Raw genomic sequence first — 141,029 nt, forward strand, 5'->3', positions numbered from 1 at the left:
AAAGCTGGGTGTGTGGCCGTGCACATTTGTAACCCCAGGGTGTGCGGGGGAGACCAGAGAATCCTTGGGGCTTGCTGACAGACAGCAGCTCAGGGTTGAGGGGAGAGAACCCAGCTCAAAGAAATAAGTACATGGATGAGCAATAAGGACATCAGACATTCTTCTCTGGCCTCTGCATGAAGCGTGCACATCTGCACACATGTACATACACCACACATCACACACATACACACCTGTGTGTGCCAAAGGTAGCACAGAAAGATCCCTTTTCTTTCTTCTTTTTTTAGAGGTAGGGTATCATCTAGCTCAGGCTGACCTGGAATTCACTATGTAGACTCAGGTTGGCTTCGAACTCAGTGATCCTCCTACCTCTGTCTCCTGAGAGCTGGGATTAAAGGCGTGTGCCACTACGCCTGGCTATGATCCTTTTCTTCTTCCAGTCATCTAATTTTCTGCTGCTATTGCACATGCCCATCTCCTCTGGGTTGCCTTTCCTCACAATAGATGTTAAACAGTTAAATGGCTTTTAGTTTTGAAAAGAATTGTTCCTTTAGATTTGTTTGGATCTGTCTGAAGTTCTGTGACCCTCTTTGTCTAGAGTATAATGAGGAGAAATGACCTCATGCTCTTCTCTGACCTGAAGGCATTAATTCTGAGGTCACCCCTCCAGCTCCCTCCTAATCTGTTCCTCTCGGTCATTAACACACTGCTACCACCATCTGGTCGACTGTGTATACAGGAGAGGAAAAACTACGCTGTGCTAACCTGCGGCACTCAAATTGATCGCAGCCTTTTGTTCACCCATAAGTACCAGGCATTTTTTGACTTACCTCCATTGCCACAACTACTACCTCATTCAGGGCACCATGCTTTCTCACCAGAATTGCTGCATTGGCCACCCAAGTTGCCTTGCTTAAAATGTATTTTTTGTTTTTTGTTGTGTGAGGTAGGGTCTTGCTCTGGTCCAGGCTGATCTGGAATTCACTATGTAGTCTCAGGGTGGCCTCGAATTCATGGCCATCCACCTACCTCTGCTTCCCAAGTGCTGGGATTAAAGGCGTGCACCACCACACCTGGCTTTTTGTTTGTTTTGGTTTTGAGGTAAGGTCTCACTTTACCCAGGCTGACCTGGAATTCACTATGTAGTCTCAGGGTGACCTTAAACTCACAGTGATCCTCCTACCTTTGCCTCCAGAGTGTTGCAATTAAGGCACATACCACCATGCACAGGTATAATGGTTTGTCACTTTTTTTTTCCTTTTTAGTTCAGGGGATTGAATCTAAGCCTTCAAGTATGCCAAGGCAAGCTTTTAAAAAATGATTTTTAGGGCTGGAGGGATGGCTTAGCAGTTAGAGTGTTTGCCTGCAAAGCCAAAAGACCAAGGTTCAATTCCCCAGGACCCACGTAAGCCAAATGCACAAGGGGGCGCACACCTCTGGAGTTCTTTTGCAGTGGCTGGAGGCCCTGGCACACCCATTCTCTCTCTCTCCCTCTTTTCTCTGTCAAGTAAAGAGGCAGATATGCGTGTGTGTGTGTGTGTGTGTGTGTGTGTGTGAGAGAGAGAGAGAGAGAGAGAGAGAGGGAGGGAGGGAGGGAGGGAGGGAGGGAGGGAGACTGATTAGAATGGGTGCGCCAAGGCCTCAAGCCACTGCAAATAAACTACAGCGCATGTGCCACTTGGTGCTTCTGGCTTACATGGGTACGGGGAATCGATCTGGGGGTCTTTAACCACTGAGTGGCCAGTACAGGCAAGTTTTTTAATTTTTTTTTCAATCAGTGAACTATGTAGCAGGAAAACGCCAATTCTATCTTACTTACTCTTTTCCGTTTTTCGAGATAGGGTCTTGCTCTCGAGCCCAGACTGACCTGGAATTCACTACGTAGTCTCAGAGTGGCCTTACTCAAAGCAATCATCTTACCTCTGCCTCCCAAGTGCTTGGGATTATAGAGGTGCGCCACTAAGTCCGGCACTCTTTTTTCTTTTTTAAAGTCCTGTGATAGGAGGTTCCTACTGTTTTCAAGAAAAAGTCCAAACTCCATTGTAACTTGCCTCAGCTATTTTGTCTCCTACTTTTTCCCCCCTGGCACGGTCTCCTGCTACTCTCCCCCTGGAGGCTACAGGCTGAACATATCCAATTACTTGTTCTACAACTGGTGTGGACAGATCTTTTGCCCACTTTTTCAACTTGATTAACTTCTGCTCATCACCTGGTGTTTGGCTCACATGTCACACGTTCCGAGGAAACGAATGTCTTTTCTGGTTTGACAAGCTTCCCAAGGCCCTTTCGAGGGTGGAACTTAACAGTCAGTATACAACGGTATAGTGAAAGCCGCTAGCAATGGCGTCAGATTTCACCTTTGCCCTTTAGCCACAACGCTCCCTTTACCTGCAACAGGAATGAAATATTTCATCAGTCTGTTTGTGAGAATTAAATGACGTGACGTAAGACGCCGAGAAGGCAGGTTTAGGGGTTACTACTACAGCACCGAGAACCAGAGCGCGGCTCCGGCCCGGCTGTATTCTCAAGGTCAGGGAGGTGCGGAGCGGCGGTAACTCCCACCTCGGTTCCGGTCGCACCCGGCTCTCCACTGCACCAGGCGGTAGCCCACAAGCTCCGAGGTGATCACGACTTCACGCTCCGCGCGATGCTCGGACTCCGCACGCCCCCACGTGGCTCCCGCTCCGCAGCAAGAGCCCAGCAAGCCGGGCCGTACCATTCTCAAACTTTAGGGGAAGAAAAGGACTTTCCTAAGCCTATAGTTTGTGTTGATTTAAGGTGCATCCCTCCTGAGCTTCGTAGCCTTCCATTCTACCGGACCAAATCAAGTGACACACGGGATCGTAAACTGGACGCAACCAACTAGCCCAGCTGCCCCTCCCCTATGCCCGACCGTAGCATTGGTACTTTCCTTTCTCAATTCCCTCTCAATAATGGTACCGTCCTCCGGAGGGGGAGAACGGAGACGGACTGAGGTCAGAGGAGGGTACTTGCTCAGAATCACCCCTTTCGCTTTAGCACGATGGTAGCGCCCTCTGCCCGCTGATTGGCTGCCGAGGCCCCGCAGTCGGCCTCAGCCAGCCGCGCCGCCTCTCAGAACAGCTCCGGCCGCTGTGCCGCCTGGCTTTCGTTTTCCTTGTTCTCCGCGGGCCGTGGGGCGGCGGTGTTCCGCGCCGCCGCTGTTAAGTCATGTCGGGTAGGTGAAACGAGCAGCGGCGCAGCGAGAGCTGGCGGGCTTGGGCTGTCTTGCCGCCCACCGCCGAGGGAGGCGAGGGAAAAAGCCTCAGGCAGGCTGAGGTTGTGTGTTGTGTGTGACGCGGGGGAGGGGGGAGTGGTGACCGCGCCGCCGCCATGTTGGACAGGAGGCACGCACGCTCCCAACGTTCTCTGGCTGCAAATCGCGGCGGGAGCGCTTCGGAGCCGGGTCTCTTTTTTTTTTGAGGGGGGGGGGGACCGTGGTCTTGGGACCCCGAGGAGACTTGCAGCTCCAGGAGGGGAAATGGAATGGAGGGTGTTGTGTGTGTGTGTGTGAGAGAGAGTTGGGGCGGAGGGGGGGCGGAGGCCCTCATCCCCATCCGTAGCGGTGGGGGAGACCGGGATCCCGGAGCGTCAGCCCCGCGAGGCCTCGCACCTCGTAAGGTGTCTCGCTCGTTCCTCGGTAGCCCCATCCGGGAAGTGGAGCTGGGCCGCCCTGGGTTCACCCATGCATCAGGTGTGGGGGGCGGTGACACGAAATCGTTACTCCGTCGTCTCTTCTCTCATGTTGGGCGGTCGGTGGGCGTGTGTTCGCTTATCCTGCAGCTTTCCTCTCGTGGTTCATCAGACTTCAAAGTGACCCGTGCCTTATTCATTAAAAACTCTGCAGCCGTTTGTGGCATTTGCCTTAAAACAGACCCAAAGGAGAGAGCGTCGTCCTCGAAGTAGTTAAATTGGTAAGCGCCACCGTTGTGTGGAAAAGGAAGAAGAAGAACAGAAAACCAGAAAGCCAATTTCCCCCTTTAGGACAATCGATTTGGACGCTGTTAAAAGCAGAATTTAAAAAAAAAAAGATCTGGGACTTGGACGTCCACTTTAATTTATGGCGGTTCCTGTTGATTGCATGAGATTCTCTGTGCTTGGACTATTGTATTATCTCACAGGTCTTAAGATCCAGGTATTCACTTGCTAAAGGCAGTCGTGAGAGTTAAACGCTTGTGAGGGAAACATTTCCCTTGGTTAGTCTCACCCCACCCACCCCCGTCTCACTCTAGCCCAGGCTGACCTGGAATTCACTTATGTGTTCTCAGGCTAGCTTTGAACTCAGGCGTCACAACTGTCCTCCTTCCTTGTGTGTGTGTGTGTGTTTCCCTAGGTAGGGTCTCACTGTAGCCCAGGCTGACCTGGAATTCACTGTGTAGTCTGTGGGTGACCTTGAATTCACAGCGATCCTTCTACTTATTGCCTGCTATCTTTAATTTTGAGGGGCGGGTGGAGGATCCACCTGTTGGAAAAGTCTAAGCTGCATTGAAATTTTTTCGGTTTCTGTTCAGTTCTTGCTCAAACAAGGAATGCTTCAAGGTATACATTTGTGTGCCTTCTACCAAGTAATAAGTTGCCATGAAGTCTGGGGAAGCTACAGGTTAAACTACAGATAAGGGCCCAGAATTACTTCAGGGGGTGTGTAACTTACCCATGGCTTAGACAATAAAATAAAATTCTACCCTTATAGAGAAATTTACCAGGTTTGCATGAAACCAGTGCTCATTAAAAACCTTGATCCTGGGGCTGAAGAGATGGCTTAGCGGTTAAGGCACCCTGCCTGCAAAGCCAAAGGACTTTGGTTACCAGATTCCCCAGGACCCATGTAAGCCAGATGCACAAGGTGGCGCATGGAAGCCCTGGTGTGCCCATTCTCTTTCTCTCTCTCAAATAAAGAAAAATAAAAAAAAATAAAAAGATAATCTATTGTAAAAAAAAAACAACTTTGACCCTAGCTAGGCATGGTGGCACACACCTTTAATCTCAGCAGAGGTAGGAGGATCACCATGAGTTTGAGGCCAGCCTGATACCATATAGAGAATTTCGGGTCACTTTGGGCTAGCATGAGACCTTACCTCGAAAAACCAATAAAAAAACCAAAACAAAAAAACCCAAACAAACCCTTTGATCCTGTCTTTTTGTTGTTGTTTTTGGGGGTGGTGGTGGTGACAGTTGTATAGCCCAGACTGGCCTTGAACTCATCTTCCTGCCTCATCCTCCTGAATGGAGTTTTATAGGCTTATCCAGATTTTCTTTGATTTTAGCATAATACTGGTATAAAACAGCGACCCATCTTTATAGGACTGGGTAGTTTTAATGAAAAATTTTAGAGATTTGCCACTTGTAAAATTCAGGCTTTTCAGTGGTGTCACTGGGTAAGTTAGTACTGATTATCAAAACACCAGATAATTGTCGCTTTGTGGTAGGTCTTGTTCTAGTTCATGTTGATCTGGAAATCACTCTGTAGTCTTGGGCTGGCCTTGAACTTACAATGATCCTCCTACTGATATCTCACCAGTGCTGGGATTAAAGGTGTGTGCTACCATGCCTGGCTTTTTAAAATTTATATGTGTGTAGTGTGTGTGTGTGTGTGTGTGTGTATATACGTACGTACATATATATATATATATATGTATGTACATATATATATATGGGGGGGAGTCAGGCAGAAAGAGAGGGAGAATGGGCAAGTCAGGGTCCCTAGCCACTGCAGACGAATTTCAGATGCATGTGCCACCTTGTGCACCTGGCTTATGCAGGTAACTGGAGAATCGAGCCTGAGTCCTTAGGCTTTGCAGCCAAGTGCCTTAACCTTAACCGCTGAGCCATCTCTTCAGGTGCCCCCCCCCCCATTCTTTTTTAAATATGGAGATTGAAGTGTGCAAAGAACTATCTTATGCTTATTTCTAAATATTCAAAGCTGGAATCTAAGTTCTTCTTAGTCGTGTTACATGTTAATACATTTTGTGATGTATATAAAAATGTGTTTGCACTTGGGAGGCAGAGGTGAGATTGCGATGTGCCACTCTGAGACCACAAACTTCCCCTAAACAATTAGTGCTATTAATGAGTTTAATCCTTTAAATAATACTTACAAGCAGAAAGAGAGAGAATGGACGCACCAGGGCCTCCAGCCGCTGCAGATGAACTCCAGGTGTGTGTGCGCCACTTTGTACATCTCGCTTTATGTGTACACTGGGGAATTGAGCCCAGCTGTTAGGTTTTTGTAGGCAAGGGTCTTAACTGCTGAGCCATTTTTCTAGTCCAAGTTACATTCCAAATTACACTTGGAAATTTAATTAACTCAATTACTATAAATTCTTGTGAGGGCACACTTATAAACCCTATACAGTATGAACACATGGGCTGCACTATACCTCAGTGTTAGAGCCCTCTCCTAGTATGCACAAGGCTAAGGGTTCTCAGGCACTGAGGGGATGCATAAATAAGCACTTAGATAATCAATAAGTCCAAATTACAAATCAGTCTGACATTCAGATATTGTTTACAGAGGTGAATCATCTGAGCTTTTAAAGTAAGATATTAATTACATATAAAATACTGAAAATCGGGATATTTCTCATTCTGGCAACCAAGATATCTTAAATCCTCTAGAAATAGAAAGAAAGAAAAAAGCAAAAACACCTTGGGAGAGAAAGACTTCAGTCCCACTGCCAAAAATGAAGTAGAAATCAGCATAGAAAGGTATAGAGCTAATTTGGCAACTATCCTAGAGAGAAGCAATAGGTCTTAAGTAAGTATCAAGAAAGAAGAAGAGGGCTGAAGAGATGGCTTAATGGTTAAGGCACTTGCCTGCAAAGTCAAAGGACCTCGGTTAGATTCCCCAGGACCCATGTAAGCCAGATGTACAAGGTGGTGCACGCATCTGGAGTTTGTTTGCAGTGGCTGGAGGCCCTCGCACTCCCATTCTTTCTCTCTTCCTCTGCCTTGATCTTTCTCTCAAATAAATAAATTTATATATATATATGAAAGGAATTGAGTCCTTAAGAATTGTTAGCCAAGTAATGGGAGTTGAAACCCTTACATAAACTCTTGGGGTGTAAAAATTATGTATTTGAAGATCTGTATCTTAAGTGAAGGAATGAATGATGGGGTGGGGACATACGAGCATAAGTAGTAACAAGAAAGATTAAATGCTGAAGTCTTGACTGAGAATTTAGATACTCATTTAGGCTTCAGAAAAATCTTAAGATTGTTTAACAAAACTAATTACTTGACTGGTGGCATCATTGGGATTCCTGATAAAAGCTAATGAAAAATTTATGGAGGCATTTCACAATTTAATCACAAGGAATCTCAATAATAAAGGCTTGTAAAAGATGAGAAAACAGTTGAAAATTGTAGAACATTAGGAAATGGTTTGTCAAAGTGAGAGTTGAATTAATCCCAGTGTTTGGGAGACAGAGGTAGGATTGCCATGAATTCAGGCCACTCTGAGACTCCATAGTGAATTCCAGGACAGCCTGAGCTAGAGTGAAACCCTAACTCGAAAAAAAAAATTACAAGACAGTAGATATAAATTAAAATTATAGACGGGCGTGGTGGTGCACACCTTTCCTCCCAGCACCCGGGAGGCAGAGGCAGGAGGATTGCCATGAGTTCGAGGCCACTCTGAGACTCCATAGTGAATTCCAGGTCAGCCTGGGCTAGAGTGAGACCCTCCCTTGAAAACTCCCCCCCAAAAAATTAATTAATTAAAATTATCAGTAAACAAAAACAGCCCAATGAAAACAAAAAGGTGAAGCTGGGTGTGATAGCACACACTTTTAATCCCAGCATTTAGGAGGCAGAGGTAGAAGGATTGCTATGAGTTCGAGGCCACCTTGTGGCTACATAGTGAATTCCAGGTTTTCCCCAGGTTAGAGCAAGACCCTACGTCTAAAAAGCTCCCCCTCCAAAACACAAACAAACAAAAAGTGTTCACAGGTGGGGTGTGGGGGAGTGATTTAGATACACGCTGTTCAGAAATGACATGTAAAATATAGCAAATGTTGAAAATGGAGAGAGTAACCAGAGGAACATTACCTGGAAGATGATTGTCTACATAAATTCATTAGCCAGGTGTGGCAGCACTTGGGAAGCTGGGGCGGGAATATTGCCCTTAGTTCATGGCCAGTCTGTGCTACAGAGTGAGACCTTTTTTTTTTTTTTTTTTAAAAGGGGTTGCTGGAGAGATGGCTTGGCAGTTAAGGTGCTTGCTTGCAAAGCCTAAGGATCCAGGTTCAATTTCTCTGGACCCATAAGCCGGATACATAGAGGGGCGCATCTGGAGTTCATTTGCAGTGGATAGAGCCCTGGCGCGTCCATTCTCTCTCTGCCCCTTTCTATCTCTCTCAAGTAAATAAAAAAAAATTTTTTTTAAAGGGCTGTAGACTGTAGAGATAGATGGTGTAGCTTTGAAAGGTGCTTGATTGAAAAACTTGCTGGCCAAAGTTTGATTCCCCAGTTCCCACATAAAGCCAAATAGACAAAGTGGTACATGCATCTGGAGTTTGTTTGCAGTGACTGGAGGCCCTAGCACTGATACTTTCTCTGCTTGCAAATAAATATATTTTTTTAAATTCATTAATGATATCTGGTTTTATGCACCTAAAAATACTGCCTTAAATGGACAAGGTATTAGCCGGGCATGGTGGTGCATGCCTTTAATCCCAGCACTTGGGAGACAGAAGTAGGAGGATCACCGTGAGTTCGAGGCCACCCTGAGACTCCATAGTGAATTCCAGGGCAGCCTAAGCTAGAGTGAGACCCTACCTTGAAAAACAAAACAAAACAAACAAACAAACAAACAAAAAGACAAGATATTGACAAGTCTACAGTCTAGTGGGAAGTTTAAAAATGTAGATGAAGCTGAGTGTGGTGGCACCACGCCCTGCCAGAAACTAATTTTTTTAAACATTTTAAAAAATATTTGTCAGAAAAAGGAGAGAGAGAGAATGAATGGGTGCGCCAGGGTTTCCAGCCACTGTAAACAAACTCCAGACGCTTGCGCTCCCTTGTGAATCTGGCTAACTTGGGTCCTGGGAATTGAACCTAGGTTCTTTGGCTTTGCAGGCAAATGCCTTAACCGCTAAGTCATCCCTCCAGCCCAAACTAATTTTTGTTTGTTTGTTTGTTTTTTTGAGGTAGGGTCTCACTCTAGCCCAGGCTGACCTGGAATTCACTAGGTAATCTCAGGGTGGCCTCAAACTCAAGGCGATCCTCCTCCTACCACTGCCTCCCCAGTGCTGAGATTAAAGGTGTGTGCCACCATGCCCAGCCAAACTAAGTTTTTTTAAAGCACATATATAGGGGACATGTGCTAAGGGAATAAAAGAAAAAACACAAATCCTAACATGTAACTAAGAATATTGAGGAAAATGCTTTTTGTGGCTTTGAACAATACTGATAGGAAAAAAAACAAACAGAAAACCTATTCACTTTGAAAACTTGAAGTACTTTGGAAACTTAAAAGTACTTCTAAATAATTAATAATTTCAAATACAAGGCTCAAGTGTCAGGTAATCTTAACCAGTTACTTGGGTTACTTTAAATACTACTTATAAAGTGATTTTCTGCCAGACATGGTGGCACACACCTTTAATTCCAGCACTCAGGAGACACGAGGTAGGAGGATCACTGAATTTGAGGTCAGCCTGGAACTATAGGAGTGAGTTCCAGGTCAGCCTGGTCTAGACTCTGCCTTGAAAAACAATAGAACTCATAAAGTGATTTTCTACTTAATATAAAACTCGTACTTTTATTACTGAAATGCTGACAGCCAAATTCATCAGTATACTTGCATGCTTATTTCTATGCCTTGGGGTTGTAAATTTAGCTAAGAGGGTCAGATTTGTCATATTAGAGGACTGAAATAAAGTACTTGGGTTAAAGGCCTAAATTTTCTTTGAGATAGGGTCACATGATCTAGTTGATGGATATTTTCATAGCTTTGCTTCAGCCAAAAGGAGCCACACTGAGGTATTGAATTGCTCTGGAAGAACCATAGTGCTGATTTTAAAAATTGTATTTATTTTAGCTGGGTGTAGTGGTGTACACCATTAATCCCAGTACTATGGAGGTTGAGGTAGAAGGATCGCCATGAGTTTGAGGTCACCTTGAGACTACATAGTGGGTTCCAGGACAAGAATGAAACCCTACCTCAAAAAACCAAAAGAAGAAAAATTTAGAGTGTGAGTATAGGCAGGCGTGCCAGGGTCTCTTGCTGCTGCAGTTGAACTCCAGGATCCATGTGCCACTTTGTTTGTCTGGCTTTACATGGGTCCTGGAGGCTTAACCCAGACTGTCAGGCAAGTGCCTCTATGCCTGAGCCATCTCTCCAGCCCCTAGTCATGTCTTTTTGTTGGTTTGGGTTTATTTATTTATTTATTTTTGAGGTAGGGTCTTGTTCTAGCCCAGGCTGACCTGGAATTCACTGTGTAGTAAGTATCAGGCTGGTCTCGAACTCACAACATCCTCTTACCTTGCCTCTCAAGGGCTGGGGTTAAAGGTTTGGGTCGTCACATCTGGCTTGGTCATGTCTTTTAAAACATGGCATCCCAAGTTTTTTAAATTTTAGCCCACCCCCCAGTTCAGTATTTGTGATGCCAATTACTATTTGATAGATGACTTCTGTTCTCCTTATGGTCCAATAAGATTTAGTGTTTTCTTTTTCTTTGGTTAGCTACAACTGATAATTATTAATCAAAGAAATAATGGCTTTTTTGAAATTTCAAGTAGCCTTATGACCTTCATATTCATAGAAGTTTATATCAGATTTCATTTAATAGTCTTCAAGATTAAAAGAATGTCAGAATAATGTTACCAACATATAACCAGGGGCAATATAAAATAGCTTTATATAATAATTTATTTTATTTATTTGTTAGAGAATGAGAAAATGGGTGTGCCATATCCTCCAGCCACTGCAAATGAACTCCAGACCCATGTTGGCTTATATGGTTACTGGGGAACTGAACCTCAGGCCTTAGGCTTTGCAGGCATTCGCCTTAACTTCTAAGCCATCTCTCCTGCCCTGCATGGTAGATTTTTTTTTTTTTTTTTTTTTTGGTTTTTCGAGGTAGGGTCTCACTCTGGTCCAGGCTGACCTGGAATTAACTATGTCATCTCAGGGTGGCCTTGAACTCATGGCAATCCTCCTACCTCCACCTCCTGAGTGCTGGGATTAAAGGTGTGCGCCACCACGCCCGGCAGATTTTTTTATAAATTGAGTTGAAAGGGAAACTTGGTTTTCATTTGACTTTGGGTGAGTTTCTAAGTTGTTCAAAGATTTAAGATTGGTCATCATTTTTAAAATTATTATTATTTTTTTTTGAGGTAGGATCTCACTCTGGTCCAGGTTCACCTGGAATTAACTATGTAGTCTCAGGGTGGCCTCAAACTCACAGTGATCCTCCTACCTCTACTTCCCAAGTGCTGGGATTAAGGGCATGCACCATCATGCCTGGCTCTTTCCTTATTGTACCTGCTTTTTGACAGTTTCTTGACATATTTTATCTGAATGAACTAAGAAGTCTTAGGGAAAAAGCATACTTTTTTTTTTGTTTTTTGTTTTTTGTTTTTCAAGGTAGGGCCTCACTCTAGCCCAGGCTGACCTGGAATTCACTATGTGGTCTCAGGGTGGCCTTGAACTCACGGCGATCCTCCTACCTCTGCCTTCCAAGTGCTGGGATTAAAGGCGTGTGCCACCGTGCCTGGAAAAAACCATACTTAAAAAAAAAATATGTATGTATGTATGTATGTATGTATGTATGTAATCTGAGAGGGAGGGAAAGAGGAAGAGGGAGGGAGGGGGAATGGGCACACCAGTGTCTTTCCAACTACTGCAAAATGAACTCCAGATGCATGTGCCACCTTGTGCATCTGGCGTACATGGGTTTTGGGGAATGGAACTGAGGTTCTTTGGCTTTGCAGGCAAACACCTTAACTGCTAAGCCATCTATCCAGCCCCAGAGCAAACTTGTAAATATGATTTGAAATTTGTTTTTATGTGTTTTAGATTCCGGAAGTTACAGTCAGTCTGGGGGTGAACAGCAAAGGTAAAGTATATATATTCAGAGTACAATGAAAAGCTAAAACAGAACATTTAATTTAGGTTTCGCTGAGACTTGGTGTTTGAATATCTTAAGATAAACAGTAGGCCAGGCCTAGTGGGTCACACTTGTAATCCTTATACTCAGAAGGTTGAAGCTGGAGGATTGCTGCAAGTTTGAGGCCAGCTTCAGCTTACACAGTAAGACCTTGTCCTTAAAAAAACTACCTTGTCACAAGGGAAAGAGCTACCTCTTAAGTAGGTGCTATGAAAAATGTCTTTCTTTTTAAAGTGTTTGCATCAATATCTCCTGGAGATTAAGACAAAGGTCCCAGGTTTATAAAGATTGTCCTTTTATCAATTTTTTATGAAGTTTAAAGAAAGTAAGCAATCCACTTGTTCACAAATTTTTATTTTTAAATATATGTACTTTTATTTTATTTGTATGTGTGTGTAAGAGAGAGAGAAAGAGAGAGACCTTAATATGCTTACAGTAAAATGGTTTCTATTTGAATGTCTACATGCAGTAGTCTTTTTCATTAAAAGTATTGAATCCCTACCCTTGAGCTTTAATAAAAACTTGGCTATAGAATGATACTTGTCAGGGTCTTTTTCTATTTTGCTGTTTGTTCCAATATTACTGTATTGCTTTTGCCACTTGTTTGAAGAGAGAAATTTCAGAAATTTTCAAAGCAAAACTTGAGATGTGGCTGGGCGTGGTGGCATATGCCTTTAGTCCCAGCACTCAGTAGTAGGCAGGGTTAGGAGGATCACTGTGAGTTTGAGGTCACCCTGAGACTACATAGTGAATTCCAGATCAGCCTGAACTAGAGTGAGACCCTACCTCAAAAACCGAAAGAAAAAAAAAACTTGAGATGTTTGCTGTCCAAAATATCTTGAGTATGACTTTGCTTGAGCATTTAGTTGTAGTCTTTGGTTGTCCCATTCAATTCAGATGATAAGAGGCAGGGAGTTGAACAGTTCCTCAAAAAAAGTTATATTTGAGTTGAAAGTGGAGTTCTTTCAATTACATTTTTCTTTTACAGTTACTCTTATGGAAATCAAGGCAACCAAGGCTACGGACAAGCACAAGTACGTTGAAAAATAAATTTTCTTCTTCTTTCATAAAGTGTTTTTTACCTTAAGTAGGTAATGAAATTTGAGTGTTTACCTGAATTTCAGAGCTATTCTGGCTATGGGCAAACGACTGATTCTTCATATGGACAAAACTATGGTGGTTACTCCAGTTATGGACAAAATCAATCAGGTTGGATTAGTTTGTTTAATTTGGTACTTTAAGAGATGTGAAAATCAGAGCCTTTACTAACTAGTCTAATTATCTAATCTTTAGGTTATTCACAGTCCTATGGTGGTTATGAAAATCAAAAACAGAGCTCATATGGCCAGCAATCATATAATAACCAGGGACAACAAAACACGGAATCATCAGGAGGGTAAGGATACAGAGTACTGAAATTATGTTGGACAGTGGAGATAATAGGGTCTGAGCTCAGGCTAGTCTGGATCTCACTATAGCCCCAGGCTGGCCTTGTACTTACAGCAATCCTCCTACCAGTGTCTCCCTGCTGCTGGGGTTAAAGGTGTGTACAACCATTCTCTGACCTTTTTGTTTTTATTTGATTCTGGTACTCCAGCTCTTGCACATGTTAACACCATACCACTGAGTTACATCCCAGCCCCTTCATTTTACTTTTTAGCTAATTGAATATATTACCTTTACAGTACCAAAAATATTAATTGCCGGGCGTGGTGGTGCATGCCTTTAATCCCAGCACTCGGACGCAGAGGTAGGAGGATTGCCATGAGTTCAAGGCCACCCTGAGACTCCATAGTGAATTCCAGGTCAGCCTGGGCTAGAGTCAGACCCTACCTCGAAAAAAACAAAAAACAACAACAAAAATATTAATTATAAAATAGTGTTAGCTGAATATGGTCTCAATATGCCTGTCCCAGCACTTGGAAGGTTGAAACAGGAATTACCTGAGTTCAGGGTTATCCTCTGCTAGATATCCAAGTTGGCCAGCCTTGGTGTACATAAGACCCAGTCTCAAAAAAAAAGCTAAGACATACATTCTGGAATGTTTTGTGTAAGTATAGATAGGTGAATATTTGTCAAATAGATTTTAGAATTAAAAAAAATTATTTGCAAGCAGAGAATGAAGAGAGAGAATGGGTGGCATGCCAGGGCCTCCAGCCACTGCAAACAAACCCCAGATGCATGTGCCATCATGTGCATCTAGCCTGTGTAGGTCCTGGGAAATCGAACCTGGCTCCTTTGGCTTTGCAGGCAAATGCCTTCACCACTAAGCCATCTCTCCAGCCCCAACCTATTTTTTTAAATGTTTTATTTTGGGCTGGAGAGATAGATGGCTTAGCCATTAAGTGCTGGTATGTGAAGCCTAAGGACCTCGGTTCGAGGCTTGATTCCCCAGTACCCACATAAACTAGATGCCTGAGGTGGTGCATACTTCTGGAGTTTGTTTGCAGTGGCTAGAGGTCCTAGTGTTCTCTGTCACTCTCAAATAAATAAAATAAGATAGTAAATCTTTCTTTAAAAATTATTTTATTTATTTGAAAGAGAAAAAGAGGCAGAGAGAATGCCAGGGCATGTAGCCACTGCAAACGAACTCTAGATGTATGTGCCCCATTGTGCATCTGGCTTACGTGGGTACTGGGGAATCGAACCTGGGTCCTTAGGCTTTGCAGGCAAGTACCTTTGCTGCTAAACCATTATGTAGTCCAAAAGCAACCTCTTTTTTTATGTTCTACATTTGGTGAAATTATACTGTATTTTTTTTTTAAATATTCTATTTCTTTCTTTCTTTCTTTCTTTATTTTTTTATTTTTATTTATTTATTTGAGAGCGACAGACACAGAGAGAAAGACAGATAGAGGGAGAGAGAGAGAATGGGCGCGCCAGGGCTTCCAGCCTCTGCAAACGAACTCCAGATGCGTGCGCCCCCTTGTGCATCTGGCTAACGTGGGACCTGGGGAACAGAGCCTCGAACCGGGGTCCTTAGGCTTCACAGGCAAGCGCTTAACCGCTAAGCCATCTCTCCAGCCCTATACTGTATTTTTTAATGTGATTGGACCTTAGCCACCACTATGTGATAGTACTAGAAGTTATTCCCATTTGCAGAGATAGTGAGTTAAGATTATATGGCCTTTCAAATTAGACAGCTCAAAACAAAAATGAGGTACAAACTGAGGTCTTTGGTTTCTGTCTGTAGTAAAGGAAATTACTCTAAGTGAAATTTATATAAAAGCATTAAGGAACAATTAGTAAAGTCAGATTATTCATTTTACATTTATGAGAGTGCTTTGAAAAGTAGAGTACAAATGTAGGTAATAAAGCCCCCAAACCATGCTACATTAGGAAGAATCATTCTTCACACCTTATTGATTAGTTTTAAATTAATGAGAATCATTTCTAAAGCATGACATAAATGGAAAACAGAGAGAAATGTTAGGTTTGGGTTGATGACCATTTTAAAGGCATAGTGTTCAGACCTAGTTTTGTGGCCCTTTGGGTGGGAAGTAGGGGAACATAGTGATCTTTCTTATATTGTTGCAATGTTCTGTAGAATTGTATGTGAGGAAGTTATGAAATCTTTCTGTTATCTGTCATTTTGATGCTCCTGCTTCAATCTCCTCAGTGCTAAGACAACAGACATGAACCATCATGCCTGGGTAAAAATATTTTGTGAGATGACTGTTATTGAAATGAAGTGACATAGAGCCTTTCAATGTGACTTGTAAAAGAACTCATCACTTATGGGATGTTTATTAAAGGATAAGATGTAGCACTGTTTTTGGTAATACCTTTTCTGTTTTTTTTTTTTTTTTTTGTTACTGTTATTTATTTTTTTCAGGCAGGGTCTCACTGTGGTTCCAGGCTGGCCTCAACTCACAGCAGTCCTACAACCTCTGCCTCCCAGTGCTATCAAAGGTGTGGTCTACCATGCATAGCCTTTTTTTTTTTTTTTTTTTTGGTTTTTCGAGGTAGGGTCTCACTCTGGTCCAGGCTGACCTGGAATTAACTCTGTAGTCTCAGGGTGGCCTTGAACTCATGGCGATCCTCCTACCTCTGCCTCCCGAGTGCTGGGATTAAAGGCGTGCGCCACCACTCCCGGCTCTTTTTCTTTTTTTTAAGAGTATTAGATTCAGAAGGAAAGGGAAGAGCTCTTGAGAAGGTAGGAGGGGTGTAAAGCCCACCTACAAACCCAAATTGGGGTTATATACTGGTTCTGAATGGGGCCTGAGCTAACCAACCTCAGTGCTAGGCTCAGGTTTAATCCTTCCAGGAATGTTAATTCTAGGAAAGGGGAGAGGCTCAGGTTGTTTATAGGGAAAACAGATCTAGGGAATTCCTTTAGGGAGCCAGAGATAAAAAGTAAGGGCAGGCACATGGACATTCCCAGCTTTTATGGGACAGGGGAGGGTGTTACAGTCACCTTAAAAAAAAAAAAAGTGTATTTATTTATCTGGGTGAGAGAATGAGAATGGGCTTGCCAGGGCTTCCTGCCACTGCAAACGAACTCCAGACACATGTGCCACCTTGTGCATCCGAGTTACATGGTCCTGGGGAATCGAACCGGGGTCATTTGTCGTTGCAGGCAGACATCTTAACCGCTAAGCCATCTCTCCAGCCCCACATTCACTTTTTTTTTTTTTTTTTTAATTCAAGAAAATTGCAAAAGCTGTTTCTTCCTTTATTGTAGCTCAGGCTGACCTGGAACTCAATCTGTAGCCCCAAGCTGATCTTGAACTCCTGGCAATCTTTCTAGATCCTCCTACCTCAGCCTCCTGAGTGGAATGCTGGGATACAAGCTTGTGAAATTGTCTGTTGTAGGGCATCCCATCATTGATGAGACTTTGTAGATAAAAGAGCCAAATAATTTTCATGAGGTAGTATATACTGCTGAGGTCTAACTGATGAGGTCTTTTTTATTAGTGTATGCTAAGTTGCTATAATAACAGTCCTTCAGTTAAGACCCATGTTCTTATTTCCGTTTAGCCAAGGTGGAAGAGCTCCTTCATATGGCCAGTCAGACTATGGTCAGCAAGATTCCTATGACCAACAGTCAGGCTATGATCAACACCAGGGCTCATATGATGAGCAGTCAAATTATCAGCAGCATGATTCCTATAATCAAAACCAGCAGTCCTATCATTCACAAAGGGAAAACTATAGCCACCACACACAAGGTAAGATCAAGTTTGAGGTGACTGAATACAGGCTTCTTCTCAGCTGTCAAAACTGTTAATAGATTTTCTTTCTTTTTTTTTTTTTCCCCTCGAGGTAGGTTCTTGCTCTGTCTAACCCAGGCTTGTTCTAGAATTCATTATGCAGTCTCAGGGTGGCATTGAACTGTGTGTGATCCTTCTATCTTAGTTTGAAAATCCAGTTATGCACAACCTGTGTTAGATTTATACTTAATGTTTTTGTGATTAGCATTGTACCTTTAAGTTATTAGGTTCTTGAACCTAAGGTTGGATTTTAACTTAAACCAATTCAAGCCAGGTGTGGTAGCTCACACCTGTTATCCCAGCACTTGGAAGGCTGTGGTAGGAGAATCACTGAGTTTAGGGGCCCCTCCCCCCAAGCTATAGAGTGGGTTCTAAGTCAGCCTGGACAGAAGGCAAACATTAAAAAGTTTTGTGCTGTCTTATTTTGTAATAGAATGTAATTTGACATTGATATACTTCTCAAACACATTCAATTCCAGATGGCTTTGTGATAAGCATTTGATTTGTATCTACATGTGCCTTTTCCCAAAGGACATAATGTGAGACCTAAAGGTTTAAGATTTTGTTTTGTGAAACATGTATCAGAAATGATAATAGTTATTTGGTGTAGTGGTACATACCAGCCAATAGCTCTAGTACTTGAGAGTTTGAGGCAGGAGCATCACTTGAGCTCAAGTGTTCAAGACCAGCCTTGGCAACAACAGTGAGACTCTTGTCTCAGAAAAGAAAAAAATTGTTGGGTGTGGTGGTGTACACCTTTAATCCCAGCACATGGGGAGGCAGAGGTAAGTGAATCTCTGAGTTCAAGGCTGCTCTGAGACTGCATAGTGAATGAGTTCCAGGTGAGTCTGGGCTAGAGTGAAACCTACCTCAAATAAGAAAAGAAACAAAAATGTTTCTTATTTATATATGATATTTTCCTTTTTTGTAGATGACCGTCGTGATGTGAGTAGGTATGGAGAAGATAATAGAGGATATGGCGGGTCACAGGGAGGAGGTAGAGGGCGTGGGGGATATGACAAGGATGGAAGAGGTCCTATGACAGGATCAAGGTAAGTGTTCAGATACAGATAACTTTCATTTTATTTCTTTTTTTTTTTCAGTGTTGGGGGTGGGCGTACTAATTTGCTGGCTTTGATTCTGGCACTTTAGTTAAGAAGTCTGAAGAGATAGTATTGAGGACAAATGAAAGCTTTATTCAGTCTTACTATCTCAGACCACCTTAGAGTAGCGTATGTTGTAATTCTCTATGGTGTATGTTAAACACCTTTAAAGTTACCTACTATAGTATGGTTAAATTACTTGAGTATGTTTTTCCTGCCAGAGCTGGAATCTAAACTCACTTAAAAGATGCTTCTGGCAAATTTGTTTCATATATAAACAATAAAAGGTAAGTTAGTTCTGTATTAGAAGGCAGAGAGGCTATTTCTTAATACTGAATTTCCATTGTATTATGCAATAACAGTGGAAAGGTGGGATTGGCAAGCAAGAGAAAGATTTAATATAGTTAATTGGTCTTCCTCAAGTAGGTAGATGATTAGTATTTCAGCATCACATTCTGTATTTTTTTTTCCTAGTCTTAGCTATGGTGTAAAAGGATGCCTTGTTTAGATTTTTTACATTGTGATTGTCAGCTTTCATTTCTAGTTACAGCATAGGTTATGAAAACTGATTTAAGAATTACTTTTAATATTTTTAAAAATTTGTATTTATTTATTTATTAGAGTCAGAGAGAGAGAGGGAGAGAGAGAAAATGGGCATGCCAGGGCTTCCAGCCACTGCAGACGAACTCGATGCATATGCCCCCTGTGCATCTGGCTAATGTGGGTCCTGGGGAATTGAACCTGGGTTGTGTGGCTTTGCAGGCAAGCGCCTTAACTGCTAAGCCATCCCTCCAGTACAAGATTTACTTTTAAATGTACCTGTGAGGTTAGCATTTGATCCTAACATGGAGAACTTAAAAGTACTTAGTTGGTGTCTGTAGCTTCAGATGAGACTTACAGGTTATAAATTTGTAAAACACACAGGTTTAAAATTAGTTCAGAAATTAAAATTGTCAGTGGCTTGTAATAGATATTTGTTAATGCATTATCATTGCCAGTTTGCTCATGTTTCTTAGTGACTATCACTTAAGGTGATGTGAAAAAAAATTAGTATATACAGACTATTTCTAGTGAGCCAGGAATTTGTTTTAATGTCTTATATATTAGGGTAAAATCCAAACATTTGAATAATTTCATAAGAGTTTGGACATGAAGAGTTTTTGAAACTAGTGTTTCAGATGATAGTCAGTTGACCAAGGTAAAAGAAAGATGTATTCATCTTTAGTATAGAGACAGCAAGCAGTCTGCCATTAACAACATAACGTGATTAGTGCTTACTTTCTACCTAGTAGCTTTGCCTAAAACAAAATCCTTAGAATTTTTCAGTGAAGTTGTTTTAGATAAATGACTGCTTTGGGATGCTGTATACTTAACCTATAAGCTTCATGTTCTTTATTAGGAAGTCATAACTAATAGGTTATCAAATTGTAACAGTGTCTGATGGAGAATGGTGAATCTTGTTAGCAGGATGAGGGTAGGAAACAGGTAGTGAAGCCTTTATAAATACTTACCTTGAGGACTCACCTTACAACTAGAGGATTGAAAGGATTTAGGTTTTCCTGATGAGGAGAGGAAGAGGAGGACTTTAACTAATATGGGTCCAGTTTTTAAGCAACAATAACCATGGCTTGTGTCCCTGATACCAATTCATGAACTAAGTTTTTTTGTTTTGAAGTCTCTTTATTTGTCCATCAAACTCCATACAAAATTTTGTGCAGAATCTTGGTGTATATCTGGTCAAAATGATGCTGGTCTGGATTAATTGGGGATAAGATTGGAGGAAGAAGAGATCTATAGTCTTGATTCTACTCCCCTCCCCCCTCAATTGGGATGTTCACAAAAGTCCTATTTAGAATTCTCTGGATGACTATTACTCTTAGCATTGGGTTGGCAAACTTTGTGAAAGGCTGCTAGTAAATGTATTAGGCTTTGCAGACCACAGGGTTTTTATTGAAATGCTTTAACACTGTGCTGGGAGCACCAAAGCAACCATAAGTAGATGTAAGTGAATAAGCCTGGTTCTGTCTAACACAGCTTCATTTATGGGTATTAAAGTTGAAAGCTTGTGTACTTTGCATTACTACAGCATCTTTAAGATTTTTAGTTTGTTGGGTGAAACATTTTGAACTTGGATATAAATGCCTAGTTTCATGGTGTTTTTACACACTTGGTTTTGCACTTAGTACCAAAAATAAACATTTTTCATTAGCTTTCATCAACACTCTCATTTGTGTTTCTAATCATTTTACTTAATAGCATTCTTTGGGTGGGCTAATTGAAGACCAGATGACCTTAGTCATTTTTTTTTAACATTCTGTACTTGAGGGTGAGGACTAGATGTATGGTAAAGGATGGGCTATTTATTCTTACAGTCTTGTGATTACTTGGTTGGAAGAATTCAGACTGAAAAGAAGCCATAAGCTTTATAAATATAAGAGAGATGTGTGAAGATTATAGAGCCTATAGGAAAACTAAGTTTTTTCCTTTGGAAACAACTTGCAGAAAGTACTGAATTTCTTGTCATCTGCATTGATATGGTAGTGGACTAGATGCTAAAGACTATAAATCTTTGAGTAATTTAATTTTATCATTGTGATCACTGCCTTAAAAAATTGGCAGTATTTAGATAATTGTTTTTAATCGTTAATATGTCATAAGTTAAGTATTTCAGGTTTTCTTTTGAACTTTGAGTATTTCTCAGAAGAGTATTTTATTAGCTCCTTTAAAAATAATGTATATGGGCTGGGTGTGGTGGTGCACACCTTTAATCCCAGCACTGGGGAGGCAGAGGTAGGAGAATCACTGTGGGTTCAAGGCCACCCTGAGACTACAAAGTGAATTCCAGGTCAGCCTGAGCTAAAGTGAGACCCTACCTCAAAAAACCAAAATAATAATAACAACAATAATGTATATGGGCCAGGCATGATGGTGCAGTCCTTTAATCCCACTATTTGGGAGGCAGAGGTAGGAGGGTTGCTTATGAGTTCAAGACCAGCCTTTGACTACATAGTGAATTCCAGGTCAGCCTGGGCCAGAGTGAGGTACCCTACCTTAGGGGGGAAATAATGTATATATATGTCTTGGACTAGAAAATGTTAAGGGGCTGGGCCTCTGTGTAGCTCAGTGGTAAAGAGGCTACGTAGCATGAATAAGGAAGGCCCTGGGTTCCATTTCTTGGGGGAAAAGTCCATGTTTTGGTTATAGTATAGAACAGCACAGCCCAATAGAAATATATTGTGGGTCACAAATATGAAGTGTATATGTACAAATTTAATTACAAGGGGAAATTGTTTTTAAAAATTTTATTTATGCAGAGAATGAGTGTGTATAGGCATGCCAGGGCCTCTTGCTTCTGCAAATGAATTCCAGATTTATGCATCACTTTGTATATCTAGCTTTACATGGATATTGGGGAATCAAACCCTGCCTGTTAGGCTTTGCAAGCAAGCACTTTTAACTGTAAAGCCATCTCTCTCCAGACCTAATGTTTTTCAAATTTTATATAGGCCTCTTTATCTGTCTGAGTGGAATTCTTAGGAATAAAGATTCTGTAGGTGGCGCCTGAGTATCCCAACTTCTTGGGCTGGTAAGGAAGGAAAGATCACAATTTCAACATGCAGCCTGGGCAACTTAGCAACACCATCTTTTAAAAAAGGGCTGGGAGCTGGATGTGATGTACACCAGCACATGGGAAGTAGAGGTAGGAGGATCACCATGAGTTCTAGGCCACCCTGACTTCATGGTGAATTCCAGGTCAGCCTGGGGTAGAGTGAACTCTATCTCGAAACCCCCACCCCAGAAAAGGGGGGGGCTGGGGATGTAGCTCTGTAATTTTGGGGTTCCTTGTCTGCTACTGAGAGGAGGGTAGGGGCTGGAAGAATTCCTGCATTGTCCTTTTGATTTGACAGTTTTAGTCCTTGGGTAGATACATTCAGATTTTTTTTTTTTAATTAGGAATTGAGAGACAGGTGTGGTCCATTTGTACTTGTAATCTCAGCACCTGGGAGGTTGAAGCAGAGTTGCCATGAGTTTGATACCACCCTGAATTATGATACTAAAAAAAATAAATTCCAGGGAAAGAACTTTTTCTTTCTTGACAAGTATCTAAATGAATGTCTTTTCTAGGTATATGATACTGTATTAGTGAAACCCCACAATCTGCCCTAGGCTACACTGCTCATTGTAGGTTTGAATTTGGGACAACCATTTTCATTTGGAGTCAAAAATATGCAGTTAGTTTATTTTGCAGGGGCACACAGCTAATTAGTCTGAATGCTATGTCTCTGTTAAATATCTATTACTGTACCTTCAGGATAATTCTCCTTCAGGAATTCTTTTGTATGCATGTTTGCTGCTTTTTTTGTGACTGAAAACAGTTGGGTATCTGTTTTAATTTGCTAGCGAGTCCTACTTAATATGTAAAGAAAGACCTTGTAACTTGACTGCAGATTTGAAAGATAACTACAGACTTCTGTTAATATTTCCTAGTAATACTATTTAAAGTCAATTTTCTGTATTCAACGTTTTCTTGTTTTAAATCTTTTCTTTATTTGAAGGCGAGAGAAAGAGGGAGGGAGAAAGAATGAATGAGAATGAGCATGAGTGCGCCAGGACCTCTAGCCACTGTAAACTTTAGACGCATGTGCCACCTTGTGCATCTGTCTCATGTGGGCACTGAGGAATCAAACCTGGGTCCTTAGGCCTTGCAGGCGAGCACCACTAAGCCATCTGTCTAGCCCACGTTTTCCAGTAAGGGAGCATAATAAAGATGCTGTGGCTGAGTAGATGGCTCAGTGGTTAAAGGCACTTACTTACAAAGCCTGTTGGCCTATATTCATCTTCACAGTGACCACATAAAGGTTGACACTCAGTTTCTCCCTCTCTCTCACGAATCAATAGAATAGCATGGTATGGTAGCACGTGTTTAGTTCTTGGGAGTCACTGCGAGTTTGAGGCCAGCCTGAGACTACATAGTGAATTCCAGGTTCTGCCTGGGCTAGAGCAAGACCCTACCTCAAAAAGCCAATAAATAATTAAATTAATTTCCTAATGAAAAGAAAATGATTAAAAATGTAGGGTGGGAAATTATGTATCATTTAGATCAGTGCTTTTCAGACTTGAATGTAAATATGCAGATTATCACTGGTAATTTACCTGGGGGCCTCTTAGTAAAATGCAGATTATTAGACTGGTGAGATAGAGATAGCTTAGCGATTAAGGTGCTTACCTGTGACGGTTGTGATGGTTGATTCTCCAGGTTCCATATAAGCATGACGCAAGTGTGCAAGGTCACACATGCACACAAGGGGACGCATGTCTGGAATTAGATTGCGGTGGCTGGAGGCTCTGGTGCACCAATATCGTGTCTCTCTCATTAAAATTTGGAGCGATGGTTTAGTGCTTAAGGCCCCTGCCTGGAAAGCCCAAGGACCCAGGTTTGATTTCCCCAGACCCACGTAAGCCTGGTGGCACATGCATCTGGGGTTTGTTTGCAGTGGCTGGACGCCCTGGCTCACCCATTTTCTGTCTTTCAAATAAATAAATACATTCTCTGCCTCTTTCAAATAAATAAATATAAATATAAATAAACATAAAGTAAAAAGGCAGTCTGTTGGGCTTGCCTTGAAAAAAAAAATGCAGATTATCACTGGAAGGCAGAGTTGAAGGATTGTTGTGCGTTCAAGGCCACTCTGAGACTACATAGTGAATTCCAGGTCAGCCTGTGCTAGAGTGAGACCCTACCTGGAAAAACCAAAATAAATTAAAAAAAAAATACAGATTATGTGGTTGAGTAGTAAAGATATAGATCCTTATTTTCAAATATTTATTTCTTTGAGAGAGAGAATGGAGATACCAGGGCCTCTGCAAATGATCTTCAGGTGCATGTACCACCTCGTGCATCTGGCTTTACATGGGTACTTGGGAATTGAACCTAGGTCCTTAGGCTTTGCAGGAACCACCTTGCTAAGCCATCTCTCCAGGCTTAAGGGATTATTATTATCATTATTATTATTTGGTTTCCCACACTTAAAACAGTCTTTTAGATCTTCATATAGAGGGATAGGAATTTACTAACCTAAATGTATGCAAATACTAGTTTCATATCCTACTTATGGAGAGGCATATCTTTGTTTTTAATTATTCAGAGTTATATTGCTTGCCAGAGTGAAAATGATAGAAACTAGCTTATATATGAAATAGCCTATTTTTTATTGTGGTCAGAGGTTTATCTTTGAAGAAGCCTGAGATTTTTTGCACTTCTAGTAAGATTTTCAAGGGTTCATGAGTATAGTTTAAGAGCTGGGCATGGTGGCATGTTCCTTTAATCCCAGCCCTCAAGAAGCTGAGGTAGGAGGATCCCTGTGAGTTCAAGGCCACCCTGAAACTACATAGCTGAATAAATTCCAGGTCAACCTAGGCTAGAGTGAGATCCTGCCGCCACAAAAGCAAACATGAAACAAAAAAGTATAGTTTACTGGTAGAGCACTTGCCTACCAGGGAGGCCTTGGGTTCAGTCTCTGGTACTTAATAAAGAAGGGAAAGAAAGCATTTTTTAACAATTTAATATAAAGAACCCTCTTGGGCTGGTCATGGCAAACATCTGTAATTCCAGGTAGTAGGATCAGGTCGTCATCAGCTATCTACTGAATTCAAGGCCAGCCTGAACTATAGGGAGACCTTTTCTTACAGAGTTAGCCATGATATACGTGTCATTTAAAGTATAAGGAAGGCTTTTAGGTACTGTTCTAGAAGTATAGTGGCCTGTAGAGACTCAGTACCAAGCTGTGTATATGAAGGGCTTGAGTTTAATATTAGCTGCATAGCCTTCAAGTAGCCTTATTCTGCTAAAAAAGGTTACTTGAAATAAAAAGTTATAATCAAATACATGTCTATATCTAGGTTGATTTCCAAGGGGAATTTATTTAATTGCAAGCAGACAGAGACAGGAGAGAGAGAGAATGGATGTACCAGGGCATCTAGCCACTGTACATGAACTCCAGATGCATGTGCCACTTTGTGCATCTGGCTTTATGTGGGTACAGGGATTCAAACTTTGGTCATTAGATTTTGCAGGCAAGCACCTCAACAGCTAAGTCATCTCTCCAGCCAGTTTTTAAATAATTTTTATTTACCAAAAGGGAGAGAGTATATGGGTGTACAATGGCTTCTTGCTGCTGCAAACAAGCTGCAGATGTACATGCCTCTTTGTGCATCTGGCTTTATGTGGGTATTGGGGAATTGAACCCAGGTTGGCAGCCTTTGCAAACAAGTGCCTTTAACCGCTGAGCCCAGGTACTGTTTTTATATAATGGTAGTACATGTATTACAAATGTAGAAGGTTTTCTCATCTAATCAGAGTGGTTTTCCTCTAGATAATACAAGAAAGCCATTTAGAGAGCTGGGTAATCACTAATGCAGATGTTTATAAACCTTAATAGTATATTAGATTAGCTTCTTGGATTATGGTAAATAAGATTAGTATATCAAGCTGGGTGTGGTGGCGCATGCCTTTAATTCTAGCTCTTGGGAGGCAAAGGTAGGAGTATTGCCAAGAGTTCCAGATCACCCTGAGCAGCAGTGAGACCCTACCTGGGGAGTGGGCGAAGACTAGTAGATCAGACGTCTGAAAACTAGGCATGTTATTTCCATGTTAACACTTTTAGGATTATGTAACTCAGTCAAGGAAATCAGGCTTTGTTGGGATGAACAGAATTTTAAGAATTTCTTGAGCCTGGTGTGTTGACTTCTGCCTATAATTCCAGCACTAGGGAGGCTAAGGTAGAAGGGTTTCATGAGTTGTGGTCAGTTGGGTGTACAGTGAGACTTTACCTCAAGAAAAACAAACAAACAAAAAAGGTGTCTTTATTAGAAAGAACTGGGCCTGGATGAGATAGTTCGGTGGTTAAAGATGTTCACTTGTCAGCCTGGGTCAATTTCCTAACTACCCACATAAAGCCAGACAGGCATTCAGTTCCAGCACTAAGAGACCTTTAAACTTCTTAGATATCTCACATATTGCTATGTGAATAGTAAGGACCATAACCTCTGATAGTAGAAATTTGCTAGAGTAAATCATTGTTGTCTGGGCAGCTGCAATATGTATGTTTTATGCTGTCCTTAATGTAGGCTACTGAAATGATATATAGCGCATTTGACAGCATGAACTTCAGTAGCAATATATGAAAAGATCTCATGGATATGAAGGAAGAGGGCAGTTTAGAACTAAGCTTTTTTAGTCCTCAGCAGATAGATTTCTGAATAATTTGAAGACTTCTTTCATTCAGACTTCTATGCATATTTGTTTGTCACCTTTTCTTTATTCATCTCATGGAACCCACAATTTGGTATCACAGCAGAACCTGGTACTCAAGTTTTTACCTCTCCATTCTTTCAAAATTTTAACTGTTTTATGTATATTCCTCCGGCCCTTTTGCATTTTCTCACATTAAAAAAAAATATATATCCCTTTGGAAGCTTGGTTTGGTGGCACATACCTCAGGAGGCTGGAGTTATGTGGGTTGCCATGAGTTTGAGGCCAGCCTAGGCTACAAAGTTCACTTTGCCTGGGCTAGAATGAGACCCTGCTGAAGACAAGATAGATATCCCTTTGGAAAAGAATAGTTGCTCTAATTTCACATTTTTTCATCTGTGTCTCCAGCTTTAAGTTGTGGTTTGAATAGCAACCTTTTGGCTTTGGGTTGGGAAGTTGTTAAAATGAAAATATATTAGATATATTATAAACTTGGAAAAGCATCTCATAGAAATAGATCTTTGGGAGAACACCTAGATGGAAACATTTTAAAGTCTGTGAAATAGAATTTACTGGAAAGTTAGTAGTACTACTATTTCCCTAGGCGCTCTACTTGTGACAGTTAAGTGTAGATTGAGCCCAGGGCTCAGCACATTAGAGACTTAAGGAAGAAATCATTTCTTCAATTTTTCCTCTGCAGTGGTGGTGACCGCGGTGGCTTCAAAAATTTTGGTGGTAAGTGCTGAGTATTCCAAAATGTTTCAGTGGAAATGCTATATAAATCTAAAAGCCACCAGTAGCCCGCAGATGCAGTCTAAGCCCTTTCTTATTTGTTGAGGCTGGTGTGTTGTGTGTTTAAAAATATATACATATATCAAAGTAAATATTAAAAAGCCAAAACTGATCTCAAATAGTCCAATGGGTTTCTGTGCAGTGTACTTGCATGAAAGAGTCTGATGACCAATGAATGAGAACTTCACTGGGTTTTGACAATAAGTTTTTTTCTTTTACAAAGGTAGCTGACATGGTGTTTAAAAATTATTAGGGTTTTCCAATCAGCTTTTACAACCAGAGCTTAACAGGTGATACTAGTATAATGACAAAGTGGCGGGTATCGTCTTGGACAAGTTTAAGGAAATGTCATTCATCTTGATTTATTAAACCTTTAATAAAATTTTATGTAACTTTTGTAAACCTATGATGGTTGACTTTCAAGGATTTTGGAAGTTTTGACTTTTCATGCCTTGGTTACTACCATGTTACTTTCTTTTTAATTTCAAATGAGTTGCCTTAAATAGCCTTTTCTTTTCTTTTCCCTTAGGTCACAGGGATTATGGACCCAGACCAGATGCTGGTAAGGTTCATGATAGTTTGTGATTTTAGAGTTACAAAAATAGTTTTCTACCTTTTGAAGGGGAAAATGTGTGTTTGAAGGGATTATTACAGGAGGGAGATTTTTAATAGTACTTCTATATCTGAGGGACTTAGTTTCTAAAGAAATACCAGAAAATAAAAACTGATTGGTGTTTGCTGGGGAAATTGGTGCTTGTCCTTTCCCATGTGTTACTTTTTATTCTTTGTAATACTTGAATTTTTCCTAATAATAAACATTAATACAAATCTGATTTAGTGAAAAAAAATTGGTTTCTTGGCAAATTGTAGGTTAAAAAAAGCTGTGTTTAAGAAACTTCTGCATTGGATTGGTAGTCTTAGTCTGCCTCAGAAACCTGAGTATTTCTCTGGGTAGAAGTCACTAATTTTACATGGCTTTTTATGTTTAAATTAAGCTCAAGGCTATAGATACACTCATTCAGCCTTTTGCAAGTTAAGATTTAGAGGTTAAAAATCTATTTGAACCAAAGAAATTTAATATATTGAAATCAGAACTTTTGTTTTTATTAAGATGCCAAAGTATTCTATATGGATGGCAATTTCTGAATTATCCCTTGATGGACTGAATTTTTGTACATCTTTCTTACTTTGTTGTACTAATCCAAAAGTGTGCGTGTAAGGTAAGGTGTGTGTACAAGGTGCTCTTATCCCTGATATATACAAGGCTTATTGCAATGAATGGGAAACCAGCAATTCTGCTTGGCTGGCTTGCTTGGAAGTCAAGTGTCAGATTTGGGGGAATTTTGTGTTAGCAAGCCTTTTAAATGCATTGATTAGTCATAGGGCTGAAGTTCTCCAGAGAAAGGTATGCTAATTTAACTTTTCTTCTCTTCATGAGTTTTAGTCGTGTAGCACTATGAAGAGTGAGATTTTTTAAGATCTCCCTTAACTCATTTATATGTATACCAGTGTGTGGACTTGCACCGTACCTGAAGTTTAGTTGCCAGAATTGATCTTCCATACAATTACTGTGGACACTTTGCATGTTTAATAAGATTTTATGTTTAGTGCTTAGAAATAATTGAGTATTAGGCAATGAATTATTTTTTTAAGCATGAGTTCTAAAGATTGAACACAGGCCCCAGACTTTCAAGGCAAGCACTTTACTGAATGAGCTATGTTCCCAGCCCCAATAAATTATTCTTGGTTACTGAACAGGATGTAGTAAATCCAAGGAATATGTCTATAAAATTGACCATAATCTTTTCCCCTTAGATTCAGAGTCTGATAACTCAGATAACAACACAATCTTTGTGCAAGGACTTGGGGAGGGTGTGTCTACAGATCAAGTGGGAGAGTTCTTTAAGCAAATAGGAATTATCAAGGTGAGTAAAAGTGTCATTTTGAAGATTTATTTTTAATTTGCTAATATCATAGTTACAACATGTACATTACATAGTAAGCATGTATACTTAGGAAGAATTACCTCTGTAACTCCTGTCATGTCTGAAGACCTTTGCTAAATTTACTAACTCCATGAAGATTTTATTTGCTTATCCTGTACTTCAGCTTTACTTCTGGGTTTTGAAATGCCAATATATGTAAACCAAAGTTATTAATAGTTTATTTATTTATTTGTTTTAGTTTTTCACGGTAGGGTCTGTCTGGTCCAGGCTGACCTGGAATTAACTATGTAGTCTCAGGGTGGCCTTGAACTCATCAAGATCCATCTACCTCTGCCTCCCCAGTGCTGGGATTAAAGGCATGTGCCACCATGCCCGGCCCTAGGTTTTTTTTTTTTTTTTTATCAGAGTCTGTGTATATGTGCATGTGTATGTCACATATATAACACTATCTTGTAATTTTTCATTGCTCACTTGAGTATATTTTTCTTTTTTGGTTTTTCGAGGTAGGATCTCACTCTAGCCCAGGCTAACCTGGAATTCACTATGGAGTCTCAGGGTGGCCTTGAACTCATGACAATCCTCCTACCTCTGCCTCCCAAGTGCTGGGATTAAAGGCGTGTGCCACCACTCCCATTTATTTTTATTTTTATTTTTATTTTTATATTTTGGTTTTTCAAGGTGTAGGGTCTCACTCTAGCCAAAGCTGACCTGGAATTCACTATGTACTCTCAAGGTGGCCTCAAACATAGTGGGTGTGGTTGTGCACATGCATGCATATACATACTGCACCTGTAGGGGTTAGAGGACATCCTTGAGTGTTGCTCCTCCTCTTCCATTTTGTTTGAGACAGTCTTGTTTGTCACAAGACTAGCTGGCCTGGGAGCTTCAGGAGTCTCCTGATTTTGCCTTTTGTTGCTATAAGTGTGTTGGGATTACAGGTGCATGTGTCACTTTGTATCCTGTTTCATTCATATGGGGATCCAAGCTGTGGTTGGCAGGCTTGCAAAGCAGGTGCCTTTTTGAAATAGGGTTTCACTCTAGCGCAGGCTGACCTGGAATTCACTATGTAGTCCTTAGGCTGCCCTCCAAGTCACAGCGATTCTCCTACCTTTAGTGATAACTTACTGCTTTGCTTGATGAACAATGTTCCTGAACATTAAATATTTAACAAATTATATGTATTTATATAAACGTTGTTTACATTAATTTTTATGGCATAAATGGTCTATTACTTTGTGGTGTGGTGCTGGGTGTTGAACCTAAATTTTTCCTTCCCCTTATAAAATTTTATTGTTTGTTTTCCACTGATTTGTAGCTTGCACTTTTCCTTGTCCAAAAATCTTTTTCTGAATCATAAATGATCATTTATTCTTGAAGTGTAATAGCAATTTTTTTTTCCTTAGACTAATAAAAAAACGGGAAAACCAATGATAAATCTTTACACAGACAAAGACACAGGGAAGCCAAAAGGGGAGGCAACAGTATCATTTGATGACCCTCCATCAGCTAAGGCAGCCATTGACTGGTTTGATGGTATGCTTCATTCATTAATAAAGTTTTGAAGAAATGTTTTGTATTTTGAATAAATTATGAGAAATAGTGGTTATATTCATGTTTGTTTCAGTAGCTACTAAGCCTGTGTAGGCTTGTGTTTTTATGTTCCATTAGAAATGAGATGGATTGTATCTTTCTTTATCTAGCTTATATTCCCTTAATTCTTACCATGCAAATAATTCCTAAGTCTGATAAAGGTATATAGAGTTGGTCTGGATAACATAGGCCAGCTAGGCCTTAATTGTAAAATGTGCTATAACTTTCCAAAATATCGCCACCAGCTGTAGATCTAGTGTTCAAACACATCTTCTGGGGGACATTTCACATTCAAACCCTAACACTCCCCCTCATCTTGTTTCTTTTAAAATCTAAGCACAAGAGTAGTCTATGCAAGTGTATGTATGGATATATAGTTACATGTGCAAGGACCTGCATACATGCTCTTCCCTTTAAGAACTATGGTGGCATATTTGACATACTGTTTTACAAATTGGCTCTTTGTATAAAAATATTAGACGAGTGTTTTTGGAATAAAGCTCAGTGCTTGCCTGGCATGTGTTCAATCCCCAGCAGTGCAAAAAGCCTAAAGTGTCCACCTCCATTTCTTATTCAAAGTTTAGATGTAAGTTTTTGTTTTTGTTTTGGTTATTATTATTTTTTTAATTTAGTAAGAAATGACAATCTGCTCTGTTCAGTAGATTGTGGGTCATGTTTTGGTGCTGTTACTTTGACTGTTTGGAACACAGAACATCTAGTGTGTTTGAATTTCTGTGAGGACAAGTTGGTTACTCCTTTGAAACTAAAACAGTTTTATATGAGGAGTGGAGGTATGATGAAGAATTTATTCAAAATCCTATTTTTCTCCTCCTCTCCCTTCCCCTTTCTTCTTTTGTGTTTTCAAGGTAGGGTCTTGCTCTAGCCCAGGCTGACCTGGAATTCACTATGAAGTCTCAGGGTGGCCCCGAACTTATGGTGAGGATGTCTTCCTACCTCTGCCTCCTGAGTGTTGGGATTAAAGGTGTGTGCCACCACACCTGGCGCTTCTTCCTTTTTTTAAAAAAAAAAACACACACACAAAGTTATTAGCACACCTTTAATCCCAGCACTCTGGAGGTAGAGGTAGGAGGATCACCTTGAGTTCGAGGCCACCTGAGACTATGTAGTGAATTCCAGGCCAGCCTAGGCTAGAGTGAAACCTTGAAAAAACAAACCAAAACAACAACAACAACAAAAAACCCAAAAAGTTACTATTTTGAGAGATGGAGAGAGACACAGAGAGAATGGGCGCACCAAGGTCTCCTTCTGCTGCAAACGAACTCCAGACACATGTGCCACTTTGTGCATTTTGCTTTATGTGGGCTCGGGGGAATGGAACCTAGTTCATTAGGCCTTGCAGGCAAGCATCTTAACTACTGAGCTGTATCTCCAGCCCCAATTTTTTTTAAGGTCTTATGTAATAACCCAAGCTGTCCTAGGACTCAGCTATTTAACCCAGACTGGCCTTGAAATTAAGTGATCCTTCTACCTCTGCCTCCTTTAGTGCTCCTTAGAGATTATAGATTTAATTTCACCATGCTCAGTCTGAACACCATTTTCTTTATTCTTAGGAAAAGAATTTCATGGAAACATTATTAAAGTGTCCTTTGCCACCAGAAGACCTGAATTCATGAGAGGAGGTGGAAGTGGAGGTGGTCGACGAGGTAGGATATGTTTATTTGCATTTTACCCAGCATTGAGAAAAATGATTGGGCTTGACTATTATAAAAAAGGCTTGAATTTGAGTCTTATGTTTTGTTCCTGCTTGCATTAACTTGCTACTATACTTTTTCTTCCTGCTTTCCCCCCCCCCTTCTTTCATCTTAAAAAGAGGATGTTATAATAGCTAAATTGTAGAGTAGGTGTTAGAGTATCTAAGAAAGTAGTGGGGGAAAAGTCTTTAGAAGTCCTTTTGGAAAGCTGTGTAGTAGTTTGTTCTGTGATAGTGTCCTTTATTTCTGTATTTTCAAGGTAGGGTCTTGCTCTAGTCCAGGCTGATCTGGAATTCAGTATATAGTCTTAGGGTGGCTTCAAACTCTGGTGATCCTCCTATCTTTGCTTACCAAGTGCTGGGATTAAAGGTATGTGCCCCCACACCCAGCTTGATAGTGCCCCCCCCCTTTTTTAACTCTCTTATCTATATTGTATATGAGTTCTAGTGTTGCTGTGTCAAGTGAAACCTTAAAAATTACAAAGTCTTGCTGTAATGGAATTAATTTTGAGGGGCCTGGCCTGGTATTTATGATCGTTTAAAAAAATGTCTTATTTTTTAAAACCTATATAGTTTCAATTTAACAAGAATATCTACTTATACAGCAATAGAAGTAAAGATAGCTAATTATAGGTTATCCAAAATAAGTCCACAATTTTAAAATTGGAATGTATTTTTTTTTTTTTTTTCAAGTAAAGATTAATGGGCATTTTTGGTGTTTTTCATCTGGTACTTTTCCTGTCTGTTATTAATGTCTACTGCTGACTTTACTCCTGTAACTTACCTACCTATTTCCCCCTTCTACCTATCCCCAGGCCGTGGAGGATATAGAGGTCGTGGAGGATTTCAGGGGAGAGGTGGAGACCCCAAAAGTGGAGACTGGGTTTGCCCTAATCCGTAAGTGTACTATTTACTTTGGGCGTAGAGGTGAGGTGAAATTGTAGGTTACAAGAAGAGGTACTGGGCCTACTAGAAACTATTCAGGAGCATTTTATTTTTTTCCTTTCTCAGGTCATGTGGAAATATGAACTTTGCTCGAAGGAATTCCTGTAATCAGTGCAATGAGCCTAGACCAGAGGATTCTCGTCCCTCAGGGGGAGGTAAGGCACCCCTTTAGTTGCAAGCACATGATGCTTTTCTTCCTGACTAGCATTGTTAAGGGCCTTATATTATTCTGCTGGCCTTAATAATTTGCATTTCTACTTTGCAGATTTCCGGGGGAGAGGCTACGGAGGAGAAAGGGGCTACAGAGGTCGTGGGGGCAGAGGTGGAGACCGAGGTGGCTATGGTACAGACAGAAGTGGAGGTGGCTATGGTGGAGACAGAAGTGGTGGGGGTGGCTATGGTGGAGATAGAAGTGGGAGTGGCTATGGTGGAGACAGAAGTGGCGGGGGTGGCTACGGTGGGGACAGAGGAAGTGGCTATGGTGGGGATCGAGGTAGCAGCTATGGGGGAGATCGAGGAGGTTATGGTGGAGACCGTGGCGGCGGCTATGGTGGAGACAGAGGAGGCTATGGAGGAGATCGAGGAGGTTACGGAGGTGATCGAGGAGGCTACGGCGGAGATCGAGGAGGCTATGGTGGAGATCGAAGCCGGGGGGGCTATGGAGGAGACCGTGGTGGTGGTGGTGGTGGTGGTGGTGGTGGTGGCGGCAGTGGAGGCTACGGTGGAGACCGAAGTGGCAGTTACGGAGGAGACAGGAGTGGTGGTGGCTATGGAGGAGACCGAGGTGGCTATGGAGGAGACCGAGGTGGCTATGGAGGCAAAATGGGAGGAAGGTGAGTATGAGAATATATTTGTGAACTTTGTCTGATTGCTTCTAGATTTTAGGGTTCATGCTTGTTTTGTCATAATTTTATTCTTTTAAAAAAAAATACCTATTTGTGCCGGGTGTGTGGCACACACCTTTAATGCTAGCACTTGGGAGGCAGAGGTAGTGGGATAGCTGTGAGATCAAGTCCAAACTGAGACTACATAGTGAATTTCTATATCAGTCTGGGCTAGAGTGAGACCCTACACTGTCAAACCAAATATATATATATATATTTGTGAGAGAGGAAGATAGAATAAGCACAGAAGGGCCCCTAGCCAGCTGCATGTGCCACCTTGTGCATCTGGCTTTAAGTGGGTACTGAGGAATCGAACCCAGGTCCTAGGCTTTGCAGGCTAGCATCTTAACCACTGAGCCATCTTTCCAGCCCCCACAATTTCTTAATCCAATTTTTTATAACTTAAATTTCTCATTGGCATTTCTCATGAAAGACACTTAGCTCCCTGCTTGGCAATTTATTTTTTCATTTTTAAAATGCCACACTTTATACAGCTATAAAGCAGGGAAAAGGTCTGAAGATGAGAAGGGAAAATGGGCCGAAGGAAGATCATGGAACCCGGGGGCCCATGACAAAAGTGGATTTTAGAAGAAAAACATGGAAAGGGGTTTAAAAAGGTTAAAAAAGTGAAGGCAATAATAAAAGTAAAAGATGTCTCTTCCCACCCTGGCAATGCCAACATGAGAGAGCAAACTTACCAGGGTGAGGAGCTAAGAACTTTTCTGCCACAGTTCTAGACAGATAGAAATTGGGCTGTCTCCGTGAATCAAGGAAGATGGAGAATTTGTGCCAGCCCACCTGGACACACCTACCCCAGGTATCCCAGCCAATCAGCCAGGGCTTGTAAGAGAAATCCACCCACACCTGGGTAGAGTGAGCTTAAGAGATCTAAACACTCTGGGATAGACATGGTGAGAGTATGGCATCCTAAGGTCCTGCCTAGTTTAACTGTCTACAGTGTAGCCCTCCACATTTCCCACTCATGAGAAGACACTTACTACTGTTAGAGGAAAGAGGATGACAACATCAGATCTTAAACTACTTCCTGCTGAAGGGGGCACAGATAAGGCAATTAAGAGGGAGGTATTCTAAACTTAAAAAAACGTATGAGGGGGTGATGGCTTGGCAGTCATGGCACTTGTTTACAAAACCTATCAGCTTTGGTTCAATTCCTCAGCACTGCTGTAAAGGCAGATGCAAAAAGTAGCACATGTGTCACCTGGCACAAAACCCAAAAACAACCAACCAACCTCTGATGGGAGTGTATTTACTTAGGAATAATGTGGAGTCATAAAAGAAGAAATCAGCCTCTGGGCTGCAGAGATGGCTCAGTGGTTAATGGTGCTTGCTTACATAGCCTCCTGACATGGGTTTGATTGCCTAGCACCCACATAAGCCAGATGCAAAAAGTGGCACTAGCCTCTGGCAGCAAGAGACCTGGTGTGCCCATACACATGTGGAAATGAATTAGATAATGTATATTTATGGCCTTGTAAGATGGCTTAGCAGTTACGGTACTTGCCTGCAAAGCCTGAGGACCAAGTTTGATTTCCCACCACACACGTAAGCCAGATGAACAAGGTGGTTGCATATGTTTAGAGTTCATTTGCAGTGGCTAGAGGCCCTGGCACACCCATTCTCTTCTTTTTCTATCTGATTTCTCCAATAAATACATAAAGAAAATATTCTAAAAAATGATTTATTTTTAAAAGTCAGCCTCGGGCTGGAGAGATGGCTTAGCTGTCAAGGTGTGTGCCTGCGAAGCCTAAGGACCCAGCTTCGATTATCCAGGTCCCACATAAGCCAGATGTATGCACATGGTGGTGCATGCATCTGGAGTTTGATTTCAGTGGCTGGAGGCCCTGGTGCACCCATTCTCCCCCTCCCATCTCTCTCCCCTTCTTTCCCTTCCTCCCTCCCTCCCTCTCTCTCTCTCTCAAATAAATCAATCTAGGTGCTGGAGGGATGGCTTAGCAGTTAAGGTGTTTGCCTGCAAAGCCAAAGGACCCAGGTTTAGTTTCCCCAGGACCCATATTAGCCAGATGCACAAGGGGGCGCACTTGTCTGGAGTTGTTTTAAAAAGTCAGCCTATAGTGTAACTTAACTATACTAAGGCTTTATTTGAGGTTTTTATTGTGGCAAATATAAGTGTACTTTTTTTTTTGTAAATTTTTATTTTTGATGGAAGGTCTCACTGTAGCCCAGCCTGGCCTGGAATTCACTATGTAGTCTCAGGCCAGCCTCAAACTCACAGTGATCCTCTTACCTCTGCCTCCTGAGTGTTGGGATTAAAGGCGTGCTCTACCATGCTTGGCTGAAGTGTTGTTAACATCACTTTACTTCTGGTCCTTCTGTCCTCTAAGGTTGATGTACTACATATTTTAGAGTCACAGGCATTTATCAATTTTCCAAAGTCACATAGATAATAAGTTGTAGATACAGGATTCATATGTGAAATATGAATAAAAAAATAAAAGGTGTTTGCTTACTTATTCCACAATGTCACTGTTCTGGAAACTGAAATTGGCCTGTGTGAAATACAGTGGCTTCTTAGTCTAGGAGTTTAGGTGGAAAATTACTAAAGGATTTGTGGCTCGCCCAGCTTTTTCAAGGAACTTTGTGGCTTTTAAAGCTAACTATAAAGGAACCTTCTAGGAATATTGAATGTTTTGCTGCCATTTTTCTAGCTGATGCTAATCACCAGCATCCTGAAGAAAAATTTGGTGGTCCATTGGTAATATATTGTAATTTAGTTTGGTTCTTTATTTCTCATTCCTAGAAACGACTACAGAAATGATCAGCGCAACCGACCATACTGATGACTGTTTTCAATGTTCCTGTGTCTCTGACATGATCCATAGTGAAATTGTCAGAGTTTTGCCTGCTGCTTTCCTCATGGCCTCCTTTGGGTAGCAAAACTAAGTGACATTTGGATTTTTATTTGGGTGGGAGGGCTAGGGACAGTTTTCCTTTTAGAAATGTCCATTGAAATTTTCCCTTTTAGTTTCCCACCTTGTCTTTCCCAACCCCTAAAGCTACATGCAATGTAAAATATTGCCAAAATGGAAAGTGTTTTGTAATACTGCAATAAAGGCTGCTTGTTTTTTGTGGACTTTCAGTGCTTGCTTTGTCACACTCAGGACTCAGGTATAAGTATATTGTAATACTAAAAAATTGGAAAGCGGGGCTAGAGAGATAGCTTTTTGGGTGAGGTGCTTTCTTGCAAAACGAAAGGACCCAGGTTTGATTCATTTGCAGTGCTAGAGGCCTTGGCCTGTAGATCCCCCTCCCAATCAATAAAGTATAAAAATTAAAAAATAAATTTAAATTTTTGAATTTAAAATTGGGAAAATAAATATAGATTTTATTTTCAACAGTACTTCATGAGCCCCTGCTTTGTTTAGATAGTAGTTCTCAGCTAGGCATGGTGGTGCAAGCCTTTAGTCTGGATCACTTTGTAAGTTTGAGGCTACTCTGAGATTTCATAGTGAGGTCATCCTGGGCTAGAGTAATCGTAGTTACTAGTAGTAATTGTAATTCTCAGAATTCTCTGAGTTGTTAATAGTTTCCTATTGTAAGTATGCTGGATCAGAATGTGAGAACCAGAGAAGGAATATTTATATAAATTAAGCTCACCAGGTCATTGTGAAGCACTCTGCTTAGTATCACATTCCAGTTAAGATACCACTATCTATGTTTATTAATATAGCTCACTGCTTACTAGCTCTGAGTAGTACCCTTCTTCATCAAAAGTTGTGACAAAAATATCTACATGTCCCTTGGGGAGCGTAATTGCCCCTTACTAGAGATTGTACTCAGGGAATCACTGAGCTGGGTCTTGCTAAATTGCCCAGGTTAGCATAAAGCTTGTGATCCTCTTGTCTTCGACTCTTGATTGGCTGAGGTTATGGGTGTAGGCTACCATGTCGATTTCCAGAAAATTATGAAGAGTGGTTAGAATTGGGGTCATATGAAAGGCGGTAGCTAGACAGGAACATGGGCCCTTGGGAGTTATTTTTGTTTCTATTTCATTAATTTCTGCCCAAATCTTTATTATTTCTTCCCGCCTTTTTGGTTTGCCTTGTTCTTCTTTTTCCAAGGCTTTAAGGTGAAGCATTAGGTCGTTTACTTGCGACCTTTCTAATTTCTTAATATAGACACTTAAAAGTATAAATTTACTTCTTAGGACTGCCTTCATTGTGTCCCAGAGATTTTGGTATGTTGTGTTCCCGTTATTGTTTGACTCTATAAATTTTCTGATTCCCTTCTTGATTTCTTCATTGACCCATTCATCATTTAGTAGTGTGTTGTTTAATTTCCATGATTTTGTGTATGCTCTATAGCCTTTCTTGCTATTGATTTGTAGTTTGATTCCATTGTAGTCAGATAGGATGCAAGAATTATTTCAATTTTCCTGTATTTGTTAAGATTTGCTTTGTGTCCTAATATATGGTCTATTTTAGAGAACGTTCCATGTGCTGCTGAAAAGAATGTATATTCTGCAGCATTTGGGTGAAATGTCCTTTATAAATCTGTTAGGTCCATTCCTTCTATGACCTCATTTAATCCAGATGCCTCTCTGTTTATTTTTTCCTGAGATGACCTGTCAGTTGATGAGAGTGGGATGTTGAAGTCACCCACTACCACTGTGACTGTAGTTCTAATAGTGTTCGTTTGATGAAGTTGGGATCCCCCATGTTACGTGCATATATGTTTAGGATTGTAATGTCCTGTTGGAGGGTGCCTTTAATCAATATAAAGTGACCTTCCTTATGTTTCTTAACTAATGTTGGACTGAAGTCTACCTTGTCAGATACTAGGATTGTAACCCCTGCTTGTTTTCTAGGTCCATTTGCTTGGAACACTGTTTTCCAACCTTTCACCCTAAGATAGTGTCCATCTTTTGTAGAAAGGTGGGTTTCTTGGAGGCAGCAAATTGAAGGATCCTGCTTTTTAGCCCAGTCCGTGAACCTATGCCTTTTGGTTGGGGCATTGAGGCTGTTGATATTAAGAGATAATATAAAAAGGTGTGTATTCATTTTTGCCACTTTTTTGTAGTTCTTCCGGTTTTACCTTTGCTCTCTTGTGTTAACTAGTATTTGAGTATTGTTTGTTTTTTCCCAGTTCCTTATATGTATGCTTTACTTTTTCTTCAGCATGGAGGATTCTGTGAAATATTTTCTATAGTGCTGGTTTTGTCTTCAAATACTCCTTTAGCTTGCTTTTGTTGTGGACTGTCCTTATTTCTCCATCTATTTGAATGGAATAGTTTTGCAGGATAAAGTAACCTTGGTTCACAGTTGTTATCTTTCAGGACTTGGAATACATCAACTCCATGCCCTTCTGGTTTTTAAAGTTTGTGTTGAGTAATCTGCTGTAATCCTGATAGGCTTGCCTTTGTAGGTAACTTGGTTTTTCTCTCTGACTGCTTTCAGTATTTTTTCTTTGGTTTGTGTGTTTGGCAGTTTGATTATAATATGGTGAGGAGAGGCTCTTTCCAGGTTTTGTCTGTCTGGTGTTCTAAAGCCTTCCTGTATCTGCATTGGCACCTCTTTCCCAATTTGGGGAAAGTTTTCTTCTGTGATTTTGTTGAAGACGCCTACTATGCCTTTGGAGTGAAATTCTCCTCCTACTATGCCCTGAATTCTTATGTTTGGTCTTTTCATAGTGTCCCGAATATCTTGAAATCCCCACTCATACTTTTCTATAAGTTTGTCTTTCTCTTTGTTGGGTATTAGATCTGCCACCTGGTCTTCTAGCTTAGATATTCTGTCCTCTCCTTCATCCATTCTACTGGTGAGATTTTCTACAGTTTTTTATTTCACTAACTGTGTTCTTCATTGCTAGTAATTCTGACTGGTTTTTCTTTATTATTTCTATTTCCTTATTTATGTCTAGTATTGACCTCTTTATTTCATTAAATTGGTGTCCTGTGTTTTCTTTGATTCCTTTGATTTCCTCTTTCATTCCTTTGATTCCTTCTTTGACTTTTTTTTTTTTTTTTTTTCGGTTTTTCAAGGTAAGGTCTCACTCTAGCCCAGGCTGACCTGGAATTAACTATGGAGTCTCAGGGTGGCCTTGAACTTACAGTGATCCTCCTACCTCTGCCTCCCGAGTGCTGGGATTAAAGGCGTGCGCCACCACGCCCGGCCTTCTTTGACTTTTTTAAACATATTTATAATCATATTTTTTGAAATCTTTCTCAGGCATTTCCTCTAACTGGTTCTCACTGGAGGTCATTTCTGATACTTTTGATGGATTTATATTGTCTTGATTTTTGGTGTTTCTTGTGTTATAATGTATATATTTTTTCATCCTGGATTATTTAATGATTGGATTTTCTAGTTAGCTTTGTATTATTAGATGTAGCAGACAATCTGATGTTATATATCTTCAGAGTAGGAGCATAAGCCGTTAGGTGTGGCTCTCAAGACTCTCATAGTATCTACAAAAGTGACCCTAGGGGTTGGGTTCGCCTGCTATGAGCGTATTCAAGTAGGCTGAGTAGAACAAAATACAGCCAGATTCTAAAATTTAACTAAACAATGTATACTTTCAATGAAAAAACAGCTCAGAGTATTTATCCAAGAGTAGGTTTTATGACAACCAGATCCTCTAACTGTCCCTTAGGGTGTGTGGTGCCCCAGCCACACCCTTAATCCTGACAACAAGTGCCCTGGCCAGCGGGGAGTCTAACAAAGAAGCGAGGTGAAAATTAACCTGAATGAAAGAAGGCAAACAGACACAAGAAGGAGACCATGCTAGATGTTTGTCATGGCCTTGAGTGTTTATTCTTTTTTTTCTTTTTTAAATTATTTATTTATTTATTTGAGAAGGACAGACACAGAGGGAGAGAGAATGGGCGCGCCAGGGCTTCCAGCCTCTGCAAACGAACTCCAGACGCGTGTGCCCCCCCCCCTGCATCTGGCTAACGTGGGACCTGGGGAACTGAGCCTCGAACCGGGGTCCTTAGGCTTCACAGGCAAGCGCTTAACTGCTAAGCCATCTCTCCAGCCCGAGTGTTTATTCTTACATGTAGGTTTATATAGGGCTGTAGGGGGAAGGGGACGTGGTCAGGGCAAGGAGTTGTAGGGGGAAGGGGACGTGGCCAAGGCAAGGAGTTGTCAGGAAACCTAGAGGGGATGTAATTAGGTGTTCATCTAATCTTGCCTCACTGACTTAACATCCTGACTGCACCAGGCTTCACATCCTGATCATAAACTGGCCTTTTGCAAAAGATAAGATTCTGTAAGCAGTCTGCTGATCGGTTCCAGAAGTACCTAACAGAAAGCTGGATGGACCAGCTTTCTAAGTAATGAGTCAGTTTATGAACAGGCCCAGGCAAAATGGAGAGGCTTTTACTCTATGGCTCCCGACAAATCCTGACAACAAGGAGGTTAAGATTTCTGATCTGTTGAGGGTTCCAAGTCAGCTTGTGACCAGGTGAGACCCTTCCCTTGTGTAATCCCAGTTACCTTTGCTCCTGCTTGGGTCCTTCTGTTGGTTCAAGTTGGCATGGCCGGGTCCCTGGACCGCTGCTCTGTTCGCTGGTGGTGGGGGGTTGGCTGCCAATGCTGCTCTGGTTCTCTCACTGTTCCACGTGTTCTACCTTGTGATCTGCTGCTCCATTGTTCACTGCCGCTCTCCCACCTCCCTTCAGGTTTCTTGAGTTTGTGGAGAGCTCTGGTGTAAGTGGAAGCTCCCCTCACCTGGCTTTTCCTCGGAAGTTATTTTTAAGATGGGTAAATGCTGGGCATGGTGATGAACATCTGCATGTTATCCCAGGCCTGAAGATAAGGCTGCAGGAATGTAGATTTGAGGCTATGTTAAAAGAATGATTGATGGTTGAGTATGTCTATACACTATTTAGAAGGAAGTGGAGATAACGTGCTCAAATCCTTTCACAGAAAGTCATGTAGAAAAAAAGAAAAAAAAAAAAAGAAAGTCATGTAGAAAGAACACTTGGTGAGCATTTGCTATATATGCAGATGCTATGATAGATACTGTGTCACTGCTACAAGCAGGCTTGGCTTGTTATATATAACAATCTTGAGAGGCTGGAAGGTCCCTAGGGATCATTTTAACAGTGGTGAATGAAAATTATTTGACTCGTCATTGAAATGATACAATTTGGAACAGAGACACTGGGAAATTAAACAACTTGCCCCAAATTACATCCCTAGTTTCAGGTCAGTATTGGTAATAGCACCAGAATTCTGAGACATTTGGCTTAGACTTGGCTTTTTTTTTTTTTTTTTTTTTAAGCACGAGAAAGGGAAAGGCAGATAGAGAATGGGTGTGCCAGGGTCTCTAGCCACTGAAAACTCGAAATCCATGCATCACCATGTGCATCTGCCTTATGTGGGTCCTTTGGATTTGCAGGCAAGTGCCTTAATTGCTAAGCCATATCTCCAGCTCCCACCTCCCCTGTTTTTTAATTTGTGAGCAAAGAATGAGATCAAGTGCCAAGGCTTCTTGCTGCTGTAAATGAACTCTAAATGCATGTGTCACTTTGTGCATCGGGCCTTACATGAGGTACTGGGAAATTGTACCCATGCCATTAGGCTTTGCAAGCAAGCACCATTCACCACTGAACCATCTCCCCAGTCGGAGCCTGCTCTTAACTATAAAATAAGAATGCTTATCAGTGTTGGCAGACAGATGAGATAATTCTTAGGTCTTTTTATTTTTTCCTTCCTGATGAGAATGTACCATAGTCCCAAGAATTGGAAAACTTACACTATAAAATGTTTGAAGAGATTATAGGAGATGAGAGACTTTTAACCACTGTGGAGAATAGGGGAATGTTTTGCTACAAACCCATAAAATTGTCCAGTTAAGAACAGAAATATCTGTGCTTATCAGTCTTTATGTGATTTTTCTCTGGCTTTGATCAGCAGTATGTTTTTTAGAAATAGGCAGTTTGACCCAGGATATAGGATATTGGTTAAAGAAAAAAATGGTTTATGAGTGGGTCCAGATTAGGAAGAATAAAGATTAGTAAGATTTTTATGGTGGTCAAGAACTTAGTGATATAGGTAAGATTCAAAGAATTTATAGTTTGTGTAATAAGTTGACATAGTTTAATACTGGAGATGAGACAATTCTTGGGCATGACAAGGATTCGATACGGCTGTGGAAATCAGTAACTGAATAAATAGGAGGGAAATACATAGTTAAGATAAGGACTGAGGGGCTGAGGAGTTACATGTTTGTCCAGAAGGGTGCTCTTAGGAAGATGTTAAGAATAAGGTCCAGAAACAAATTACAAAGTTGGTCAGAGGGTCGTGCAGTTGGTTCGAGTGTGGGACCTTCAGATAAAGTGACGTTTATATAAAGGTGCAGGACAATAATGACATTACAAAGTATGAACATCTGAGAATCCAGGAAAGAAAGCCAAATCCCAAGAACAAGATTTCAGATAGAGCAGAGATGAAAATGTTTGAGGAAAAGGTAGAGGATACAGATGTCTTGTTTGCCATTAGAGGGAGCATGCAGGGGTACAGGGTGGGCGTTAACATTTGGATTTTGTCCTAAGGCTATTTCTTGGGTTAAGTTTACTACTGAGGTTTTTTTTTTTTTTTTTTTTTTTTTTTTTTTTAATTTGAGAGTGATAAACACAGGCAGAGAGAGAGAATGGGTGCCCCAGGGCCTCCAGTCTCAGATGCATGCACCATCTTGTGCATCTGGCTTACGTGGGTACTGGAATTGAGGCTTGAACAGGGGGTCCTTGGCTTCACAGGTAAGTTTTTAACTGCTAAGCCATCTCTCCAGCCCCCTGAGTTTTTGATTTAGGTAGTTTCAGTACTAGGAAGGCTCTGGAATATTCATGGTAGGCCAGATGGCATTTGCTCTGCAAAGACATCCATGCTCAGTGCTGTCTTAAATATTCTAGTGAAAATTGAGGTGCTACTGTTGGTATCTGCCTCCTCTGAGAGAAGTTGGAGATCTATGGGCAGGTTTTGGACAAGTTGATAGTTATAGGTAATAAGACAGTGTTAATTCCCATAGGATATTGAGTCCAGGAAAAATTTGAATTGTTGCTTACGGACCCAGAACTACCAAGAGTGGTCAAAACATCTTTCTGGTCTTTGTTCTTAGTGACACATTAAATAAAGAGGAGTCCTTGGCAGTGTGGTTTATACTCCACAGTAGGGAAGCCATGTTTTTGCTTTTCTTAAAAAATTTATTCATTTAAAAGAGAATGAGCATACCTGGGCCTCCACCCACTGCAAACAAACTCCAGATGAATGTGCTACCTTGTGCATCTGGCTTAACGTGGGTTCTGGGTAATCAAATGTAGATCATCAGGCTTTGCAAGCACCTTAACTGCTAAGCCATCTCTACAGCCCATTTTGCTTTTTTTAAGGCAAAACAAATCTAGAAGTAGTGGCATAAGGTGGGAGATAAATGCAAGCAACATGATAGGCCAAATTCAGAATAGCAAGTGCTGTGGATCATCCAAGCTGGTCGTGGTGGCACATGCCTTTAATTCCAGCACTTGGGAGGCAGAGGTAGGAGGATTGCTGTGAGTTTGAGGTTACCCTATGAATTCCAGGTCAGCCTGAGCTAGTGTGAGACCCTACCTTGAAAAAAAAAATTTTTTTAAACCTGTTTTCACTTCAGTATGGCTGGGGTAATAAATAAGGGTTGCAAGATGACTGTTAGATTTCTGTTGGTCACAGACTCACCTGACAACACTGAAGAAAAGGGAGGAAAAGTTTGTATTTGAGGCTTGTGTTTGAGACAGTCTTGCTCTGCAGCCCAATTTAGCCTCAAACCCAGAATATTTCTACTATAGTCTCCTGAGGGCTAGAATTACTTGTATATGCTACCACACCAGGCTCCATCCATACATGAATGTTAACTATATGATGATACTATCAGGATATTTCTTTTTTTTCTATTAATAACTTCCATGATTGTAAACAATATCCCATGGTAATGCCCTCCCTCCTTCCACTTTCCCCTTTGAAACTATTCTCCATCATCTTCCCTCCCTCTCCCAATCAGTCTCTTTTATTTTGATGTCATGATTTTTTTGCCTCCTATTATGATGGTCTTGTGTAGACAGTGTCAGGCACCGTGAGGTCATGGATATCCAGGCCATTTTGTGTCTGGAGGAGCACGTCGTAAGGAGTCCTACCCTTCCTTTGGTGCTTAACATTCTTTTCATCACCTCTTCTGCAATAGATCCCTATCAGGATATTTCTTATTTCTCCGGAGGTCCCTGAGATGATGGACATTAGTTTTTTTTACCTTATAGGTGACTGAAATGGTATCAAACTTCAAGATAAAAAATAGAGTGAGTGTGGCTGGTTGTGTTGGGACACGCGGTAGGAAATTGCTGAAGAGGGGAGGCAGGAGGATCAGGACTTCACAGCTGGCCTGGGCTACACATTAAGGAAAATCCAGGGCTGGAGAGATGGCTTAACGGTTAAGATGCTTGTCTACGAAGCCAAAGGACCTAGGTTCGATTACCCAGGACTCGTATAAGCCAGATGCACAGGTGGCACATGTGTCCAGAGTTACGTTGCAGCCACTGGAGGCCTTGGCGTGCTCATTCTCTTTCTGCCTGCTTCTCTTTCTTTCTCTACTTCTGTCTCTCTCAGAAAGAAAATCCAGTAAGTGCAGGACCTTAAGATTAGATCTCAAAGTAATTGATCTTGGGAGATAGAATGTAGGGGCAGCAGAGAGGTTGGTTGGTTGACTCTGATTAAAGTTTAATGTCAGGCTGGAGAGATGGCTTAGCGGTTAAGGTGTTTGCCTGCAACAAGGGTCCCGGTTGGACTCTCCAGGACCCACATAAGCCAGATGCACGAGGGGGTGCACGCATCTGCGGTTTGCAGTGGCTGGAGGCCTTGGCACGTCCATCTCTCTCTCTGCCTCTTTCTCTCAAATAAATAAATATATAAATAAAAAATATTTTTTTGAAAAAAGCTTAGTATCAACTGGTTATAATGGCACAGTCCTACAGTTTCAGCAATTGGGAGGTTGAAACAGGTAGACATACAAGGTCAGGGCTAGTCTGGTATACTCAGCAATGACTTGTCTCAAAAAGACAACCAAAAAAAAAAAAAAAAACAGAACAAACTTTAATCTTTCCTCCATGCCATCTTAGAGAAATGAAGATGGGATGGGAGACAAGTTAGTAATCAAAATGGTTCAAGACTCAATCTTCACTGGGCATGGCGGCACACACCTTTAATCCCAGCACTGGGGAGGTAGAAGTAGGGGGAGTGCTGTGAGTTCAAGGCCAGCCTGAGACTACATAGTGAATTCCATGTCAACCCAGGCTAGAGCAGGACCATACCTCAAAAAAAAAAAAGTTTGTTTTTGTTTTTTTTTGAAAAATGTTCGGGAACCGGGTATGGTGGTGCATGCCTTTAGTTCCAGCACTCGGGAGGCAGCGTTAGGAGGATTACTGTGAGTTTGAGACCACCCTGAGACTACGTAGTGAAGTCCAGGTCAGCTTGGACTAGAATGAGACCCTACCTCCAAAAGCAAAATAAATAAATAAATAAATCAAAGCTTTGCCGTTTCTTGTTTTCTTGCTAAACAGTAGTACACATCTAGCTTTATTAACAAATTCTGGGCACAAACAGGTCAGCTGGCTATGCAGAGAGTCTTTGGCTCTGTCCTCCCCTCTTCACTCTGAAGTAAGGATGTGATGCATAGAACTAACCCAACCAGGATGGAGACCTGTGTTCCAGTGTAGCCCTTGTGGAGGGAATAGCAGACAGCGGAGATACAGAGACATGATAGATTATGCTGACATTCATTTATTTGTGAAAGAGAATGGTTTTTTTTTTTTTAGGGAAGTCATTGTTAGAGAGAAAGTGGTTGTCAGGCCCGAAAACCAAACTTATTTTGAGATTTCAGCAAGTTTCGGAGCTGCTTCCTACATTTTGGCTTCCATGACCCTGTAGCTGGTGGCCTTTGCTTTTGTGGTTTAAAGAAGCAAAGTGGGGAGGAAGGTAGTTTTTCCTTTTGGCCCACCTTCTTGCAGGACTTTGCAATAAACAAGGGGTTTAGCTTAGCACGCCGAAAATCTTGGATACATAACTCTTCCTCTGGGTCCATAGGCTCCTTCCGAAACCTTGTAGGCTCTGCCTTCACTGTTTTAGCTGTCTCATAGATAAAGAAAACTCTGTTGTTCAGCCTTTTGTAGATCCGTGGATAGGTTGAGGCCCAAACAATTAATGTTTCTTGTAGCTGCATTGAAACAGAGGCGTAGTCTGGAAAGGGAGGTAGCACCCAAAGAAGGGGAAGTTCTAGCCACGGGCCACTATGGATGGCCCCAAGGAACCAGGCCAAAGACACCGAGGACTTATTCCCCTCATTTTCCATTGCTGACCAGGAACAAGTGGTAAAATGAGCGGCAGGGGTGGGTGGGGGGGGGGCGGATTTGGAGGAGAGAGAAGAGGAACACCTGTCCAGGATGCCTTACACTTTTCTTCACATTCTGGTTCTCTTCTGCATCTAGCATGTCCAGAAGCAAGTGGAACACTTGGATGTTGCGGATCCCAAGGACTCCCTGGCAGAGGCAAAGTGAACCCAAGCAGTCAAGCACAAGATGCCACCCGGCACCACTGTTTTTCCTGTTCTCCCTTTGTGGTGACCCTGTGGCATAGAGAATGAGAGATGTGGCTTCCCAGCCAAGATGCACCTTCCATTGCCATTTGGGGGTCTGACTTACTAGGAAACATCATGATACTCTGTCATATCTAATGACATCCCTCATACCTGTATTTCTCATCTCACCCATTCTTAGCCCTGAACTTTTTTTTTTCCTCCTAGTTTTTCAAGGTAGGTTCTCGCTCTAGCTCAGGCTGACCTGGAGTTCACTATGTAGTCTTAGGCTAGCCTTGAACTCACAGTGATCTTCTTACCTCTGCCTCCCAAGTGCTGGAACTAAAGGCATATGCCACCACAACTGGCTATAATTTTTGTTTATTTATTGGATAGAGAAAGGCAGATAGAACGGGTGTACCAGGGCTTCTAACCACTGCAGATGCATGTGCCACCTTGTGCAACTGACTATGTGGGTACTGGGGAATTGAACCTGAGTCCTTAGGCTTCACAGGCAAGCGCCTTAACTGCTAAGCCATCTCTCCAGGCCAAAACTTTTTTATTGACAACTTCCATAAGTATTTTTAAAAACTTTTACTGACAACTCTTAATTTTTTTCTTTTTTTTTTTTCTGGTTTTTTGAGGTAGAGTCTCTTAACTCAGGGTGACCTGGAATTCACTATGTAGTTTCAGGGTGGCCTCAAACTCATGGAGATCCTCTTACCTCTGCCTCCTGAGTGCTCGGATTAAAGGTGTGCGCCACAACTGGCTTTTTTTCCCCCAAATCTTAGAAATGGGAGTACCAGGTCCTCTTGCCATTGTAAATGAACTCCAGATGCATGCACCATCTTTGTGCATCTGGCTTTATGTTGGTACTGGGGAATCTAACCCAGGCTTTGTAGGCAAGTGCCTTTAACTGCTGAATCATCTCTCCAGCCCCTACTTTCATATTTTTTTTAAGTTATTTATTTATTTATTTGAGAGTGACAGACACAGAAAGAAAGACAGATAGAGGGAGAGAGAGAGAATGGGCGCGCCAGGGCCCCCAGCCACTGCAAACGAACTCTAGACGCGTGCGCCCCCTTGTGCATCTGGCTAACGTGGGACCTGGGGAACCGAGCCTCGAACCGGGGTCCTTAGGCTTCACAGGCAAGTGCTTAACCGCCAAGCCATCTCTCCAGCCCTACTTTCATATTTTTCAAAGAAACTTTTATTTGGCTCGGTTCCCCAGGTCCCACGTTAGCCAGATGCACAAAAGGGCGCACGCGTCTGGAGTTTGTTCGCAGTGGCTGGAGGCCCTGGCGCACCCATTCTTTCTCTCCCTCTCTGTCTCTTTCTCTCTCAAATAAATAAAGAAAAATGAATTAAAAATTTTTTTTTGATTTGACAACTTCCATAAATATATGTATATAGTCTTGAACTCTTGATAGTGTTAGAATTTTAAAATACCCTCTCCAAATTTTTAGTTCTTGCCCTCAGTAACTGCTCAATCACCTGTTCTTTTGCTATCAGTATCTCAGGAATTGGACCAGAAAAGCAGAGCCCACCTTACCAAAGAGATGACTGCTTCTTGGCGGAGAGTGGCATCTGGGCTCTTCAGTTCCCTGTGTAGAAGGGGTATGTTGCCCAGTTAAGGGGTACGGAGAGTGGGAAGGAGGCTGTTTTTATCCCAGGCCCAGGAAAGAGTTGGGCATAATGGGAATGTGCTGCTTAAGTTCATCTCCCTCTTGCTTCTCAGGTTAGGAAAAGGGCTGGGAGGGGGAGATGGAGACACTGTGTATTGTTTGCCATGAGATACTAAGTAATGATTATGTCTGCCCAGGACTTCACCTTTTTTTTTTTTTTTTTTTTTTTTTTCCCCAGTGGTAGGGTCTCACTCTGGCTCAGGCTGACCCGGAATTCACTGTGTAGTCTCAGGGTGGCCTCGAACTCATGGTGATCCTCCTACCTCTGCCTCCCGAGAGCTGGGATTAAAGGCGCCACCACGCTTGGCTAAGGACTTCATCTTTTGAAAGGTCTTTGTTGGTTACATTAATTTGAGCTTCATAACAACTCTGAATGGCATTACTAATCTCTTTATAGATGAACAGAAGCTCAGGAGTCACAGTGACGTGGCCAGAGCTCAGGTAAGGTTTTCAGCCAACCCCACCGTTTCCTTCCCACCAGTCCAGCCCAGCCCAACTCACTCCTCCACCATGTTCATCATCACAGGCTTCATCTTGAGCTCTTCCACTGTTTCAGCCACAGCCTGCCTCACTGCCTGCAGAGGGACCAAGTGGGACAGCAAAGAGGAGGAATGCAGGGGTGTATACCCCAGGGCCTCACAGACCTTTGTTGAACTCCTTTTACTACCCAGGGTCTCTGCTTTGGCAACTCATAGGTAGAGAAAGCAGTAAGAAAAACAACGATCCCAGCACTGTGTGGGGTGGCCAGAAGAGGAGTCTTGGGCACTGGAATGGCTTCCTGGAGGAGGAAGTGATGTCTCAGTTGGCAGATGAATGGAAATTAAAGAGGCAGGTTAAAGTGTACAGACTTTTGGAGGGCTGCGGGGAGAGTTTATAAAAGCTTGGAGGCAAGAGAAGCAGATGAGGACTGAAAAACAGTTCCTTTATTGAGAGGACCAAGTTGGGGGCCCTTCAGAGCACTCTGAGTAAGTATATTGTGGCAAGAGGGACACATCAGGTCTGGTTATCCTAAGCATATCTGGTATGTGGTTCTGAGAAATAAAGCTAGAGACATGGAGGCATGGCAGTGCACACCTGTAATCTCAGCACTTGGGAGGCAAAGACAGGAGGAACATGAGTTTAAGGCCGTCCTGGATGATGTTTTAGAAGAAATGAGACCTGGGGATGTAGCTCAGTGGTAGAGCACTTGCCTAGCATATGCAAAGCCCTAGGTTTGATCCCTTTATCAGCACTGGGGGTTTGGGGGAGCTAAAGAGGTAAGTAGGGCTTGAAATGTAAAGCAACCTTAGGGCTCTGGAAGCTACTGAAAAGTTTACACAGAGGTGTGGCATAATCTATATTTTAGAAATGTGAGGAGTTGCCATTTTGTAGTAAGTCACAGTAAAGATAAAAACAAGAAAACATAGATAAAGGTGAGACTGAGTTTGGTTATTTAGAAAAACTCCTATTAGGTGTCTGTCATTTGGAATAGTCTTTATCTTTTTTCCCCCACTCAGCATCTTCTTAGTCCAGCCTGGCCTTGCCATGTAGCTGAGGGTGGCCTTAAACTTCTGGTCCTCATGTTTCTACTTCCTAAGTGGTAGGACTATAGGTTTTTGTCACCATACCTGGTTTGAATTAGTCTTGGAGGAGCAGCAGCAGTTTAGTAGGAAGAAAACAGAAATGAATAGTATGAGACAGTTCTTTACCTTATAGAGGGAGTGGTGAACAGGGCATTTTGTGCTGAGAGAACTGCCCCCCAAAAGTCAAGGAGGCTTGCAGACATGTACTGCGTTAGAGGAGCAGGGTCTGCGTTAGAAAGGGGGGTACAAGGGGCAAAGAGTTCACCACCATCTCAAGAGAAGGAAGAGATGACAAGTTTGGGCATGGACATTGGGGTCTTACAAGGAAGGGCTCATTGTGTGTCTTCCTCTTGAGCAAGTCAAATGTGAGTTCCTCTAGTCCCTGTTCCTGGATCTGCTCCAGCCCAATGGTCTTGAGCATCTGGGTGGCTTCAAAACGATCCTGAGGGCAAGGGTAGGAGGGTGTGAAAGGCAGGTTTTGTTTTTTTTTTTGTTGTTTGTTTTGTTTAAGTTGCCTAGCTCTTTTCTGCATCAGAGAAAGGCAGCCCAGAGCTTACCTCAAGGGCATCAGAAGAACATAGCTGCTCCAGAATGGCCTTGGTGATTGCAGTTGAGTGTATGTGCATCATCTTGACCAGCATCCTAAGTGCCTGTGAGGGGTGGGGTGGAGCAGGTGTGGGTGTGCAGGTGTATACCCAGAGGCATCTGGATGTCCCAAGTAGTGAGATCTTGGCCTGGCACTACTGAAGGAATAGGTAGGAGTGCTTTCTTTTGCATTTGGTCTTTTGAGTGAGCATACAAGCTGATATGTGCACACACACACATATATGAACACTCAAATATCCATAGATGTGCACACCCCAATGTCCACATAGCTTCACTTTCATGCATAGTTGCATTCATAAACACATAGAGAACCCTTCCATGCATTCAGCTAAAGCTTATTTGTGACAGGGATGGCAGGGTCCATATTCCACACAAATCAACGATGGCCTGTTTCCCATCGCTTCTGGGGGAATCCCAGTTTCCTGCTCCTCTTACCTTCATCCGCTGGGACTTGGGCCCTTGATATAGGCACTGCAACAAGAACTCTTGGGCGGTGTTGCTGCAGGGCCTCAGGAAACCCAGGCAGAGAGCTGCCTCCAGGGCTGCTGTGGTCTTTGAGCTGCTCATCAGCATCTGTAGCACACGCACTAGCACTTCTTCACCTCCGACTTCAGACTGCTGAGAGGAGAAGTGGGCGACAGGAAGCTCTGTGTTTTCAATTAGCCTTTGGGTGGTTTTTGTTGTTTTGTTATTATTATTATTATTTTAATTTTTATTTATTTATTTGAGAGTGACAGACACAGAGAGAAGGACAGATAGAGGGAGAGAGAGAGAATGGGCGCGCCAGGGCTTCCAGCCTCTGCAAACGAACTCCAGACGCATGCGCCTCCTTGTGCATCTGGCTAACGTGAGACCTGGGGAACCGAGCCTCGAACCGGGGTCCTTAGGCTTCACAGGCAAGCATTTAACTGCTAAGCCATCTCTCCAGCCCTATTGTTTTATTTTTTGAGACAGTGTCTCACTTTTTAACCCAAGCTGGCCTCAAACTCAGGTTCCTCCTGCCTCAGCCTCTTAAGTTCTGGTATTTTGAGCATGGGCCACCACACCCAGCTCAGACTTCATTACTGCTTCCAGATCACTTTCTCACTAAAATGGGCCTCATGCTATCTCGTTATTTTGCCCACTTCATATTATGGTTACTACCACCTACCTTATATTGTAGATACTATTTTCTTTTAACATTTCTGCTATCTTAGTTTTAGAAATTTAAAAAATACACATGTACCTGATCCAGCATATCTTCTCCAATTACCTTGTCCTTTACCTTAGTCACTAACCCCCTAGAGAGGCCTGGTCATCATCCACAGCCAAAACTGCCTAGTCGCCATTTTGTGGATTCCATTCTCTGATCTCACCTCTTTTTCCAGCTTACCTCCTGATGCCAGCAATTGTTTGATTCCACGAAGGATTATTGCTTCATTAAGCCTGTCACCTTTTCTTTTTTAAATTTTCAAATTATTTTATTTTATTTTGTTTGTTTGAGACACAGAGAGAGGGAGAATGGTCGTTTCAGGGCCTTGAGCCACTATTTTTTTAAACTTCTCCTATTTATTTATTTGAGAGAGAATAGGCACACCAGGGCCTCTGGTGACTGCAAACGAACTCTAGATGCATGCACCATAAACTTAAGTGTTCTGAATGCTGGGTTCCCAGCTGATGGAGATTTGAGAACTAGTACTTCCTGGAGGCAGTGTTTTGGGGGCCAGGCTTATGGGTGTTATAGCCAGTGTTCCCTTGCCAGTGTTTGGCACACTCTCCTTTGCTGTTGTCACCTGATTTTGGCAAGGAAGTGATGTCTACCCTCTGCTCATGCCATCATGGAGCTTCCCTTCAACTCCATAAGCCAAAATAACCCCCCCCCCACACACACACACAAGCTGCTCTTGGTTGGGTGATTTCTGCCAGAAGTGTGAACCTGACTGAAACATGTGGGTACTGGGGACTTGAACCTGGGTCCTTAGGCTTCACAGGCAAGCACCTAAACTGCTAAGTCATCTGTCCAGCCCAACTTTTCCTTTTTGATTCTCAGCTTCCCAGGGTATCCTTGAACTGAATCTGTCACCCAGACAGACCTTGAAATTGCAGTCCTCTAGCCTCAGCCTTCCAAGCAACTGGAATTATGTAGCTTGTGCCTCTAGGCCCAGCTTCTACCCTAACTTTAGATGTATGAACCAAACCCTTAGGTAGCTCCTTAGTGTAATTACCCTGGGCAGTTTTCTTTCCCTTGCTTCACATTCTTTTCTTCAGAGTGCCTGACACTTCTTTCTGTATTCTGACTCTTATCTAATGACTTCATCACTAAGAAAATAAAAAGGAACTAGAAAGGAAGTTCCACACATCTTTCACTTAGCACCATATCTAACTACTTATTGTGGGCCTTTCCATCTCTAAAATCAGTCTTTTAAAAAATATTTATTTATTTGAGAGAGAAAGAGAGGCAGATAGAGAGAAAGAGAAAATGGGTGTGTGAGGGTCTTTAGCCACTGCAAACGAACTCCAGATGTATGCACTTCCTTGTGCATCTGGCTTACGTGGGTCCTGGGGAATCGAACTGGGGTCCTTAGGCTTCACAGGCAAACACCTTAACTGCTAAACCATTCCCCTGAAATCAGTCTATTGTGGAGATGCTTCCACTTTTCTCACTTACTCAAGACATTGCTGCTGCAGCTCTTCCCATTCTCTACCAAATTATTGTTTTCCTAAAGATTGGATCATTATTTCTCATATAGAAACATTCTTTTCTTTTTGTCTGGATTCCTCCTCTGGTGCCAACCACTTACTACCTTTTTTGAAAAAAATTTGGAAAGTTGTCCATACTTGTTAACTGGTGGTTTGAATGCAAAATGTCCCCCATAGCCACATGTGTTTTGAATATTTAGTCCCTAGCTGGTGGTGGTTTTGGAGGATCTTGAAGCCTTTAGGAGGTAGATCCTTGCTGGATGAGGTGTGTCACTGGGGGTGGCCTTGGGTTTTGTTTTTCTTTTTTCTTTTGAGGTAGGGTCTCACTGTAGCTCAGGCTGACCTGGAATTCAACATATAGTTTTAGGGTGGCTTTGAACTCACGGTGAGCTACCTATCTCTGCTTCCTGTATACCGGAATCAAAAGGCATGCACCACCACACCTGGCTACCAGAGCGAAATTTTTGAAACGTAAATTAGGTCATGTTACCGTTTAAGACTGTTAATGGGGCTGGAGAGATGGCTTAGTGGTTAAGGTGTCTGCCTGCAAAGCCAAAGGATCCCAGTTCAATTCTCCAGGACCCACATAAGCCAGATACATACATCTGGAGTTCATTTATTGCAGCTAGAAGACCTTGTGTGCCCATTCTCTCTCTCTCTCTCTCTCTCAAATAAATAAATAAATAAATTAAATTAAAAAAAAAAAGACTGTTAATGGTTCCCTGTTCTACTCAGAATAAGAGCCTAAGTACTAAAATAGTTCCCAAATCCACATACAGTCTAGTCTGTCAACCTCTTAGATTTAACCTTCATTTCCTATTGCTTTCTCTGTTCCTGTTCCACTTCATCCATACTGGCCTTCCCTGTTGGTCCCTGACCATGCAAGGCATGCTCCTGCCTTTCATTAGCTAGTCTTTCTGATTGCAATGTCTTCTCCCAGGTTTCTTTAACGCTGTCCTCATCTTTTGGCTCAAGTGCATCTCCTAAATTAGACCTTCCCTATCTCCTGTGTTTGGATTACAACCCATCTGCACCCCGCCTTGGTACTCCTGCTATATATTTTTCCTACTGTACTTGTCATCTCTAACATACTGTATAGTTTTCTAATTAAATAAATGGTTATTGTGTGTCTCTCCCATTAGAACATTAGTTCTACAAAAGCAGGGATCTTTGCCTGTTTTATTTGTTGATGTGTCCCACGGTCTGTGACAGTGCCTGAAACATGATAGCTGTTTAAAGTATATTTGCTGAATAAAGGATGGATACTGGGCTGGAGAGATGACTTAGTGGTTAAGCACTTGCCTGTGAAGCCTAAGGACCCCAGTTCGAGGCTCGATTCCTCAGAACCCACGTTAGCCAGATGCACAAGGGGGCACACACATCTGGAGTTCGTTTGCAGTGGCTAGAAGCCCTGGCGCGTCCATTTTCTCTGTCTCTCTGCCTGTTTCTCTCTCTCTCTCTCTCTCAAGTATGAATAAACAAAAAGAATATTTAAAAAAAAAGGAAGGATACTGTATTTTCTTTCACATGAAGGATTGTTAGAATGAAAGGAAGAGGGTTATGGGGCAATAAAAATGGTGGCTACCATTTAAAGAGCACAAACATACTGGTTGCTCTACATACAGTATCTCAATTGGCAGTTTGGCCATGCTGCAAGACAGTTACTATCTCTATTTTGAAGATGAGCAAACTGGCTTAGGAAGCTGGTTTTTCACATACCAGGTGGTGGCACACATCAACCCTTGTGAGATGAAGGCAGGAGAACCAGGATTTCATGGCTAGTCTTAGCTACACAGCAAGTTAAGGCTAATCTGGGTTAAATGAAACCCTGTTTCAATACACACACACAGAAAGCAAAAATAAGAGTGAACTAAAAAAAGAAGGGGGAAAAAAAAAAACTCTGGTTTAAAACACAAGAACACACAAAAAGAAGAGAAAGGATTAAAAGAAAGAAAGAATGGAGCCAGGCATGGTGGTGCACACCTTTATTCCCAGCCCTCGGGAGGCAGAGGTAGGAGGATCGCTGTGAGTTTGAGGCCACCCTGAGACTGCATAGTTAATCCCAGGTCAGCCCAAGCTCGAGTGAGACCCTATCTTGGAAAACAAACAAACAAACAAAACAAACAAAAAAACCAACAATAAACAGAATGGAACAGGAAGGAGGGAAGATGCCAACGGGCTTTTTAGAGCTTGCCTGAGCTATGCTTCTATTCAACATCAGAGGGAACCCTACAAAGACAATGTGTTCTATGAAGTCTGACAGCTAGCTAACCTTCTATCTGACACAACTCCCAGCCAAAACCACCAATTACCTGAACCATCTTGCCCCAATTCTGGACCCTCCTCCCAATCACCTGGTCTTTAGGAATAGCAGCCCAGGAGTTCAGAGCCACTCTCAACACAATCAGCGTCTCCATCCTCTGCTGCTCATCTTGTCCTGTCAACTGTTTGATGAGCGTCTGGACCACACACTTGTTCAGGCAACCTGGACAGAAAAGGCGCTTCAGTCAGGGCAGAGCCCCTGGGCTGCTTCCCCAAGGCGCACTGAACTCCACTGCACTCTGGACACACGAGCTCCAAGTACTGGTTTCCAAGGTGTTGTCCATTCACCCAGGACACTAGGGCAGCTGGCTGAGCATGGGCACAACTGCTGGAGCTCTTCCTCTCCATCCGTCTTTTTCTTCCCACTGTCCTCTCTCTGCCCAGAGCCTGCCAACTGCTAGGGTAGAGTGCATGTGCTCCTCTCCCTCCTGCCCTTTTCACCTTCCCAGCTCCTCACCAAGGATGAACACAGAGACTTACCCAGGATAGCCAGGGTTCGACAGACCTCGTTTTTCACTTTCTGTGGACCAGTCTTGGCCTAATTTCAGAGGAAGGTAGTGGAAATATACCACTGAGTGGTAGAATGTCAGCGCTTTAGGGGCTGTCTCAGCTTAATTTTTTTTTTTGCTGTTGTCTTATTTTGTTTTTGTTTTTTGAGGTAGGGCTTCACTCTAGCTCAGGCTGACTTGGAATTCACTATGTAATTTCAGGCTGGCCTTGAACTCCCAACAATCCTTCTACCTGTTTCCTGAGTTTAAAGGTGTGTACCACCATGCCCAGCTCAGCTTAACTTTTCAAAGTTTTACAAAAGAGGAAACTGAGAGCCAGAGAGTGTCCTATCTATTCTCAAACACAGCAGTGTAGGCAGGGTGGTCCGTTGGAAAGCAACACGGAACCTAGGAGTTAGACTTTAGTTCTGACTTCTGTGTGGTTCTAGGAGCCTCTTGACTTTAGGGACACACTTGAATGCTGATAACTATTGTGGATTTTTTTCTTTTCTAATTTAGGTCCAATGGTGGATGAGAATGATTTGCTCTCAGCCTAGGCACAGGGGCTCACATATGTAATCCTAGCAGTTAGAAGAAAAGGCAGGGGGATTGACCATGAGTTCAAGGCCGACCTGGGTTACATCATGAGACCATATTACAAACAGGAATGATTAGATCCCAAATGTCAGATAGATATATAAGCCTATAACATCTTTTTAGTTAAGGTAGAGAATGAACTCAGTCCCAGGTGGCTGATTTTCTTTCTTTTGTTGCTGGTTGTGGTGCTGGGATAGAACCCAGTCCATACTAGTCATGGAGCTACAGCCTCAGTCCTTAGTTTTACAAGACAGTATCTTTCTGTTTAGCTCAGGCAGACCTTGAACCCATGTAGTCACAGCCAGCTTGGAACTCATGATTGTCCTCCTGCCTCTACCTCAGTGCTGGGATTGCAGGCACATACCACCATGCCTGACTGTTGGGCCTTGAGAAGTCCCAGCGTGAGGCCTCGTGGAACTTCCTGAGCCAAGCTAAAGTCTGGCGACCTGTCTCTGGCCAGCTAGGACTCAGCAAGATGCCTAATGGCTTCTGGCCTGCTACTTCCACACAGGAGTTGGAATTATCATTTCAATAGTCACAGTTTACTATTGGCCCTTACCTCTTCCCCATCCTAGAATCCCCACCTTCATTCTCAACATTATTTAGGCGACTGCCTGTAACAATAAAGCGAGTTCCTGCTTCCACAAGACTCCCGGCTCAGTGTGGTTTTCCTCCGGTGACTAGGAGAGGTTCTGGGTCGTCCGATGTTCACCCTCTTCCTCTACCCCTTGGGAGGAACCAGCGGGCCTGGTCCCTCCTTAGCACTACCCGCCGGGGGGGGGGGGGGGCCCGGCACCTGACTCCCGGTCTTAGTTGCTTCCTGGGTTTTCAGTCTACCGTTTTGTTTTCCCTGTTAGAACAGAAGGATCTTTAGATTCCCCTAAAGATGCCGAGGGCGTGGGATGGGGACTTGTCTCACAATGGTAGAGCTGACCTATTCTGGCATTCTGGGAAGACTTGTGCTGGGTGCTCACCCTCTACATTCCTCAGACCCTCTTTCCGCTCATCCTGAATTCCATGGACCCCAAGACTCACCACCTTCAATAGCGCCTCCCTGACAGAATTGTCTGTGATGCCCAGACATCCCAGCGCCTGCAGGAAGAGGGGTGGAGAAAAGAGGAGAGACCTTGGACACCACCCGGAGCTAAGGGTTCCTACCCTCTGGACACCCCGCTGGAATTTAAACCTGGAGCACCAGCCCTGCCCTACCATCCTCCTCAGTTACTTGTTACTCTCCAGCTCAGTCCCCCCCCCCCCAAACCCCTCAGTCCCCGACCCTTGCTGCTTCTCACTTGGGCTGCATAGCATTGCTCGTCCTCTCTTGGAGAGTTCAGGCTGTCTATGAGTTCCTGCCCATCCAAGGCCACCAGTTGAAAGGAAGGAAGAGAATATAGAACATCAGCCTGAAAGGAGTCCTGTCATGCCAGTCCCCTGCCCCCTCCATTTCGCATGCAGGGACTGTGGGCTGGAAGGGTAGTGTGGACCCAGGGTAAAGGCTCCCACACAGGAGGGCATCTCCCCACGCCTCTTCCTACCATGGTCCTGACCTTTAACCTTTGCCACTTCAGGAGGTCCTTGGAAGGGTCTAAGAATCCGACTTTCCCCTTAGGTCTTAAAGTCAACTTGCTCATAGAGAGATGAAGGTTTTTGATTTGGGAACTCTCTTTCAAGTACCTGCATGACAAATTGCACAAGGCGGCCACAGTCCCCCTGAGCCCTCTTCCCTCCTTGGCTCACAAGCCCACCTCTGCCTCAGAGAAAGGACCACAGAGAGACTGCTGTCAAGGCCGGCTACTCCAGGCTCCTACAGGCTTTCCTCACAGGCCCACCCCTTCCTTGCCCTTCCTCTCTTTCCTGGAAGATGTGGAGGCGGGCCAGCGCACCTGGGGACGTTTCTCCTCTTCCGCAGGATCTGCTGCGCCTCCCGCTCCCTCCGCTGGTCGTTCAGAGTGCGCCAGTCTGTGCAGAGCTCCGGTCTGTTGGCCCGGCAGAAAGGGGTCGCATTTCGCTTGCTCGGATGCTGCCTCCAGCACTCTGGACTCGGGGGAAACTCTTCTTTTGGCAACTGGAGGTGGTAGAGGGGTATCAGAGCCATCAGAGGGGTCTCCTAAGTCCTTACTGAATGGCTGACAGTGGAGGAGGAGGAGTAAAAGGTGGTTTGAGAGAGATGACCTTCAGCCTCTCATCGGGGCTGGAGTCATGCTACTATTCAGGTTCATCCAGCATTTTGACAAGGACATCACGTTCATTGCTAACCCGGGATGAAGGAATCCCGTGGGCTACAGGTTGGACATGACTGAAGTCCCCTGTGTGGCTTGGGCAAATTACTTTACCAAGGTCTCAGTGAATGACCGGGTTCTTTGAGCTGATTTGAGTTGAAAGGCAGCTCACCGCCCCTCCTACTTTGACAGCAGCTCCCAGGGTACCAAAAATTGGAGGACTTACCTTGTAGCAGGACAAGGGCAGGTGAACGGGAGCCATGGCTTTTCTGAATTCTGGCAAGAGGGTCAAAAAGAGTATGTGTTTGGTAGAGATAAGGCAGCCGCTTTGCAAGAGTGGGCTAAACAACGATTCACTGAGGCATTTGTTTATTCCGCACTTTGTGAGTACTAGCACCAGCTTTTTTTTTTTTCCAAGTACCAGGGTGGGAGGGCATAATCCCTGCTCTTAAGAGGTGTATGGTCTTCTAGTACCATGATCCTCTCAATGCGGTCCGTGGGACAGCAGCACGGTCAGTGTCTGAGCTCAGAAGTGTTGGCTCAGGCTGTACCTTGGACCCTCTGAGATCTTCATTATCACCACCTCTCCCAGGGGACTCCACTGTGCGGTAGGACTGGCAGGGCATTCTTAACCTTGGCCACACACATTCGAATTACTGAGGGAGGAGGATTGAGCAGATTGAGCATACCTAGGCTATATACCAGATTAACCAGATGGGATTCTGTGGGGACAGAGCCTAGGCATTTTAGAAAGCTCCCATAGAGATTTATATGTTCAGGTATGGTAGAAAGCCATTGGTCTTATTCATTTTCTCAAATGCGGGTTTGCCTTCAAGTCCCCCGGAGAGCTTGTTAAAGCTCACATTTCTGGGACTCATCCCTCCAGTGTCTGACTCTCCCAGGGTGGGGTAGGCTCTGATCATCTGCATTGCTAGTAAGATGGTGATGCTGTTGCTTCTGGGACCACATTTCGAGAACTACTGGTCTAGCTGCTGAGACAGACGTGTTCTGTAGTGATGAACAGAGGGAAACTTATGTGAAGGTAGATGCAGACGGTGTGGGATTACAGATTTCCCAGAAATGATCAGACGGAGTCTTCAGTACAAGCAGGAGAGTCAGATAAGGGTGAGAGCACTGGGAATAGGGAACACCTGGTCCAAAGGCTTGGAGGTGTCAAAGTTCGGGAAGAGAGCAGGTTGCAAATGTGGGAGAATCTGGGGAGACACACAGGTATCCCAACTTGAGAGGATCCAGTAAGCCCTGCTGAGAAGCTGGAGGCATTGGCTGTTGAAGGGCTTGCCCTGACCCCTCACATGGACTTGTTGAATTTGGTGCCCTGCCCAGGGTTGGGTCCAGGTAGCCAGCTTTGTTTTGCAGGCCCCTGGATCCTGGCTCCATGCCTTTCTATCCCATCCTCACCTTTGGACCTAGTTGGATAATCCAGCCATGGGTACTTGAACGTTAACCTGGTGATGTCAAAGATGTCATTTAAGTTTTCATAGCTCATCTTCTTTGTCTGGTGTGGGCCGAAAGGCCCCTGGGCAGCCTAGGATCAAGGACTGTGGGGGGGGGGGGAGGTATAAGGGCACAGCTGGAAGGCACAAGAGGGACCAGTACGGTGTTCAAAATTCTGGAGATAGAAGCTTTCAAGTACTCAGCAACCAGATCGCCTTGGTAAATAGAACATCCACGTTTCCCTGGCATCTGCTGGCCTGTTGACTGAGCTGATCAGTTTAACCCCTTTGGCCTTTATTTTCTGCATTTGAAAAGTAGAAACGTTGTGCCTGGCTGCCTAACTGTAGTGGCTGAGATGAGGCACCAAAAGAAAGTCAAAGGGTTTGGGGAATTGTTGGGATCCAGTGAGTCCATGTTAGAGGCAGGGGCTGTTCTTAGAATTAATCATCAGAAAAATGACAGGGGTGGGACAGCTCTGTTTATACACACACCCCCTCCTTGCTGGCAGAAGCCACGTGGTACCCTTTTCCCTTTGCCTATGCTGTTTCCTCTACTTGCGGTTCTTCCTCTTTCCTACCTGTTGAACTGTCCCACTCCCCACCAGCCCTATCCTATCTCTGAAGTCTCTCCTCCCCCCTGCTTCCTGCCCCCTCCCGTCCCTGCAGTGAAAGGACAGCATTTTCCAGAGTTGGTTCTCTTTTGGTGCTTATCATCTGTTTAGTCTTTCACAGGGCGGTCCTCCTAACTGGACTGTGAGCCAAGTGGTGGAGACGGCAGCCCGTGGCTTAGTCACCTCCATATTCTGCCCCCCCCACCCCCGCTCAGTGTTTAGCACAGCCCTGGTGAACAGCAGGCCAATACACAGCAGGCAGCTCCTGTAGCAAGAATGTATGTGTTACTGAGTCACCAGATTTGACATCCCTGTCACCTGACAAGACATGCTCCAGGGTGATGCACTAAGACAGATACTATCACCCAGATGGGGACCCTACCTGAAATGCCTAACCTGTGAATCTGGAGTTCATGTGCACTGTCAGAATGTCTTGGCATGTCCCTATCTTGGTCTCTCTGTCTTTCTCTGTCTCTGTCTCTCTGTTTGCTAATAAATAAATAAAAATATTTATTTTTTATATTTATTTATTTATTTGAGATGGGAGAGAGGAGAGAATGGGTGTTCCAAGGAAGAGATTTTTTTTTTTTGGTTTATTTTTATTTATTTATTTGACAGCAATAGACAGAGAAAGGGGGAGAGAGAGAGAGAGAGAGAGAGAGAGAGAGAATGGGCATGCCAGGGCTTCCAGCCATTGCAGATGAATTCCAGACGCGTGTGCCCCCTTGTGCATCTGGCTAACGTGGGTCCTGGGGAATCAAGCCTCGAACCGGGGTCCTTAGGCTTCACAGGCTAGCACTTAACCGCTAAGCCATCTCTCCAGCCCGAGTTTTCTTTTTTAACTTAGAGATTAATTTATTGGCAAGCAGAGAGAGAGAGGAGACAGAGAGAGAACAGGCACACCAGGGCCTCCAGCCACTGCAAATGAACTCCAGATGCATGTGCCCCTTTGTGCATCTGACTTATGTGGGTACTGGGGAATCCAAGCTGGGTCCCTTGGCTTTGCAGGCAAACACCTTAACCGCTGAGCCATCTCTCCAGCCCAAGGGAAATTTTCTTGACTGCAAACAGAGCTCATATTAGTGCCTCCTTCCTGTGGTTGTAAGATGAAAGAGGATGATGAAAGTGAGGGAACGAACCAGTGCTTGGCATCCAGTACTCAATGTTGCCCACAGCTATGACTGTGTCTACTGTCAATGTATATTCGCATGAAGGGACACATAAGTGAGAGAATTGGACTGCCCCACCTTAGAGGTGTTGGTGCAGTTGGTACAATTGTAAAAATCTTATCTTTAGACCTAAGGATTTTGTGATTGCTATTAAATCTTATTCTGTAAGCAAGAACAGGTGTTGAAGAAACCCATAGACCATAAGGAGTGGTATAGGCTACGGTAGAAGCAGGGAGGTGCTGGGGCAGGGAGATGGGGGCTGGGACATTGTGACGGTTAACTTCAGTCCTAACAGACTCGTTTACTGGCTCTGTGTGTCCAGGCCCACTTCTCAGAGAACATTTATTCCCAGCCTTGCTCACCAGGCCCAGCCACAGCCTCTAAATCTAGTGTGGACACCCTGAACACAATGCTTGTGGGGAAAGAGGGGGTCCAAAGGAGAAATCAAAACAAGAAACAGCTTTGTCCTTGCACTGGAAATTTTAATTGAAAGCTGACTTCTTACTCAGACTTACAGTCATTCCCTGTGTGGGCCTGAGGTAGAAGTTTCCTCCTGCAGAGCCCAGTCTTCCTCCTTTGGTCGAAAGGCACATGGGCTTCTTTGTCTGGTCACAGAGCCATGTCCAAGCTGAGAGTCCTGAAGCTCAGAGCCTAGACAGAGACTGCTTGTCAGAGTGGGGCCTCAGCAGCCCTCCTGGGCTTCAGGTAGGAGAGGCTGTTATCACTGCTGCTGTGTGGTAGGAGCTGTGTTGCCCTCAAGGATGAGTAGGAGTTGGAGGCTGTCAAGCAGTTTCCCAAGCTGGTTAGGACTAGAGCAAGCGGCAACAGGTGTGTTCCAAGGTCGCCCCTCTGTCCTAGCTCATCTCCAGAGCATTGATGTACTCCCGAACCCACTTCTTCTCGGGGTTGGCACACACCTGGCGGTTCTTTCGGGTGACAAAGCTGTAGGAGAGAAGATGAGGAGACCTTGTTAGCACTGGGACAACGGCTTTTGGTACAAGGGGAATAAAGCATAACGGGAAATGGTGATGCAGGGTATGGTATTTTTTTTTTTAAATATTTTTTAAAATTTATTTATTTGAGAGCAACAGACACAGGGAGAAAGACAGATAGAGGGAGAGAGAGAGAGAATGGGCGCGCCAGGGCTTCCAGCCTCTGCAAACGAACTCCAGACTCGTGCACCCCCTTGTGCATCTGGCTAACGTGGGACCTGGGGAACTGAGCCTTGAACCGGGGTCCTTAGGGTTCACAGGCAAGTGCTTACCCGCTAAGCCATCTCTCCAGCCCTGGTATAGTATTTTTGGAGCTCAGTGTTTTGTTTTTTTTTTTAGAAGACCTTCCTTTCTTCTGTTGAGTCTAAAGGCTTCAAGCCACAAGCAAAATTGTGTGCATTTTAACCTTACACAGACACGTGCAGTCTGGAATGCTAAAGCGATATGGAACTTGCAGAGAGCAGGGTGGAACTGGCTAGTTCCAGCCTTTTCTTGGCACTTCCTTTGCTCCAGGCCTCATGCTAGCTGCCCAAAATGCACAAAGGAAAGGATGTCCCCCAGGAAGTGTCATGACTACGTAAGTGGGAGACAAAGCATGCTTAGCAGAATACCTAGGTTGGCTCAGATACTGCAGTGCCTGGCACTGAGCAGACACTCAGCAGAGGAGCACGGCAACATATCTATACACGGGTGGTGAATGAAAGAAGGGCGTGAACTTGAGTCTTGTTTCACCACTTACCAGATGACTCACCATACACAAGTCATCTGTGGCTTCTGAGCCTTGATACTAGCTTTAAAAAAAAATTTTTTTTTTTTTTTTGGGTGTTTTCAAAGTAGGGTCTCACTCTAGCCCAGGCTGACTTGAAACTCACTCTGTAATGTAGTCCCATGCTGGCCTTGAACTTATAGTGATCCTCCTACCTCTGCCTCGCAAGTGCTGGGATTAAAGGCCTGTACCACCACACCCAACATTTTAATTTTTAAAATTTATTTATTGGAGAGAGAGGTGCGCCAGGGCCTCCTGCTACTGCAAATGAGCTCCAAGTGCATGCACTACTCTGTGCATCTAGTTTTATGTGAGTGCTGGGGAACTGAACTTAGGCAAGCAACAGCCTTTGACCACTGAGTCATTTCTTCAGCCCTGATGCTAGCTTTTAAACTGTGAGTAGAAACAATTTCTTTCTGGGGCTGAGGAGATCATTCAGTGAATAAAGCACACATGTGAGGAGCAGAGTTTGGATGCTCAGACCCCACATAAATGCCAGGAGACAGAGATGGAGTTCCCTGGGACAAGCTGGCTAACTAGACTAGCTGAACTGGCAGGCTCGGGGTTCAAGTGAGATTCCCTGCCTCAGTAAATGAAAGTGGAGCACAAACAAGGGAGCACATCCTGTGTCATCCTCTAGCATCCACGCACATGCACACGTGTGTCTGTGTGGACCCACACACGTGAACACATACACATGCAAAAGAAGGGAGAAAAAGAAATCTTTGCACAATTGTGAAGCTCAGATGCAATCACGTGTAAAGGAGTGCTCTGAGTTGCTTTATGGTGGGTAAACATAACATGAGATCAAAGGTCTTGGTGCTGGATTATGGATCAAAGAAGAGGGGAGGGCTGGTTCTGGGGCCAAGGACACACGGGGCTAAGACTCACACGACGGCAAGGTTGGAGCACTTGCTGCTGGTGTAGAAATACTCCTTGACGTGGGCACGGGGCAATGCGCGGGAGATATAGGCAAAGCAGCAGGGAGTGGTGTCCGATGCATCTGGAAGGGGAAAAGAAAGAAGGAGGCCCCTTTATTATCACTAGTGTACACTGGGCATCGTGCTGGGCATTTTATACAATTCACTATGAGCATTATTATCTATCTGGGCAGAAACAGTGACAGAGGGGTAAAGCCATTTGGCCGTGGATATAGTTGTCATAGTGGGGATTCCAATAGATGTCTGAAAGGCTCTATCCTAAACCCATCCGGTCCTCATGTTCTTCCCTCTGCACGTTACCCTGCTGGGCCTCCTCCTGCCCTGTCCTGGGCCCTCTGCTCTTTCAATGGACTCAAAACTTGGCTTCTTGCTTGTTTGTTTGTTGGTTTATTTGAGAGGGAGAGAGAGAGAGAGAGAGAATGGGCGTGTCAAGGCCTCCAGCCTGTGCAAACGAACTCTAGACGCATGCGCCCCCTTGTGCATCTGGCTAACGTGGGTCCTGGGGAATCGAGCCTTGAACCGGGGTCCTTAGGCTTCACAGGCAAGCGCTTAACCGCTTAGCCATCTCTCCAGCCCAAAACTTGGCTTCTTTAAGATGTAGGGCAGCTTGTAAGGAGGCTTCCAAAACTCAGGCTCCATATCCTAAGGCAGAATCCTAAGTGGAGCTTGAAAATAGATAGGATATCCTAGGAACCCCTGGCTGGGCTGTGGTGAGAAGGGCTCTGGATGGAAAAGGCCTTGCTGATCAGTTTATTCAAAATCCTGCCAAAGAAGCTCAGTTACCATTCCCTAGCAGAGCTTTCCATGCTTCCTACTTGTGTATGTGCCCTTAGATGAGAATCTTAAACCCCTGGGCCTCTTTTTACCCACTGTAAGTCAAGAACAGCTAGCTGCTCAAAGCATACTGTGTTACCTAGGATGGCATATGAGAGGAGTTAGCACAATGCCTCATCCAGAGTAACATTCAGTGCACTCTCACCCTTCTCATCCTTCTGACACAAGACCCATTTTTTCCATCCACGAAATGGAACAGTATAGCCACTGCAGGAGTGGTTTTTTTTTTTTTTTGGTATTCAGTAGTTTCTTAGAAACCATGCCAGTGAGAGATGTGAGTCAGTAATTTTTCAAAATCGGCTCAAGCTACCTCAGTTTACTCCTATCCCAGCATCAATCAGTAGGCACCTATAAGGCTTGCAGGCCTTTGGAAGCACAGCAAAGTTCATCAGGGGAACCTGCCATGAAACGGCTTAGAGATCTATCTGGGACCACAGGACAGCTGGGTAAAATGTGATATAAAAACGTAAGTGGCCAGGCATGGTGGCGCATGACTTTAATCCCAGCACTCAGGAGGCAGAGGTAGGAGGATCATCATGAGTTTGAGGCCACCCTGAAGCTACATAGTGAATTCCAGGTCAGCCTGAGCTAGAGTGGGACCCTACCTTGAAAAACAAAAAACAGACAAACCAAAGGAATGTAAGTGGAGGGTTGGAGAAATGGCTCAGTAGTTAAAGGTGCTTGCTTGCAAAGCCTGACAGCCTGGGTTTGATCCCCAGTACCACATAAAGCCAGATGCATAAAGTAGTGCATGTGTCTGGAATTGGTTTGCATTGGCATGAGGCCCTGGTATATCCATTCTCTCTCTCTCTCCTTGCAAATAAATAAAATTAAAAAAAAATGTAAGTGAGGCTTTACCACCCTTTTGTCTTCTCATAGGCAAAGGCTCCCTGTACTTTCTCCTCTTTCTACCTCTCTCTTTTTCTTTTCTTTTTCTTTTTGAGGTAAGGTTTCACTCTATCTCAGGCTGACCTGGAATTCACTGTGGAGTCTCAGGGTGGCCTCGAACTCACAGTGATCCTCCTACCTCTGCCTCCAGAATGCTGGGATTAGAAGTGTGTACCACCACACCTGGCATCTCTCTCTCAATCTCTCTCTCTCTCTCTCTCTCTCTCTTTCTCTTCAAGGTAGGGTCTTGCTGTAGCCTAGGCTGGCCTGGAACTAGTCTCAGAGTGGTCTCAAACTCATGGTGATCTTCTTACCTCAGTCTCCCGAGTGCTAGGATTAAAGGCATGCACCACCACCCCTGGATTCCTTCTCTTAATCTAATAGAGTCTTTCTAAACTTCCCTAGCAGAGGGCGCGCTGACTCCATGGGCTGTGGTGGTCGCCACCCTGGACTTACATGGGGAGGCAGATGCAGGAGCGCAGAGGGCAGCAGCGGCGAGGATGACAGCGAGGCCAGCTGCGGGCGCCTTCATGGTACCTGGAGCAGAGGTTGTGGTAGGCGCACAGGCAGCGTCAGGACCCTCTGCAGGGATGCTCTGCAGCTCAGGCCGGCCCTTTATAGGGAGCCCCGGCAGTACAGGATGTGCCTCCCCACCCCCACAAGGGGGAGTTTCCACAACAGCTGTCAAACATTGACATCATAAGTGAAAATGCACAAAATGGAAAAGGAAACTGAAATAGTCTGGAAATACGAGTCTCTGCTTCTCAGCTGGTGAAATTATCAGCTTTCCCTCTGCCCAAGTGCTGTGGCAGAAATCTCTTCTGCTTCATCCTCAGATCTGCCTTCACTGGCAGGACCTACCTAGACTGACAGCGAAGGGCTGCTGCCCTTGGATGAGGAGGGTCGTGGTTAGGACAGGGTAGAACCACTAATCTACAGTCGATTCCCTTTCAAGTTTTTGGTTGGGTTTGATTTTAGTCTTCCTTTTCTCTTCTGTGGAAGGGTATTTGTCATGAATGCACTATGTCAGAAACATTGAACACATTTATGTCAGAATTTATTAACAATACATTCACAAAGTATGATCTTTTCATTGTAAACAGTTTGCCAAGTAATCTCAATTCAATTCCCTTGATAGCTGGCTGGGGCAAACATGGGTTCTTTTATTTCAATCTTAATTACTATGAGTAACTCTCAGGGCTGGAGAGATGGCTTAGTGGTTAAGGCACTTGCCTGCTAAGCCAAAGAACCCAGGTTCGATATCCCAGGACCCACATTAGCCAGATGCACAAGGTAGCGCATGTGTCTGGAGTTCATTTGCAGCGGCTGGAGGTCCTGGCACACAAATTCTCTCTCTTTCTCCCTCTCTCTGTCTCTCTGCTTCTTTCTCTCAGTCTCAAATAAATAAATAAATAAACAAACAAATAAATAAAAACTATCTAGGGCTGGAGAGATGGCGTAGCAGTTGAAACAGTTGCCTGTGAAGCCTACGGATCCATGTTCGACTCTCCTCCTCTTCCTTTTTCTTCTTTCTCCTCATCCTCCTCTTCCTTCTTCCTCTTCCTCCTCCTCCTTCTTCTTCTTCCTCCTTTTCCTCGTCCTCCTCTTCTTCCTCCTTTTAAAATTGTTTTTTGGTTTTTCAAGGTAGGGTCTCTCTGTAGCTCAGTCTGACCTGTAATTCACTACATAGTCTCAGGCTGTCCTTGAACTCACAGCGATCCTCCTACCTCTGCCTACTGAGTGTTTGATTGAAGGCGTGCGCCACCACGCCTGGCCTGGCCTCATCTTTGTTTTACCTCTGTCACTGACTCTTCCTAAGCAAAATTGGCTGCCAGCCTGGTCACATACTCTGGCATTATGAAACCATCATGTGCAAGCACAGAAAGTGAAACCTCATGCCATGTGAATTCTAGTGCTTGGGTTCGATATGGAGTTTCCCCAAGACTGTGAGGAGGGTTAGGTCTGTCTTTTCTGGCTGCTCTTAACAAAGTTTCTAAAGCAGGGAAGTCTACCCAGCCTGTAGGAACCTAGGTCCTCTAGAGATGTCTACAGCCATGGGCTTTAATCCTCCCCATCTGCAAATTGGGGAGATGCTCCCTGCTTGAGTCCCTTTCTCCACCCTTCCCACCTGGCACAGCGGCAGCTGCCTCACACTGTGTGCTTCTGCAGGGCACTGTTGGGCGAGCGCTCCTGGTGATTGCAAGCTGACCCCTCCCAGCAGGTTCCGTGGAAGGAAGGACTTGCTCAGGGGTCAACAGGATTCATACCTTACACCTGAGCCTCTCTGCTACCACCTGCTTGCTTTTTGGTTCAACTCTGGTTTGTTCTTCCTGTGGTGTTCCGTTCTCCCTATTTCCCTCATTCTCTTCCCTTCCTTTCCCTCCCCAGCACCAAATGTGTATCTCACTAGGTCATGGGTACCGACTTGAACAACTGCTCTCACAGTTCAACCACATTCAGGCCAGAGAGTTGCAGCCCGCCTTCCCCCACTGTTCTTACCTTCACCACACGGGACAGCGGCTCTGTGCACCCACGTGTTTGTTTTCTTGTCTTTGCAGCAGGAGACCGCATGTGGTGTGTTTGCTGGTGGGAAGCGTGCTCATGCACCCTGCGCGTGTGGAGGAGCTCACACAAGTAAGGTGGTCGGGGGAGTGAGACGCGGAGGGAGCACTGGTTCTTCCAGAATTGTTGGTTGACAGATGACTTCAGGCCCTACTCCTCCATACTCACTGGAGCTGATTTTTATTGTTCTCTGCTGCATGCTTGGGAGAGCTTTCTCCTTTCTTTGTGAGGACCCCCTTCATGACATTCCTTAGCTCTTACTCTCAGGAAGTCTTGTTGCAGAAGAGCTGCACCCCAGTGCTGCTGGGTCCAGCTCCCACAGAAGGTGTGGTGCAGCAGAGCAGACTTGAGTTGAAGTCAGACAGCATTTGCTCTCTATGGGTCTTTGGACAATTTTCAGCCTTTTACTTGTTGATTGCTCTTCTGGAAACCCAGGGAACAATACCTAGGCCCTAGGATACATCAGATGACTGAATGAGGCCGGTGGGAAGCCGCTCACACCATTTCCAACACTGAGTAGATGTTTAGGGAATGTTTCCTTCTCTTCCTTCTCCCAAATTTTCAAGCTGTAGCCTTTCTTTCTTTCTTTCTTTCTTTCTTTCTTTCTTTCTTTCTTTCTTTCTTTCTTTCTTTCTTTCTCTCTCTCCTTCCTTCCTTCCTTCCTTCCTTCCTTCCTTCCTTCCTTCCTTCCTTCCTGCCTGCCTGCCTGCCTGCCTGCCTGCCTGCCTGCCTGCCTTCTTTCTTTCTTTCTTTCTTTCTTTCTTTCTTTCTTTCTTTCTTTCTTTCTTTCTTTCTCTCTTTCCTTCCTTCCTTCCTTCCTTCCTTCCTTCTTTCTTTCTTTCTTTCTTTCTTTCTTTCTTTCTTTCTTTCTTTCTTTCTTTCTCTTTCCTTCCTTCCTTCCTTCCTTCCTTCCTGCTTGCTTGCTTGCTTGCTTTCTTTCTTTCTTTCTTTCTTTCTTTCTTTCTTTCTTTCTTTCTTTCTTTCTCTCTTTCCTTCCTTCCTTCCTTCCTTCCTTCCTTCCTTCCTTCCTTCCTTCCTTCCTTCCTTCCTTCCTTCCTTCCTTCCTTCCTTCCTGCTTTCTTTCTTTCTGTCTTTCTTTCTTTCTTTCTTTCTTTCTTTCTTTCTTTCTTTCTTTCTTTCTCCCCTTCCTTCCGTCCGTCCTTCCGTCCTTCCTTCCTTCCTTCCTTCCTTCCTTCCTTCCTTCCTTCCTTCCTTCTTTCTTTCTTTCTTTCTTTCTTTCTTTCTTTCTTTCTTTCTTTCTCTTTGGCTATTTTCAAGGTAAGGGTCTCACTCTAGCCTAGGCTGAGCAGGAACTTATTTTGCAGTCCCAGGATGGCCTCAAACTCAGTGATCCTCCTACCCCAGCCTCCCCAGTGCTGGGATTAAAGACATGAGCCACCACAGCCAGCAGCTCCGGCACTTCTTCCCTCAGTGTCCTCTCAGTATAGTGCTGCTCCCGGCTGAGACTTCACAGGCACAGGGCGAGGAGGGACAAGGGGACAGGGATCAGCTGCAGGGCCCCTGGCAGATAGATCCTTGAGGCACTATTCTACTTCTCAGAAGGAAACACGCACTGAAACCCTTTGTTGTAGACAGCTTCCGTTGCTGGGCTGAAGATCCAAACCAGACGCAGTTTATGGAAGGAAGGGGTTTATTTCAGTTTACTGATCTAGGGCAAACTTCCATCAGTGATGGAAGAAGCTGCTTCAAACAACAACAACAAACAACAAATAAACAAACAACAACAACAAAACTGACAGCATCAGCAGCAGCCGGGTGTGGTGGCACACGTCTTTAATCCCAGCACTTGGACAGCTGAGGTAGGAGCATCGCTGTGAGTTCGAGGCCATCCTCTATACATAGTATAGTCTACTACATACTGAAAACAACAACAAAACCTGGCAGTAAACAGCAGGCACTCCACCAAAGCTCAAACCTCTCAGATCTGCCCTCAAACACACCTTAGGGCTGGACCCCAGGATTTGCCCCCAGTGACACCTCCTCCAGCCAGGTTGCTACAAGCTTTTCTAAAACAGCTGAGTCTATGGGGGGGGGGGGATATATTCAAAACTACCTACCCATCATGACTCAGATCTGCCCTGAGCACTCTGCCCTCCATGTTGCTCCTTCTTTCTGGCTATCCCCTTACTGGCACACAGACCCTTTTTAAATGAGTTTCAAAGACAGGCTTATACAGGAAATGACAAAAATTTCTGGGTTCTGTCCCTTTAAAAAAAAGTATTTATTTATTTGAGAGAGAGGCAGGTAGAGAGAGAGAGAGAGAATGGGCACACTAGGGCTTCCTACCCACTACAAAGGAACTCCAGACACGTGGGCCACCTTGTGCATGTGGCTTTATTTGGGTACTGGGGAATCAAACCTGGGTCCTTTGGCTTTGCTGGCAAGTGCCTTAACTGCTAAGCCATCTCTCCAGCCCCTATCCCTTTTATTTTATTTTTATTTATTCATTTGAGAAAGAGAGAGAGAGAGAGGGAGAATGGAGGTGCCAGGGCCTCCAACCATTGCAAATGAACTCCAGATGCATGCACCCCCTTGTGCATCCGGCTTAGGTGGGTCCTGGGGAATCAAACCTGGGTCCTTTAGCATTGCAGCAGGCATATGCCTTAACCACTAAGCCATCCCTCCAGACCCCTGTCCCTTTTTTGATATCATCCCAGAAAGCCTCTTGGCTCCTTGCCCATTGCTTTGAGTCTAGGAGTTCCCAGTTTTCTCCTTCTTCAGGCTCTTCCCTGGCTCCTTCTACCCACCGCTCAGCCTTAGAATTTCCTTAGGCATTTGCATTTTGGGAAAATCCAGCCTGGGTGGGGAAGTCCCTTTGGGAATGTGTTTAAATTGGGATTTGGAAATTCTGAACTTAGTCATTCATCCTGAAGTCATCACAAAGCAAGGGACTGGGAAGTTGGAAACTTGGATTTTGGTCCCAGTGGAGCTCTGAACCTGGTTGTTTTTTGCCCCTGGTGGGCTTCAATTTCCTTATCTGAGAATGAGGTTCTTACAATGCTTCTCTGAGGCCTTTGTCTCCTCACTTAAAAAAGAAGAATCTAGGTGATTTTTAGTGGAGGAGAGAGGGATTTGGGATTGGAGGCTCTTGTCCCTAAACAAGTTCCCATCACTCGTCCTGGTGGGGCTGCAGGTTTACTGTCCCTTGTTTCCCTCTCACCCATCCAGGCGCCAGGACTTGCTGTGCTGCTTAGACCCTGAGCTCTTTCCACAGCTGGTCCTGCACTCCTCCATGTGCTCGCTGGGCCACCTCTACTCCCATTCACTCTTTACTCCTCCTGTCCTCCAGGCATCCTTTCATCTACTCAATCATTTCCACATTTCCTGTCCATCAAAACGTTGCATTCATAGCCGGGCTTGGTGGCGCACACCTTTAATCTCAGCCCTCCGGAGGCAGAGGTAGGAGGATCGCCATGAGTTCGAGCCCACCCTGAGACTACCTAGTGAATTCCAGGTCAGCCTGGGCCTAGAGTGAGACTCTACCTTGGAAAAACCAAACCAAACCAAACAAAACAAAAAGGTCTCATTCATAAAAGGATAAAACATTTGCTAGCTCAGGAAGGTGATGTATCAGGAATAATGTGGAGTAACATATAGAATGGATAGAGCATCGGAGAGCTTGGTTTAGAAAGGGGAGAGATTGGCAAGTGTGGATGGTTGTTTTGGTAGCAGGAACTGCTTGACAGTCGCCCTAGGGTGACATTCTTCAAATAGATATGCTCCAACTAATTTTTTCCAGCCTTAACTCATTCTACTAAGGATTCACAGTCCTAAGAGAAGGAGTTTGACCCACCAAGCTTACAATCTTTGCTTGCTGGTCAGACAGGGCACCTCATTTGCAGGATCACTGCACATGACCATACGCCCCAGCAAGGGGAGGGGTGTTCCATAAAGGAACTGTGGAGGTGCCATTGAGAATGGAAAATGGATGCTGTGAAGACAAAGTAAACACACAAACAAATCAACCAACTAAGATGCCACTCACCCAGCTACCCCTCCCCCATCTATCATCTGCCCACTCACCCATCTATCTATTCACCCATTCCCTTAGCCAGACAAAACACTTTTACTGGACATTCGTCATGTTTCAGAAGCCATGCCAAGCACTTGCATATAGTGTAAGGTCACCAATCAGGAACATCTAAGAAGGATTCACCAATGGAGCCAAAATAAAGATGAAGATACAGGGAGAGGGATTTATATATCTGTGTCACTGTAGCTCCAAAGAACATTGCTAGGGTCAGTCCTCTTCCTCCTCCTTCTAGCTTCTTCTCTTTTTTTTTTCGAGGTAGGGCCTTGCTCTAGTCCAGGCTGACCTGGAGTCCACTATGCAGTTTCAGGGTGGCCTTGAACTCTTGGTGATCCTCTTATCTCTGCCTCCCAAGTGTTGGGATTAAAGACATGTGCAAGCATGGCCAGTTTTCATTGTTTTTAAAAATATTTCATTTTTCTTTATTTATTTGAGAGAGAGATCGAGATAGAGATAGAGAGAGATAGAGAGAGAGAGAGAGAGAGAATAAATGGGTACATCAGATCTTCCAGTCACTGTAAATGAACTCCAGACTCATGCACCACCATGTGCATCTAGTTTATGTGGGTACTGGAGAATTGAACCTGGGTTCTTAGGCTTCGCAGGCAAGCACATTAACCACTAAATCATATCTCCAGCCTTTGTTCTTTCTTTCTTTTATTTTATTTTATTTTATTTTATTTTATTTTATTTTATTTATTTGAGAGAGAGAGAGGAGACTGGATGTGCCAGGGCCTTTAGCCACTGCAAATGAACTACAGATGCATGTACCACCTTGTGTATCTGACTTTATGTGGCTACTGGGTAATTGAACCTGGGTCCTTTGGCTTAGCTGGTAAGCACCTTAATCCAGCTCCCCCCCCCTTTTTTTTTTTTTGGTTTTCTGAGGTAGAGTCTCATTTTAGCCCAGGCTGACCTGGAATTCACTATGTAGTCTCAGGGTGCCCCCGAACTCACAGGATCCTCCTACCTCTGCCTCTTGAGTTCCCCTCATTCTTTATTAAAATTAAATATTTATTTTTTTGTAAACAGAAAGAGATACAGAGAAGAGAGATAGACAGAGGGAATGGGCACACCAGGACCTGTAGCCACTGCAAATGAACTCCAGATGCATGGGCCACTTTGTGCACCTGGTTTTATGGTTGGCACTGAGGAATCAAATGCGGGCTCCTTAGGCTTTGCAGGTAAGCACCTTAACCACTGAGCAATCTCTCTAGACCCGTAGCTATACCATTCTTCATATGGGAAATAAAGAATAATGTTTGTAAGCATCTCATACCAGGAGATTGCTAATCATGGGTCAGAACAGAAGGAAGCCAAGATTAGGAGGAAGGGAGCCTGGTTCTGCCTCTGGTCTCTGGTTCTCTCTAGCAGTGGACAAGGTGTACCTCCTTTTCCACGTGCATAAGATGGGAAGGATGAATACAGGAATCCCTGCCTCATCCCTCTCAGGGCAGTGTGGAGGTGAAATGAGCCAATGGCTGAGGAGTTACTTTCCCAGACCCAAGCAGAGGGGCTGCGTCACCACGGTGGCATTTCCAGGGGGCTACTGCGCTACAGATTTCCCTCATGCTCCCACTGCCCATCACCCAGCTGGGACCCTAACATTTCTGTTCCACATGCTGGTCGGGGAGTGTTGAGGGAAGTCACTGCTCCCCACCTCAGGGACGTGGCTGATCAAGGCTCTGGGGAGCCTCGGGTGGGCTGTGGCAGCTAGGTGAGGCTGCAGCTGTGAGGCGGATCCTGGTCTCTTGTGGAGAATACAACTATTTGATGAAAGGAAGGAAGGAGCTGGGTTCTCCAGGTTGGAGCCAAGTCAGCACGGGACACTGCTGGGGACAGCCTTGATAGGTCTGGTGCATGGGCTGGGGTTGAATTCATCAGGGCAGAAGAAGGCAAAGTCAAGCATGTTAGGCAACACAGTAGAAGGAGTCTACAGAGAGGGCTGCTTTTATGTGGGGATGCCTTCTACAAGGGCAGTCAGACAGTGTCTCAATGTCATGGTTTTCTGGAATGATTATTTTTGGGTCTTACTGTGGTTAGCGACAGCCCAGCCTTAAAGCAATGATGGTATTGCCCTGAGTCGGAAACAGCTCAGTGTGATTGCCTGACCTAAGTGACACCCTCATTTTGCAGCTAGGGCTCATTATGGTCTGCTCACAGGCAGCAGTGATCTTGCTCTTAGCCCAGCCTACTTCTGAGGCAAAGGCTGTTTTGCTCTGAAGTTGCAATGGCTCTGCATAGTCATCCATTCCAGGACAGCGTCCTCAGAGACCACAGCTTGAGGTTAAGGGGTATATTAGTCAACATCTTGTTGCTGGGACGACACACCTGACAAAAATCAGTTCAAGGGAGGAAGGATCTATTTCAGTTTACACTTCCATGTTCTAGTCCATCACAGCAGGGGAGGCTTGGTGGCAGGAGCTGGTCGCATTCAGCACAGTGAAGAGGCGGAGAGCAACTTGATGACCGTTGCTGCTCAGCCAGCTCTCTTCCTTATGTAGTGAGGACCCCCCCGCCCCCCGTCCATGGAATGGCACCACCCACAATTAACCTAGGCAAAATAATCCCTCAGAGACAAGCACAGGAGTTAACCTAATCTACATAATACCGATTCTGGGTCCTATCATGTTTACAATCCATATAAACTACCACAAAGAGGAAGCATATGTTGTTAGGAGGAGCTAGTCCTGCACCTGTAGGACTCCAGGTCTTTTGTTTTGTTTTGTTTTTGTTTTTGTTTTTTGAGGTAGGGTCTCACTCTAGCCCAGGCTGACCTGGGATTCACTATGGACTCTCAGGGTGGCCTCGAACTCATGGTAATTTTCCTACCTCTGCCTCCCGAGTGCTGGGATTAAAGGCGTGAGCCACCACGCCCGGCTTGGATTCCAGGTCTTGACCCTGAGTGGAGTAGGTCACCTCTCTGAGCTTCTGTTTTCTCATCTGCGAAATGGGTGGCTTGCCCACAGGAAACAGCCTGTTTATGTTGCTGGCTCATCTTCCCTTGTCCTAAGCCAAATTTCTGAGCCAGGCAGGGGCCCACCTGCCCCTCAGCTGCTCTCTTTCAACCAAAGGCCTTTCCTTCATGTCAAATGCACTTCTCTGGCTGACTTTCATGGTTGGTTGAGCTATACATTGCTGCAAACTATGAAATTTGGCATACTCTGTTAGAAATGTGGGAAGCAGCCAGACATGGTGGCACACACCTTTAATCCCAGCACTTGGGAGGCAGAGGTAGGAGGATCACCATAAGTTTGAGGCCACCCTGAGAGTACATAGTGAATTTCAGTTCAGCCTGGGCTAGAGTGAGACCCTACCTTGAAAAACAAAAACAAACATCCCCCCCCAAAAAATCATCCAAACAAACACCTCCCCCACAAAAACAAACAGAACTGTGGGAAGCACTTATTGTATTTAGTGAGCACTAGCAGTCCTGTTTCCAGGAATTTATCTTGCAGATATATTCACACAGGTACAATTTATCTGTGCCTGACCTATCATGGTTTGCAATAATGAGCACCGGAGTCAGCCGAATTGTCCATCATAAGGGACTAGTGAAGCCATCCTGGCGTTCCCATGTAAGGTCATGTCAGGCAGCAGCATGGGAATGAGGCAGCTCCCACATGCACAGGTAGACTGACCTCTGGGATAAAGTAAGTGAATGAAGCAAGGGGAGCAGAGTGGCTGCGGGAGTGTGCTACCATTCGTGTGGGGCTAATGTAGACCAAAAACATCTCTGTGAATGCATAGACTCCCTCTCTAAAGAGGCAGCTAAGAAACTAGTAATGGTGACCTTCTAGTCAGGAAGGTAAAGGAGACAGAAGCCTGCGTTGGAGGTAGAAGGCTTCTCTTTTACTTATATACCTCTTCGAACCTTCATCTCAAAGCTGGGCATGTTGGCATGCCTGTGATCCCAGAACTCATGAGACTGAGGTGGGAGGAGCATGAGTTTGAGGCCAGCCTGGGCTGCAGAGTAAGACCCTGTCTCCAGAAATAACAGAAGGTGCCCCGCTCCCCAAACAAAACAAAACAATTCTCCACCAAAAAAGAAAAAGAATTATGTATCATGTGAATATCTGTTTTGTCTTAAAAAGTGAGACCCAGGGGCTGGGAAACGGCTCAGGGGTATAGTGCTTTCGGTGCAAATGTGAGAACTGGAAGTTAGAACCCTTGTAAGAGCTGGGGAAGCGGAGACAGGGAATCCTGGGACTCACTGGCTACTAGTCTAGCCAAATCAGTGAGCTGTGGGCTTTAGGTTCAATGAGAGAGCCTGTCTCAAAAAATAAGGTGGTGAGATTTCCTCCCGGTTAAGATGGCAGAATAGGAGCCCAAAACAGCAAAGAAATGTAGAGACAAGATTCCATATAATAATCCCCCCCACCCCAAACTGTGAAGATGGCAGAGCAACTTCAGGAGATCCAAGATCCATCAAACATGACCAAAAAAAGACAGCCAACTGCCTACCATAAAATATGCCACCTCTACCACATCTACTGGGCCCACAAGAAATTGCAGAGGAAACAGCAACGTGAGTATTGTTCCTACTACTAATCTGACAACCAGCTTCCGGGGAACAGCAACAGATACTGTGGTCAGTTGAAACCCACCAAATCAGAAACCCAGAGGCTACAGAGAACTCAACACTAAACCAGACTGCTAATGGAGCCACCAAAACTTCAGGGACCATTGTGGAAGAGGGATCAGGAGCAGGGAGACTGTAAGAGCCACGGGGTGGGTAGAAATATCCTGAGGTACAGTCCCCACCTCACAGAGCTTGACTGAGACCTTAGTCACACAACAGTGAATAACAATAAACCTACTGAGGAGAGCCCTCAGGGAAAATGGGACCATAGGAGAGGGGATATAAAATTTCAACCTTTGTAGAGAAATGAAAATGGTGGTGTACGTCTTTAATCCCAGCACTCGGGGAGGCATAAGTAGGAGGATTGCCATGAGTTCGAGGCCACCTTGAGACTACATAGTTAATACCAGGTCAGCCTGGACCAGAGTGAGACCCTACCTCGGAAAAAAAAAAAAAAAAAAGAAAAGAAAAATGAAAATATATAAATTAAAAAAAAATTAAAGCAGCTGTGGTGGCGCACGCCTTTTTCATCCCAGCACTCAGGAGGCAGAGGTAGGAGGATTGCTATGAGTGCAAGGCCAGCCTGAGACTACATAGTGAATTCTAGGCCAGCTTGGGCTAGAGTGAGACCCTATCTCAAAAAAACAACAACAGCAAAATAAGGTGGAGAGCAGTTGAAAAAGAAACCCAACATCAACCTCTAGTCTCCACACTCATGCACACACATACACTTGCACAGTAGACATGCACAATATACACAATTATCCACATGTAAAAAAATATATTTTTTAAGAGCCTGGTGCAGCTGGGACTGAAGAGTAAAGTCCAGGTTAGCCTGGGCTAGAGTGAGACTCTACCTTGAAAAAATGACAAAAACAACAATAACAACAAAACAACAAAAACCATTTTAAAGCCGTGTTAGGGGCTGGGGAGATGGCTCAGCAGTTAAAAGTACTTGCTCCAAAGTCTGATGGCCTGGCTTCCGTTTCCCACACACCCACATAAAGGTGGCCACAGACAGTGGCACAAGTATCTAGTGTTTTGTTTCAGAGAACCTAGCACGCACACGCATGCACACACACACACACACACACACACACACACACACACAATGTGCAAATAAAAGCAAACAAACAAAATGTCAGGCCCAGTGTTGGAGAAGGAGAGTTCCCATAAAACTTCATTCTGGCCTCAGAGCTTCCAGGACCCTTCTGAGCAGTGAGAGACCAGGCTGCACTCAGTACGTGCTTCTGGGGCATCCTGACTCCTGCACGCTCCCCCCCAACGGCAGGCCCCTCACCTCTGCACTCATCCCACCCTTCACCGCATTGGGGAAGTGGGCTTTTAGACTTATACTTGACACCCAAACAACCTTTTGTGCTATGCCTCCCTCTAAAGAGGAGTTGGGGGCAGGGTAGAGCATTACATCCTCTCAAGAGGGTGCCGCACGGTGCCGGGGTGGGGAGGTGAGAAACGGAGAGAGCACAGACTTCAGGGCTGTACAAGCTTTGGTTGAAGCTGCAGCCTCTGCGGTTCAAGCTGGGAAGGCTGCTGAGAGCGCCATGCTCCTGCTAGCCCGCTTTCTCACTGTAGCTCAGCTGACCGGGAAGAGAGGAGGTCACTACTGCAGCGCCTGTAGGCGCCCCCCAGTAAATGAGAACAGCTGTGCTCTGTGGCCTCGAGTGGCTGTTGAAGGGAGAATCCCCATGGAGCTGCAGACCCAGGGCTTTTGTTTCTCAGACCAGTGAGAGTCCCAGCTGCTCTCAGCTCTCTCTCTCTTCGATTTTCAGAGGTGGGGTCTCCCTCTAGCCCAGGCTGACCTGGGATTCACTATGTAACCTTAGGTTGGTCTTGAACTCACAGTGATCCTCCTACCTCTGCCTCCCAAATTCTGGGATTAAAGGCATGTGATCTCTTTTTCAATCCTTATTTTCACCCATGTTACATAGTTGCTGAGTCAACAGTCCAGTTGAGAACTGAGGCCCAGTATTAGTTTCTTTCTTTCTTTTTTTAACTTTTTTTTTTTTAATTTATGAGAGAAAGAGAGAGACAGAGGGAGAGGGAGAGAAAGAGAGAGAGGAGGCAGATAGAGAGAGAGAGAGAATGGGTGCAGCCACTGCAAACAAACTCCAGATTGCATGCAACACCTTGTGCATCCGGCTTACATGGGTGCTGGGGAACCAAGCCTTGAACCCGTGTCCTTAGGCTCCATAGGTAAGCGCTCAACTGCTAAGCCATCTCTCTAGCCCTAGTTTCCTTTTTTATTTCCACTGCTCATCCCCCTGCAACTTGAATTGGTGACAAAACAGACACAAAAAGATACTTCTTAGTATGTGACCGGGGCTGGGCTCAGCAGTTAAAAGTAAATGCTTGCCAATCCTGCTGGCCCAGGTCCCGTTTCCCAGCACCCACATAAAGGCAGATGCAAAGACGTGCACACATCTGTGACCTCAGTGAGCCTATGACAATGGGAGAGAGAGAATCCTGAGCTATTCTGACGTTCCTTTGCAATCTGGCAGAGTTGCTGTTTGTTTGCAGTGGGGAGAGATCTTTGAGATAGTCTCAAAGAAGGGAGCAGACACCTCAAAGTTTCTCCCCTTACTCTTTGAGATAGGATCTCACTGAGTCTAGGACATTGGCTAGCCAACGAGCCCTATGGGATCAGCCTGTCTTCACCATGCTCAGTTTTTACATGGGGTTCTTGGGATCTGAGCTAAAGTCTTTGTACTTCTGAGCAGCAATCACTTTACTCATTGAACCCAGCTTTCTTATCCTCTACCTTTCATCACTGTTTCTTCATTATGTTGTCCACTTTTCATAAAGGTGAATTTTCTTTTTGCAGAGGTGGAAGAGAATAAATCAGATTTAAGTCCTTCATGATTCTAACTCAGCCAATGCCAGTAGGAGTGAACTTTCTCCTGATATTCCTTAGTGATCTAAGGGAGGGGACTCCAAGCAGCCCTGTGTGGCCACCTCTTGGACTCATCTCCATTTCATCTTATCCCAAAAGGCAGAGAAGTGATGTCTTAGACTAATCTCTAAGGTCATTCAGGTTTGGCGGGAGTCCATGGGACAGACAGTCCCATTAGGACCACATACGGAGCAGACACAAGCAGTCCACTTTCACTGAGAGGGTGGGCCACTCTTCCCTCCACTTCTCTAACCCTTGTTTCTCCTAACACTACCAGCATGTGGGCGCAGGCCAGACTTCCCTGGGAGCATAGGGGGATCTTTGGTGGTTTAAATTGCAGAAATATAAATAATCTAAAGTAAAATCAGACATCCCTAGTCAGATGTTCTCTGGGCTCACTTGGATTTCTTTTCCTTTCTTTCTTTTTTTTTTTGTTTTTTGAGGTAGGGTCTCACCCTGGCCCAGGCTGACCTGGAATTCACTATGTAGTCTCAGGGTGGCCTTTAACTTATGGTGATCCTCCTACTTCTGCCTCCTGAGTGCTGGAATTAAAGGCGTGCACCAGCACGCCTGTCTGGATTTCTTTTTTTTTTTTTTTAATCAAATATTTATTTATGAGAGAGAGAAAGAGAAAGAGAAAGAGAGAGAGAGAGGGAGAGAATGGGTGTGCCAGGGCCTCTATTCACTGCAAATGAACTATAGACACATGCACCACCTTGTGCATCTGGCTTTATGTGGGTACTGGGGAACTGAACCTGGGTCCTTTGGCTTTTTAGGCAGGTGCCTTAACCACTAAGCCATCTCTCCTGGCCTGGATTTTTTTCTTGGTCAATTTCTTCTCATGTTGCTTGGACTTTTGTTTCCCCAGACACACTTCTTCCTTTTTCTGCTTTCTTCACTCTTCAACCATATTGTATATACAATAGTTTCATTTGCCATTTCTTTCTACCTTCTCAACCCATTGCACTGACTCTTATCTTCCATTTACCCTTTATTTGACAAGAACAATTTAACAAATAATTCCCTCTTAAGGGTGGTTGGGACTATTGGGATTTAAAAAAAATTTTATTTATTTGAGAGTGACACAGAGAGAAAGAGGGAGAGAGAGAGAGAGAGAGAGAGAGAGAGAGAGAGAGAGAGAGAGAGAGAGAGGGAGAGAATGTGCATGCCAGGGCTTCCAGCCACTGCAAACGAACTCCAGACACATGCGCCCCTTTGTGCATCTGGCTAATGTGGGTCCTGGGGAATTGAGCCTCGAACTGGGGTCCTTAGGCTTCAAGGCAAGCACTTAACCACTAAGCCATCTCTCCAGCCTGAGATTTTTTTTTTTTAAATCTTCTTACTAGTCTGATGTAATGTCGTGTACAGGAGTAAAAATGAAATACTTAGAATTTGATGTGTTGAAAAATTTCAATATGAATTTTATAATCACAAACAAAACTTACTATTATGAACAAGACAAAAAAGTGACACTTCTGGGGGCTGGAGAGATGGCTTAGCAGTTAAGGCATTTGGCTGCTAAGCCTAAGGATCCAGGTTCAATTCCCCGGTATCCATGTAAACCAGATTCACATGGTGGCACATGCATTTGGAGTTTGCAGTGGCAGGAAGCCCTGGTATGCCCATTCTATCTCTCTAACTCTTTCTCTCTCTGAAATAAATAAATAAATAAAAATAATTTTTTTAAACAAGCTGGATGTGGTGGCACACGCTTTTGGTTTTTTGAGGTAGGGTCTCACTCTAGCCCTGGAATTCACTATGTAGTCTCAGAGTGGCCTCAAACTCACAGTGATCCACCTACCTCTGCCTCCTCAAGTGCTGGAATTCGAGGCATGTGCCACGTCCAGTTCCATTTCCTCTCTATATTTACCTCTTTCTCTCTCTCAAATAAATAAATCAAAATAAAATATTTGGGCCAGCGAGATGGCTTAGCAGTTAAGGTGCTTGCTTGAAAAGCCAAAGGACCCATGTTCGATTCCCCAGTACCTATGTAAAGCCAGATGCACAAAGTGGCACATGCATCTGGAGTTCATTTGAGGTGGCTGGAGGCCCTGGGTCACCCATTCTGTCTCTGTGTCTCTCTCTATATATATCTCTCAAATAATAAATAAAAATAAAATATTTAAAAAATGACACTTCTATAAATAGCTATAGACACTTGGAGAAGTCAGCTTTTGTTCATTTTTTTAAAATTTATTTATTTGAGAGCGACAGACACAGAGAGAAAGACAGATAGAGAGAGAGAGAGAATGGGCGCGCCAGGGCTTCCAGCCACTGCAAACGAACTCCAGACGCGTGCGCCCCCTTGTGCATCTGGCTAACGTGGGACCTGGGGAATAGAGCCTCGAACCGGGGTCCTTAGGCTTCACAGGCAAGCGCTTAACTGCTAAGCTATCACTCCAGCCCAGAAGTCAGCTTTTGTATTATGCAAGCATAAATACACACTTGTGTGTATGTGCCTCTTGATGTGTACATCTAATTAAGTGTGAACAAATATACATTTCAGCTATAAGGAATGGTTTATTAAAAATCATACAGGTTGAGTGTGATAGGAAACACCTTTAATTCCAGCACTTGGGAGGCAGAAGTAGGGGGATCATCTTGAAAATTCAAAAAATATAATAAAACCTATCTTCAAGAAATATAATAAATGAAATTAACATATATCATATATATTTTATAGTATATACAACATATATGCAATTATCATATCATATTACTACATGTAAATATATATGTTTATATATAAATAAATTTGCATTATATAGTGCTTTAGTATGTATAAAATGGCATATATTATAGCTAATATATAATATGCATATCACATATAATATAAAAACATATGTAATATTTACAAAGTATTTAGACTGTACTTAAAATGTAAAGTTCATCTTCAAAATTTTATGAATAGCAAGCATATTTTTCGGCTACAAATCTCCCTAAATTAGATACAGAGATTATACAGCTAGCGTCTTCAAAATAAACTGCTGGTAATAAAAAAAAAAAATCATACAGGTTGAAATAGCAGAAACTGAACTCTTTAAAAATATTTTTATTTATTTATTTGAAGCAGAGAGAGAGAGAGAGAAAGAGAGAGAGAGAGACTGGGTGTGCCAGGGCCTCCAGCCATTACAAATTAAACACTGGATGCATGTGCCACTTGGTGCCTCTGCCTTAACATGGGTACTGGGGAATCAAACTCAGGTCAGCAAGCTTTGTAAGCAAATGCCTTAACCACTGAGCCATCTATCCAGCCCGAACTCCTTTCTTATCAAGCATCTGCAGTCGTTAGTGCTTCTAACACTGGGTCAGGGTCTCTGTTTTCATCAAGGCCTGTTCACTTTTTTCCTCTCTGCTATCGTAAGTGTGTTGGCAGAATTTTTTTCTGTCACCATCGGGTGAGGTCAGTTGCAGTCCAGAAGCTGATTTCATCAGAATTCTGTGGACAACCTTCTGTGATTGAATGACGCTGCCCAGGAGGCGGAGTTGGCTGCTCTACCACTCATTCTAAGTCAGAACCACAGCCAGAGCTGGCTGAGTTTCAACACTCCCTGTGGCCTCATGGAAGGTTTGCTCTTCAGACAGCAGGAATGTGCTATTGATGCCTCTAGAGTTTAAAATACACCCATCTTGATGATGGAGGTTAATGACATTCTCAACACCTGATGATTTGCAAATGAAATTTAAAGATGAAATCAGGAAAGATTTTTGTTGTTTTACTTGATGCAGAGTGAAAGAGGGACTCGGGAGTCATTTCATCCCTCCTCACGCTTCTCACCCTCGCCTCCCATGGCTGGATTTGGCTGAGTTTCTACCAACAGGCCTGACTGTGCCTTGCTGGGCAGATGAAGGCTAACTTAAGCATAGTTAGGGGCTTGAAGGTCTTTTAAAATTGGACCTGGGAGGCAATGCCCCTACACTGGTTCATAGAAACTGTGTTTTGGGCCAGGTATGGTGTTGCATGCCTGCAGTTTAAGCACTTGGGAAGCGGAGGGGGCTCCCAAGTTCAAGGCCAGCCTGGACAACAGAGTGAGAGTCTGTTTCAAAAAGCAAAAGAAAGAAAAATATTGTTTTTCTTAAATTATAACAATATTTGGAACAGATGCATTTTGAAACGTCTTAACCCATAAGCCCAAAAGATTAGCAGTAGCCAGAAGCAAACTCAAACGGAGCTGTAATACTTTTGTTTTATTAGGCAAGTTCTTTCTGTGTCACTCCGGCTGGCCTGAAAATTTGTAATCCTCCTGCCTCAGCTTACCAGTTGCTAGAACTACAGGCTTATAACACCACCCAGCCACTCTGGGATATTTCCTTGCCCCCAGGGAATCTCTACTCTGATGTCTGCCATGAGGTGGACACAGGCCACAGCCCCCTTTCAGCCTCATTTCTCTCACCGTTGAAGGTCCACCTGTCCAAGGTCAATCCTTGTGCCTTCCAAAGAAGTCAGAGACAATGGCGTCAGGATCTCTGAGCTGAGAAGTTGGTTTTCACCAACTCATGTGAGGAGATTCTTGACGCATATTTAAGTGACAAAAGTTTTTGGAACCGACGAGACTATGTGAAATAAATGCGCTGTGAACAAAACCTTATTTGTCCCTCCCGACAGATCTTCTGCCCAAGATGTACTGTGGTCCTCTGAGGAGATGATACCCAGGCCTGTTCAGGACAGGCCCATCTTCTTGCTCCAGAAGGCTCTCTCCCCACACCCAAGTCTATGCTGGTGGGTCCAGTAGAGTAGAAAAACTTGCAAAAAAAAAAAAAAAAAAAAAAGGCCACCAGACATAAAAGTTTCCCTTTGCAGCCTGGGTCAGAAATAAGCACCCAAACGTGGCATTTGAGACACTTCTACTTCCCCTTCCAGCCTCTTCCTGCAGACAAGCCCGAGGAAGAGAAGCAGGCTTGCAGCCAGGTCGCCCGCTGCAGGAGGGTGTCCCAGTGTCATGGGCATCCCTCAGGACCGGGTGATCTTGTCAGGGGGCATGAACCCCGTGTCCCCCAGGGTCCGGAGTGCCACCAGGCCGTTGGGTCTGATCAGCAGGTGGGTGATGCTGCCGTGGTTGAGGGAGAGGCGCAGCCAGCCTTCGGGGGGAAACTGCAGCGCCCTGCACACCATGTAGCGGATGACGTTGGCGTGGCCCACGAGGATCTCGTAGCTGTCCTCCTCCTGGCCGGCCTCGGCCCGGTGGATGTAGCTGCGGAAGGCGGCCTCCATCCGGGCTGCGTCTTGGCAGCACCTCCCGGCTTCGGGCTTCCCGCGGGCCGGGGGCGGGTCGGGCCGGGCGGGGGCGGCCTCGCGCAGGAGGTCGGTGCCGGCTCGGGGCACCCCGGGCAGGTGCCGGCCGATGATGTCCGAGGTCTCGACGGCGCGGCTCATGGAGGAGTGGACGAGTCGGTCGAACCTGAAGCCCAGGCTGGCGAGTCGGAGCCCCGTGAGCTCGGCCTGCTGCCGGCCCAGCGGGGTCAGCGCGCCGCCCGAGTCGCCGGCGCCGCGGCCGCGGTACTGCGCGTGGCGGACGAGGAACAGGTGCCTCGTGGCCGTGGCCCGGCGCGGCTGCCGGCGGTCCCAGTTGGCGTCCCAGACCCCGGGCCCGGCCCCGGCCCCGGCGGCGTCCCTGCCGCAGCCCGGCAGCAGCTCGCCCGCCGCCAGGGCGGAGAAGAGGAGCGCGGCCGAGCCGCCCGCCAGCCCGCAGGCCGCCAGCCGCAGCGCGCGTCGCCGCCACGCCATGCGCGCCCCGCGGGGAAGGGCGCCGGCGGTCACAGGGCTCCTTCCGCCCCGCGCGGAGAGACGCGATCGCAGAGAGCGCTTCGCTGCGGCATCGCCCGGTGACTCTTCTTCTCTCACCAAGTCTGGCTCATGCCGCCTGTTCGAGCCTTTTCCCTCGGCGCCCCCTTTCCGGGAACGCGTTTGAAGGGCAGGGCCAGAGGCGGTGGGGTGTCAGGGCTTTGTGGCTGCGAATTTAAGAGGGGGGGGGCAGGTTTGTTTTGGCTCACAGTTTCAGAGGGCGCAGGCCATTGTGACAGGGTGGGTGTGGCAGAAAGAGCAGCTCCCATCAGGGCAACCCCGGAAGGACAGGGGGAAGAGGGAGAGGGAGGGGGTGAGGAAGAAGAGAGGAAATGCAATTTTTTTTTTTGTTCTCCCCCACATTTAAAAAATTTTATCTTATTTTATTTTTTTTTTGATTTTTCGAGAGAGGGTCTCAGTCTAGCCCAGGCTGACCTGGAATTCACTATGGAGTCTCAGGGTGGCCTCGAACTCACAGCGATCCTCCTACCTCTGCCTCCCGAGTGCTGGGATTAAAGGCGTGCGCCACTACGCCTGGCCCCCTCAGGATTTTAATATACAATTGAAGCTGATGATTGAGTTTTTTTTTTTTTTTCATTGATTAAGTTTTGGTTCAGAGATAGACACCTTTACCAATAGAGTTTTCCCTTTATAGATGCACACTTCTCTTATAAAAGGGCACCATTCCTTTACAGAGCTTCCTTGAAGTCTGTCTGCTGTCTCCCAAACTAATCAGCTCAAAATAATCCTTGTGCCAAAAAGACCTATTTGAAATGGCAGGACTTAGAGTAGTCTCAAACCTCATTTATATACATTTCATCTTTTTTTCCCCCACAGCCCTGTCATCTAGGGACTATCGGCAAGATGGAGGAAAATGAAACCAAGAATTCAAGAATGTAATAGATTTTCCCAGTCCATTGCTTTGTAGTAAAACTATTATTGTTCCAATTCACCAGCAATTTACATCTTTTCCATGCAATTTTGTGTTATATTTTACATATTTTATTTTTATTTATTTATTTTGAGAGAGGGAAAGAGGCAAATAGAGAGAAAGAGAGAATGGGTGCACCAGGGCTTCCAGGCACTGCAAACGAACTCCAGATGCATGCACAGCTTGTGTATCTTATGTGGGTCCTGGGGAATCGAACCGAGGTCTTATGGCTAAGCCATCTCTCCAGCCCTTGTGTTATATATTTTAAAGTACTTATTTTCCACACATGAATGTACACATGCATACACATGTGTTTATGTGTGTGTGTGTATGACATGGCCTCCTGCTACTGCAAATAAACACCAGATGTTTGTGCTTTTGGTGTCCAGCCTATATGGGTGGCTTGGAAATTGAACCCCAAGCCAGTAGTCTTTGCAAGCAAGTACCTTTAACTGCTCATCCATCTTCCCAGCATCTGTGGGTTTATTTATTTATTTTTTCTAACCTGGAGACTCAAGGTGAAACCAAGCCAGCGGCTGCATGCACAGGTTGAGGTTGTGTCTCTCACTTCTCTAACATCACCATGGAAAGGCCATGTGGTGACTATCCCACTGCTCCCAGGAAGATGGGAGGCATGAAACATCAGTTCAGAACTGAGGAATTAGAACTCATCCTGTTAGTTACCAGACGGTGACAGACCCTGACGGGGCAGGGTGGGTGCAAGGCCAGCCGAAGACAGTGTTTCCCTAGGATCACACTGCAAATAAAAGCGTGTTGCAGACTCTCTTGTTGTTGTTGTTTTTCCTTAAAATTGTCATTTTGAGACAGAGTCTTGTTATATAGCTCAGGTTTTTGAACTTGAACTTGTGATCTGCCTTCTTCTACCTCCTGAGTACTGGGATCACAGGTGTGTACATTCATACCTATCTGATGATTGCTTTCTTACCAATGGTGTTTCCAGTCCCTCCCTCCCTCCTTTCTTTCTCCCTCCCTCTCTCTTTCTTCTTATTTTCAAGGTAGGGTCTGGCTGTAGCCCCAAGCTGACCTGGAATTTACTATGTAGTCTCAGGGTGGTCTCAAACTCAAGGTGATCCTCTTACCTCTGCCTCCCAAGTGCTGGGATTAAAGGTGTGTGTCACCACACCTGGCCAGTGCTACAAACACTCTACTGTCACTTCTCAGCCCTTTGGTGAGTTTTGAGTCACTCTAATGGGTCACCATCATCTGAAAAGAGAATTTTCTTTAATCGAAAGTGAGAGTAGCATTAATATATCGGCATAAGCACAAGTATTCAGAGGGCAGTTTGGTGGGAATAATATCTCCACTTAGCCAGATAATAGTAGTAGTTCTCCCCTAGGATTTATGACCTCCCAATCCATAGGCTTTGTTTGTTTGTTTGTTTTTGAGATATGGTTTCAATCTATACCAGGCTGACTTGGAATTCATTATGAAATCTCAGGGTGGCCTCGAGCTCATAGTGATCCTCCGACCCCAGCCTCCCAAGTGCTGGGATTAAAGGTGTGGGCCACCAGGCCCAACCTCCATAGGCTTTTGATTAGGTTTTCATTATCAGCCATGCTTTCCCTTCCATGGAACAGGTCTCATCCACTCAGAGAGCAGGTGGTTTCCCCTAGAACAGACATGCCACCATTGCACCAGTAGATACATTTGACCTGACTGGCCAGCCATAAAGCTTGCAGGGTCCACTGCTGTTGAAGACCATTGATGACTTTTCTCCCCCAGCAGACTACATAGCTCTTTTCAGCATCCTGACAGATAGACAACAGGGAGGAGGCTTCCAGCTCAGCTCCAACTTGATTTTTCAATGACCTACAGCCCAGGCATGGGAAGTCTTCAGCAATAGGGTCTTATCATCTATAGAGTTCTGGTGGACAACCATGAGCCTTGGCAACAGCCTGTAATGTTTTGGGGGCATCAGGGGGCTTCCCTGGCCAAACAACGTGCTGGAAGTTATCCCATTCCTGGCACTGAAAAATTTCTAAATACAATCTATGGTTCTGGGCACACCATTATCTACATCTACACTATCCACAAGATACTTCTGCCTAATCTTTCTCATACACACACACGAAGTTAGGTTTCCATATGGCTTATTCATAACGTCTTCAATTTTGATTAGTTCTTCTCCCACACTCTTCTCCACCCTTTCCCGATGTGTTGTGGTTTTTGACCTCCATGCATGAGTCCACCTGTGGGATTTTTTTTTTTTTTTGAGTTTCTCACTCTGGCCCAGGATGACCTTGAATTCTCCAGGCTGGCCTTGAACTCATGGTGATCCTCCTGCCTTAGCCTCCTGAGTGCCGGAATTAAAGGCATGCACCACCAAGCCTGGCCACCTTGTATGACCTTTGATACTTGGTCTGCAGTGACAAGTAGCTGCATCTTTGGATTCTGGGATGAACAATGCACTAGCCGTATTTGTAGACCTAACCCCTCATTGGGGTGTGGTAGATTCTAGATGTGAGAATGATATATATATATTTTTTGTATTGTCAATCCTTCATGAAAGCAGAGCTGGGTTATAACACCCCAAGGTCTGCTTAGCAGCTCACTTTCTCCAGCAACATTCCACCTCCCGAAGGTTCCACTAGCCATGGGAGACACTCCACATTCAAACCATCAAAGAAGGCCATGTAGTCACATTTTATGAGACCAGTGTTGTGGTGATGGATGACAGCTTTTTTGGGCACTCATGCTGAGAGTAGTGAATTAGTCTCAGCTATAGGCTATAATCAGTCCTGACTCCCAGCTTGTCCCCCAAGGGCTTTGCTGACTTGCCTTTCTTGTGCTTTTGCCATTCTGTCCTTTCCCTCTTAGTGGCTGACTAAGGCCAGTCTCATTAAATTATCCATCTCTGCACGAAGAGACAGAAAAAGGCTTAACTTTTCTTCTAGGAGTTTCACAGTCTGTAGAGAAAGCTTAATTAAATTAGATAAACTATGTTATATTTCAGATATCCCCTGCCTGGTATAAGACTATATATTGATTTTCTTCCCAGAGTGAGAGCTCTGCCTCTTCTGGACACATCTTGAGGCTGCATCAGTGAGCTTTCCTTTTCGTTTGAGTCTTACCTCCATTGTGGGTAGGGCTCTTGGCTCTTTCACTGAAAGCTTGAAGGCTACTCTGAAGAAGGGTGTCTCATTAACTGCCAGTCTATTTAAGTTCTCCTTGGCCCCCTGGATTGGTTGAGCTGCACTGAAAATCCAAAAGAGGAAACATCTGGAAAAGACACTTTTCCACTGAATTCCCATTCTTGTACTTTTGGTTTCAGCATAGAAGACTGAGTGGTCAAGCATACACTATCTCAAGTTTTCTTTCAGCGCTTTAAAGATGTTATCTGTGTTCTGGCCTTCATGATTTCTGACAAAATATTGTTTTCCAATGTGTTTCATGTCATTTTCTCCCTTTCTTTCACAATTTTCTCTTTATCTTTTGTTTCTTTTCCAGCATGTTGACTTTGATATATATAAGCCCTGGATTTCTTTGACTTTATCCCCTATAAATATATACATTTGTGCCTTTTACCCAATTTGGAAAGCTTCATGTCATTATTTCCTTTAAATTTTTTTTCCTTCCCCATTCCTTTATTTTCCCTTTTCCCTCTCTCTTCTCTCTCTTCTCTTCTCCCTTCTTTTCCTTCCCCTTCCTTCTCCCTCAAGTACTGTGACCATAGGTGTGCACCACCACACCAGTCCATTATTTCTTTATATGTTTCCATTTTCCTATTTCATTCCACCCCTCCTTTTTTTTTCTTCCCTTTGATAGAGCCTTATGTAGTCCAGGGTAGCCTCAAACTCTCTGTAGCCGAGGTTGAACTCCTGATCCTGCTGCTACTGCCTCCCAAGTGCTGGGGATTACAGGTGCTTACCATCTCACCTGGTTTTAACTCCTCTCCTTCTTGACTTCAAGAATCCAAACTTTCTGGTAGATTTTAATGTTATGTCAAAAGAGGTTTTAGCTCTAAAATTCAGTTTCTGTGTTGAGAGTTCTTATTTTCTCACATTCATTCTGATCATGCTTTATTTTGCCTTGCTAAAACTAAGGTTGCTTTATAGCCCTTCTCTGATCATGTTATTTGATTCATCTTGGAGCTGGTATCTATTGGTTACTTTTTCTCTTTAGGCTGTCTTGTGTTGAATCATACTGGATTGTACCCTGGACACTGACTATCATGTTGCGGAGACTCTAGATTCTCTCATACTGTTCTGAAGGGCTTTTCTGTGTTTGTTTTTAGCAGCCTACAGACAGAGATTCAAACCACAAACTGTCATGCTTGCAATGGATGGGAAGTAAGATCTTTTGTTCAGTTCTTTAAGTCCAGCTGCCAAATACTCTTGGTTTTTCCAGAGTGTCTAGGTCAGGAGTCATTCAGAAACTTAGGCTAAATTTATACAAAGGATTTGGGATTCCCCTTTGCTAGCTCTCTCCTTTCTGGGCTTCCCCCTTCCTCTCCAGTGGTGACTGTTGTCCCAGGCTCCTTCTTACGACACATCTGTCTAGAAACCCCACGTGCTTCCTATTAGAGCTTTAGTCCACAGTAGCCATTCCTATGGATAACTTTAGTTCCCCCCTGCTACCAACAATTTTAGAATCAAGGCTTGGGCCCTGGTGTTCCTAATAAGCTAGGCTCAGGTGCCCATCCTCAATACACCAACTAAAGATACAAGAATAGTGAGAAGAGCAGAAAGGTTATTTATTCAATGTGGCCACATTGGAAAGTGAGACAAAGAGGTTCAATGACTCCCAAATACTTGTGGCACCCTGGGCATGAGGTTTAGATTTAAATGGAGGAGGTGTGAGGTTAGGCATAGGGAAGGAGCACAGCCAGCAGGCACATCCCTTTCCTCACAGTGCACTTGAGCCACCTGTTGGCAACCTGGGACCCTCCCCAGCACCAAGCTGCATGCACACCCCACTCTAAACAATGAACTAGGCTTCTCTTCCACTTAGTGACCATGATGCATGATCATTTCCTACTCACACATGTTCTTAGAGAGATCTGAGATCAGAACATCAGGGGGGACATCCAGCCTAGACTGGTTTCAAGTGCATGTGCAATAAGTCAAACTATCCTTTAAGTGAATTTTTTAGGGAGAAATTCCTGTTTACCATCCTCTGCCTGTGTATAACTGGGTGCATATCTGATTAAAATCAGATACATCATGGGAAGGAACATGCACAGTAAGCCCAAACCTGTCAATCAAACCAGAGGACCCCAGCAACCAGTCCAGTCTTCCCTAAAAGTCCTATAAAGAGAAGCCCTAAGGCTACTTTCTGGTGCCCTGGACTCTCCCCTTAAGTGGTCTGCCAGCTCTCTTGGCAGTGAGATCAAACCTTTACTATCACTTTGCTCTTTGTCACATTTCCTGCTACCTCACTACTTGTAGGCGCCTTTCTTCAGTTCTTGGAGTAAGATGCCAAGGACCAGGAAACAGCCAGAGACCACCAGTAACAAGGGCGTGGTCTTGTCCATCATTGTCTCTGCTCTAGCCTGCCCTATAAGGTGCTCCGACAAGTTGTCAGGGCTGTGTGAAATCTCTTGCCAGGAGACAGGTTTCTCCCCTGGCTGGTGCTAGGCATCATCTTCCCTTCCGCCCAAGCGCGAGATTCCTGGGAAAATTCTAATTCCTAGGGTCCATTGTTTCAATAATTTGATGACCAAAAGGAGGGGAACAGAAGTATCTTCAGTCCTGAAGTCCAGAACTTAGAACTTTCTTCTTTGTTTTTATTTATTTATTTATTTGTCAGAGAAAGAGGGAGAGAGAGAGAGAAAGAGGAAGAGAGAGAATGGGCGCACCAGGGACTCCAGCCACTGCAAATGAACTCCAGATGTGTGTGCCCCCTTGTGCATTGGCCAACGTGGGTCCTGGGGAATGGAACCTTGGTCCTTTGGCTTTGCAGGCAAACACCTTAACTTCTAAGCCATCCCTCCAGCCCTGTTTTTATATTTTCATCTTGAGAGATTTGGTGGGAGAATTCCTGAAGTGTAACTATGTCTAAAACAAATATCACAAACAGGATAAGTAGGAGCTGAGGGTACAAGACATTCAATTAGCGATTGGTAAACATCCATAAAAGCCATTTTTCATTGGGTGTGGTGGTGCACGCTTTTAACCCCAGTACTCAGGAGGCGGAAGTAGGAGGATCAGTGTGAGTTTGAGGTCAGCCTGGGACTATAGAGTTCCAAGTCAGCCTGGGGTAGACTGAGAGCGTATCTCAAACAACGCCAACAACAAAGTGGATTTAGCTTCACATCTTATTCGGGTTGTTTATTAGCTGTGTAACCTTTAGTAAGTGCTTAACTTCCCTGACCTTCAGTCTTCTCACCCATAAAACAAAAACAACATATTTGTCATGTTAAAGGGCCAACACAAGGGACTCTATTTTTATTGTTGTTTTTCGAGGTAGGGTCTCGCTCTCTAGCTCAGGCTGACCTGGAATTCACTATATAGTCTCAGTATGGCCTTGAACTCATGGTGATCCTCCTACCTCAGCCTCCCAAGTGCTGGGATTGAGATTAAAGATGTGTGCCACCACACCTGGCTAGACTAAAAAAATATTTTATATTTATTTATGGGGGGGGGGAAGAGAAAGAGAGAGAGAGAGAATGAGAATGGGTGTGCCAGGGCCTTTAGCCACTATAAACAAACTCCACATGCATGTGCCACTTTGTGCATCTGGCTTATGTGGGTCCTGGGGAATCAAACCTGGGTCTTTAGGCTTTGCAAGCAAGTGCCCTAACTGCTAAGCCATCTCTCTATCCCGCTTTTCTTGGTTCTATCGAATAGTATGAAGTTATCACCTGCAATCTTCACCTTCCGCCTTACTGTGCTCCATTCTGTTTATAGGTTGGGATGTAACACATTTGTGTATGGTCTCTTCCACTAACAGGTAAATTCTGTGAGATCAGTGTCCTCGGAGTGGAGGTGAGAAAGCAGAGAGAGGATGGGAGATGTGGGTAGCAGGAGAGGCTGCCTTAGTATCTGCAAGCTGGTTTTCTGTACTCATGCTTGCTTGCTAGCTCCTTAAAGAACTAGAATGATTAGTCTTTGCAGCTTTTAACCACTGGGTGGCGCTGTCCGCCAAATTTCCAAAGTGAGGCAAGCAATGCTTTTCAGTAATTCTTAAATCTTCCCAGACGGATTCACATACCATCTGTGTGGTGACATGTCGTTGCTCTGACCTCTGGCTCACAGCCTAAATGGCTCCATGACACCGACTGCCACCTCTCACCATCTAAGTTTTTGTGTAGATTTCATGACAGATGATTGTTTAGTGAGGCCAGTCAGGTACAAAGGGCCTTGTAACTCAGAAGCTGTCTAAGGCAAAATTTCCCAGCTGGGTTCAGCTGACTGAAGCCATGCGTTGAATGTAATAGTTTTCTCTCCTGTGTATCTAGAATAGGGTGTGTGTGGGGCGCTGGACAGATGGCTCAGCGGTTATGGTGCTTGCCTGCAAAGTCTAATGACTCAGGTTCTATTCCCCAGGACCCACTTAAAGCCAGATGCACAAAGTGGCACGTGCGTCTAGAGTTTGTTTGTAGTGGCTAGATGCTCTGGCATGCCCATTCTCTCCTCCCCATCTGTCTCTCTTCTCTCTGCTTGAAAAAAGGAAAGCTTTGGAATGGGGTGTATGTATGGGGGAGGGGAGTGTTATGCATCATAGTTAGCAGAATTGAGGACCTGTTCAATTAAATTATCTGTGCTCTGTACTCCAGTTGAGAAACCCTGTGTTTAGAGTCGTTCAAGCCCAAGTCTCTCTCAGTTTGCCTCTCCGGTTGTACCATTTACACATTTCCCTAAGCTGCTACATCTGCCTTTATCTCTCTGATCCAAGCCACCATCACCCACAGCCAGGACTGCTGCAGGGCTCTCAGAACTGGGCTCCTTTCCCCTCCCTAGTCAGATGAACCCAGTCTTTCCCATATGAGCTCCAGGCTTGCATAGATTGGAAGGATTGTGAGTGAGTGTGTGTGTGTGTGCGTGCGTGCACTTGACACAGGACAATGTTGGGGTGACAGTCCTTTGAGACAGGGTTTCTCTTATGATTTTGCTGCTGTGAATAGCAGACTAGCTGTCCGGTGAGCTCCAGGATACTTTGGACTCAGCATCTCATTACAGATACATTATAGATACATGCTACTTGTGTCTGGCTTTACATGGGTTCTGGGGATTCAAGCTGCTATCACCATGCTTTCACAGTTAATGCTTTTAACCACTAAGCCATTTCTCCCTAGAGGTTTCTTTATTTAAAATATGTCCTCAGTTCTAGTGCCAAATGTGCCAGTGACTCAGTGTGACCTTGGTCAAGTCTTCTCTGGGCTCACAGTGAGGGAAAGCTCCTTCCTGACCCAGAGTTTATCTCCTAAGGGTAAGCCAGACACTGGAATAATAAAGCATGTCTGGTGAGTGCTTACTATTTGCTAAATATTTCCTCACATTGCTTCTTAGTATTTTCACCATTGAGAAGGAAGTACAAGTCATGAGGTGAGGGACTGGAGCTTAGGGTAGTTCCCCAAGACTCCACAGCAAGTGGCAGAGATGGGATTTAAACCTGTATTTGGAGCCAAAGGTTTGTTTTCTTTCCTTCCTTCCCTCTTTCTTTCTTTCTTTCTTTCTTTCTTTCTTTCTTTCTTTCTCTCTTTCTTTCTCTCTCTCTCTCTCTTTTTGAGGTAGGGTCTTACTTTAGTCCAAACTGACGTGGAATTCACTCTGTAGTTTCAGGCTGGTCTTGAACTCACAGATCCTCCTACATCTGTCTCCAGAGTGCTGGGATCATAGGGGTGTGCCACTATGCCTGCCTGGCTGGCTTGCTGCCTTCCTTCCTTCCTTCTTTCCTTCCTTCCTTCCTTCCTTCCTTCCTTCCTTCCTTCCTTCCTTCCTTCCTTCCTTCCCTCCTTCCTTCCTTTCTCTCTCTCTTTTTAAAAATTTTTTTCAAGGTAGGTTCTCACTCTAGCCCAGGCTGACCTGGAATTTACTGTGTAGTCTCAGGGTGGCCTCGAACTTTCTCAGCGATCTTCCTACCTCTGTCTCCCCAGTGTGCACCATCACGCCCGGGTCTTTATTTCTTTGAGGCAGGGTCTGTTGGCCTGTAACTTAGACTGGTAAACTTATGGAGATCCTACTACCTCAGCGTCCCCAGTGTTGGGGCTAAAGTTGTGTGCTACCATGCCCACCCTGGAGCCCATGAGTTTAAACCACATCCCCCAGTCCACTCTGGCTGCTGGAGGTTCTCAGTGCTTGCTCTCATATGTGTGTGGGCACACACAGACTCCCCTGGGGAAGAAGTGTGGCTCACCTGACCCATCTCAGAAGGCCAATAGCATCTGTGAAGCTGCCTCTGGACAGCTGTTGTCTCATCCCTGTCCTGGGGTTAGAGAGAGGCCATGTGGCCAGAATGTGCTCTTTGTATCACCCAGAGTTGCTTTCTCACTATTTCTCTTCCTGCCTAGGTTACCGCCCTTGTTTCCATGTGTGGCCTTTGCTCACTCAGAGCTACCGCTTGTGTCACACATACAAGAGTGGAAAAGAAAGTCCACCAACATAGCTCTTATATTCTGCTCCCTCCAACTGGCCACCTGTGTTCCACAAAGCTCACAGTCATGTAAAATGTTTGTGAATAGGTTTATGTGGATGAGTCTTCACTTTAGGATAAAACCCTCCCATGAATCAGAAAGAGAGAGCAAGAATGTGTGTGTGTGTACTGAAAAGAATGGGAATAGTCTTTTTTTTTTTTTTTTTTTAATGTAGGGCCTCATTCCAGCCCAGTCCAACCTGGAACTCACTCTGTAGCTCCAGGCTAGCTTTGAACTTATGGTGATTCTCTTACCTTTTCCTGGGACTGTGCTGGGACTAAAGGTGTGTACCCCCCCCAGCAGGAATAGTTCTCTTTAGAAACTATTAAATATACCCACAAAAGTCTTTCTAGCTTAGGGGTTTCTGGAAAGCTTTATATCATGTGCCAGGAGAGGATTTGACTTTCTATATATAGTCTCACTTAGTTATTAGTTGGTATTTCAGACTGATACTGCAACCTTGAACTCCTCTGATGGGCAGAGGACAAAAAAGACAATGGTGGCCAAGCGTGATGGCACACGCCTTTAATCCCAGCACTTGGGAGGCAGAGGTAGGAGGATCACTGTGAGTTCAAGGCTAATCTGAGACTACAGCGTGAATTCCAGGTCAGCCTGGGTAGAGTGAGACTCTACCTCACAAAAACAAGAAACAAAAAGACAATGACACTTCAGCTTTAATCTACCAGCATCATGGGTGCATGCTTCCTGTTTTCAGTTCCCTCCTGTCCTTTAGAGCTTGGAACCTTGACTCCCTGACATTGATCTTGATGCTGGCTAGGAGTCTGGAGCTTCCTGCTGCCTTAGATGTCTATACTCTGAGGTTTTTCTGGCTCCCATGTCAATCTAGACTCTGCCACGGCTCTCCATCCCCATATCTACTCTGTCTTTTGCAAGCAGAGGACCAGGCCTGGCTAGACTGAATTTAAAAAAATTATTTTACTTTATTATTTATTTATGAGAGAGAGAGAGAGAGAGAGAGAGAGAGAGAGAGAGAGAGAGAGAATGGGCATGCCAGGGCCACTGCAAATGAACTCCAGACACCTGCACCATCATGTGTATCTAGTTTATGTGCGTTCTGGGGAATTGAACCTGCATCCTTAGACTTTGCAGGCAAGTGCCTTAAACAGCTAAGCCATTTCTCCAGCCCTATACTGAATCTGTTAGTGATTCTGTAACCCTAGGCTATGAGCTGGTAGCAGGAGTTTGTTCATCTGTATCTGTAATCCTTGAGCTCTTTCAGATAGCAGGGCGGAGATGAACTCCTATAGTAAGGAGTAGAAGCTAGTTGCTCAAGGTTGGAAGAAGCAGGCAGTAGTAGTCCCCTGTGGAGGGGTGAGGCTAGCAACCACACGTGGGAGAGCCTCCAGGCCTCATCCAGTTCTGAAGCCTTTGCCTGGGTATAGTGGTGGTTGACGACCATTGAACACATTAAGATGCTTTGGTACAAGTGACAGAAACCAAGATTTGCTAACTTTGGCTAGCCTTAAGAAAAGGAGATACCACAGGCCTATCAATGGGTGACCAGATGAACAAACTGTGACATATATATGTGTAATATTTTCGGCTTCCAAAAAATGACATTCACACATATGCTACCACATGAGCAAGCCTGTAAGACAGTGTGCTAAGTGAAATAAGGATATATACTATATTTACACAAAAGGATAAATACTATGTGGGCCCATTTATATGAAGAATCTAGAATAGTCAAATTCATGGTGAGAAAAAAATAGAATGATAGTTACCATGAGCTGGTGAGGTGAGAAGGATGGGTTGATGTTTAATGGGTATAGAGTTTCACTTTGGGGAGGTGAGAAACTTCTGTGGTCAAGTAGAGGTGATGGCTGCACAGCAGTGTAAATATACTGAAGTGTACATGTAAAATGATTAAAATGGGAAATCCATGCTGTGTCCTTAATACACACACACACACACACACACACACACACACACACACACTCCAGAACCACCCTGCGCACCAACAAAAGTTATTCCAGAGGTATAAAACACCAACCAATAGCCTACAATATTTTTTTTCTTTAAGGAGCTCATGGAACGGAAAGACTAGCTGATCCCCAATCCTGGAGCAGAGGAAGCAGAACAGCTCCACAGACTCGAGGGCAGGAGGCCCATAGACCCGTTGTGATGTTGCCAGACACTTGCCCATGCTTCTCAAGGCCAAATTGACATTCTGTCTGAGAGACAGTCTGACTGTCCATGTGGGTCAAGTGACTCCATGATTACAGGTGGATGAGCTTGGATTGGCTGGGAGGGTAGGCACATGGCTTATCCACGTGGCCACTGGGAGAATTTATGAGTCAGTTTCACAGAATCCAGTTTATGGGTCAGTTTTCAGAATGATCATATCATATTAGTCTCTCTTAATTATCTAACTTTAATGTCTCTGTTTTGCCCTCAATACAACCTTTAGGGAAGAAAGTTGAATTCTTTGGCTCAATAGCAGAGTGTGCTGTCTGCTGTTGAGCCAAATAGAGAAGAGGAGAGAGAAGGGGAGGCCAGGATGTATGTCTGTCCTTGGTGCTAGGTAACTCGCCAGCCCTCAACCTCGACACAAGGTAATAGAGAGAACCCCCAGAAAAAACTGAGATGCAGTTCTCTCATGTTAGCAGAGAAAGGCCGAAAGTTAAGAATCCAGTTGGCAACTAAGCATGTTTACTGCAAACTTGAGTTTGGACCAAGAGTTCATCCCCAACATAATGGAATGTTCTTTCCCTGTTTTGCACGGCTCAGTGTGGAAGCCAGAGATCTGTGTCTCTTCTTTTGAGTCCATTACATTCTAATCATGCCGTCCCCAAGCACTGAATCAAGCACTGAATCTGCTGGGGACAAGCAGGTTTTCCACAAAAGGGCCAAACATGATGATGTGAATATTCCCCCTTGGGCCTGCTCAAAGAGGCTTATGTTTTTAAAGAAAAGAGTAACAACAGAAACTAAACCTAGGAAATGTATAAGACAGACAGGAAAGCTCCATGTTTTTATGGTGCTTTGAGTAGGTCCAGACAGTGCCAGAGATGGTCCACAGGCTGGGGTTGGGATATTTAGAACAGCTGGTGTGTTGATGCAAGACAGGAAATTGAAAGTCCAGCAGCCAGTGATGGGTGTGAAAGATGCCTCTCTCTGTATCGAGACTGTGTCTCAGCAGACATAGTGGTATACGCCTGTAATCACAGCACTCAGGAGCCTGAGGCAGGGGGATTACTGCAAGCTCGAGGCCAGGCTAGGCCACCAGATGAGTTTAAGGCAAGCTTGGGCTACCTATATAATGAAACCCTGTCAAAAAGAAAAGGAAGAAAGGAAAGAAGGAGGCTCAGTATGCCTCCCTTAACTTTGGTATTTTCACCTTGGGTTGAGAAAATATTCAAAATACATGTTTTTTTTTTTTTTCCTTTTTTAGGTTTCTCAAGGTAGGGTCTCACTCTAGCCCAGGCTGACCTGGAATTCACTATGTAGTCTCAGGGTGGCCTCGAACTCTCAGCGATTCTCTTACCTCTGCCTATCGCGTGCTGGGATTAAAATACTTCTGCTCTGCACTGGTGACTGTGATACTTCCTGCTCACATTCTCACAGCTTTACTGCGTCCTTCCCCAGACCTAGGCTGCCACTGAGGCCTGATCGTCATGGGGAGTTGAGGAGCTAGGGCAGGACAGTTTCTCTTCTGGTAATTTTGGTGTGGGCTAAGTTCTTGGGAGGCACCAATGGTATCTTCGCATCCTTGATGTACTCCTGCACCCAGCTGTGGTCAGGGTTGGTGCAGACTTCTCGGTTCCTTTTGGTGACAAAGCTGTGGAGGCAGAGTTAGCTTGTCATGGGCCGTAAAGTAGGGTGGGATACTCCCTGCAGATAACATAGCTCATGTTCTCTGACTTCCGGTATGGGTCTCCTCAGATCTCTCTGGCCCGTAAACCTGACCACCTCTTCTCTCAGGCCCTTAAATTCAGATTGGACCCTCAGGTTTGGGTTTCATCATGGCAGCCATTGGGCTACACAACTGTAAGTGGCCAAATCAAGAATTTTGAGAGTCAAAGCCTAAACCCTCAGCCACTGCTCCACAGCTTCTAGCAGGGAGGCTGCTTTGTCCTGCGCCTCCCACCCCTGCTTTGGGTATCCCTCCCACGCCCATAGAAATCTGCAGGGAAGAGCTTACATGATCGCTGGCAGGTAGCAGTTGAGAGCCTTTCTGTATCCCACCACCAGTTTCCTTGGCAGTACTTTCTCATAATGCTTCATGCAGCAGCTGGGCAGAAGATTCACCGACTCAGGCATTCCTGAAGGAGTCAGACTGTGAGTTGAACCAGAGAAGCCAAGAGGGAGACCATGGGACTCACTCCCTCCTCCCATCAATTGCATTCCAATCTTCTAATGCAAAGCTGCTTGTTGGCAGGGGACTGACGATGGCATGATGGGTGATGGGGAAATGTGATGATGGCATGATAGGTGATAAAGACATGTAACGATGGCGTGAAGGGTAGTGGGGAAATGTGATATAACATGATGGGCAATGGGGAACATAAAAAAGATGACCCTCTCTGGGGACACACCCATGAAGTCTTTAGCCTCTGGTCTGAGGGTCAACAAGTTCAAACAGCTTGAATATTCACAGGAACCATGATATTTGTCAAGGAACCAGGAGGTGCTGGCTCACTCTTATTTTCTTGTGACATGATTAAGCAAACATGCATTGAGCTCATGTTACATGCCAGGTTCTGTAGGAGTGAAAACAGGAGGAAAACACAGCCATGACTTTGAATAGTTTTCAGATGGTCAGAGTAAAAAGAAAGTGACTCGTTAAACACTACACTAGACTGTGTGGCAAGAGGGAACAGATTTTGGCATAAGGCATTCTGGGACTGGAATAAAAGGCACCTCACACAGAATAACCACACAGATGGTTGAGGAAGATGTTCCAAAGCAGGTAGTAGGTTCCAGATGACGAGTGTGAACTAGAGGAAGGATTTGTAGGATCTGGAAGAAAGCAACGTGGGAAAAGCTAAAGACTGGAGAAGTTCAGTGTGTAAATGAGTATTGAGCAGTTCGAGGAGGATAGATTACAAGGTGACAAGGAAGCAATGGGCAGAGATAAAAGTGGAAAGCAGAAGGGAGGCCAGGTCACACACTTGCCCAGCTGTGGTGGAATCCGGACCCATCCGACGAGCGTGAGAGAGGCTGAGGTCCAGGAAGAAGGCGAGACGGTGGGGCCGTGAGTGTGGGCTTGGAGCAGGAGGAAAACGTGTGTGATCTAAACTGAAGGTCAGCATGGCAAGAATCTCCACTCAATGCTTTGAAGCCTGAGCAGTTGTCTTAATCTCCCTGGGTTCATTTTCTGCATTCTGCAGGTGAGAATAAAAGGATACCTCCAGGAGTGGCAAGAATAGCTGGGTAACTCACCCAGCCGTGCTGGGTATTGCTGCGAGCAAGTGGGAATGGCTACTTTTCTTTCCCTTCTCAGTGCTGCTTGCACAGTGCTGGACTCGGTTGCTGCTGCTCTTGACCTTCCCCTTCCCCATCGCCGGAACCTTCAGAGTGCACATCTCTGTGCAACCTGACCCCACGCCTGTGGTTGCCGGCAAAGTTTGGGATGTCTCAGGGGTCCCACGGGCTCATCCGTGCTCTGGGCAGGCCATTTCTCTTCCTTGAAGCCCAAACCCACCACACTGAGCTAATTGATCTTCGCCAAGGGCATCTTTGCTTCCTCCCTTTCACCAGACTCACACTGTCCCTGCACGAGTGACTGCGTACAGTCCCTCTAAGTGACACTCATGTCCCTGGTTGGCAAAACAAAGTTTTCAAAGGCAGGGTCACCCTGAGAGTGTGTGGACTTCACCCTTGTTCCCCCATATAGTTACACAAGTGGAGTCAGGCCAGACTCCATATTGAGGGTGTGTGTCCTTAAGGTCTGGGGCAGCCCAAAACGGTACATAGAAGGGCTTCGTGTCTTTGCGCCTCCTCCTCCCAGGCCCCCGTGAAGGATGCGACAGGCAGGGGTAGGAAGTGGTCGAACCCGTCTCCATAGCCCCAATTCCCCCTTTCTCCATAGCTCCCAAACCACTCAACCCTTTTCCAGTGTTCTGCAGATTATTTAATCTTAGGTGGGGGTGAGGGGTGAATGGGGAAGGAGCCATGCATCCCAGACAGCTTGGTCATTCCACTGGGATGCATTATCTTGTAGTCCCAACACGCTATAGCAGCCACAGGGAGGGATACCTCGGTTCAGACCTCCCACGCCTGGGCTTAGTCCCAGGGGACAGTTTGACCTGCCTCAGCCTCTCCTTCATCGCGTACAGTTCCTACTGCGTTCTCTTTGGTCTCCTTTGCTTCCCTTCCTAACTTGCCCCTAATGATCTCCATCCTTAAGACCCCTAAAGAGACTTGCCTCAGCTTCCTAAAAGTGCCCACCCCAAAAGGCTGTAGATTAGGGACCCACTGTAGTGAGCACCTTTAGCCACTGAGTCACCTCCCCTGGGGTCTACATGCAAGAGGGACAAGTTGGGAACAGTAGCGGGCATGAAGGTAGGAGGAGGCCCAGGGCTGATGTGGCCAGAGACCTGCCTCTTCCCATTCTCTCATCCTTGCCCGTCAGGGACAAGTGGACTCACTCTGCTGGCTGCAGGAGGCAGAAATTGTGCTGAGCACGATGACGAGGGCAGAGAAGGAAGCCACAGGGGTCTTCATCGTCTCAGCCGGGCAAGGACGGCGTCAGGCAGAGCCGAGCAGAGGTGTCCACTTGTTTGGTGGCTGTCCTTACTCCGAGTGCTCCGCTCTCTGGACTCTGACCACTTCAGAGCTGGCGGCGGAGGAGAAACAACAACAGGCCTCCGTGTTGGCTGGAAGAGAAAGTGGCAGAGCCCAGGGCCGGAGCAGGGATGTGAGCCGCAGGACCACATGTGAGGGGGTGAGTGGAGAAGGACCGTGTGACAGCCACACGGTAGGCCCTTCCTCACTTAGTCACGGAGGAGTGTTACTATTCACTGTGGCCACTGACACCTGCACGGGATTAGTAAGATTTTCAAGGTCCCATCTACACGATGGGCAGCCAGTTCTGAGTACCAAAGCCATTTGCTTTCACCATGTTCCTTCCAGCCATTTCTGTGTAGGCCAGGAGGGTAAGGTGGAAGACTCCAATTTCCCATTGTTTTGGGGAGGGCAAGGATCAAGCAAGCTCAGAGATTGTAGACTGAGGCATAGGACAGGTCTAGGGGCCTATGAAGAGGCTGTCCCCTCTCCTCAGCCTAAGGATACTGAGTTGAGTTCACACTCTACCATGTCACAGATTATGTTGCTGATACGCTGATAAAATTGTGTACTTCAGCCCTGGGACCAGGTTAGTTGACAAAGCTCTCCATTTGCCAGTATTCTTTTTTTTATCTCTTTGGACCTTGGACTTCGGATCGATTTTTAGGTGCAGCTCCTGAGTGCTCCAAGTACAGGTTCATCCCACTCTAATGGCTGTGGTTAATTGAGTCCACAGAGAAGCGCTCTGACATCACCTGACAGACAGGTTATGTGCTCCAGACTTTATCTTCGGCTCCTGTGGCCCAGCAGTGTCTTCTCTTTCCATTGCCCTGGGGCCCAGCTCCAGGTTGAAGGCAGTTCAGAAATATAGGGTGATTTTGCTGCGAATGGACTATGACTTAGAAGCCCATGGGAGTTGAGAGTACAGGGAGGCAGGGGACGTGGTGCCTGTGCAACTGTTTATAAACAGGTAAAACATACCCGTGGTCAGGGAAGTTAGAGGCAGGGCAGCCGTAGCTTTTTCTTAGCGAGAGGTGAGTGCCCATATGGGGTTCTCCGTGACCTTTGTTATTTGGGACTGAGGAGGTTTAGATTATTATTGCTCTCATGACTCTTGTTTTAGTCCATAAAGACATGTCTGGGAAAAGCTGAGGGTCAGGCAAGGGTGGTCATGGTCCCTACACTGGACATGAATTTAATCCAAGCAGTCAGAGCTTCTCTGTGAGCCCTGAAAGTAAGTTAAAGAGCCTGGTTTTGGAATGAAGACCCTTCTTTTCTTCCTTCCCCCATTCTTCTCCCCTTTTATTTCTCCCTTTCTTCTTCCCTTCCTCCTTTTCCTTCTCCCCCCCCCCCCCACATTCATGCATGCATGTATCCATCTGAGCACATGATTTGGGTCAGGCATTACCTTCCACTAGGCTTGGTATGCTTGGCTTAGAAAGAGACACAAAATTTAGTAAAATAAATAGAGTATAACCTATGTATGTAATCAAAGGGGAAACTTTGGGGGGCTGGGCATGGTGGCACACACCTTTAATCCCAACACTTGGGAGGCAGAGGTAGTAGGATCACCATGAGTTCGATACTACCCTGATACTGCAGAGTGAGTTGTAGGTCAGCCTGGGCTAAAGCAAGACCCTACCTTGAAAAAACAAAACAAAACAAAACAAAAAAACAGGGGTGGGAATTTTGGATAAAGGTGTCCACAAATCATTCCTGTCCTACACAGCAGAGAAGAAAGATCTTGGGCTCAATGCATGCACGTACGCACGCACACACACACACACTCACACAGGACTCTGATAGCTAAGGAAAGGCCTTTATAAAGCCTTACATATAAAATCAGGTATCAGGTGGTGAGATTTTGCTTTGGCAGTTATGAAAAATAAGAATGCAAACATACTACTTAATAAAATGAGTGGAGTATGGAAAAACGGTATCTATTATTGGTGTTGGTGAGAAGGCATTGGATTTCTTTCTACTTTGTGCTCAGCTTCTCACCATCCCATCACAGCCTGACTTGTGATTTGGTACCAGGCTCGTTGAAGCCCCCAGTGCACCACCAGAGGGTAACATTCAGTAGAAATGAATGAGGGCAGTTCTGAGAAAGCACGAATGGGTTTTAATTCAGGACAGGGCAGCTCCCAGGGGGTTGGCTGTAGCTGAGGGTGGGGGTGGAGGGAGACTTTGTCTTTTTCTCATCAGATAGCTGAGCTGTGCCCTTCACCATGCGCCTGCATCTCTCAGCTCTCCTCCAGGTCCTTGATGTAGTCCCGAACCCACTCATCTCTGGGGTTGGCACAGATCGGATGGCCCTTCTTGGTGATGAAGCTGGTAACAAGGACAAGGATCATCAACCAAGAGGCCCAGCAGCTGGGAAGGAAACCTGGCCTCCCACCTTCCCTGACCGACTCAGGCTGTCTTTTTGTTAGAGGCAGCTCAGGAACAGGATCCTCCTCACCTTACACTCAGCTCCAAGCTCCCTACACATCCAGCCTTTGTACTGCACACAGGAATCGCCCTCACGCCTTTCCCCTCTTTCCCCCGATGCCCCCTCTTTCATGGAGCCAGCCTGCACGTGACAGTGCAAGCTTCAGCCAGCCCACCTCCAGGTTGTCCCTCAGTGGCTTCTGGCTGTGTAAACACACCTAGCAGGTACCCTGCGGTCCCTCTACCCAGTGTGGTGTGTGGGCGCCACTTACACAATGCCGGACTTGGGACACTCGCTGCTGGTCTTGTAGTAATCCCGAATCCAGCGGTGGGGGACGGAGTGTGCCATGTAGGAGAAGCAGCAGTCCGTGGGGTGGTAGGGTCCTCCTGGGAGAAAAGACAGGGATGCTAAGGCGGGTCCTGGCTAAAGCTCATGTCGCTGATGCCTCTGCAACCCGAGAGTAGTATAGAGAGGGAATTAATAGCCTCACAGAACAGGGAAAGGCTTTGGAGATGTCACTCATCTTCCTCCATGATACTGTTGAGGCTCCACTTTCCCCCTGTCTCATCAGTCACCATCCTTCTTTTCCTTCAACTTCCTGGACCTGGAATTGACCAGCAGCAAACCTAGAGCCTCTCAGAGAGCCTACACCATCCCCAGGGGTGACTCACACAGAAGGCTAGTGACCTGCCCAGGGCCACACAGCCTGCATGCCTTACTTGGGAAGGAAGCTCCTAGAGACTAAAAGGTATGTCACTTGGGAATGAAAACTCACCCTTCTCTCCCTTCATCCTGTGCTGTCCTTATGCAGAGAGGGAAGGATGCCCATACCAAGCCCCAAGGGCAATGACCCATTGTAATAGTTACTTTTCTCATTGCTGTGACCAAATACCTAACCAGAAGAAACTTAAGGAAAGCTAGGCTTATTTTGGCTTACAACCCAAGGGCACAGTCTACCATGGAGAGGAAGGCATGTGGCAGCAATGTGAAGCAGCTATTCACATCCAGTCCACAGTCATGAAGCAGAGAAATGGATGCCCTGATCAGCTTGCTTTCTCCTTTTTTAAAAAATATTTTATTTTTATTTATTTGACAGAGAAAGAGGGAGGGAGGAAGGAAGAAAGAGAGAGAGAAAGAGAGAGAGAGAGAGAGACAGAGAATGGGCACACCAGGACCTCCAGCCACTGCAAACGAACTCCAGATGCGAGTGACCCCCCTTGTACATCTGGCTAACGAGGGTCCTGGGGAATCGAACCTAGGTCCTTTGGCTTTGCAGGCAAATGCCTTAACCACTAAGTCATCCCTCCAGCCCTGCTTTCTCCTTTTTAATATATATATAATATATAATATATATAATATATATTTATTATATAATATATGCAGATTATATATTATAATATATATTACATATTTTTATATGTATATGTAATGGGAGGGGTGCTGCAGGCCAAGGGTCCTGTACAAACCAGCACACACTGTAGTTACAGAGTGGAAAGTTCAGGTGTGTGCACACTAAGGGACCAAGCTGGACAGAAGCACAAGTGTGCATCATTACAGTGGCCTCAGCCCGCAGCCAGGGGCCTGGGTAGAAGGAGAAAGGCATGTCCTGTGTCCAGCGCCACTCCAGGCGTCACCCTCTTCAAACAATGAAGAAGGGATTCTCTGGCCTCCAAGACCCTCTTAGGCCCTGAATCTTCCACCTCAGTTCTCTGAACTGACATTCTTTTTTTTTTTTTCCCCAGAAAATCAAAACTGCCCAGATCCCCATTAAGTTTAGACAAACTTTATTTCAACAGCCTCCCATGTCCCTTCATCTCCCCCAGTTTCTGAAAAGGACTTGGGGTAAAGTGGAGGGATGAAGATTTGTTCTGCTTATCTGTTAAGGGCCGTTCATTCTTAGAAAAATACTCTGCACAAAGCAGACCCAAAGTCCCACACTGCCATGTCTCCTCAAGCTCATACCCAGGCTCTGGATGATGCTGGAGGCAGGCTGGGTCCGAAGCTCAAGAGGCCAATAGACAAAGGAGCCTTACGGGATTCCATGTACGGCTTGCTCCCCAGCCCGCATATTACCACACTAATAAGTCAGGCTGCCTTATGCTTAATGGCAAAGAGAAGGGAATTGAGAGGCTGGTGAGACCAGTTGGTTTCATTCCATGGTCTTGAGGGGAAGGAGCACTGGTCCTGGGGACAGTGAGGGTGAAACCACTTTAAGAAGATGCAGACTTCCTCCGTAGACCTACCTCACCTCCCTAGCTACCATATTCCTACACATGTCTCCATTGGGATTAGTTTGGAAGGAAGATAAGATGGGGCACTCACGTGAAGACTCAGCCTTGGTCCCTAGGACAACAGTGATGAACAGGAGGAGGAAGAGGAGGAGGGAGATGGCAGCCATGAAGATCTTCATCCTGCGGGAGCAGCTGCAGGAGGATAGAGGGTCTGCTGGGAGCTTCTGAGGTTCCCAGAGGGAGAAATGTTGAGGAATGATCTTTGAGGTAAGATTGTTTTGGAAATTAGGGAACTAAGCTTTTAAGTGGAAGTAGAAAAGTAATGATGCCTCAGCGGTTTCATATCCTGCGCATTTGTTGGGAGTGTCTTGATGGAAGTATGGAGAGTGAAGATTTAAGGGAGGAAATTGATTCCCATCCACAGTGGGACAACTCCCCTGATGTAAGCCCTCTTTAGGAATAGAACATATACATAGGGCTGGGGGCACTGCCTCAGACTTAGCAAGGGATCTCAAGGCTGGGGTATGATACATCCTGTGCTTAATTCCTGTTCCAAGCCTGGTGACTGAGGATCTGTTCATCCGGAGATCTGGTGAGATTGAAGTCTGGAGGTCAGACCTCACGGATCAGTGCTGGAAAGTCTCACTTCAGTCTTGAAGCGGAACCTGCAGTCTCCAGCCTCCTCCCCACCCTCCTCACCACAACCCAGGGTGAAGAAATGCTATGATGCTCAGTAAGTAACTCATTGACACAATTATTACTGTGCGAACTACCCACCGTCTCAAGTGCTTTATGACTATTACCCTACTGAGCCTTTATAATACCAGCTGGGGAAACTGAGGCTCAGAAGCAAAGCCCATCCTTTGATAGGTGATAAGTGGAACTGTGCTTGACTGAACTATGAGATCCTCAACTAAGCTCTCCAAAATCGTCCTGGCTGGCTTGGGCTCTCTGTAGTTTTTAGTTTTAGCCTATGTATTTATTCATTTGAGGGGGGGGGGAGGTATTGAGAGAGAGGAGAAAGGACACACCAGGACCTCTAGTCACTGCAAACCAACTCCAGATGCATGTACCACCCTGTGCATCTGTCTTACGTGGGTTCTGGGGAGTTGAACCTGGGTCCTTAGGCTTTGTAGGCAAGTGCCTTAATCATTGAGCCATCTCTCCAGCCCTAGCCTTTTTTAAAAATTTATTTACTGGTCATTCAAGGTAGGGTCTCACTGTTGCCCAGGATGACCTGGCATTCACTATGTAGTCTCAGGCTGGCCTTGAACTCACAGTAATCCTCCTACCTCTGCCTGCCAGGGTGCCGGGATGAAAGGCGTGTGCTGCCATGCCCAGCAACTTTTTGCCTTTTTGAGCTCAGGAAGTGGAAACCTTCAGAGTCTTCTGCTTTCTAAGTTTGTGGCTGAGAAGTTTGGTTGGGAACCTTAGAGAACACCTAGCTCAGGAAAGGCTAGTGGGTTTCATTACTGGCGGTGACTGGAGCTGTATGTTGGAAATGAGTCAGGCCATGTCTACATCGAGCCAGAAGCACTGTCCCTGATGTATGGCTTCTATCAGGATGCAGCATGGATACTGTGTATTTACCATCTTCCGGTTAGGCTAAACTGACCACTGACTGAATGGAGCTGGTCCCAGACAGGGCCAGCGACTTGCTCATGTTCCCAAAATGGTCGGGGTGCAGAACAGACCCTCGGCCCCAGCAGCCTTCATTATGTTGTTTTTTGGGGGCATTTCCTCCTTCCTGCCTGATTGATGAGCTGTTTAATTTTCTCTCCTCATCTAAAATCATCAGGGCAGGAAACAGCTACTATTTCTTTGCCCATTCACAAAGAACCTAGCATATAGTAGTAATACATCTCCTTTTTTTGTTTTTTTTTTTGAGGTAAAAAGTCTCAGTCTAGCCCAGGCTAACCTGGAATTCATGATGCAGTCTTACGGTGGCCTCGAACTCACAGTGATCCCCCACCTCTCTCTGCCTCCCCAGTGCTGGGATTCAAGTTGTGCGCCACCACGTCCGGCTGTATATACTTATTTTACAGTGCTGAGGATCAAACCCAAGACCTCCTGTGTGCCAGGAAGCACTGAGATCCTCCACAGTCCTGAATACAAGCCCCAAATACATGTTTCTCTTACAGGAAGCGGCTGAATGCTAAGGCGTAGAGACAGCCATTAATTGCACATTATGTTTGTTATCATCTATAATCACATCAAACTCCCAAATAAAATGATAACCGTGCCATTAGGAACAATCTCAGGAAGCAGATTGATTTTGGAATAAGTATAAAAAGAGGCTTTTTTTTTTTTAAATTGGAGACTAGCCCATCTGACAAAGTGTTGCTCAGAAGCCCTTATAGGAAATCCTTTTATTTTTCTTGCAATAATTAAGTTCCTACCTGTACCAGTTTACATATATTAGCCACTATACTAAGCAATCCAACAGTTAGTTCAATTCATGTTCATTTGCTGTGCATGTTACAGTCCAAAGTGGATAACCAGTGAAGAGGGTGTGTGGAAGGGAACTGCTCCATGCCCTCCCCAGGAATCAGCGTTACTTTTCTTGAGGTGTCACTGTTTTCAGGAATCAGCCTCTAAGATCACTACCTAAAGAGTGAGGCAGAGGAGGGCAGAATATCATCATGGACCCATTCTGGAAGTAGAAATTACTGCTGCCCACATTTCATGGCCAATATCAAACCACTTTCCTCCAACCTAATGGGATAGAAAATATGCAAGGAAAGGGCCAATGGCTTAGCGGCTAGGGCATCGGACTCTGAAGCCAAAGGACCCGGGTTCGAATCCCCTGTAAGCTCCCAAGCCCGTTGCAGCAGGGCTCGGTGGCTCTCCTGTGTGCTGGAGCCCGTGGTGTGCCCATTGCCTGTACCAGTCCTGTTCCTTTTGAGCCGGGCGTGGTGGCGCACACCTTTAATCCCAGCACTCGGGAGGCAGAGGTAGGAGGATCACTGTGAGTTCAAGGCCACCCTGAGACTACAGAGTTAATTCCAGGTCAGCCTGGACCAGAGTGACACCCTACCTTGAAAAACCAAAAAAAAAGAAAATATGCAAGTATTCATATGACCAGGAGAAAAAGGAGTGGGGTTAGCGACTGTCTCTTTGCCACTAAAACATATACTGATTCTTTTGTCTTCTTCTAGTCCTGCTGGGTAGTGCTCAGCAATCTGTGTCTATGTAAGACCTCCCAGTGATTCTGTGTATGCCAAGGTTTCAGAAACCTTGTATATTATAGGTTTGTAATATGGGCTTAAATATAGAGGTCTTTTCTGTCTTTGAGAAGTTCAAATAGAACGTGAGGAGTACTGAGTCCCAGACTGGCTGCCTTCAAATATTAACAGATTCATTTTGTCACTCCAACATTGCAACGTGATTTGCAGATTCAGTGATCAATTACATGTGATTCTTGTACCCACATGCCATATCTTGTTTTAATTTTCAGTCTTCTCAATGGATTGAAACATCCTTCTTCTTTTCCGTCCCCTTCTCCTCCTTTCTTTTTTTTTTTTTAATATATTTTATTTATTTATCTATTTAACAGAGAAAGAGGGAGAGAGAGGAAGAGAATGGGTGCACCAGGGCCTCTAGCCACTGCAAATGAACTCCAGATGCGTTCACCCCCTTGTGCATCTGGCTAACGTGGGTCCTGGGGAATCTAACCTAGATCCTTTGGCTTTGCAGGCAAATGCCTTAACCTCTAAGCCATCTCTCCAGCCCTCTTATTTGTTTATTTATTTATTTGATTTTTGAGGTAGGGTCTCACTCTAGCCCAGGCTGTTCTGGAATTCACTATGTAGTCTCAGGCTGGCCTCAAACTTGCAGTGAACCTCCTACCTAAGCCTCCCAAGTGCTAGAATTAAAGGCGTGCGCCACTGCTCCTGGAAAATATTTTATTTATTTATCTATTTATTTGCAATCAGAGAGAGAGAGAGAGAGAGAGAGAGAGAGAGAGAGAGGGATAGAAAATGGGGGCACTAGGGTCTCTAGCCACTGCAAATGAACTCCAGACACAAGCGCCACGTTGTGCATCTGGCGTTGCATGATTAAAGCATTCTTGAAGAGCATCAGTCCACTGTGTTTTTCTTCTCACAGTTTTCCTACTGCTTAGCACAATGCATAACATAATGTGGTCACTCTTGGAAGGGGTCCTGAGGGAATATGATGAGAGCCAGAAAGGGAAGGCAGGGGGGTGAGTTACTTACTGAGAAGGGAACATTGAAGAGAGCTTTGAAAGAAATGAATGGGGCTGGAGAGATGGCTTAGCGGATAAGGCACTTGCCTGTGAAGCCTAAGGACTCGGGTTCAATTCCTCAGCACCCATGTAAGCCAGATGCACGAGGTGGCACATGTGTCTGGAGTTTGTTTGCAGTGGCTGGAGGCCCTGGCACACCCATATATTCTCTCTCTATCTCTCCCTGCCACTTTCTTTGAAAAAAAATCATTATTATTTTTTTTTTAAAGAAGGGAACTAATGTATAAAAGTGGGACGCTGGGAGGAGCATGGGCTGGTAAGAAATGGCTAGATGCTTGTGTTTGGGAACTTCAGAGCAGGTAAGCAGGCTTTATAGCTGGCAGGATATTAAAGAGCCAAGACAAGACCCTCTCCTAGAAGGGCAGGGGCTCTATCTTTGGGGACACTTCACTGTCTGGTTCCTTTCTAGCCTAGTCCAGAAACTGTGGGTAAGTTTTTACAGCGCCCTATGCTTCAGAGAAGTGAGAAGGTTACTGGCTGCTGAAATGCCAAGAGAGTGAGAGGTAGGATGGACAAGCTCTAGGGAAAAAGGTAGGGACTAGAAGTAGCTGGACTGCCTCCTACCTTCTTAGTCCTTTGATTGCATGGCTCTTATGGAACTCTGGGTGTGTGCGTGACTTCTTTATCACTCCTTGTTCACTTCAAGAAAGGGAACTAGGGCTGGAGAGATGGCTTAGTGGTTAAGGCGCTTGCCTGCAAAGCCAAAGGACCCAGGTTTGATTCCCTAGGACCCACATGATCCAGATACACAAGGTGATGCGTATGTCTGGAGATCATTTGCAGCAGGGCTGGCATCCTTGGCACACCCATTCTCTCTTTCTCTCCTATATAAATAAATAAAAATTATATATATATTTGGTGTTGTTTGTTTGTTTTGTTTTAAAGAAAGGCAACTAAGACGCGCCTGTTTTCCCTGAGCCTTCATGTGGGTGTCCCAAGGCAGTTTCACTGCTTCATGTTACAGTTAAAGTCTAAGGATCAGGGGAAAAACTATCAGGAAAACTATTCTTGCTTCTCTCTCTCTCTCTCTCTCTCTCTCTCTCTCTCTCTCTCTTTGTGTGTGTGTGTGTGTTGAGGTAGGGTCTCATTGTAGCCCAAGCTGACCTGGAACTCACTCTGTAGTCCCAGGCTGGCCTTGAACTCACAGTGACCCTCCTATCACTGCCTCCTGCATGCTGGGATTAATGGTGTACCCCACCATGTCTGGCCTACATGCTGTTTTAGAGTTGCTGTTTAGAGTATTATACAGCTAATGCTAGATATAACATATCCTTGTCCTCTCCAAGAAGGGTATTCTATGGGTCACAAGATGCTTGGGTAGGCAGTCTTGGTTTTAGGACTGGAGAGATGGCCCAGCAATTAAAGCTTGCAAAGTCTGATGGCCTAGGTTCAAGTCCCTAGTACTCACGTAAAGCTAGACACACAAAGCCTCACATGGGACATGGTTCTGGAATTTGTTTGCACTTCAAGAAGGCCTGGAGCACCCCCCCCACATACTTCCTGTCTCAATTACATAAATATTTAAAAAGGAGAAAGTCTTGTTTTCATCCTTCATTCCTGTTGAGCTGCCACTGTCATGACCTAACACCTGGACAAGGGGACAACCGCTCCTCTGGCATCCACACCATTCAGATGCTCCATGTTCCCAATTTTATTTTTCTGCATTAACAACTTGCCCTGCCAGGGAACCCTGTGAACCATGTACATTTTTCATGGCTGTATCGTGGTTTTCATACAACAGCCCTTTGAGAAGTCTCCTGTCTGTGAAAGCAAACCTCCAAGAGGAATCCAGAAATTTCTGAGTTGCTATCTTTCAGCCAGAGACTTCAGTGTCAGCTGTCTCGTTTCCACTCAGGCTTCTGAACTCAGTAACATTCAGGGCAGCAATGAGAACAAGAAGAAGCTTCTAAATGTACCAAAATACTGTCCAGAATCCTGAACATTCATATTTCACTTGATCTTCCCATTTAAATGACAGAAATGATATAAAACAATAGATAAATTCACAGTAACAGTAGGGAGTAGGAAAATGAAATCAATCCATCACAAGGTGAGATCTTTATTAACCATACTACAGGATTTGGTGGGGAATACTATGAAAAAAATGCACATACTCATTGACTATCATTGAAAACTTTTTTTTTTTAAATTTCTCAGCAGAACCCTGGATACTCTGAAGTCCCAGTCAGTGGGTGCTGCCTAAGGTCACTTGGGTTAGTGACCTTTCCAGTCTCTGTCTCAGGTCAATCAGGTGGCAGGGTTTGCTATAGAGCTATGAGTACAGTCCTCTAAGGGAGAATATCTGCTGAGGGAGCCTTCCAGAAGGCACAATGGGCCTGAGTGAGAACCGGGCAGTTCTGGTCAAGGGCAAGGAGTCCCACCTCTATCCCCTCGTTGTATACCCAGAAAGTAAGCTGATCATCTCAGGGAAAGTCCAGCCAGTTTTACTCCTCTTCCCCATCCCCCACCAGAATCAGGGCTCCTATAATCAGAATTGGCACTTGCAGCCAGTGGTCCTGAAACTTATGCTGGGAACAGTGTCCTGGGGAGAAAAGTCAGTCTTCCCCCAGGTGGCCCCCCTAGATAACCTGTTTGCTTGTTTACTGTATCTCTTCAAATAGTATCTGTAAGCAAGGTGCTAGGACTACCCATATAAGAATCATCTGGATGCTGTTTTCCCCTTATTCCCAATCATCTACTGCCCGTCCCTCCACTCCTACAAAGGTAAGCCAGGCTCCCATTCAGGGAAGAGAGCTCTGTATAGACTATGGCTCTATAAAATAATCCTCACTTCCTTCTTTAACCCTTCACTTATGAGTACACAGACATCCCATAGTACATGGAATGAGAATTACTAGTAGCCTAGGAGAGAGGAAGGAACCAAGAGGGACAGAAACACTCCAATGGAAACAGTAAAAAACAGAGATAGAGCCACACATGGTGGTGCATGCTTCTATTCCCAGCACTTGGGAGGCAGAGGTAGGAGGATCACTGAGTTCGAGGCCACCCTGAGGCTACATAGTGAATTCCAGGTCAGCCTGGGCTAGAGCAACCCCCCAAACAAACAAACACCCCCCCCCAACAAAACAGAATTTAAAAACACCAAAAGATAGGACTTAATAAAAAAATCCTTTATAATATTTATTCCCAAAATATTGTATATATAAAACAAAGTTTCAGTGAAAAAGGAATAACCTGAAATCAGCAGATAGTTCTCTCTTAAAAATTAAAAAAAAATTTATAAGGAGAAAGAGATGCAAATGAACTCCAGTGCAGGTGCCACTTTGTGAATCTGGCTTTATGTGGGTACTGGCAAATCAAACATGGGCTGTTAGGCTTTGCAAGCAAGCACCTTAACTGCTCAGCAATCTCTCCTGCTCCAGCAAAGAATCTTGATAATTAAATATGGAAGAGTCATGAATTTGATGAAAACATGATGGCTAATATTGATTGTCAACCTGATAGGATCTAGAATCATTTAGGAGAGTGTGGTGGTTTGGTTCAGGTGTCCCCCATAAACTTAGGCGTTCTGAATGCTAGGTTCCCAGCTGATGGAGATTTGGGAATTAATGCCTCCTGGAGGAAGTGTATTGTTGGGGCCTGGCTTATGGGTATTAAAGCCAGTTTCCCCTTGCCAGTGTTTGGCACACCCTCCTGTTGCTGTGGTCCACCTTACGTTGGCCAGGGGGTGATGTCCACCCTCTGCTCATGCCATCGTTTGCCCCTGCCATTGTGAAGCTTCCCCTTGAGCCTGTAAGCCAAAATAAATCTCTTTTTCCCAGAAGCTGCTCTTGTTGGGTGATTTCTACCAGCAATGCGAACCGGACTGCAACAGTAAAGTGGTACCAAGGAGTGGGATTGCTGCTAGACACCTGACTATGTGGCTTCGGCCTTTTGAAGCTGATTTTCAAGAGGAAAGTGGAAGGAGTTGAAACCTTGGCCTAAGAGATGCCTTGCAGTGCTGTAAGTACAGCTTGATGGTCTATCCTGGTCAGAGCTGAAAGACCTGAAGGCAGTAAGAACTATGTACGGTGAGGTTTGGCTTACGAGGGCGAGAAAGAGCTTTGCTTGGACTGGGCTAGCAGTTTGTGTGAGAAGCTTGCTCTTATGCCCATGTCCTGAGAAGTTGTGCAGGGTTGCTTTGCGTAGAAATGAACTGGTGTGAGCCGAGGAATATGGCACAGAAAGGAAAATCTTTGGGTGAACTGTTGCCCATTCAGCTGCAACTGAGAGATTACAACCTTTGAGACTGGGCTAGCTGACCTGTGCTGGGGCAACAGAAAGAATGTCGACTCTTTTGAAGGGGCCTGAGTGCTCAAGGAGTGTCCTGTTCTTCAATGTCTGCTTTATTCCCCCCTGGATTAACAAATTGGCACCCTACCTGGTATTGTGGAGTATAAGACATGCTGGAAAGAGGGTCATTGAGTTTGCAACACGGTCTTGTGTTTTGGAAATGGCCATGGGCAGTATGAAGCGGGTTTGCTGGTTGCCTGCATAGAGACCCCATGGGGCCATGAGGATGAACCGTGCATTGTAGTGGAGACCCAGCGGAGATGCCGGGACCATGAGATGGCTGCCGAGGAGCTGCCGGCCCCGGTGAAGTTTCCCAGGACTGTGAGTAGCCTAGCTGGAGGGGCGGAATTGGAATGCCAGAGACTTGTTGCTGGTTAGAATTATCGGACTTGAAGATTTGTCACTGGCTAGAGTTGTTGGACTTGAAGCTACAGAGTTTGATGTTTGCCCTGGTTATTTTAAATCTTGTATTGGTTGAATGTTTCTTTGCTATGCCCAATGCCATCTTTTGCAGTGTGAATATTTATTCTGTGCCATTATGGGTTTTTTGAGGTTATATTTTGGTATTATGGCTCAGTTAAAAGATCTTGAACTATGGGGATGTATGAACATCATTGGGATTGATTACAAACTATGGGGACTTTTAAAATGAGATGAATGCATTGTATTTTACATCATGTATGGATATCAGTTTATGGGGGCCAGGGGTGGAATGTGGTGGTTTGGTTCAGGTGTCCCCCATAAACTTAGGTGTTCTGAATGCTAGGTTCCCAGCTGATGGAGATTTGGGAATTAATGCCTCCTGGAGGAAGTGTATTGTTGGGGCCTGGCTTATGGGTATTAAAGCCAGTTTCCCCTTGCCAGTGTTTGGCACACCCTCCTGTTGCTGTGGTCCACCTTACGTTGGCCAGGGGGTGATGTCCACCCTCTGCTCATGCCATCGTTTGCCCCTGCCATTGTGGAGCTTCCCCTTGAACCTGTAAGCCAAAATAAATCTCTTTTTCCCAGAAGCTGCTCTTGGTTGGGTGATTTCTACCAGCAATGCAAACCGGACTGAGTCTGTGGGCATGCTTGTAAGGGTGTTTCTAGACTGGGTTAATTTAGGTAGGAAGACCCAGCTTCAATGCTGAGATTTATGTGGACAGTGGAGACCTGTCTTATGAGGTTTTAGGAATTGGGCTAGAAGCCAAATATATTCTAGTGGAGGATCTAGCTGCATTCTGCCCATGTCCTCAGAATTTGAGTGAGGCTGAATTGTTAGTCATAGGAAATCTCAAGACAAGATAACATACAGGCTGTGGCATAGTTACTATTCACTGCTCTTATCCACATGTACAGGGAAGTAAAAAAAAAATGTGCTATTTGATGGGGAAAAGAGGGAGCTTAAAGTTGCAGACAAGTTGAGTGCTGAGAAAGTAGCTGTAATTGTTAAAGAGATTAACACCACGAAAGAAAAGCCTCTTTTTATGCACTAGGACAACAGGAAAGGTGTCCTGAGAGATCTAAAACTGAGAATGCCACTGAAGGGATTTTTTGTTTAAAAGGAATACTGCTGGAGGTATCATCACACCTCATTTCAAGTTATATTGCAGAGTCATAGCAATGAAAATGGCATATCCAGACATGGTGGCACACATTTTTTTCTTTTCAAATTTGTTTTTCTCAATTTTTATTAACATCTTCCATGATTATAAAAAATATCCCATGGTAATACCCTCCCCCCCCCACTTTCCCCTTTGAAATTCCATTCTCCATCATATCCCCTCCCCCTCTCAATCAGTCTCTCTTTTATTTTGATGTCACGATCTTTTCCTCCTCTTATGGTGGTCTTGTGTAGGTAGTGTCAGGCACTGTGAGGTCATGGATATCCAGGCCATTTTGTGTCTGGAGGAGCATGTTGTAAGGAGTCCTAACCTTCCTTTGGCTCTGATATTCTTTCCGCCACCACTTCCACATTAGACCCTGAGCCTTGGAAGGTGTGATCGAGATGTTACTCAGTTCTCCAGTCACTTCTTTCCAGCACTATGATGCCTTCTGAGTCATCGTAAGGTCACTGCCATCTGAAAAGAGAAGATTCTCTACCCAAAGTGAGAGTAGCATTAATATAAGGGTATGAATATTAAGAGAAGTGCTTACTGGGCAGTTTGATAAGCATAGTATATACACTTATCCAGACATCAGATGTTACAACCCCAGGGCTCATGACTACCCCTCTTTTAAGTTTTCAGTATCAGGATGTATTCCCTCCCATCGAGCAGGCCACCAGTCCAATTAGAGGGCAGTTGGTTGTCACCATGATAGATGTGCCACTACTGCACCTGTTGGCTCATTTGGCCTGGCTGGCCAATTATAAGGCTTGCAGTGTCCACTGTTGAGTATCTTCACTGGTGGTATCTCTTTCTCCCATTGAATTACATGTAGAATGGCTTCTTCCAGCTTTCTGTCTGCTGGACTACATGGAGGAGGTTATCAGCTCAGTTCCAGCAGGATTTCTCAGTGGCCTGTGGCACACATTTTTAATCCCAGTACTTGGGAGGCAGAGGTAGAAGGGTTAATGTGAGTTCAAGGCCAGCCTGGGACTACAGAGTGAGCTCCAGGTCAGCCTGGCCTAGAGTGAGACCCTACCTCCAAAAAAAGAAAAAAAAAAAACAGACAAAAAGTGCATAGTTGTGGCCTGGCATGGGGACACATGCCTTCAATCCTAGAACTTTGGAGGCAGAGATAGGAGGATCAAGGCCACCCTGAGACTACATACTGAATTCCTGGACTATAGTGAAATCCTACCTCAAAAAACCAAAAAAAAAAAAAAAAAAAAAAAAAAAAAAAAAAAAAAAAAAAAAAAAGCATAGTTGTGGCAGAAAGAAACATACAGATAATTAGAATCAAGTAAAAGATCTAGGTATAAGTTCAACTAACTATAGCCACCTGATTTTTTTTTTTTTTGACAAAGATGCTCAAAACATACATTGGAGAAAAGATCATGTTCAACAAATGATTCTGGGAAACTGGATATCCTCATGTTGAAGAATTAAATTAGATCATCATCTCTCACTCTGTATGTAAATTAACTCCAAATGGATCAAAGACCTTGGTGTAAGACCTGAAACTCTGAAATGACTAGAGAAGAAAGTAGAGAGAACAGTTCAATATATAGGCAAGGGAAGGACTTTTTGAATAGGACCCCATTGCTCAGGAAATGAGGCAAACAATCAGTAAACAGGACCTCATGAAAACAAAAAACTAGTCTGAAAATCTAGTCTATAGAAAACCCATAGGTGGGAAGTTCATGTACCCCAGTGGGGGAAGCTGTTACTGTTGATTGACTAAAAGATTAAGTTGTGTCCATCAAATTTGCCCCTAATATTTATATTATGTCCATGCCCAAGATTAGTGCTTCTCTCACCTTTGGTCACAGGAGCTTTATTTCCCATCCCTAGATGGTGATGACCACTTGAGAGACCCAAAACTCATCAAAGTGCTGAGAACAAGTGACAGTTTGAATGCTCAGTGATGAATGAGATATCTCTGTCACACCCTCAAAGGCTCAGGAAATACTGTGGAAGATGGAGAGAAATATGAAAGCATATGAGTCAGAAGACAGGGAGGAGTACTTTGGGACGATTATCTCCAGGATTCATGACCATTACTCCATGACCTCACAGCAGCTGTCAATACCTCCACAGACCTCCACCATACTGAGTTCTTCATCATGTTGACATGGACGATGAATGGAAGCAGGCGAAGAAAGGTCATCAAATGTAAGAGGAACTAGTTGGAAAGAAGAATTTAAGTGGAAGAGAGGAGAAGGGAAAAGGGATAAAAGATACTAGGAAGGGATTATGGTCAAATTACATTATGTTTAGTAAGAAAATTGTCAATTAAGGGCTAGGGAGATGGCTCAGCAGTTAAAGAGACTTGCTTACAAAGCCTCCTGGCCTGGGTTCAATTCCCCAGTACCCACATAAAACAGTACCCACAAAATAGCACATGCATCTGGAGTTTGTTTACAATGCAAGAGGCCCTAGTACACCCATTCTTTCTCCCTCTCTCTCATTCTCTTCACAAAGAAAGAAAATAAAAATTATAAAAAGAAAATTGTCAATTAAGGAAAAAAGCTGCTTAGAGAAGTATTTCTCCTGGGTGACCTTAAAGACACAGTACAGTGGTGATCCAAAGGCCTAGGCTACATCTCCAAATTGCTGCAGAACGTGGCAGTGTTGTCCCTGTGGTACTGGTTTTACAGGAATGTCGGATGCAGAAGTGTGTGTGTGTGTTTGTGGTGGTGGTGGTTGGGGCGAGTGGAGGCCCGGGCCAAGATGCTGGAAGGCTGCTAAATCCAAGCAGTTGTGTGGAAGGATCTGATTCTTTGCAAGGTGACCTGAGAGGCCAGGGCTGTGGGATATCTGCTAAGAAAAGCTTCAGGTTCAAAGTGGAACTGGCCCAAAAGAGAGGCTATGTGTGCTATAGGTGACAGAGGTGGAGGCGAAGGACTACCCAAGCCCTTTGGAGCCCATATGATTCCATCATGAGCTCCAGACAACAGACACAGCTGCAGCATTTGCTGCTGGATGTGGTTTTGCTTTGACTCAGTCATTCATTGTTATCTCCATTCTCTCTTTTGCAATGGCAATATTTACTGTGTTCCATTGTATACTAGAATGTAACTTTTTTTTTTTTGACATTACAGGGGCTCACAGTTATGAGATTGCCCAAGTCTTAGAAGAGGCACACTTTTTTTTTTTTCCCTGAGGCAAGCCTTTTTTTTTTTTTAATGAGAGAGAGCAAGAGTGAGAGCCACAGAGAATTGGCGCATCAGGGCCTCTAGTCATTGTAATCGAACTCCAGACGTGTGTGCCACTTTGTATGCATGTGTGACCTTGTGTGAGACCTGGGGAGTTGAACATGGGTCCTCAGGCTTTGTAGGCAAGTGCCTTAACTGCTAAGCCATCTCTCCATACAAGAGGCATACTTTAATTAAATTCAATTAATTAATTAATTTTGGTGTTTTTGAGGTAGGGTCTCACTCTAGCCCAGGCTGACCTAGAATTCACTATGTAGTCTCAGGGTGGCCTTGAACTCACAGCTATGCTCCTGCCTCTGCCTCCCAAGTGCTGGGATTAAAGGCATGCACAACCACACCTGGATCATACTTTTATTTTTAAAATACTTTATTTATTTGAGAGAGAGAGAAATGCAGATAGAGGGAGGAGAGAGAAAATGGGTGTGCTAGGGCCTCTAGCTACTGTAAATGAACTCCAGACACATGTGCCACCTTGTGCATCTGGCTTATGTGGGTACTGGGGAATTGAACCTGTATCCTTAGGCTTTGCAGGCAATTGCCTTAACTGCTCAGCCATCACTCCAACCCTAAGAGACACACTTTTTTAAAAAAAAATTTAATGTATTAGTTTTCTTTTCAGCAAATACAGGCAGTTTGGTACCATTGTTTAGGTTCATCCATGATCTACCCCCTCCCATTGGACCCTCCTTGTTGAGGTATATGGGTCGTGCATTGTGGAGTTAGCCCACAGTTATTGGTATGATAAATGTCTCTGCATATCATGACCCAACATGTGGCTCTGACATTCTTTCCGCCCCCTCTTCCGCAAAATTTCCCTGAGCCATGTTGGGTTCATTTTTGGTCTGCTTCAGTGCTGAGGTGTTGGGGGCCTCTGAGGCTCTGGCTCTCTGATTTGGTAGGAGTTGATTTTTCTCTGTGTTGGTCTCCTTCCCCTTTGTGCTGGTATCCAGTTCATCAGGAAAACATCACCACCCTTGCTTGTTTCGCCAATTGTCCTTAGTTTCAGTCGGGCCCCTTTTGAGGTATGTTGGGGCAGCTCTCTCCTTAGGATCTGCATCTATCTTTCTTTCCCCGGTATCTGCAGCGCAGCTAGGCGGTCGCCATCTTGTGAGGCACACTTTTGAATAGGTTTGGAACTATTAAAAATGATGAGGACTTTTAATGTTAGACTGAGTGCATTTTCATTAAAAGGTAAACATGAGCCTATGAGGACAAGAGGTGGAAGGTTATGACTTAAACATAGTATGTTTAGGTGTCAAGTTAAGAAGAGATGGACTTGTGGTGGTTAATACTGATTGTCAACTTGACAGGATCCAGTATCATATAGGAGACAAAACTCTGGGCATGTTTGTGAGGGACTTTCCAGACTGGGTTAATTGGAGTGGGAAGACCAACCCTCAATATGAAGAGCACCATTCCATGTGCTGGTGTTCTGGATTGAGGACAAAAGAGAAAGCAAGCTAAACACCGGCAGTCATCTCTCTGCTTCCTGACCACAGATGCTAAATGACCAGTGTCTCATGCTCCTGCCACCACGCCTTTCTCAACATGATGGACTGTGCCCTCAAACTATAAACAAAATAAACTCTTCCTTTGGTGAGTTGCTTTTGCAGGTATTTTGTCATAGCAACAAGCAAAATAACCATTACAAAGCAAAAGAAAATTTCTACCACACAGGATAAAAGTAAAAAAAAAATATGAGAGAAGAGTTAAAACACATGAAGGACAGATGTTCAAAATTCAGGATCTAACCAAGAGTGGTGATGCACACCTTTAATCCCAGCACTTGGGAGGCAGAGGTAGGAGAGTTGCTGTGAGTTCAAGGCTACCCTGATACTACATAGTGAAGTCCAGGTCGGCCTAAAGCTAGAGTGAAACCCTACTGCAAAAACCTAAAACTAAAAAATAAAAAAAAAATCCAGTGTCAGTTGTCCAAGAGGCCCACAACATATGAATGGATGGAAAGACGCGAAGAACTGTTAGAAGAAGGCTTTTTTTTTATGCTTCCTTGCAACACTGGCACTGAGAATGCCCATCCCCAAGTCACCTGCTCCTGGCTTGAATCCTGTGGGGCAAGGGAGAGTGTTGGCTTTCATCATCTTGTTGCAGGAGGAGGAAGTTCAAGGACACAGTATAGCAAAATGAGAAATGATCTCAAGGAAGAGAGAAGCTGTAGGCTGCATGTCATGGGGGAATGAACTCAGGCACGTGATGAGAAGAAATTCCATTGTGGCTGGTTTTGGTCTTGTTTTTGGCAGGTCCAGAATAATTTCTCTGAATTGAAATAGGAAGTTAGAAGGAGCTGGAAGATTTCCTAGAATGCAGCAGTTACTATGAAACAAATGGTGTGACTCTGGAAAAATACAGAATGATAATGAAACAAAAGCCAGGGTTCTCTCTTTTAAATAAATTAAAAAAAAAAATGGAACAGCAAAAGCCTATAAGAGATCATGATGGATGAAGCAAAGTAAAACATGTGACTTGGGAAAATGGTGCTGTGGTGGTTTGATTCAGGGGTCCCCCATAAACATAGGTGTTCTGAATGCTAGGTTCCCAGCTGATGGGAGATTTGTGAATTAATGCCTCTTGGAAGAAGTGTATTGTTGGGGGAAGGCTTATGGGTGTTATAGCCAGTTTCCCCATGCCAGTATTTGGCACACTCTCCTGTTGCTATTGTCCACCTTATGTTGCCCAGGGGGTGATGTCCATCCTCTAATACATGCCATCGTTTTCCCTCCAACATGGAGCTTCCCCTTGAGTCTATAAGCCAAAATAAACCCTTTTGTCCTCCAAAGCTGGTCTTGTTTGGGTATTTTCTGGCAATATTGCAAATCCTGTCTGCAACAGATGGAATAAGAAAAAATTTATTTTATGAAATTATAAGCAAGCTTCCAAAGATTACCTATTTTAGGAGAGGAGAAGATGAGATCTAATGTGAATTATATTTAATCTCTTTGGGTTGCAGCAAATTAATTCTTCCAGTTAACTTTTTAAAAAAATATTTTATTTATTTGTGAGAGAGAGGGAGACAGAGAGAAAGAGAGAATGGACATACTAGGGCCTCTATCCACTGCAAACAAACTCCACATGCATGCACCACTTCATGCATCTGGTTTTACATGGGCCCTGGGGAATCAAACACGCCCACCAGACTTTGCAAACAAGGACCGCTTGCCATATCTCCAGCCCTTCAGTTAATATTACCTTCTTAAAATTCAAACAAATTTAATTTTAACACTATGATTTTAGATGCATTATTATTCTAATCAGAACAGACCAATAAAATTTAAGAAGTAATAATTGAGGTGAAAAATTCATAGGAGGTTTTGGGCATGAGAGCTGGAAGTGGTGAGTACCATCTTCTGTCCCTTTTCCTCGACCTAATTCTGTATTCTCTAGATCCTGTATTCTCCGTGAGGCATTAGTGTCGAAATACACTTCTGAACTGACGGATCGCTGGGCTTGGCACAGATGCGTTTCCCCTTCTTGGTAAGGAAGCTGGAGAAAAGCAGGGGGCGGGGGGGGGGGGGGAAGAATAGGTATAAATTGAGGTGTCATCAGCAAATGGAGAGGCAATATCCCATTGTCCCCATCCCTGGGTTCCCAGCCAACACAGGAGATAGCTCAAGATTTATCTCCACTCTGAGACCCTCCCTCAGCCTGTGAGATTCCCTAGGGACTCAAGAAGTAACTTGGGCAGCCTCTGTCTGTCCTCTTTTTCCTATCCTTCCCATATCCTGCAGGTCACCCATCTACCAGATCCTTTCTCTAAAGACCTTGCAGAGCTGGAGAAGTGGCTTAGTGTTTAAGGCGCTTGCCTGCAAAGCCAAAACAGCAGGGTTCAATTCTCCAGGACCCACGTAAGCCGGATGCACAAGGTGACACATGCATTTGGAGTTTGTTTGCAGCAACTGGAGGCCCTGGTATAGCCATTCTCTCTCTTTCTATCTTTCTCTGTCTCTCTCTATCTGCCTCTCTCTCAAATGAATAAATAAAAAATATAAGTAAAAATGCAAAAGGAATAAAAACTCTGCAGGCTCCCTCTGCCCCAAGACATAGGGGCTGAGTTTGGTACTTACATGATGCCTGGTTGGGAGCACCCACTGCTTGTTCGAAAATAGTCTTTCATGTTTGCACACACGATGCTTCGTGAAACATAGAAGTTGCAACAGTCAGCAGGCTGGTGAAAGGCTACAGGTAGAGAAGGGGCTGTTCAAAGGCCAGGTCTTGGGCTGGAGAGATGGCTTAGCGGTTAAGCGCTTGCCTGTGAAGCCTAAGGACCCCGGTTCGAGGCTCGGTTCCCCAGGTCCCACGTTAGCCAGATGCACAAGGGGGCGCACGCGTCTGGAGTTCGTTTGCAGAGGCTGGAAGCCCTGGCGCGCCCATTCTCTCTCTCTCCCTCTATCTGTCTTTCTCTCTGTGTCTGTCGCTTTCAAACAAATAAATAAAAAAAAAATATTTTGATGGATTTTCACGTACTTTAAAACTACGGTCAACATTTCTCAAGTTTAAGTTTTTCCCTACTGCAAAAGTTTTGACCAGGGGCTGGAGAGATGGCTTAGCGGTTAAGCGCTTGCCTGTGAAGCCTAAGGGCCCTGGTTCGAGGCTTGATTCCCCAGGTCCCACGTTAGCCAGATGCACAAGGGGGCGCACGTGTCTGGAGTTCGTTTGCAGAGGCTGGAAGCCCTGGCGCGCCCATTCTCTCTCTCTCCCTCTATCTGTCTTTCTCTCTGTGTCTGTCGCTCTCAAAAAAAAAAAAAGGCCAGGTCTTTGCCCTCAAGGACCCGTGGAGAGTGAGAAGACCCAGGACTCAGAGGGACGCTTCCTCCCTGTCACCTGGCACTCACTGTCATCTTGTTTCAGACCCTCCCAGGCTTCAGTCTGAGGTTGGCCAGGGTGGGCCACCAAAGGGCTGCGAACACTTCCCCAGAACTACAGGCACATGCAGATACCTGCCTGCAGGCGACACCTCCTGCCCCACGTGGGCAGGTTCAGTACGCTACGTGGGCATAGGAAGGGCTCACTGGAGTGTGTACCCATGCCCCACCCTGGACCTCTTGGAGATGGACACCACCCTCAGGGCCCTGCCGTGCTGCTCTGCTGTCAGGAAGGAGGAAGCTGTAGCTGATCATGTACCTGTGTGGACTGATGGAGGTTCAGACTTTGTCCTCAGCCATTCTCTTGCCCCTGGATTTGAAAACAAAACAAAACAAAAAACAAATGCAGAGAGAAATTGCTGAGAGACATCATTGTCTGCGCATCTCCACTCACCCCTAAGGGAGACAGGCTCTCAGGCCTGAGCATGCATAACTAACTGGGTTCCAAGGTCAGATCCATGCGCCCCCTTCAGTGATGCGAGATTTTGATGAGATCATTTGAACACGTTTGAAACATGAAAATATCCTACGGACTCTGAAATACTAAAAGCAACTGCAAATCTAACATGGATAAGTTAATTAATTGTGCCCATTAGGTGATACAGTCCACATTTTCCACACATTTCTAGAATCTACAGGATTCTGGAAACAGAAAGTTTTTCATGACCTTATTTGGTGATACGTCTCTTGAGGTGAAGTGAGGCTAATTAATCTTTAACTTCATCTACATAATTATTCACATGTATTTGGTTAAAGTATACTCTCCTTAAACCACTAGGGTGTCAAGGTATAACTTTTTTTTTTTCCAGGTAGGGTTTCACTCTAGCTCAGGCTAACCTGAAATTCCCTATGTAGTCTCAGGGTGGCTTCAAACTTGTAGTGATCGTCCTACCTCTGCCTCCCGAGTAATGGGATTAAAGGCATGTGCCACCACGCCCGGCCTTAAAGTATAACTTAAAACAAAATTTTTTTCCCAAGGTAAGGTCTCACTCTAGCCCAGGCTGACCTAGAATCCACCATGTAGTCTCAGGGTGGCCTCAAACTCACAATAATCCTCCTACCTCTGCCTCCTGAGTGCTGGGATTAAAGGTGTGCACCACCACACCCAGCTAAAATATATTTTATTTATTTGAGAGAGAGAAAGAGAGGAAGACAGAGAGAATGGGCACACTAGGGCCTTCAGCCTCTGCAAAGGAACTTCAGACACATGTGTCACTTTGTGCATCTGGCTCACATGGGTCCAGGGGAATTGGACCTGGGTCCTTTGGCTTTGTAAGTCAGTGCCTTAACCACTAAGCCATATCTCCAGCCCAAGGTGTAGCTTTTTTTTTGAGGCAGGGTCTCAGTCTAGCTCAGGCTGACCTGGAATCTACTATGGTAGTCTCAGGGTGGCCTCGAACTCACTAGAAAAGGGGAACCAGGTGTGATGGCACATGCCTTTAATCCAATACTTGAGAGGCAGAGGTAGGATGATTGACATGAGTTCAAGGCCACCCTGAGACTACTTAGTGAATTCCAGCCTGAGCTCGAATGAGACCCTACCTCAAAAAACAAAATAAACAAACAACAAACAACAGAAAAGAGGATGGAGAGATCACTGATTAAAGGCACTTCCTTACAAAACCTGATGGGCTGGGTTCAACTCTCTAGTACCTACCTAAAGACGAATGCACAAAGAGGTGCATGGCTCTGGAGTTAGTTTGCAGTGCAGGAGGCCCTGACATGATGCCCATACTCACTCTATTTCTTTTTTTTTTAAAATTTTTATTAACATTTTCCATGGTTATAAAAAAATATCCCATGGTAATTCCCTCCCTCGCCCCCACACTTTCCCCTTTGAGATTCCATTCTCCATCATATTACCTCCCCGTCTCAATTACTGTACTTACATATATACAACATCAACCTATCACTCTATTTCTGTCTGCCTCTTTTTGTCTGTCTCCCTCTCTGTCAAGTAAAAAAATTAAAAAAGAAAACAGAAAAATTCTGCATTCCAAAATAATCTAACCCCAGAGGTGGTTGATGAGAGATTGTGAATTTGTATTACATTAGTTAGACAAAGGAACAAAACTTACCTAATTTCTTAAATAGTTAAATACGAATTATATATAATAAGATGTGGGTGCTTCATAAAAGTATTTGATGTGATGTGGGTGAGCTTCCAAAGTAAATATTTATTTATGTGTGTGTATATGTGTATGTATGTGTGTCCCAGGGCCTCTTGCCATTGCAAGTGGAATGCCAGATGCCTGCACCACTTTTTTGGAGCAGGCTTTATGTGGGTGGCTGGGGAATTGAACCCAGACTGGCCGACTTTGCAAGCAAGTGTCTTTAACTGTTGAGCTATCTCCCCAACCACCACCCCAATAAAACTTAAGTGGCTTTGTCATTGCATAACCAGATCTTGACTAATTCAATCCTAATTTTATCACCTTCTACTGGTGTAATCAAGTTATCTAAGGGTTATGTGCTCAATTTTCTCATTTGTAAAGTGAGAATATGTTATTCAGAACCATATGAGGTTGTTGATATCTAACTATTTTTTTCATATGAGAATGACCATTTTATAATTGTTTAACCTCGTACTTACCCCACGGGGATGTCAGGAGGAATGAATGTATCAACATCCACAGGCAGAACAGAGGCTGTCTGCCGTATAGTAAGAGTTGGAAATACATATGTGAAATAAACAATGCTAGTGACTCTGTTCATCACGCTTTAAAATTTTTCTGTATCTTTTGATATTTTGGCATATTGAATAATTTTGACTGCTAGGCAAAGACCATCTCTTCCCTGACTAGCTGATTCTTAGAAATAGGAAAGAACTCAAACCAAGTAATTCTGAGTCCTGTGCCCACCTTTATTTCACTTTAAAACACCCTGCCATAGATCTACCTAAAGCCAGATGCCAGGCAATTAGAGATCTGTATATCCAAAGCCTGCTGGACTTGCTTAGACTAGCCAGTCCCAAATTGTACCCTGTGCTGTGCCCTGAATCTTTCCTAGTATCTCCAGTAAAGGACCCCACGTAGGTTTCAGATTTTCTATTGCTTTTGCTTCCTGACCCAAGCTTGAGACTCACCAGGCCCTGTGGCCAATGGTGTACTTTGCTCTTTTAGGAAGCTTAAATAATAAATTCTCATTTCACAGGACTTTGTTGAGACCCAGCCATCTCCTTAAATTGAAATTCCACAGGTTCAAATGAGAGAGTGACCTTGGGTGAATCCCTTTGCCTGGCTTGTCCCAGTTCCTTGCAAAAAGACAGTTCTATTTAACAGATTTAACAGTTCTGGCATCATAGAATTCTATAGTTATTTCCAAAAATTTTGCAACTTCAGAGAAGATATTACATAATTCTGGCTGTGAAAAGGGAAATAATTGCTTTCCCCAAGTCACCAGTGTAGAGTTTTCTCCAGGAACCACAGGCTGCAGACAGATGCAGGCCCATACTCTACCTTAATGCTGCTTCTAAGGCCCATCGCCATGTTGGGGATGGAGAGTACTCACTGGAGGGCAAGGTTGCCCCTCTGCTGCTCTCTAGACCTTGTCATCACAGACCTGGCAGCTGGTGAGTCTGGTGGAGCCGGTTGCTTGATGCAGCCTGGGTCCCAAGGGCAGCGGCAAGGATGATGTAGCAGAGGGTAGCCATGGAGACCTTCATCTTCGTGGTGGGTCGGCAGGGCTGGCCTGGGGACTTCTGTGTTCACTGTTCCTGGTTCCCTGGCATGCCACGGCATTTATACAAGTAGGAGGATCAGGAAGTGCCAGGGCAGAGGTCAGCATGGTGTTCTTTGGCCATATGATACTCAACATGAGAATTCTGAAAGAAGGAACAAGGCTGAGAATGCAACCAAGTACGAAGTACAGGGCAAAGGTGACAGGGAGGCTTTCCAAACTGTCTCAACACCCGCAGCTGAAGAGAATAGATGTTTCAAGGAACACTCTTCCTTCTAATAGATTTATCTGTTCCTGTAAGTCTGACTACAGGGTAGGAGATTATTTCAGACTCCCTGACAAGGGTTGTTCTTGGTGGATTCCTGGAGACCCTACCATAAAGGAATGGATGCCATTCAAGAAGACACCAGGATGGCTAGGCGTGGTGGCACATGCCTTTAAACCCAGCACTCGTGAGGCACAGAAAGCAGAATTGCCCTGAGTTTGAGGCTGCCCTAGGACTACAGAGTGAATTCCAGATTAGCCTGGACTAGAGAGATCCTGCCTTGAAGAAACAACAACAACAACAAAAAAAAAAAAAAAAAAAAAAAAAAAGAAAAGAAAGAAAGAAAAGAAAAGAAGGCACCAGAATGGAGACATGGAATGTCTAAAGATGAGAAGCCAGAAGATCTTTCTAGGCTTTGATGGTCACATGGCCTAACTACTCCATCCAGGACCATCGAGTACCTATAGTCAGAGGTGACCATTAGGGGGAACACTAGCGAGAAAACTTGTTAGTTTGGCCATATGATTCCTCATATAGAATCTGCTAGCCTCCCTCTATCTGTCTTTCTCTCTGTGTCTGTCGCTCTCAAATAAATAAATAAAAAATTTAAGAAAAAAAATTAAAAGGGCTGGAGAGATGGCTTAGCGGTTAAGCGCTTGCCTGTGAAGCCTAAGGACCCCAGTTTGAGGCTCGGTTCCCCAGGTCCCACGTTAGCCAGATGCACAAGGGGGCGCACGCGTCTGGAGTTCGTTTGCAGAGGCTGGAAGCCCTGGCGCGCCCATTCTCTCTCTCTCCCTCTATCTGTCTTTCTCTCTGTGTCTGTCGCTCTCAAATAAATAAATAAAAAATTTAGAATCTGCTAGCATTTTGCCATAGACATAGGGCCAACTCAGAGTTTCTGAGTGTAGATCTTCAGAATCAGGTTCTCCTTGCTTATGTGACTTCTCTACCATCCAGTGTGATGACATTTTAATGTATGTAGTACATTTAGTACTTATTGATGCATTTGTAAAGGTGCATGGTCTTCTTTTGAAGTGACTATATACACCTCAGGACCCTAATGAAGAAATTGGCCCTGTGTATATACTAATTTTTATTAGCTTATAGCTATTCAGTCCCTTTGCCAGGAAGACTTCTGGCCTTTCACTCCTGCTAGGCTAGTCCACATGTCCTCCCAAGGACTTCCCTGGCATCTGGTGCTTACATCTACTATAGCTGTTGCCAAACCCAGTTTAAGTGCTTGCTTACTTAATGCCTTTATGGTATGTGTATAAGTGTGGTTAAAAAAACACTTAATGTGAGATCTTAACAAACTTCCCTGTATAATTACAAGGTCGTTGAAGACTGTCTCCAAGAACAAAGAAGTCACCATAAAACAGTGGCATGAGCCTCCAGGTGCAAAAGCAGAATGTTGACAATGGAATGAAGACAAACACTTCCCTTTTGGTTAATGAGAAACAGACAACATGGTTCATGTGTCTGCATTTTGTTTGCAGTTGCTGGAGTCCTTAAAGCACTCATTCTCTCTCTTCCTCTCTATGTACCCTCCTTCTCAAATAAATTATATATATATGTGTGTGTGTGTGTTTTTGTTTGTTTGAGGTAGGGTTTAACTGTAGCTCAGGCTGACCTGGAATTCCCTATGTAGTCTCAGGGTGGCCTTGAACTCATGTCGTGTGTCACCATGCCTGACAACAAAATATTAAATATTTATTTATTTATGAGACAGAAAGTGACACATAGAGAGAATGGGCACACCAGGGTCTCTAGCCACTGCATACCAACTCCAGACACATATGCCCCCCTTGTGCATCTGGCTTACGTGGGTCCTAGGGAACTGAACACGGGTCCTTAGGCTTCACAGGCAAATGCTGTAACTGCTAAGCCATTTCCCCAGTCCCCCAAATTTTTTTTTTTTTTTTTTTGGTTTTTTGAGGTAGGGTCTCACTCTAGCCCAGGCTGACCTGGAATTCACTATGGAGTCTCAGGGTGGCCTCGAACTCACAGCGATCCTCCTACCTCTGCCTCCCGAGTGCTGGGATTAAAGGCGTGTGCCACCACGCCCGGCTTCCAAAATAGAGATGGCTTAGCGGTTAAGCGCTTGCCTATGAAGCCTAAGGACCCCGGTTCGAGGCTCGGTTCCCCAGGTCCCACGTTAGCCAGATGCACAAGGGGGCGCACACGTCTGGAGTTCGTTTGCAGAGGCTGGAAGCCCTGGCGCGCCCATTCTATCTCTCTCCCTCTATCTGTCTTTCTCTCTGTGTCTGTCGCTCTCAAATAAATAAATAAAAAAAATTAAAAAAATATATATATATAAATTGAGAATACTTGCAATAAAGAGTAAACAATCAACTGAGTCCAACAATTGTCTTCCATTGCTGTTAAGTAATTTCTTACAGAGTTGGCCCTCTATCTCTGCAGCATCCATGGAGATAACCAACGAACATTTTCCTAGGAAGTAATTGCATCAGTACTTAGATGGTTTTTCTTGTCATCATTCCCTAAATAATAATATAACAAGTATTTACTAGTATTTACATTGTTTCAAGTTTACAAATAAGTTAGAGATTTTTAAAAGTACAGGGTAGGGTATATATAGGTTTTATAAGGACATGCATATTCAAGAATTTTAATATTCATACATGATCCTGGAACTATTTTCTCACAATACTAAGAGACAGCATGTGGATACTGTAATATGCTTGATATAATCTGAGTAGAGCTTCAAAAAAAAAAAAAAAAAGAGGGAGCGACAGGAAAGATCTTAAATGATCTCGTCTCTCCACCACAGATTCCAAAGTAACACCTATCCTAACTCCACCACTTGTGTGGTTTACTACTGTGTGGTCTTAAGCAAGCTTTAAGCTTAAGGCTAAAGTTCCAATGACTCAGTATTTTTGGTTTTTTTTTTTCCTTCAAGGTAGGGTCTTGCTTTAGCCCAGGCTGGCCTGGAATTCACTATGTAGTCCCAGGGTGGCATCAGACTCATGGTGATCCTCCTACCTCTGCCTTCCAAGTTTAAAGGTGCATGCCTGGCTCAGTTTTCTTGTTTGTAAAATGATATAAATTATAATAACAACAGGCAGAAGTGTAAAAAATTACTGATATTCTACCACTTGCCCTCAAAATTGACAAATTCACATCGTTTAACATAGTATCTGCACCACAAAGTTGTTATGTGGACTCAGTGTGTGAGCATCTGAAAGACAGAGCAATGGCTGGATGTAGGAAGGACTATATATGTATTTGTTAAATGAAACAGAACCATTAGGTGACCATGGGTGAGTCCTTTGTCTGGCTGGTCCTACTTCCTCTCCAAAATGATAGATTTATTTCTGACATTATAGAATCCTATGCTTCTTTCCTCAAATTTATCATTTTACTACAGTTTTTTTAGTCTATCAATGAAAAGTCCTGTCAGGGCTGGAGAGATGGTTTAGCACTTAAGGCACTTGCCTGCTAATCCCAAGGACCCAGGTTCGATTCCCCAGGACCCACATAAGCCAGATGCACAAAGTGATGCATGCATCTGGAGTTTGCAGTGGCTGGAGGCCCTGATGCAACCATTCTTTCTATCTGCCTCTTCCCCTCCCCCCCCCACCTCATGTATATAATTTTTTAAAAAGTCCTATGTCAGGTAAAGAAATGTATCACATTAATCAGGCTATGAAGAGGGAAGTAATTGTTTCCCCAAATGGAGCCAGCAGTCATTAGTGCACCGTTTTCTCCAGGGACCAGAGACTGCAGGCAGAGGCAGGTCTATCCTTTGCCCTGGTGCTGTTTCTAAGACCCATAGGGAGTAGTCACAGGAGGGCAAGGTTGCCTCACTGTTCCTCTCCCGACCTCAAGTTACCATAGACCTGGCCACTAGTGAGCAGGCTCACCGGACTCACCTGGTATGACTGGAGCCTGGAACCCAAGGGCAATAGCAAGGACGATGTAGCAGAGGGCGAGAGAGAATGAGTGAGAAACGGGCTACTGCAAACAAACTCCAGATGCATGTGCCACTTTCTGCATCTGGTCTTACATGGGTACTAGGGAATCAAACCTGGGTTTTTAGGATTTTCAGGCAAGCAACTTAACTGCTGAGCCATTTCTCCATTCTTGTTTCTAAGTTGTGGTGTTTTTTTTTTTTTTTTTTTTTTTGAGGTAGAGTCTCATTCTGGTCAAGGCTGACCTGGAATTAACTATGTAGTATCAGGGTGGCCTCGAACTCATGGTGATCCTCCCACCTCTGCCTCCCCAGTACTAGGATTAAAGGCATGTGCCACCACACCCAGCTTGTTTCTAAGTTTTTGAGAAGTCTCCATTCTGATTTCCATAATGTCTACACTCATTTGCACTCCCGGCAGCAGTGAATAGGGTTCCTCTTTCCCCTCATCCTCACCAGCATTACTTGTCAGTATCGGTGACACATGCTTGTGGTGGTGCTTGCTTGTACGCAATGGTTGAAAGGGCAGAAGCAGGAGAAGCAGGAGTTCAAAGCCGTTCTGGGCTATATCAACTCCAGTTTTAAAAATTATTATTTGGGGGAGGGAGGGAGGAAATTAACATGGGATTTTTTTATAATCATGGAAAATGCTAATAAAAATTTAAAAAAATTATTATTTTTTTATTGACAGCTTCCTTACTTACAGACAATAAACCATGATAATTCCCTCCCCTTCCCCACTTTCTCCTTCACAAATCCACACTCCATCATATCTCCTCCTTCTCTCCGTTAGTCTCTTATATTTTGATGTCATGATCTTTTCTCCCTCTTATGATGGTCTTGTGTAGGTAGTGTCAGGCACTGTGAGGTCACGGATATCCAGGCCATTTTGTGTCTGGAGGAGCACCTTGTAAGGAGTCCTACCCTTTCTTTGGCTCTTACATTCTTTTCACCACCTCTTCCTCAATGGACCCTAAGCCCTGGAAGGTGTGAGAGATATTTCAGTGCTGAGCACTCCTTTGTCTCTTCTTCTCAGCACCATGGTCCCTTGTGGGTGATCCCAGTGGTCACCACCATCTGTAAAGAGAAGCTTCTCTTTTTGGATGGCCTCCAATCTCACCAATGCCGAGTGCCCACCTGGATCCCTCTGTGTTTCGCTGTGGATCTGGTGTTCTGATCAGCTGTGCTGGGTGCCCTGCATCGGTGGCTGAATGAGATCTCTGAAGGTTCATGGCCCTGATGGTTGGGGGATGGGAGAGTGCAGGGTGTCTGGATCAACTCCATTTTTTAGATGGAAATTTAAACACTTATTGTTAAATTTATTCTAAAATTTCATACCTAATACATATATGTTCAAAGTAAAACATACAATAGTCACTTTCTATGGTTTGAAGGTGTCCCCAAAAGTTCTCATTAGGAACTTGGTCCCAATACTAGTAGTGTGGAGAGATGAGACTTGCGAGAGATGACTAGATATGGACATCGACTTTTTATTTACTTATATAAATTATAACAGGCTATACTCTTATCCTCTCGCCCCTGCTCCCAATATCCCGGTGACCCTCCTCCGTGGGGTCATGATATTGACTGTCATGAAGGTCATGAAGGCCTCAGTCAGTTCTTGTGGGATTGGTGGGGGGATCATGCTTCATGGTAGTCTTATCCACTCTTTGGCTCTTATAATCTTTCTGCCCCCTTCTTCCACAATGTTCCCTGAGTCCTGCCAGGCTGGTTGGAAGTCTGATTTAGTGTTGAGTTCTTTGTGACTTCTGGCATTCTGGTTCGATAGGTTTTGATTGATCACGCCTGTCACCGTCGCCCTGGAGCCCGTTGTCATTGACTTATATTGCTATTGGACAGCACTGGCCTAGATGATTCCAGCCCCAGTCATCTGAGATACCTCTTGCTCTTTGTTATTAGGATTGTTTTTTTTTGAGACAGGGTCTTATGTAGCTCATGTTGGCTTCAAACTCATAGCAATTCTCCCACCTCTGCCTCCCAAGTGCTGCAATTAAAGATGTGAGCCACCATGCCCAGCTCCCTTTTTAAATTTATTTATTTTGGGGGGGTAGGGTTTCACTTTATTGCAGGCTGGCCTGGAATTCACTATGTAGTCTCAGGGTGGCCTTGAACTCATGGCAATCCTCCTACCTTTGCCTCCCAAGTGCTGGGATTAAAGGCATGCACCACCGTGCTTTTTATTTATTTATTTAATTTATTTATTAGAGACAGAGAGAGAGAGAGAGAGAGAGAGAGAGAGACAGAGAAAATAGGCATGCCAGGGCCTCTAGCCACTGCAAACAAACCCCAGATGCACATGCCACCTTGTGCATCTGCTTTACATGGTACTTGGAGAACTGACCCTTCTCCAGGCAAGTGCCTTAACTGCTAAGCCATCTCTCCAGCTCTTATTTTTTATTTTTGAGACACGTTCAGGTCTCATGTAGGCCAAGCTGGCCTCCAACTCACTGTGTAGCTGAGGATGACCTTGAACTCCTGATCCTCTTGCCTTCACCTCCCAAATGTTGGGATCACAAGAGTGCACCACTATGCTTGGCTTATTACTTGTGTCATAGATAAGGGCTCAGGACATCATAGAACAGAGACAAGTCCCCTCTCTGCTGCCCTATTTGAACTTCTTACCCACAAACTACATGGCCACTGCACCTGGGTATCTTGTTACACAAGAGTGGATAACAGAGCTCCCATCTGATACCTCTACACTTCTGGGTTGCTCACATGTGTGTCTTGGGTGGGTTTCTGCAGGCCTTATACCTCAGCATCAGAGAAGCCCTAGGACAGGAAGGAAGAGTTAGGAAGTACAGACTGAGGGAAGACATCTGTAGAAGATTCATCTAAGTCTAAGAAGACTGGTGACTGACTCACTGGCTGGGGTAAGACGTCACAGCGAAGATTGGCAAGCTAAACATAAGTGCTGCTCTCACCATGTGGCTGACAGCCTGCACCAGGGAGATGGCGATAGACACAAGGACACTGAAAATATGTCAAAGCAGAAATCCAGAAGTTTCTGAGAGCTTAACACTGAAGTAGACTTATAATATACCTGCCACGGCCCAGGGAAAATTATGGAAGAGGGGGTGGAAAGACTGTAAAAGCCACAGGGTGGGAAGGAGTATCCAGAGGCATTGCCCACCCCCCACCACAGCAATGACTGGCTGCTGCTCTCACAACTCAGAACCCATAACTCCATGGTGAACACCAGTAACCCCTCTGAGGAGGGCCCTCAGTGGAGTGGGGGTAGGGAGGAGGGGAATGGGACTAACACGATTTGTCCATGCAACAAAGTTTCTCATTAATAAAAATAAAATGAAAGAAAAGGACTGTGAAGTGGTATATTACAAATGCAGCCTGCTTCTCTCTGGTCCATTTACTAAGTGTAATCCTTCCCACTGTCTCCTCTGAGTTGGGTGCATTCTTCTGTCCGATTCAGGGGAATCCATACTGTGAACTCCAATGCATTCCCTGCTCCTACCTGGTCTAATAGTGGAGACCTCTAAGCCAGCAAGACCACTGGGGACCTTGGAGAGAGACCAATCCTACGCTGTCTCGTGCTTGCTGTGTATTCTGTCTACTGGGGACATGGTGTCATATGTCAACCTTTGTTCAATGCATGTAGTGGATCCTCAGAACATGCCCTACCTCTGAAACTTGTATTCTTTTCCTCCTCCTCCTCTTCCTCCTTCTTTTGAAATTATTTATTTATTTGAGAGAGAGAGACAGAAATGGGCAGGGAGAGAGAAAATGGGCAAGCCAGGGCTTCTAGCCATTGCAAACAAACTCCAGATGCATCTTGTGTATCTGGTTTAATGTGGGACCTGGGGAATTGAACCTGGGTCCTTTGGCTGTGCAGGCAAGTTCCTTAACCACTATACCATCTCTCCAGCCCTCCTTTTTCTGAGTGAGGGAAGGAGAGGAGAAAGAAAGAGAGAGAGAGAGAGAGAGAGGGAGAGAGGGAGAGAATGGGTATGCCAGACCTTCTAGCCAATGCAAATGAACTACAGATGCATATGCTACTGTGGTCCTTAGGCTTCACAGGCAAACACCTTAACCACTAAGCAATCTCTTCAGCCCTGAAACTTGTGCTGTTAACACTTCATTGTCCTTTTGGCCTGGCTGCTTCTGAGTGATAAAGTGTATGGTAATGCAGAAAGTCCGCCTGCCCTCTGGCTTGCTCTGAAGCAGACCCCTTTGTCTGAGGCAATGCTGTGCTTCGGCAGACTGTCTGGTCCGGCCTCGTGTAAGTGCTTGGATGAATGGGAAGCCAGAGGGGCTGCTGATATGGAAATAAAAACAGATCTGGAATGTCTGCTAGGTTTGGATGTTTTGTTTTGTTTTTTTTTCCCACATAGCTGGCCTTTTTCCTTAAAGAAGATGGGTAGGTGACATAGTGGGACTTGTCACCCCTCCTCTGCTGCTGGCAGGTGGCACGCAACAGTGGTGACAGTTAAAGCCATCACTCAAGCAGACGGCTGTGAGAGAGTAGGCCATGGGCCCTCTTATACCTTTTGTCTTTGCCACCACAGCCTCTCTGATCACGGTTAGGTCTACTAGCCCTGTCTGTTACGGCCAAGGGGAGCGTTGGCTGACAGTTCCAGGACAAGCCACTCTGTCCCATATGCTCTTTGAGTTTTTCCTTTATGATGAACCCTCTCCATTGGATTCCAAGCTAACGTAGTCATGAGCACTCGTCTAGTACTTCCACGTTGTATGGGCCTGAGGACTGAACAGACTCCCTGTACTTCTTACATCTCAGCATCACAGTGTTCTTGATGCAAGAGAAGAAGGGTATGCATGGTGGCCAAGGTGCTGTCAGGTTGTGTCTTCATGAGGCTGGGCAAAGCCCGTGCAAGCACTGTAGCGGGCTGGGGAAAGAGAAGGGGCTGGATGGGGGAGCCTGCCTCAGTATCAAATGTGTATCTGTTCAGTGAAAGAAAACATGAAGGTGCTGAGCTCATCTCATCTCAAAACAGCTGGCCATCTGTCCACCTACTCCGCATGCAAAACATTCACGAGTGGTTTCTGTATGCCTCCTCGAGCCTTCATTTATTTATTTTGGTTTTCTGAGGTAGGGTCTCACTCTAGCTCAGTCTGACCTGGAAGTCACTGTGTACTCTCAGGGTGG

At 44.6% G+C, this 141,029-nt stretch overlaps 7 protein-coding genes across 7 annotated transcripts; 1 reads left to right on the plus strand and 6 right to left on the minus strand.

Moving 5' to 3' along the window:
- The first annotated feature begins 3,064 nt into the window (after nt 1-3,064).
- Nucleotides 3,065-37,675, plus strand: Taf15 (TATA-box binding protein associated factor 15). Its single transcript, XM_012950140.2, has 16 exons — nt 3,065-3,196; nt 12,038-12,077; nt 13,117-13,162; nt 13,253-13,337; nt 13,422-13,524; nt 17,109-17,299; nt 18,273-18,393; nt 27,396-27,430; nt 28,017-28,049; nt 29,303-29,412; nt 30,837-30,966; nt 32,595-32,687; nt 33,550-33,631; nt 33,746-33,834; nt 33,945-34,512; nt 37,343-37,675. Exons 1-16 carry the CDS (start codon nt 3,190-3,192, stop codon nt 37,380-37,382), a joined length of 1,773 nt encoding a protein of 590 aa, XP_012805594.2. The 5' UTR covers nt 3,065-3,189; the 3' UTR covers nt 37,383-37,675.
- Nucleotides 37,676-47,409: 9,734 nt separating this feature from the next.
- On the minus strand, nt 47,410-61,800 carry Heatr9 (HEAT repeat containing 9). Its single transcript, XM_045159545.1, has 15 exons — nt 61,713-61,800; nt 60,520-60,569; nt 59,958-60,139; nt 59,738-59,748; nt 59,367-59,425; nt 59,110-59,166; nt 57,470-57,527; nt 57,022-57,152; nt 52,424-52,606; nt 51,940-52,032; nt 51,705-51,824; nt 50,322-50,395; nt 49,688-49,739; nt 48,014-48,100; nt 47,410-47,778 (listed from the first exon to the last, which is right to left on the minus strand). The coding sequence occupies exons 1-15, from the start codon at nt 61,798-61,800 to the stop codon at nt 47,410-47,412; spliced, it is 1,614 nt and encodes a 537-aa protein (XP_045015480.1).
- A 2,572-nt stretch (nt 61,801-64,372) lies between these two features.
- Nucleotides 64,373-68,524, minus strand: Ccl5 (C-C motif chemokine ligand 5). Its single transcript, XM_004664552.2, has 3 exons — nt 68,405-68,524; nt 66,177-66,288; nt 64,373-64,469 (listed from the first exon to the last, which is right to left on the minus strand). The coding sequence occupies exons 1-3, from the start codon at nt 68,478-68,480 to the stop codon at nt 64,382-64,384; spliced, it is 276 nt and encodes a 91-aa protein (XP_004664609.2). The 5' UTR covers nt 68,481-68,524; the 3' UTR covers nt 64,373-64,381.
- An 18,312-nt stretch (nt 68,525-86,836) lies between these two features.
- Nucleotides 86,837-87,779, minus strand: LOC101596837 (serine/threonine-protein phosphatase PGAM5, mitochondrial-like). Its single transcript, XM_045159723.1, has one exon. It carries the CDS (start codon nt 87,777-87,779, stop codon nt 87,006-87,008), a length of 774 nt encoding a protein of 257 aa, XP_045015658.1. The 3' UTR covers nt 86,837-87,005.
- Nucleotides 87,780-102,016: 14,237 nt separating this feature from the next.
- Nucleotides 102,017-105,052, minus strand: Ccl16 (C-C motif chemokine ligand 16). The gene is made up of 3 exons (XM_012950139.2): nt 104,977-105,052; nt 102,528-102,648; nt 102,017-102,164 (listed from the first exon to the last, which is right to left on the minus strand). The coding sequence occupies exons 1-3, from the start codon at nt 105,050-105,052 to the stop codon at nt 102,017-102,019; spliced, it is 345 nt and encodes a 114-aa protein (XP_012805593.2).
- Nucleotides 105,053-107,214: 2,162 nt separating this feature from the next.
- Nucleotides 107,215-110,025, minus strand: Ccl14 (C-C motif chemokine ligand 14). Its single transcript, XM_004664476.2, has 3 exons — nt 109,866-110,025; nt 107,815-107,929; nt 107,215-107,443 (listed from the first exon to the last, which is right to left on the minus strand). Exons 1-3 carry the CDS (start codon nt 109,951-109,953, stop codon nt 107,356-107,358), a joined length of 291 nt encoding a protein of 96 aa, XP_004664533.1. The 5' UTR covers nt 109,954-110,025; the 3' UTR covers nt 107,215-107,355.
- A 16,318-nt stretch (nt 110,026-126,343) lies between these two features.
- Nucleotides 126,344-131,763, minus strand: Ccl15 (C-C motif chemokine ligand 15). The gene is made up of 4 exons (XM_045159344.1): nt 131,574-131,763; nt 128,272-128,322; nt 127,215-127,326; nt 126,344-126,633 (listed from the first exon to the last, which is right to left on the minus strand). Exons 1-4 carry the CDS (start codon nt 131,674-131,676, stop codon nt 126,531-126,533), a joined length of 369 nt encoding a protein of 122 aa, XP_045015279.1. The 5' UTR covers nt 131,677-131,763; the 3' UTR covers nt 126,344-126,530.
- Between the last annotated feature and the right edge of the window lie 9,266 nt (nt 131,764-141,029).

The sequence above is a fragment of the Jaculus jaculus genome, chromosome 9, assembly GCF_020740685.1.
Source record: "Jaculus jaculus isolate mJacJac1 chromosome 9, mJacJac1.mat.Y.cur, whole genome shotgun sequence".
NCBI classification, from domain to species: domain Eukaryota; kingdom Metazoa; phylum Chordata; class Mammalia; order Rodentia; family Dipodidae; genus Jaculus; species Jaculus jaculus.

Bases quoted from the DNA above. Each gene is read 5' to 3' on its own strand.
- LOC101596837 (XM_045159723.1), bottom strand. From the start codon at position 87,779: ATGGCGTGGCGGCGACGCGCGCTGCGGCTGGCGGCCTGCGGGCTGGCG.
- Heatr9 (XM_045159545.1), bottom strand. From the start codon at position 61,800: ATGAGCTATGAAAACTTAAATGACATCTTTGACATCACCAGGTTAACG. The intron at 57,528-59,109 runs GTGAGTCTTGGG...CTCTGAAATTAG, and splicing joins GGGAGGCGCTATTGAAGGTG to GCCAAGACTGGTCCACAGAA. The intron at 52,033-52,423 runs GTAAGAGGAGCA...CACCCCTCACAG, and splicing joins CCAAGTCCCAGCGGATGAAG to GCACTTAGGATGCTGGTCAA.
- Ccl15 (XM_045159344.1), bottom strand. From the start codon at position 131,676: ATGAAGGTCTCCATGGCTACCCTCTGCTACATCATCCTTGCCGCTGCC. The intron at 127,327-128,271 runs GTACATGATCAG...CTCTACCTGTAG, and splicing joins ACCTCCATCAGTCCACACAG to CCTTTCACCAGCCTGCTGAC. The intron at 126,634-127,214 runs GTAAGTACCAAA...GCTTTTCTCCAG, and splicing joins TGCTCCCAACCAGGCATCAT to CTTCCTTACCAAGAAGGGGA.
- Ccl5 (XM_004664552.2), bottom strand. From the start codon at position 68,480: ATGAAGGCGCCCGCAGCTGGCCTCGCTGTCATCCTCGCCGCTGCTGCC. The intron at 66,289-68,404 runs GTAAGTCCAGGG...TTCCCCTTCCAG, and splicing joins TCCTGCATCTGCCTCCCCAT to ATGCATCGGACACCACTCCC. The intron at 64,470-66,176 runs GTGAGTCTTAGC...TCTCTCCTACAG, and splicing joins TGCTCCAACCTTGCCGTCGT to CTTTGTCACCCGAAAGAACC.
- Ccl16 (XM_012950139.2), bottom strand. From the start codon at position 105,052: ATGAAGACCCCTGTGGCTTCCTTCTCTGCCCTCGTCATCGTGCTCAGC. The intron at 102,649-104,976 runs GTGAGTCCACTT...TGACTCCTTCAG, and splicing joins TGCCTCCTGCAGCCAGCAGA to GAATGCCTGAGTCGGTGAAT. The intron at 102,165-102,527 runs GTAAGCTCTTCC...CTGCCTCCACAG, and splicing joins TGCTACCTGCCAGCGATCAT to CTTTGTCACCAAAAGGAACC.
- Taf15 (XM_012950140.2), top strand. The intron at 27,431-28,016 runs GTAAGTGCTGAG...CTTTTCCCTTAG, and splicing joins TGGCTTCAAAAATTTTGGTG to GTCACAGGGATTATGGACCC. The intron at 30,967-32,594 runs GTATGCTTCATT...CTTTATTCTTAG, and splicing joins AGCCATTGACTGGTTTGATG to GAAAAGAATTTCATGGAAAC.
- Ccl14 (XM_004664476.2), bottom strand. From the start codon at position 109,953: ATGAAGATCTTCATGGCTGCCATCTCCCTCCTCCTCTTCCTCCTCCTG. The intron at 107,930-109,865 runs GTGAGTGCCCCA...CTTTTCTCCCAG, and splicing joins GACCAAGGCTGAGTCTTCAC to GAGGACCCTACCACCCCACG. The intron at 107,444-107,814 runs GTAAGTGGCGCC...CCTTGTTACCAG, and splicing joins TGTCCCAAGTCCGGCATTGT to CTTCATCACCAAGAAGGGCC.